This window comes from Cryptomeria japonica, chromosome 1 (assembly GCF_030272615.1).
Source record: "Cryptomeria japonica chromosome 1, Sugi_1.0, whole genome shotgun sequence".
NCBI lineage: Eukaryota > Viridiplantae > Streptophyta > Pinopsida > Cupressales > Cupressaceae > Cryptomeria > Cryptomeria japonica.
In genome coordinates, this window is record NC_081405.1 from 415,648,029 (window position 1) to 415,792,207 (window position 144,179).

Sequence of the window (144,179 nt, forward strand, 5' to 3'; positions counted from 1 at the left end):
GAGACATAGAGCAAGTAAGGGTCCAGTGGGACCCAAGTGATGATTCTTCATGACTTGGGGTTATGTTGCACGGATGAGAGATATTTACCCCTATTTGTTCTCAGGCTTCTAGGAGTAAGGGGGGAGGATGTAGTGTCCCTCCTAGACTTGTCTTTTGATTTATGCATTGATAGACCTAATTTGACTCATATGCAATGTTTTGATTTATGTTTATGACACTATCTATATGAGTTGATACTATGGATGATGATAGACCTTTTATATTGACATATGTTATGTGATGGCTCCCATGGATGATTGACATATCTTGGATTATGACAACGATGGATTTACTTGATGATCTTATATGTGCTCATGGTTTATGATGGATTTGTATTGCTTATGGGATTTTCATGATATTATAATTATGATAACCCTATTCCATGATTATGATGATTGAATTGATGGTATAATGATTATGATTGTCTGCTAATGTTTTTGTGATAGGGACAATGCCATACCACTGATTGCGAGCATGATATGGCATTATGATTCTCTATCACTTGCCTGTTTATCTATGATATATTATCGTATATGTTGTATCATGGTTATTGGTGGTTGTAGGATTGTGGGTACTAGACAGCGACTCCACCTAGTCTAGAACGTCTTAGGGTGTATTATCCCAATGGCAACTTGTTGGAGATGACATAGTTTCCCTCTTACACTCTATGTTCTAGTTGATATCCTAGTTAGTTGTCAATTTTGGTTGAGTTGTCAGGTGGCATTTCACAGTATATGTTCGACCCTTGTGTCGGGTGTTTTGTGAAATGAGAGTACTAGATTATTTATTTAGTTGATAATCAATGAATATAGTTGTTAATATTAGAATTGATTTATTCAATGGATTAGATTATTTTGATTATTGATTGGCTTGATTACTGATTATTAAGCTTGATTTATTTGATTTATTGTTTAAATCGGCTATTTATTATTTATTTAATTATTTTATATGGTTTATGATTTTATATTTATTTGTGAATTTTATTTATGTTGGCTTTTATTTATTTTATTTTATTTATTCATGGGGCTTGATTTATTATTAATCTATTAATGTTTGTAATATTATTTCCCTTGTTACTATTTGGATTATCAGATATATTATATAGTTTAGCTACCCTTTATTTTTATTGGTTGATATTGAGGGGTTACTTAAATAATATTCTTTTATATTATGTACCTTGATTTTATGCATGGTAGGTACATTATATAGTTTATAGGAATATTTTGATTGGCCAATATTGTTTATAGTTTTTGATTTGAAATTTATTTATTGAGCTTCTGGGAGAATTTTGCTTGAATTTGGTTGAAGCTTGTATTATTGAAGAATTGGTGATTGGATTTCAAGTTTTCTTGGTTTGATTGCCTGATTGGACTTTCTCTACTTCAAATTTCTTTGCCATTACTTTGATTTTTCCAGGTTGGAGCTTTAACTCTACTTTGGATTTTCAATTTGAAAAGTTTGTCTTCATTGTGGTTGTTTAAATATTTATTCTATGGGAAATTTTAGTGTTTGTAGATTGCAATTTTGGTTTGGGAATTGATTTATGCATATATGCATGTGATATTGACAAAATTGAGAATTGGGGTGTTGTTGCGAATGTATGTTCTGTATTTGCCTTTATGGATATGTGTATGTCCTTCCTTGTGGTCTTGTTGGACTTCTAAATTCCTTTTCATTGATGATTTACACCTCATTCTAGTTTACTACATCTCTAGGTGTTACTATGTGAGTTTGGTGTATTTTTGTGCATGACTACGTGAAGGAGGTGTAGGGATTTGATGTTTGATTTCATTTGTTTGTTGGCATTATGTGAACCGATATGAGGACATGATGACATTGTATGTTGTCATTGATGTCAATATGCTGAAGAAGAGAGAACCGGTATGTTACCAAGAACTGGTAAATGTGAGAACCGGTATAACATTGTGAACCGGTATATGTGCCAAAGTGAAGCGGTGTGTTTGTTTAAGGTGAACTGGCATGTGGTTATGGGAACCGGTACATGGAAGCTTTGTATGAATACCGGTTGGTAGTCTCATCTTCAGGGTTTCTGGTTGAAGTGCTTCAAGCCTGTGTGACTTAATCGGTGACTTTGTGTGATGAGTTAGCATTATAACAAAGAATAGATCATGTTGCCACATCAGCCTTGTGCACGTGAAGGATCTTGGATGAAGGAGAGTGTTCCTATCTACTTGGGGAATGTGCGAAGTCTGTAAATGGTGAAAACACGTGATGGGTTATTAGCCACCATGAAAGTGGTGGAAAACAAACGATGGAGAACGTCTTGAGATCGGTTCAAGACTATTGCATTTAATGCAATATGATCAATGGTCGGGATTGATCCATTTGAATTGCTTAACCTAACAGGTTTAGGGTTTAGGGTTTATGCTACTGACCTATCTATTTTCTATAAGGTTTATGTTGCGTTTCTTTTTGAGGTTGTTGGCAAAAGTTATGTGTATGCATCCAAGTGAAGAGATACCTGATTCTTGCCAAACCAGAGGAGTGAAGTGATACCTACAGAGTGTAAGTGCAGAAGGTGAAGAGGAGCTTAAGCAGATCTACATTAGCATTGAGTGTTGTTACAAGATCATTGTAATACCTGTTGATCTCTAACCACTTCAACAGTTGGGAAATACCTTAATAGGGTAGCTTTAACTGACTTACTGTAAATCCTTTAACAGGGTGACTCAAAACCATTGAGTTCTTGAAATCCTCTAACAAGGTAACCTTCAATAGGGTTTAACCCTTAACCAGGTATTCTAGCCATCCCTTAACCGGGTGATCCCTAACAGGATCAGTTCCTAACAGAACCTATTGTATCAGTCTTTAACTGGACAAGGCTCCTAACAGAGCGGACTTCTAAAGAGTTCAAAAACAACTTGTGGGTATTCATCCCCACCGTGGTTTTTCCCAGTTGGGTTTCCATGTGAAAAATCTATGTGTCATGTGTTGTGTTATTCATGTGATGGTTTAAGTGATTTGTTTCTGAAGGTAAAGCATGTTGATCTAGCTAGTTATACATCTTTGATGATAGATTACCTGTTCATGCACTAGGGTGAAATGGAAATGAAGTATTAGATTGTATGAAAAGATAAGTGTCAACCAGTTTATGCGTGTCTCAGTTATTCTGGGTTTTGCTAGTTGTACTCTATTTAGGACCAGTGTTACTGTTTGTCTGCCAAGCACAGTGTTTGTTGGCAAACTAGTTTTAGGATTGCGTTTTTGCCTGTATTGATTCACCCCCCCTCTCAGTACTGGTTTTCTACTATGCGTTCATCATTGAATTATCATTGTTTGACTCGGTGATTTCAATTTTATATTTTAATAGTCTTATTTTATCCCCTTGCACCTTCTAGGAGTGTTATTGGTCCATTTTGTGAGCCTATTTGCAAAACTGGGCAGTTTCATACTTGGTTTGTCTCTTTTCCTTCATTTTTGCTTGCTATCCTTGATGCTCTATAGAATAGGGCATAGGCAACATAGAAAGGCTTGGATGCACCATTATACACCTTATATGCACTAATATTATCCTCAGATGCACTACTCTAGCCATTGGATATGCCAGATTGCCCTGTGTTGCTAGATTGTCAGTGTTTGCTCATGTAGGTCACTTTTTCGGATTGGGGCTTGTACCAGAGGATTTTTGTGATTTTTTTTATGATCTCAAGGTATCTTTGATTTAATATTGTTCATTTCATATTTTATTTTATCTTCAATAAGATGGTTTGTGCCTTATCATTGAGGGTTATGTGTATGCATTGATTTGTTCCAACAAGAGGATGAGTGCCTTGACGTTGAGAGATGATTTTGTTAGAGCTCCTGTGAAAGGATTATTGTTGGAAATGTATGAGTAGGAGGAAAGAATGTCTTACTCATGTTTATTGCTATGCTTTTGTTAGTTAAGGCTCTTGCTTTATGTGTTGGTTTCATGGTTCATATTGTGCTTCAGTGTTATTAGTGATGTTGTGATTATGGATTTTTTTTATGTTAAGCCTTCATGATGTTATTGTGATGTCTTTGTGGTTTATGTTTCACCCTAAGGTCTTGTTCCATGGTTAGGAGTAGTGGTCTCTTGCATGTGTGGATTGGGGTCATGAGAAATAGGCCGCCATGGTCTAGACTAGCCAATGAACCACATGAAGAGTTTTCCTTTTTAATTCCAAGTGATAACCTTAATAATTGATTTGTGGGTTTGAGTAATTAGAAATTCACTTAATCAAGATAATGAAATTGGTTTTTGGTGCCCCACCTCATAGCCCTTGAGTGTTGACTCAGGATTAGCTTGGGAAGACTGTTGGAGTGGTCAACAGATCTCCCTTGATTGGCTCCAAGGTGGAGATAGTTCCACATGTCTATCAAGGTGTGGCTTTACCCCTTCTATATTGAGAAAATCATGTGATGACACTATTTCCCTACATGTGTCCATGTTCCTTATGCCTTTACTATTGATTATGCCTCTAGGAGTTTATTTCTTTTGATTCAACCTAGTGATGTGATTTAATTTTGTTCTGGGTTGTTATCTTATGGATGTCATGTTGAGTCCCTTGGTTGCTAGGTGTCAGCCTAGGTCTAGAGAATGAGTTGGAACCTTATGTAATATCCGAGCACAGGGGGTGGTACTTATTCAGTTTTACATGATTGGGTGGCTCAGTGCCTTCTTGCATTGGGATTTTCTTCATTGGATTCTAGAATGCATGGATGTCTAATGTAGGAGAATCCCCAGTTCTTGTTAATCTTGCATCAACCAAAAAACAATACATTTCTCTTCAGTTGTTTTTCTATTTTGCAGTTTTAGCATTTCTTTCTATATTTTCTTGCATTGGCTGACCGGATCTTATGGAGCTAGATTTTGCTTGAGGACATGATCATCTTCTTTATTCCTAAACCATGGAGCATTTGGATCATTTTCTGACAAGTTATCGATTCTGAATTTTGGGATAGTTTTTTGGCATTGGAACCGCTTGGACCTATTTACATTGGTGAATCTACTAGATCCTTTCCATAGCTTGTAGAGCCTAGTTCATTGATTCTGATGTTTCTTAGCCTGTGGCTGAGCTTCCCTTTGATCCGCACTTCATCCTTTAGATTTTTCAGAGGAATCTCTTTGGCGGAGGCTGACCTATTGGTTTTACATGTTTGATCTTGTTCTTCAACATTTGATCGATTTGGCCAACCAAATCCCCTTGGATCGTATAAATCATTGTAATTGAGCATTAGAAATCAAGGAATATAGAACATAGAGATAGATCCTAAGATTTAGAGGTTTGGAGTTGATCAATTCTATAATCGAGCATGTATATAGCAGGCCAGTGTGTTGAATCTTGTAACCCAGATATTATTGGTTATCTGTAATCAGTTTTCATGATCTAATTCATTCAATTTTGTATTGCCTCCATCATATCCTCTTGTTTCTATTGTGTTTACTCTTGCTGCCTAGTCTGGATTAATCTCTTTGAGGTCCCTCCTAAATGGTGACTACATCAAGTGGCATCAGAGTGAGATTTCATTCCAGAGATTACGTTGTCCTGAGAATTTTGTTGTGGGGTGGTGGATTGTGGATCTAACCTAAAAATGCAAAGGACTGACATGGAGATGATGTGAAGAGGAAATAGGAATGGTGGAGCACATGGGAATGCAGAACCTGTTGTGATGGAAATGTTGAGAGGAATTGCAGCCCAGTTGGAAGCTGTTGAGACAACCCAGAGAAGAGGTCAACATATTGAAGATGTGAGTGAAGATGAAGAAGAAGCACTAACATAACAAGTATCAAATCCACCAGTGATCGATCCAGATAAAGAGAGGTTCTTGCGGGTTTTAAGTAGGGAAAACACTAAACCACATTTTACCCCATTGGAGTATGATGGAAAGTTGGATTCAGATGAATTAATGGATTGGATTTTGGAGATGGAGAAGTATTTTGATTTTGAGAACACCGTAGAAGAAAAGAAGGTAAAGTATGCATGTACCCAGTTGAAAGGTCATGCATCTCTTTGGTGGGAACATTTGTAGGTTAATAGATAGAGAAGAGGCAAAGAGAAGATCAACTCATGGGAGTGGATGGTTGCTAAGTTAAAATTAAAGTTTATGCTAGCTGGTTATCAAGTAAATCTATTCTAAAAGTTGCAGAACTTGAAGCAAAAGGAATCTAATGTGAAGGAGTATATTGAAGCATTCTATAAATTGAATATCAAATTTGGACATGTCGAGGATGAAATTGAACAAGTTGTGAGATATTTGAATAGATTGTGGATGTCTATATAGGATGAAATTAGTTTGATTAAGTTGTAGAGTGTTGAAGAAGCTTACCAATATGCCCTAAAAGCTGAAGAGAAGTTGAACAAAAGACATGAGCAAAGACAAAGAGGTAGAGGTGGAAGGTTTTCCAGAGGAATCTTTCAAGGTGTCAAGGGACATATTGGAGGAAGAGGAACCCGTATAGATCAAAACAAGGACATGGAAATAAGAAAAGAAGGTAATTCATATTGGAAGGATGATAGAAATTTCTACCGAAGGAGAGAACTTGATGGTTATCAAAATGAGGTTTTTGGAAAAGATGACAAAAGACAAGATAAGAGACTATTTAGGGGGACTTTCTATAAGTGTGGGGGAGAAGGACATCATGATTTCAAATGTAAGAAGATAGAGAACACCATGAGACCAATGTTGGTAGAAGAAATCCCCACTACATTAGCTAACAAACCAGAAGATGGAGAATTGTTGATGATGAGGAGAGCCCTATGTCATACCAGAGGAGATTAAGAGCCCTTACAGACGAGGAATTTGTTCAAGACTAGATGTAAGGTATCTATTAAGTGTTGTAAAGTTGTTATTGATAGTGGCAGTTTGGATAATCAGGTTTCAGTAGATATGGTGAATAAATTGCAGTTGGAAAGATTGAAACACCCTAAGCCTTATCAGATAGCATGGATTCAGGATGATGATAAATTGTTAGTGTAGACACCTAAAACTGGTCAACACTTGCGGAATCATACTTTAACATTTGCGCATTGCCTCATTTTAGGTTTTTGCGTCGCATTAACATTTCTCCTATGTTACACACTTGGTCTTTATCATTTGTGAGCATCGAGTCCTTCTACAATTTTCAGTTGTCTCGCTTTCGAATTAGGTCTTGTTGATAACTAATTTTCAGTCATGATTTTGGTCGATCCTTATCAACTTGTCAATCTTGTCATTTTGCCAATCGATTTGTCATCGATCGTCATCCTTCTCAATCATGTCAATTTGGATCAATTTGTCATTGTTCCCCAGCGCATTTATCAATCAAATCATTTATCAATTTAAAATCATGATCGATATCAATTATCTTTAATCAAGACCTAATTGTCATTCTCGCATTGCTAATTCATCTTCTAGGGTTTCGTGATTTCATCATTTAACTTGGTTTGTCATTTCCTCCTTTAGGATTAATAAATTATTTATTTATCCTAAAGTTTCTTGTCACAATTAAATGTTCATTTAATTGGCTAATTATTCCTCTTTGTGAATTAATTAATAAATGATAAATTATTAATTAATTTACCTATTTCCTAAATTCCTCATTTTCTAATTTCTTAATTTTCTAATTCCTAATTTCAATTTCCTCCTATTTCTCTCCTAAATTCATGGAAATGACATGTCAATTTGTCATAATTGACAATCAATCAATTTTTGACATAGAAGTTTGTCATAATTTGTCATAATTGACAATCAATCAATTTTTGACATAGAAGTTTGTCATAATTTGTCATAAATCATCAATCAACAAATTTTGCATAGAAAGTCCATAATTTGTCATAATTGACATAATTGATTTGCAATTTCCATTTGAATTGAATCATGCTAATTTGATCCATCTCTCCAATTTGTCTATAAATTGGATGAATTTCTTCAATCAAAGCCCCTTGATTCTTGACCCCTAATCAGATTATCGAACTTCTAGTTAATCGCGCTTCGAGTATTCTTGAGCAATATCTTATTTACTTGCTTTCATATCATGATCATGCACTAGTAGGTGAGATCCACAACAAAACTATTTGGAGAAGAAAGAAGGACAATGGAGCCGCATGAAGGAGCATTCAAATCATACCTTTGGTTTGCTTAATTTCTAAGTTTTGAATGTTTTTATTTCATGTCTCTATTGAGTGTTGTTTAGGATAGATCATTGCAATGAGTTCTCGTGATTGGGCTAGATCAGTATTTCTATAATGTTTGTGATGATTTCCTATTTCCTAACGTACATTATTTGGTGAAGCCGACGTGAACACTGACCATCTAACCACTTTATGGTGTTTTTGAGTGCTTTCAAGTTGATTTGCAGGCCTTCTCAATCATGTCAATTTGGATCAATTTGTCATTGTTCCTCAGCGCATTTATCAATCAAATCATTTATCAATTTAAAATCATGATCGATATCAATTCTCTTCAATCAAGACCTAATTGTCATTCTCGCATTGCTAATACATCTTCTAGGGTTTCGTGATTTCATGATTTCCTCTGGTTTGTCATTTCCTCCTTTAGGATTAATAAATTATTTATTTGTCGTAAAGTTTCTTGTCACAATTAAATGTTCATTTAATTGGCTAATTATTCCTCTTTGTGAATTAATTAATAAATGATAAATTATTAATTAATTTACCTATTTCCTAAATTCCTCATTTTCTAATTTCTTAATTTTCTAATTCCTAATTTCAATTTCCTCCTATTTCTCTCCTAAATTCATGGAAATGACATGTCAATTTGTCATAATTGACAATCAATCAATTTTTGACATAGAAGTTTGTCATAATTTGTCATAATTGACAATCAATCAATTTTTGACATAGAAGTTTGTCATAATTTGTCATAAATCATCAATCAACAAATTTTGCATAGAAAGTGCATAATTTTTCATAATTGACATAATTGATTTGCAATTTCCATTTGAATTGAATCATTCTAATTTGATCCATCTCTCCAATTTGTCTATAAATTGGATGAATTTCTTCAATCATAGCCCCTTGATTCTTGACCCCTAATGAGATTATCGAATTTCTAGTTAATCGCGCTTCGAGTATTCTTGAGCAATATCTTATTTACTTGCTTTCATATCATGATCATGCACTAGTAGGTGAGATCCACAACCAAACTATTTGGAGAAGAAAGAAGGACAATGGAGCCGCATGAAGGAGCATTCAAATCATACCTTTGGTTTGCTTAATTTCTATGTTTTGAATGTTTGTATTTCATGTCTCTATTGAGTGTTGTTTAGGATAGATCATTTGTAATAACCCACCCACGATTTGATCCAACAAAAATTGAGTATATATATATATATATTTTTTTCATTATGTTTTATTCAATTGCATACTCTGGGCATCCATCCAATTAGGATTAGGCATTCATCCATTCGGGATGAGCTTCTAACCATACGGTTTAGGCAATTGTCCATATGGGACGTAAATTTCCATCTATCCAATACGGGATAGGCATCTACCCATACGGGGTAGGCATCTATCCAAACGGGATAGGAGGTGCTCTGGCCAGAGACTTAGACTCATCGGGACCATTCGGGTCTTGAGCCACTCACTAAGTACTACATTCTTCTAACAAGAATGCACCGAGGTCGCCGTCCTTAGGAGTAATAATAAAAAAAATAATACAAGCTTGAATTCCGCCTCGGAATTTGGCTTAAAGCCTCGGGAAGTCAAGCGAATCCATACGGGATTCCTTCCGAGTATGCATTGAATTAAGTTTCATTATCTTATCCTTCAATTAGGATTCTTACTCAACCAAGCCTAGACCCCACCCACGAACACCTGAGTACGAGGGACAACTCCGTCCCAAGACTGCCTACATACCTGCTTCGGCACGGGATCAAGGCGTAAAGTATGTAGTTCTATTTTCTAATCTATGGTTTGATGTAAACTGATTTGTGGGTACGCAACCCTTTCTAGGGTCAATGTCCCAGACAGTTTCTCTGCGGTTGCTACCCACGATGGTAGCACTTAAGCGAAGGCTCAAGATGGCCTATTGCTTGTGGCCTAAACAAAATAACTAGATCCTAATACTTATCATGAGCGTCACCCAATTGCAAATCACCAATATCCCTTCGAGAGGAATAAATAAATAAATAAAGAAAGTAAATTTCATGAGAGCTTTTAACTTGACCATCCCTAAGAGGGGTTTACTATGGTTTATCTCAACGGATGTGAAATTCATTTAAAAGTTATCTTATTAAATTATCGATCCAAGAGGGATTACCCGCCCCTTGGATTTTTTTTTTAACTTCCAAATGTCCCTTATTACTCCCCGACGATTTATAGGGACGATGCCACAGACGTCGTTAATGCAGCTTTATTAGGCGTTAAGTGCAGTAGTTCAACACGACGACATTACTCGTAAGCGTGACCCAGAGGCACCATATATACCGAACGCTGCTAGTTTTGGTTTTCCAACTTCCTTTATTTAGTTTTCTAACTACGAATAACAAAATGAAGGCGTAAATAATTGAAGTAACTACTTGAAGTGTAATTTGCATAACAATGAAACTTGCATAATAGTAATTGCATGAAGATATAATTATTCTATAAATAATTCGCATGCTATGAATCCAAAATAACGATTAAATTTAAGCATTGTATTAAAGACCAATCAAGTGTCTCAACGATTCTTAATGGGTTGAGTAACTTAATTTTAAAAGGATATAGTCTACGATTTTAAAACTTACTAAGGCAATTTAATTATGAGCTTGCTACATATTAGCCCAATTTTTCTAAGTCGAAATACAATATCTTAAAGTTTACCAAAATAATATAAAAAAAAACATTATTTCCTAAATGTCATTATTATCAAACTTAAAAAAAAAAATGACTAAATAGAAATTAACTTAGATTATTATTATTATTTTTAAAGAAAAAAACAAATTAAAACTTCAAATTTCGAAATACTAAAAAAAAAATAAATTTTAAACTTAATGGCAAAAGGCTTTGTATTTTGTTATGATAATAAAGAGGGTTGCGGGGTGGGGACCACGGGTCCCATCACCCCCGCGGCCCTGCATGCGCAGGTCCGCAGGGATGAGGGGATGCCGTGGGCCCCCCATACCCCTGCGACGGTTTTATTGAAACCGTCCATGCAAACAGCGACCATTGAACGTGGAATGCCGTGCGTTACGGAGGCGTAAGAAGATTTTTCTAACGTTCGATAGGGTTTCTTGCTTTTCGGGTTATTTATATATATATATATATATATGTATATATATATATAATATATGTATGTTAATATTATTATTATCATTTTTTTCTTATACAGGAGTATTATAATTATTTTTTTAATAAGTTATTGAAGATTACTCAGAGCAGGGTAAATAATAGGCAAATAACAATGTTGCAAATTAATTCCAGGGACAAAATGAAGCAGTAACCAGAGGGTTTCTTCTGCTCTTCTTTTCCCATTTCTTTTGTTTTCTACACAGGGAGATTCAATCACAGAGAAGGGAATAGTTTATCTCTTTTTTTCATTCCTTTTATTTTTCACACAGGGAAATTCTTTCACAGAGAAAGGATTAGTTTATATCTTTTTCTTCATTTCTTTTGTTTCCTACACAGGGAAATTCATTCACAGAGAAAGAAATAGATTATTTCTTTTGTTTTTCACACAGAGAAATTCTTTCATAGAGAAAGGAATAGTTTATTTCTTTTCTTTCATTTCTTTTGTTCTTTACACAGGGAGGTCTATTCACAGAGAAGGGAGATTTGTTTATACACACAGGGAGATTTGTCTACAGAGAAAATTGTTTGCACACACAGGGAGATCTAATTTTTATCAAAAATAAACTGAAGACAATGAATCTAATTTCCATTTACTCTACTTCTTTCAATCTGAAACTAATTTCTTATCAGAATTAAAACAATGAATCTTATTTTCTACAAAATCTGAAACTAAGAATTTAAACAATGAATCTCATTCTACAAAATCTGAAACAAATTTCTTATCAAAAATTTAAACAATGAATTTCATTCTCTAAAAAATCTGAAACTAATTTCTTATCAAAAATTTAAACAATGAATCTTATTTAAACAATGAATCTCATTCTCTACAAAATCTAAAACTAATTTCATATCAAGAATTTAAACAATGAATCTCATTTAAACAATAACTCTCATTCTCTAAAACTAATTCTTAACAAAACACAAATGAATTTCATTCTCATAAATAATTTAATCAATCTAATCTACCACAAAAATAAGATGCATAAACTAAGTTGAAGGAACCTGGATGCTTGAAGATGGTGTAGAGTAAGACCAAACTTGTTTGTGCTCAAGACCAATTTGAGTAAGAAAACTTGAGGCAAAGGCCTGCACTAGTATTTAAGGAGTTTTAGATGCATTTGGATTTTAAAACAATGTACTTTTCATCTTGCAAGTGAGTTGAAGTAGGGGCTGGCAGCAAGTGCCTAGTTTGGAAAATTAATGTCTTTGTGAATCCAACTTTGCTTTATGAACACATTCATACTTTGTTATCTTGTGACAGGGTTAAAAAATATGATTGGAGTTTGATATATGCATTGATGAAGTTTTCTTTGGTGATCTAACCTTGTATAGTGCAGGAAAAATAGTGGTTTGACAGTGACAATGCTTTTCTTAATCATTGTAATGTTGTATGGCAAGTGTTTGGTGTAATGAAAGTGTAGGGAAAAGTTAGAAAATAGTTAAAAGTGATGGGGTAGAGATTATAAATGAGTTTGGAAGCTTGGTGTGTGGCACAAGAGTGACTTCCTTTGTAACTTGGTTGAAACCCTCTCAAACCCTACTTAATAGGCTAAAAATGTGGACAATCATTCTTCTAACTTCTTGGGGGCTAAAACCATGAAAATCCTAGAGCTTACACCTTATTAACATCATCCATGTCAGTTTTTGTCAAGGTTGTGGTCATCATTACCCTCTGCAAGTAAATTTCACTCAATTAGCCCTCCACGGGCTAGTAGCCCTTTTTAGCCCTGTTTTCACAAATGTTGAACCCGATTGTCCAAATGATGTATGAACCTTCCTAATTTGTCTAAAATAGTTGAAATACACACAAAGGACCTAATTAAACCAATCTTGACAGTCATGACACCATTTTGGGGTGTGGACCTATGTTGGAGGGTTTGAGTAACCTTGAGTAACTTAAGGAAGCAAACTAGAACAATGTTGCATAACACATAATAGGGTGATTGCTTGACGAGAAGTGTGGGTGTTGGAGTTTGATGTTGCCAAACACAAATTGAATACAACATAAAAAGCATAACCTTGGGTCCATTTCACAATTAGACCAATTTGGGTTCATTGAGTAACTTCTCATGCAATCTCCCTATCATACGCCCAGTCCTACTATCCAAAATATCTTCAATCTGATCAGGTTCCTTCTATTTCTCGAAGTCTGCAACACTGTTCTCACTGAACTCTATTTCATGATACTCATGAAGATTTGCAATGTTAAACACATGTGAAATACTATCTGATAACTCCACTTCATATGCATTTCGACAACTGAACTTCCTCAAAATTCTGCAAGGTCCAAACTTCTTCATCTGCAACTTGTTATAAGTTTCAATCGAGAATCTCTCTTTTCTCAAATATACCATCACTTCATCACCAACTTCAAATTCCTTGTGTTTCCTCTTCTGTTCTACCTATTGGAACCCTAAAATTTGCAATTTTTAGAATTCCAAATTCCAAGACAAGGAGCAAGAAAAATTCTAAATATATATATACATATATATATTGAATAGGTACAAGTAATATATTTTATATTTGTTGCACAATATGAAACCATAACATAAACATAATAATGGGCATAAAAAATGGAGTGTGAAGCACCAAAGGGGGTATTTACATCATTTAAAGACCATTTATCCATTATATACCCATAAAATAGCCTTAAAATACCTCTAATATGCCTAAACAACTTGTAAAGTGACAATTAATTACATAAACTAAGGCAATTTCGGGATTTGGAATTATTTTTATTTAAAAGGGGGGTGTCTTTTCACCCAAAGGGGTATGAAAACCATTCAAACACATATATATGTGTGATGTAAAATGTAAAGAGAGAAGAGAGGATAGAGATAGAAGAGGTGGAGGCAATTTTTTACTTTTAAACTTTTTATCAAAAATAACCAGTTGCATTTTCTTTCTCATATGTGTTGAGAGTTAACATATTTTTATAAGGCAGTTGCTTATGATATTATCTAAAAGTGAATAAGGTTATTCGTGTTCTTCCAGTAAAATTTTGTGTTTTATATTGTAGATTTGGATCAAAAAGATTTACTCACGAATTGTAATTGTTCCTTGTATTTCTTCCTTGGATGGTCTCTTAAAAGTTAGGGTTAAATTCATTCAAGCAGTTTACAATATAGACATTGAAGTAGAGCTCATAAGAAACAGTAACTGATAGACTCATCGAGAGGTGGTGGGATTAAAAACTGTCTCATAAGTTTACACAATAAGTCATAAAGAAATATAAGACTCTATAGCCCAAATAGGAGGAAAGGCACTGATCATTTGTAAACAAACCCTTTAACCATACCAGTTACCCTTTACCTTTAATCATTAGGATTAGTAGAGTAGGTATAGTAGGCAATTTAGCCAAAGTGTAACATATATACTTTTGTAAGATACATAGATAAATACACACATCTGAAATCAATCTGTTTAAGAAACTTATGCCATTCTGAGACTAGGAGATATCAGATTAAGACACTAAATCTGCTATAAAAAGCATTAGTTGAAGGAACAACTAGTGAGTAGGTATACCCGCCTAGGTCCTGCAGAGCCTAAAGTGAGAGAGTTAGTAACCAAATAGGTTCACTCTATAAGTTGGCCAAGTCAATTGGAGGGTTTGATCATAGGAGTTGGCATTTCCTTAGAACCTTTCCAATCTATTGATTTGAGACCCAACAAATTGGCGACTTTGCTGGGGAAGAATTATTAAGACTCTGTTGTGGGAGAGAACTCAGAAGAAAGAAATAACTTATGTCCTCTATGAAAGAGGTGGCGACTCTATAAAAAGGAAAATTAAATGAAAAAGATCAGTAGCATTCAATATGTTTCAATATCCATATTTTTATGGAGAAGCATCTTTAGAAAAATATGCACAATTGCAACCACAGCCACAAAGAGGCAAGAATATTCCAAGAAGTTTTAAGCCATTGGATTTCAGTAACATCCCTAAGTATCCATATGCATTTACTTGTGAGTTGAAGATCTGTATGCCAAGGTTCCATGGAGATGAAAGGGAATCACCAATTGGGCATCTAAAATCATTTTATTGGTTTATTGAAACCTTTAGAATCTACTCAGAAGAAACGATCATGAAATGGTTTGTGCTAACATTGGAGGATGTTGCAGAGCAGTCATTCAGCTTGTTACCCCCACATAGTATCTCATCATGGGAAGAACTTGAGTGGTGGTTCATGGAATAATTCTATGGTGTAATCGAGGACAACACTTCAGTCGCTAGCCCTTCAATTGGTTATCCATACCAAAATCAGATTCAATCGGATTATGATTGCGGTAGTGCAATCTACAACATAAGAAGAAAGGAAGGTGAATCTATAGAAAAATTGATTGGCAGAATAATGGTGACTTATTTCCAAATGCTTGATAATACACAACTTAATTCAGCTATACTGGAGGAATTGATCATGAGAGAATGTGGGTCTGATAGTTTGGAATCAGTATGTTCAATTCTTGAAGAATTGAATAAAAAACTACATGATTTGTGTGAGACGAGTAACATCAACATAAGAGATGCAAATGAAGATGAATATATAGAAGAATCAGTTATCCCTTTGGAAGTCCCATCTGATGAAGAAGCAATTGATGATGTTTGTGAGTACAAGTCAAAACCTGAAGACATTATTGCTAACATTGATGAAGAATATTGTACCAGTCATGAGGAAAGTGAATCCATACTTGAGTACCTTGATGATACAATTGATAAAGAAGAGGTATGCAAATTTGAAAATGGCTTTCAAATATTTTCAAACCCCTTATGTGGTGAAGTGATAGAGGAAAATCATATTCCCTACTGCCATGGTATGTGTGAAAAGGATTTTTATGTATTCTCAAATCCTTTATATGATGAAGAAGAAAAAATTTCAGACAGTATGGACAATACAAACATGTGTGAAGACAACATGGGTAATAATATGACTAAGTCACATGATAAAAGGACCACAAAAAAAAGAGAGTTACAAAAGGAAGGTACATTACATAGAGATAAAATAAAAGGAGAAAAGAAGTACCAATTAGATAATATGCAGCATTCCAATAAAATAGAGATGAAGAATATGCGGATGCCACAAGAAGCAAACTTTTGTAAAAGTATAAATATCATTTCCTATGGAATAGGGGATAATGGTAATCTAGGTGAAATAAAGAATCCTTATAAAATAAGGATGGATAATGCATCTTATAACAGGAATTGCCAATCAGGTGATATCACTAATTTCAAAGTTTTTATACTACTTCATGATGAGAATCAGATGTTTGATAGAGGAAAGAATTGGTGTTCAGTTTTTGGGGCTTGAGGCCACCAAAATAGGTCAATGAATAAGGCACATGGTCTGCTCTACCAGATATCTAAATTCTTGCTATGCCTACAAGGGGCATACATCTCCAGACAAAGCCACTGTTGGAACCCTAAAATTTGCAATTTTTAGAATTCCAAATTCCAAGACAAGGAGCAAGAAAAATTCTAAATATATATATGCATATATATATATTGAATAGGTACAAGTAATATATTTTATATTTGTTACACAATATGAAACCATAACATAAACACAATAATGGGCATAAAAAATGGAGTGTGAAGCACCAAAGGGGGTATTTACATCATTTAAAGACCATTTATCCATTATATACCCATAAAATAGCCTTAAAATACCTCTAATATGCCTAAACAACTTGTAAAGTGACAATTAATTACATAAACTAAGGCAATTTCGGGATTTGGACTTATTTTTATTTAAAAGGGGCGTGTCTTTTCACCCAAAGGGGTATGAAAACCATTCAAACACATATATATGTGTGATGTAAAATGTAAAGAGAGAAGAGAGGATAGAGATAGAAGAGGTGGAGGCAATTTTTTACTTTTAAACTTTTTATCAAAAATAACCAGTTGCATTTTCTTTCTCATATGTGTTGAGAGTTAACATATTTTTATAAGGCAGTTGCTTATGATATTATCTAAAAGTGGATAAGGTTATTCATGTTCTTCCAGTAAAATTTTGGGTTTTATATTGTAGATTTGGATCAAAAAGATTTACTCGCGAATTGTAATTGTTGCTTGTATTTCTTCCTTGGATGGTCTCTTAAAAGTTAGGGTTAAATTCATTCAAGTAGTTTACAATATAGACATTGAAGTAGAGCTCATAAGAAACAGTAACTGACAGACTCATCAAGAGGTGGTGGGATTAAAAACTGTCTCATAAGTTTACACAATAAGTCCTGAAGAAATATAAGACTCTATAGCCCAAATAGGAGGAAAGGCACTGATCATTTGTAAACAAACCCTTTAACCATACCAGTTACCCTTTACCTTTAAGCATTAGGATTAGTAGAGTAGGTATAGTAGGCAATTTAGCCAAAGTGTAACATATATACTTTTGTAAGATACATAGATAAATACACACATCTGAAATCAATCTGTTTAAGAAACTTATGCCATTCTGAGACTAGGAGATATCAGATTAAGACACTAAATCTACTATAAAAAGCATTAGTTGAAGGAACAACTAGTGAGTAGGTATACCTGCCTAGGTCCTACAGAGCCTAAAGTGAGAGAGTTAGTAACCAAATAGGTTCACTCTATAAGTTGGCCAAGTCAATTGGAGGGTTTTATCATAGGAGTTGGCATTTCCTTAGAACCTATCCAATCTATTGATTTGAGACCCAACACTACCTTCTCCTTATATTTTCTATTCATGTCTTCCAAATGCAACTTAACTTGAATATGTAATGCTGCCATGTGATCTACAACGTTTTCTGCTTCTAAACTTCTCTGGTCTTCACTGCTAATGTCTCTCAATTCTAATATACCTCTAGGATGCACTCTGGTAACAATCTCAAAAGGTGTTCTTCTGATACTTCTATTCAGTAAATTATTTTAAGAAAACTCTATTTGTGCAAGGATAAAATCCCAACTTCAGGTTATATCTCCCACTAAACATCTTAACAAGTTTCCCAAACTCCAATTAACAACTTTTGTCTATCCATCAGTCTATGGATGAAAAGTAGAACTGAACTTCAAATTTGTCTTCATCTTCTTCCAAAGTTTTCTCCAAAAATAGCCAACAAACTTAGTATCTTTGTCTGAAACTATGCTCTTAGGTAATCCACACAATCTTACCACTTCCTTGAAAAATAGGCCTGCTACATGCAATGCATCTGATGTCTTCTTACAGGGTATGAAATGAGCCATCTTTGAGAATCTATCCACTACCACAAATATAGAATAATTCCCTCTTAGGGTCTTAGGCAATCCAAGTACAAAGTCCATGCTTATATCCTCCTAAGGTCTTACGGCTACTGTCAAAGGTTTATACAATCCCACATTTTGACTTCTACCCTTTGCAACTTGATAAACTCTACAACTCTGCACATATCTTTGTAGTGCCATAAATTGTACACCTTTGCTAGGGTGGTACAATTTCACACTTAGGTTAGAACCCACCTTAGTGTGTCTTGCATATTGAATTTATAATTTCTCTTTAAGAATTGAATTAATTAATTTAATTAAATCTAAATTCATATTTGATCACTTCATACATCATAAAATTAGGCCCTTTACCCTAAGTGTGCCTCTTTTTATTTTATTCCTCCAATAAATCATTTAATCTTAAACCCTAATTATGTCCTATTTCGACCTTTAAGGACCGATTTCGCATATCAAAACACCTTGAAATCAGTTGTAACTTTAGGATTCACTCTAATATCATCATATCTAATGACCCTAAAAATTTGATGAAAAGTTGGTCGAACTGTGGCGAGAATGCACATGGTCCTCGACTTTTTTTCTCAAAATTTTGGGAGCACAATTCTATGATATTATAATGCTTAACCCCCAAATATTGGCAGGAAATTAAATTCCTAGGTCAGCCTAAAGATGAAATTAAGTCATAATTAAGAACTAGGGTTTCATACATAAGATGTCTCTTTCTTCATTTGAAGGCATCGAAGATATATCTAATCTAATGGAATTTTTCAGAAAAGAAAGCACAAGGAGCCTTCTATGCAATGAAAGAGAAGCCTATGTGGAGTCTTGAACAATATTCAGTAACATTCATCAAGCATTTATCAAGCATTCATCATCAATTAGGAGCCTTGAAGACATTGAGGACTAATAAGAGATCTAGTGGCAATACCTCTCCCTTGGGGATTGGTATGATTTCATGTTATTTTCATGTCTTTGTATGAGCTTCTTTACATCAATTTCCATATTTACATTCATGCTTTAGATAATTTAGCATATTTGGTTTGAAGCATTATCATTTACATTCACATTTACATTTAGGGTTTTACTCTCATGCATAGGGTAGCTCTAGTTTCTTATCATTTAGGATCTTGCATACACACAAGGTTCTAGCACACACATTTTCAATACATTATCAGCTATTTGTGGAGGTGGAAATTGTGATGCTAAAAATGTGGTATATAAGAGGCATACACATATAATGAGACAATAAAAACATAATTGAAAAGATTAATTGAAAAATAGATTAGAAATGCAAACCATAAGCCTTCCTTGAAATGTCCCATTTTCCTCTATTATTGAGGACCTTGAAGGTGTTAGATTGATGGGCTCTTAGCTGAGCAATGACCTCCAAAGTGGCAACTCAAGAGTTGAGTAGCTATTTGATCATGATTGACTATGGAGATGATATGAAATGCATGATTTAAGAAACTAGATTAACATGCTATGATTAATCCAAAAGCTAATTACTAGATAATTGAAATGCAAATTGCCTATGGTAATGATGCCTAAACTGATATGAGATGGGATCCTTATTGCTCCAAAATGAGGGATATTTATAGGAATTCCAAGGCCAAAGTTGAGGTGGCAGGAATTAATGGTCCAGATTTGATTTGAAGATATCAAAGGCCAAGATTGAGGAAGTTGGAGAAGAGGATGGAGGAAGAGACACTTGTCATCTCTGTGGTGACAAGTGTCAAGGAGCCTTGCTCATGAGAGGGCAAGTGTCCAAGGGAGGAGACAGGTGGCAAAAGTGCCATGTGTCTCAAGGAGAGAATATCCACACCATGGGAGGTTAGGATAAGGAGGTTAGAATGTGCAAGATAGGATAGGGTTAGTTAGACCCAAGATTAGATTGAATGGGTTAAGTTAGGGGATGGTTAGGCTAGGTGGTTAAAGTTAGGAGCCATGTGCTCATTTGAATTTAGAAATTCAAATAATTGGAAAATGATAATTAATCTCAACAAACTTGAGTTTGTTAATCTTAATTAGGGATTAGAAGAATTGATTAATATGGGGAGACATTAATTAATTTAGAATTAATTAATCAAGGGGGATATGAGATGAATAAATCATTTAGATTTATTTACTAGTAGATGAATAGAGAAATTAATTAAATTGCTTGTGAATTCAATTAATTGTGAAGGGGGAATTAATCAAATAACTGCGTATTAATTAACTATCTTAAGACCATTTTTACGTGTATACATTTTGCCCCTGTTTGAAGTGATGTGTGGCAATGCGTTGGTTCAAAGAAAACTTGATTGATGATGTTGCTGATATTGATTTTGATAGGATGTATATTTGAACTTGATTTGATACAGATTTAGTTTTGATATGATACTGATTTGATTTGGAGATGATAAATCTTGATATGATGTTGATTCGATTTTGGAGATGACAAATCTTGATATGAAGCCCCAGATGTTGATTGATAGATATCGATGTGAGGATGCCCCCTCGGGAGATGAATCAGATAATTTTCTAATGTTTTTGAATTTTTCACGATTTTTGGATTTTTTTTTTTTAAATTATTTCAATTTTTAGATTTTTAATGATTTTTCGATTTTTAGAGATTGTTAGAGTCAATCCGATTCATTTCCCGATAAGAAATTTGAAAATGCTGCCCTGCTAGGATGATTAGTTGATTAGATGATTAAAAATAAGTGGAATAAAAATCCCACTTAAATGCCCCATTATGAGTTTCAAAACGTGAATTTCTTTTACCACTCCTCATTTGTGCACTGCAGTTTTTAGAGAAAATTTGCTCTAGAGAAAGGAAATGGCGATCCCATACCACTAGCATAGGTTCGAGCGAGTTCAGCGATATGAGCATCCTCTGGCATATGGTCCACCGATACGTACTTTGAGAAAACCCAGCTTTGTTAATTTTTAGTTTATTTTTGAAAAAAATTAATTATTTGTATAAAAAATCATTTTTTAGCGTTTTTACCAGACGGGTTGGGAAGAAATTTGTATTTTTGAGATGGGTTTTTTGATTTCCAAAATGGGTTTTCCATTTTTTTTTTAAATTCATTTGTATTCCAAATTTTTTTTTCTTTAAAAAAATAAATAAAAAATATATATAAATTTTCTTTGAAATTTTTTGTTTTGGGCAGGAAAAAAGGTAGAGGTGGCCGCCACTGGTGCCACGGGAGGCACTGTGGGCACCACCGCAGGTGCCATCAGCACTATGAGAGGTGTCACGGGCGCCACCGCTAGTGCCTTCGGCACTATGGGCAGCACCTTTGGCGCTACCATAGACGCTTAGGGCAGCACTACTGCGAGGTTCGATTTTTTTTTAATTTTTAAGATTTCCAATTTTTGGAATTTTTCCATCAAGAATTTCAATTTTTGGAATTTTTTGATATTTCCAATTTTGACGATTTTTGGAATTTTTCCGATTTTGACGATTTTTGGAATTTTTCTGATTTTTGGGATTTTTTCGATTTTTCCAATTTTTTCGATTTTGATGATTTTTGGAATTTTTCTGATTTTTTTATTATTTGATTTGGGTGATTCTGAGAAAATGATTTGATTTGTAGATTGATTGAATTTGTTGTCAATTTGATTTGATTTTTGATGGGTAAGATTTAATTAGCTATCTAATTGATAAAATTAGACGCTCTTGATTGATAATTTTGATGATCAGTTCTGATTATCTTGATGCAGACGCGAGATGAGATAAGTTTGATAATGAACTCATGATAGATGAGCGTCATTGATAGGGGCCCAACGAGATTTGATAAAAATCTCAATTGAGAAAAATAGACCAATAGATAGATTGATTTGATAGATAGATAAATGGATAGATAGATCAAGAAACTGATATGATGAGATGATTTGATTGTAGGAGCACTTTACCATTTTTCAGTCTCGAGAGTGTTTCCCGAAGACGTGGATGCTGATACCCTACCTTAGCTAGGTGGAGTGAGACCACATTGGCAAGTGTGGTTTATCTTCCCTTCTTGACATGCCCCGACCTTTGATAAAGTGGGGATTACTGACAGCTTTAGCATAGCGTTGGCATAGTGAGCATAACATGTTTCATTTGCTGACGGGAGAGATTACGGTGACACCCGAGGATGTCTAAAGGATTTTGCACATCCTTGTGATGGGTGATCTAGTATATTATGATCTCAGCAAGTGGGGTGGGATAGAGGCACTTTGCCATGTGTTTGAGGATGATGAGATAGGAGGGTATGATATTGCGTGGCAGGAGATGCTAGAGCTAGGATATGCCACATTACCGACTATGCTTACCAGATTTATTGGAGGCTTCCTTTGTCCTGATCATAGGTCAAAGGGATTATCTATTGGATGGGGTTGTCTGCTTGAGTAGATGGTGACAGAGGGGACCAAGTTTGCATGGGGGTCATGTATGTTGGTGCATTTGTATCATGACTTGCACCGAGTTGTGTATCAGGGATCAATTGTGTTATCAACAGGGGTGACCGTGCTTCAGATATGGGCTTGGGAGCATCTACCTAGCACACGACCATTCGCTAATAGAGATAGACCTGTAGGCAGGCCTTATGCTGAGGGGTATCCAGGTATTATTGTCCAGCAAAAGCTAGGCAAATTAGAGTATTGGTGATGGACCTTGGATGATCTGGATATTGTGATATGGAGACCATACATGGATTATGAGATTTGGCCTAAGGATGCAGTGGAGATGCCATATGTATTCATGACACGATATCTCATTGGATCGACACCCTATGTCATCGAGCGATTCCTTTGTATGAGGGTGTTGAGACAGTATGATAGGATACAGGGGATGCTATAGGGTACAAGTCATTATGCTCATCGGAGATTAGATGTGGCTACTTGGGGGTCTTCTATTTCATAAGACCAGGCTTGCGTAGAGTATCTATCATTGGAACTAGTTGGTTGGGATCATCTTCCAGGCGTAATGGATAGCAGGATGATATCTGAGTATGCCATGAACTGTACTATACACAAGTTTCTGAGGTTGACATGTCCGGATGAGCTAGAGCTAGTTTTTGATGAGGATGATAAGAGGCTATGATGCAGAGCTCCTAGATGATGGAGGGATGGTATGGGGAGAGATGAGAGTGGAGATGGGGATGGATAGGTGCAGGAGATCATGGTGATGGAGGAGATGATGATGGAGGAGATGATGATGGAGGAGATGGTCGAGTAGTGGCAGGGATAGCTAGCAGTTCTAGATCTGCTAGAGATGTATATACAGATTGGATGGCTTGAGTGGTCAAACACAGGAGATCAGTTCTCAAGGATCAGGAGCATAAGGTCCTAGAGTAGGAGGTTCCCTTGGTTGAGTAGGTACCTATGACAGTATCATGGGCTGAGCAGCCATAGGTAGAGGCACCTTGACGAATCCTCATTAGGATGTCATCTCATTAGCAACAGGCTCAGATTATAAACTTATAGGCTCAGGTTCAGCAGCTAGAGAGTCGACTAGTAGAGAGGGACTCTTAGATGGCCCAGCTAGAGACTTAGATGGCTTCTCTCCTAGCCGAGAGAGACACAGATATGGATAGGTGTTGGCAGGCCAAGACATAGGTACAATTGTCAAGAGGGCTTACTTCAGGGAAGATTGCCTTGAAGATGATGCACCAGGGGATCCGAGAGGCTTAGCATTATAGGACCTTATACTTTACTATTGTTCCTCCTAATTGGAGGGCTCCAAGATTTTCACAGCTGAGTAGGAGATTAGGATAGAGCTAGACTGAGAGTCGAGGAGTGATAGGGCCTCTTCAAAGAGCTCCCCTAGGTGGGGACTCAGGTACAAATCTATCTTAAAATGCAAATGCAAAAATGAAATGCAATGTAGTGATCAGACTGGTCATGGAGTCATCTCTTTGTTTCATCATTGAGCCTTTAAAATGTGGGAAGTGAGTGCAAACATCAATGGTATAATTGAACCATGATGACATGAGCACTATTTTCTCAGGTTTTGATATTGCAAGTTAGCACAAGCATTGAGGTATCATTGAACCAAGATGACCAAAGTGTTGCTTGCATAAAACAAGCAGTATTAACCATTTCTATATGCAAGTCTGAAATGGCTTCGATGATACTCTGATGATCATTTCCTTAGATAGCTTTGCACATATTAAAGATTAATTTACAGATAGTAGACAAGAAAAATATCATGTTCCTTCCTCATTTCTCTAGTCAAAGACATCCTGGAGTTACTCAGAAATCATGATCGTAAAAATCAAAATAAAATAGTTGAACCATTATTGCCAAAGTGTTAAAATCATGAGTCAAGATATATCATCCATTGATATGTGATAGTTAATGGTTGACAATGTGATCTTATGTTCAATGTTGGATGTATCTCAATTTTTTGCTTAACAAGCATTGTCTGACTGTTGTTCTACCTGCTTTGATTAAGCTCAAAATGATTGCAACTTTTTGCCCCCAACTAGGTTCAGGATTTTGCCCCCAGCCTAGAAACAAGCCTTATTATGATATAGTCAATGATCCAAACTATGACGAGAAATCACCTGGGATGCCTGTGTATGTACAAAGGCTTTATGATGGATATGAATAGTGTTGATGGAAAAGAATGCAAGTGGAAGAATGCACGAACCAATAGATGGCAGAGCTAGCTGACAGATAATGCCTGTTTGCTAGGTTTTCACCATATATTTTTATTGCACTTTTTCTCATATTTGATTTTTTTAATTATTATTTTCTTCTTTTTTACTGCTTTTTTGTATTTTTTTGCTTTTTCACTATTTTGGATTTTTTAGACATAAAACTTCTTCAGATGCATGCTATTGATGGGTTCCTCAAGCTGATCTTCATCTTGTCTTGATAGTTGATATGCCCCTAACCCAATACTATTGTGACCACAAATGGACCTAACCAATTTAGTTCAAATTTTCCTTTCTTTTCTCATTCTGACTGATTTCGTGGATTTTCCTTTAATACTAGTTCTCCAACTTGAAAGATTCATGGTTTGACCTTGTGATTATAACTTCGACACATTCTTTGCTGATTTACCTTTAGATGATCAAAGGCATTTTGTCTTCTTTCATGGATCAGTTATAACTCTTGCAGTCTAGATACTCGTTGTTCTTCATCTAGGATAAGTCCTTTTAGTGATAAATGTAGAGAGGTTATCACTACTTCTATTGGAAATATGACTTCTGATCCATATACCAGAGAGAAAGGTGTGACACCTGTCGATGTGCGGATACTGGTGTAGTAGGCCCAGAGAGAAGGGTTTACTTGAATATGCCAATCTTTCCCAGCATCGTTCACTATCTTTTTAAGGATTTTCATAATAGTTTTGTTAGATGCTTCTGCCTGCCCATTTCCCTATGGATAATATGGTGTGGAGAATCTATGCTGGATCTTGAACTTCTCACATAGCTCTTGTACATCTTAATTTTTGAATGGTCACCCATTATCAGTGATAATGGTCATTGGTATTCCATAGCGACAAATGATGTAGTTCAAGATAAATGCAGCAATTTGTTTTCTTGTGATATTTGTGAGAGGTACTGCTTCAATCCATTTTGTGAAATATTCTGTAGCTACAAGGATGAATTTGTGACCATTATATGAAGAAGGATTTATCTTTCCTACTAGGTCAAGACCCCATTGGTAGAAAGGCCAAGATGTTGCCAAAGCATAAAGTTCTTGTGCTAGTGCATGGATCAAGTTCCCATGGATCTAACATTGTTTGCACATTCTAGCTATCTGAAAAGAATCTCATTCCATAGTCAACCAATAATAGCCCAAGCGTATTGAGTTTTTTCGAAAAGGTAAGACCACTTAAATGAGTGCCACAAATGCCGTTATGGACTTCCTTTAAGGCCTTCTCAGATTCTTCTTGTTCGAGACATCTTAAAAGAGTACCGTCTAGACCTCGTTTAAATGGGGTATCCATGACAAGAGTATCATGGGAGGATTGGTGAATAAAGTTTCTCTTTTGATTTTTTGATAAGTCAGGAGGTAAGATGTTATCTTTCATGTATGTGTAAGTTTGTCCATAGCGGGAGGAATCATGTCCAATAAGTTGACAAATGGTTTGGGAATCAGGACAATTTTGAGACGGGTAAAACAACTCTTCAACCAGGAATTCATAACGCTCTTGATTTTCCTGTGTTTGTAATAGAGAAGCAAGTGCTGCCATGGCATCTACTGCTTTGTTATCATTTCTTGGAATTTGTTCAAAAGTGATTTCAACAAAATATTTCTTGATGTCATCCACCATCTTTTTGTAAGGCATGAGTTTATCATCTTTTGTTTGATAGTCATCATTGATTTGATTGATGACAAGCTGAGAGTCTCCAAAGACTTGAAGTTATGTAATGTTCGATTCCACAACCATTTTGATACCTATAACCAAAGCTTCATACTCTGCAATGTTGTTGGTGCATGGGAAGCTTAATTTGTATGCTTTCGAAATTGTATGACCTTGTGGTGTGATGAATAGAATACTTGCTCCTAATCCATGCTGTGTATATGAACCATCAAAGTATAGTTGCCATGCTTTTATTGTGACTGTTAGGATATTAGCATCAGGAAACTCAATCTATAGAGGATGATCATCTTGAAGTGGTGCCTCAGCTAGTTGGTCTGCAATGACTTGCCCCTTGATAGCTTTTCTATCTACATACTCAATATCAAACTCGCTTAGGATCATGATCCATTTTGCTAGTTGTCCTATCAATGTTGTCTTGCTAAGAAAATACTTCAATGGATATATTTTAGCTATCAACTTGATGGAGTGAGATAATAGATAGTGTCTTAATTTTTGAGAAGCAAAAACTATCACTAAGCATTCTTTTTCTATTGGGGAATAGTTGAGCTCGTATCCCACTAGTGTTCTACTGATGTAGTAGATGGTTCGCTCTTTTTCTTCATTATCCTATTGCGTGAGCAAAACTCCTAATGATACTTCAATGGTCGATACATAGAGCAATAATGGCTTGTCTAGAATTGGTGAGATTAGAATGGGTGGTTGCATGAGATATGTCTTGATCTTGTTGAATGCATCCTCACATTGATGGTCCCACTTGAGATGAAAATTTTTATGCAATAGATGGGTAAATGGTTGACATTTATCTACTTGTTGAGCCATAAATATTTTGATTGACTGCAGTCTTCCTTGTAATGATCTAAGTTGACTTATATTCTTAGGAGATGCCATTTCCATGATTGCTTTGACCTTAGCTGGATCTACATCAATACCTCTAGCTGAAACAATGTATCCCAATAGCTTTCCTGAAGTGACACCAAAGGCACATTTCTTAGGATTTAGCCATAGCTTGTACTGTTCTAACCGGTCAAAGATCTTTTTCCAGTATTTCAATATGTTCTTCTCTATTGTATGATTTTGCCAAGATGTCATCCACATAGTCTAGCATGAATGTATGCATCATGTCATGGAATATTATTGTCATAGCTCTTTGATATGTGGCACCTACGTTCTTTAGTCCAAAAGGCATGACGTTCCAGTAGAAAGTACCCCACGGACATGTGAAAGCTCTCTTTTCTTGATCTTCAAGTGCTATTTTAATCTGATTGTATCTGGAGAAACCATCCATTAGAGAGAACATGGAGTGTCCAGCTGTTAAATCTACAATGATGTCAATGTTAGGCAAAGGAAAGTCATCCTTTGGACATGCATTATTAAGATCTCTGAAGTATGTGCATACTCTGATACTTTTGTCTGGCTTTAAAATAGGAACGATGTTTGATACCCATTGAGGATATGCTATAGGTCTGATGAATCCTACATCCAGTAATTTTTTTAGTTCTGCTTTGACCAAGAGAGCAATATGTGGATGCATCTTTCTTAATTTCTGTTTGACTGGTTTGGCTCTTGGATTGACATTTAAGTGATGCATAATAAGCTCTGGATCTAATCCTGGCATGTTTGCATATGACCAGGCAAAATTGTTTTGTCATCATTTAAAGAATTCCATATATTCTTTCCTTTCTTCTTCTGATAGAGAGGCTACTGGATGTAGGATCTTTGGTTTCTCTATTGTCCCAATATTAACTGCTTCTGTTGGTTCAATCAAAATTGATGACCTTTCTTGATAGTACTCAGGTAAAGTGTCAAATCTCCCATCTTCTGGTGCCTCGAGGAGGTTTTCACTGTTAGATGCGTCCTTTCTTTTTACTCTTTCTTGATCTAATGTTGTGAAGAAATGGTTTTCAACATTAGACTTGATATTGTTTTCTTTATTTTCACTTTTGCAACTAGGAGATTTGGCACCCACTTGACTAGAAGATGCGTTGCTGAAATTCCTGGTGGAAGTTGTTGCAGGTTCGATTGCATTAAGATATACGGATATGGCATAGTCATTTGGAAAGGTATCAATGGTAGTATGTCCTTCATTTTCCCATTCAATAAGTTCAGGGTGGATTAGAGGTAAAGGATCATCAGGTTGAGATGTTTCGAGAGTATTTAGGGTCATGATTGAGTTATCAAAGTTTTCGATATGTATGTCAATGTCTAGAATGGTACCCTCATCAGATTGACCTCGCCCAAGAAGTTCTTGATCGTCCTCAATTAAGTCCAAGTCAACCGAATGTGATTCTAATTCAAGTGAACTAGTTCCTAACGTTTGCCCTACATACGTGTGAACTACATCGACTCCTACATCTTCTTTAAAGCAATTTTCTTCAACTGATTCTTCAGAATGATAGGAATCCCATTCCCATTCGTCAGAATCTATCTCACTTGCAGCTTGCAATCTACAAATTTGTTCATATAGCTTTTGATGTGTTTCTTTTGTTTGTCTTTCTATATCTTTCCTTCTTTCATATTCAACTTCTTCTGGACTGAGATTGAGTTCTGTCAAATTACTATCATCTCTCCTTGATTAGTACTAGGTTCATGCTTGTTTTGATTGAGAGTTAATGCTTCTTAGGAGGTACTATTGGTTTGTTTCTCTTGTAGATTTGAGGATTGTTTCTTTTGTCATTTCATTTTTGTTTGTGCTTGTTGTTTAGTAGATGCTTCTTCCTTTTCAATTGCAAGTTGTTCTTGTCTGTTTTCGTATTCTTCTTTTTGTTGGTTAGAAAATGTGTCTTCTGGTAGAGGAGCTTGTCCATACCCTAAGCTTGCTTTGTCTATAGCTTGCTGATTATGAGGTTGGATAGGTTCTGAGATACCTTCTTTTCTTTTTCCTATAGGACCTGTTCCAGTGTATCCCATCTTTTGAAGAATGTTGAATACTTTTCCATATTTTTTTGTAGGTATTTTGACATTGTTGACCTTTTGTTGAACTTCTTCATCTTTGTATAGCCACTATAGCACATCTTTGTCTTCTATCTCCTCTGATAAGGTTCCAACACTAATGAATGCTCCATCAAATATCAGAAGATGTTTCACAATTGGTTGTTGTTTAGAGTTTGATGGTTTTCCAAAGGATTTAGGAGAGAGTGGTAATTGTGATATTGAGTATTCTCTGTTTCTTCAATCTCTTAGCTGCATTTGTTTTTCCATACTTGATAAAATAGAGACAAAATATTATTCTTTGGATTGTGTGTTCAAAGATGATGCCTCCCTGTTATGAGGAACAATGGCTTCTTGAGCCATTTTTAGATTGCTACAATATTAGAATGGATTTGAATCTGTAGATATTGTGATTTCTTGTCCATTGTAGGGAAATTTGACACACTAATGATAGGTTGATGGGACAACTTGCAAGTCATGTATCCATGGTCTCCCCTGGAGTATATTATATGATAAGTCCAAGTCTAGAACTTGGCATGCTATGTTTTTTTGTAAAGGTCCCACTCTGATGGGTAGTATCACAATTCCCTTGGAGGAACGTTCTTATTCATCATAGGCTTTTATGGTGATCTTTTTGTGGGGATCAACTGCATCTTTTGAATATCCTAAGGCACAAACAAGACTCAATGAACAAATATTTAGGCCAGCTCCACCATCTATTAGAACATGTTTAACTTGCATTTTGTGAACGAGGACTTCAATATGTAAAGGAGCATTGTGGGGATGTTTCAAGGACATGCCATCTTCTTCAATAAATGATAAGCAATGAGGGGTTGTGAGGTGTCCCACCATGGTTTGGAATTGATCAATATCAAGATCTTTGGAAACTGTGGTATCTACTAATGCTCGTTCAAGAATCTCTTTGTGTGTAGGTGAAAGCTTTAAAAGTTCTAAGATGGATATTTGCACAGGTGTTTTTTGTAATTGATCCACTAGATTGTATTGTTTGGTGGTGGTGACATGTTTGTTGTAGGACCTGGCAAAACCACTTTGGCTTTGCTTCGTGTGATAACATGAGCAGGTTTGTGATGTTGTTTCTCTTTAACCATGATCACATTTACCACATTGTCATATGTATGAGCAAAGTTTAACTTTGCTTTACCTTTACCATTCTGCCCTGTTGATGATTCACCCTTCTCATAATTAGGAAGCAAAGTTTTGAAAGCTGTGTGAGATTCGTTTGTTGTATGTCCATCCATGGTTATTATTCTATTATTAATCAAATCTTGGATGACATGTTTTAATCATTGACAAGCATTTGTTTGGTGTCCTTTGTTTCAATGGAAATCACAATAATGGTTGTCATTCCACCAAGCAGGTTTTACCTTGGGTTCAAAGTTTCTTTCTTCTGGTAAAGTAATCAATTTTTTTTTTATGAGTGTTTTTAATGTGGACCCAAAGGGTTCACCAATGTTTGTGAATTGTCTTCGAAAGAAATTTTTGATAGTTCCTTTTTGGTGATTGTTGTTTTGCTGAGCTGCTGCTGAGTGATTGGATAAATTGAAAACTGGTTGCTTTGGTTTTACATTGTTGTTATCCACTATCCCATCATTGACGACATTACGATTTCTATTCCAAAACTTTGGTTTATCATTGTGATTGTTGTTGTTAGTGTTGTTAGGAGGGTGAACTCCTTTGAATATTTTCAACTCACCTTTCTTTATCATGGCTTCCTTCATTATGATTGCATTATCAATCACTTTTGCAAAACTTTTATTTCCTTGCATTTTTAAGTAATAACTCATTTTATCATTTAAGTTATTGATGAATATGTCCATTTTTTCATACTCTGGCACTATACGAGGATACCTCAAAGCTAACCGCCTCCATCATTCTAAGAATGTCATGAAGGGTTCTCCACTCTTTTGTTTTGTGTTACACAGGTCTAGCATGGTTACTTCATGTTGGATGTTATAAGAGTATTGTGAAACAAACTTATCCACCAATTGTGAGAATGATCTTATTCCAGGTGTAAGTTTGGAGAACCATTCCATAGCTAGTCCAGTTAATCTTTTTGGAAATAGTCTCATTAAGTATGTATCCTCATGTGCAAACTCCACACTCATTGTGCAAAATTCCCTTATATGTTCTTGAGGGTCAGTGCTTCCATCATTATTTTCATATCTAGGAGTTTCAAAACCTATAGGAAATGGTCTCATGTTTAGGTTTATTTTGAATGGATAAGGACAAATTTCTTGAAGTGAGTATCTTCTAACATTTCCTCTTTGCATATCTTGAATTTGTGTTTGTAGTGTGTGTATTTGTTGTGTGAGAGTTGTGATATGATTATCCACATGATTTGTTCTTGTATGACCATGATTTCTAGGAGGATATTGATCTCTTCTGGTATCATCTCTATCCCTTCTTGTATCCTCATTGGATAGAGCGTTATTTAAAATATATACTTCATCCCTTGTGGGAATGTAAGTTTCCTCATTGTTTCTAGTGTTACTACGAATTGACATGTCATTGAGTTTGAGACCAAAAATATCCTCGTATTGTTCGTTATTAAGGGGGGGGGTCATTTCTCTTTTGTGTCAATTTGTTCACATCAAAATCTTGGGGAGTTTAGCACTAGATTTTGCTAACATTAGGAAATATTTTTCTTTTTCTCCCTCCAATACTTTCTACATAAATTTATCAAATTAAGGATCTTTTTTGATATCTTTGACATGTTGTTCTATTATTTCCTCTTCAACTTGTATTTCATCTTCGTGTTCCATGTTTCTATAGTCTTCAGTTATTTCAAACGTTTCTATTTCTGTTTCTGCAATCTTTCATCTTTGAGCCCTGGTTAGAATGGGCATACACATGTTTTGAATGTTTTTTGAGGTTTAAATCTTGTTTAATGTGTTACAATAATTGATCAATTGTTGAGGTAAAAGTTTTAGATGGATAGACACAAAATGATCTTTTCAAGTATTTGCTTATTTGCACGTTTTTCAATCTTAGTTTTGAAGTGCAAATTTGGTGATTTTTGATATGACCAAGTTCAATAGGAACGATATATCCTATGATAGAGAATGAGGTTATTTTGATCAAGTGTTGTAGTTTCATGATTAAAGGATGATAGATCCTTATGCGAAACTATGTTTGAATGATCAATTTATCAAAGACAATGTGATGTTGCACTTTAAGGTGTTTGATCTTTAACTTGTTTGAGGTGAATACTTGAGACTTTTGTGTGTCTTGTTCTTGAATCTGTTTTGACAGAAGATAACCTGATTGAATGACCCAACAAGATGACCTACTTTCTATGTTTGACTATTTGAGAAATGGGTTGTTTTTGTTTTCTGATTTTGATGCAGTTTACCAGAAACGCTGCTAAAATAACTACGAACTCTGATGTTTAGACCAGGAACACTATTTTGTACACTAGAAACGCTGACAAACAGACTAGAGACACTGACAAATAGACCAAAAACACTGATAGATAGACCAGGAACGCTGACAAATAGACCAGAAATGCTAACAGACAAACCAACAACACTAGGAAACAGACCAGGAACGTTGACAAATAGACCAGAAATGCTGATAGAAAAACCAGGAATGCTAGCAGACAGGCCAGGAATGCTAACAAATAGACCGGAAATGCTGACAAATAAACCAAGAATGTTGTTCTGTAATACAGTTCCTCTAAAGTTCAAATAATGATGTGTAGACTTAGAAAATTAAATGTTTGAACCTAGGAGATTTCAATATTGACCTAACTCTATGATTTTTAGACTCAGAAAATGGATATGTAGACCTAATAAGTACAAACTAGAAGATTTGATGCTGTAACATGAGAAATTTGACATGCAACTCACAAGAGTTGTTAATTAGACCAAGGGATCTGACCTTTAGACCAAGAGCGCTACTGTTTAGACTAGGAACTCTGCTATACTGACCAGAAACACTGCTAAATGGACCAGAAATATTGGCAAACTTACCAAAAATGCTGCTAAACTGATCAGAAACTCTAATATGCTCAACCTTGGAGATTTAATGTTAAAATATGAGAAATTTGACATTCACATCAAGAGAGATGACATTGGGACTGGAAATGTGATTGTTTGGACTATAGGTGTGACTGTTTGAACTGTAGATGCGATGGTTTGAATTGACAGTGTTAATGTTTGGACCCAAAAGAGATAATGTTTTGACTATGAATGCAACTGTTTGGATTGATAAAGCTAATGTTTGGACCAAGAGAGCTAATGTTTGGACTATGAATGCAACTGTTTGGACTGTAGATGTGACTGTTTTGACTGAAAGAGCTAATCTATTGTGAAACTTGTGAATTTGACCATTTGAAGTTTGGTTTTTCAATGTTTGTTGTATTTCAATGGATGATATCTTGAATTGACTTACAAACATAGAATTTAGATTATATTTTTGTCCCAAAGGACAAATAAAGTGTATGTTCAAGAAGCTTTAAAGAAATCCCAAGTTTTCACAGGTTTTGAACAATTTGAAAACACATCAATCAGTCTATCCTAAGGAGATTGGCTTCATGATTAGTTCTTAACCCACAACTTGGTACCCTATTAGCTCACACAGCCTTGTCACCCCCTAAAGGGTGCCTGTGTTTTTTCCTTTGTGAGAGCTAGTGGAGTCCTGTTATGAGCCTAGCAATAAGGTCTCAAAAGGGGAGTTTGTACATGCGCTCAAGAGGGACATATGGTGAGTATCTTAAGGAGAGATTCTTCCCCCTCCATGCACCAAGAATTTAATAATGTTCAGAGGTAAACCAGGTAGCTTCTAATTTACTTGGAACTAGTAAGGGATCTGTTCGGCGCGTCAGGGTATAAACTCAATTAAGAGGTCTCCCAGCCTTGAAAACCAAGGTTTGATATACCTGAAGGTACGAAGGAGAGCTATTCCCAAGCACTATTGTTGACTTGATTTTCATCAAATCACGTTTATTTTATAGTGGGTTGGAGTACTTGGCGTTAGCCATTCCCACTCGGGTCGTTCCCCTCTCATCGGCCTTAATGGCTAAGAGTTATTACTCCTTGGGAGGATAGGCGCACTAAAGATATGCACTATTGAAAGAAAAGGATGAGTTTGGCTTTCTGATCACCTAAGAAAGGTGAGAGCATACTCACCTATCATCAAAACACATAAGCCATGTTTGTTCTTTTCCATTGTAATTAGTCTATGTGCCTAATTTAACAAATATAAGTGCAAAATCACGTGGCTTCAAACAAAGTTAGTAGTTTATATTGAATTCTTTGATGGCAAAATAGTTTATGACTCTGGTCTTTCACAACAAAATAAGTACCTGCAAAACCAACAATTTGAAAATTAGGTTCGAGAAAATGACAGCCCAGAAGCAGAAATGAGGAATGCAACATACAATATTTTCAAAATCAATAAAAACTTAAAAATACCATCAAATTGACCAAGAACTCCATCATATGTGCCAAGAACGCTACTCTGCACACTAGAAATGTTGTTTTGCACACTAAAAATGCTATCAAACAAACTGAAAATGTTGACAAATGTGCCAAAAAATGCCACCATACATACCAAAAACACTAAAGTACAGACTGAAAACACTAAAGTACATAAAAACATAAAAATAGAGTTGAGGAATCTCCTATAAATGCCATTTGAGGTGTTGAAATGCCACAATAGAGACCAAGGACCCTACTCGGGAGCCCAAGAGAGCTAATCTACACTCCAGAAGAGCTAATCAACCTATCAATGAAATTTCCTGCAAGAAAACTTGTTAAAGATCAAAGGGGCTAGGCCCCATGGTGGGAGCCAATTAATATGTGTATGCCTCTTATATACCACATTTTTAACATCACAGAAATCACCAACACAGGGGTTTGACTAAGGCAAAAACCCTATATAGCCACCCAAACCTATGTAGATACAGGTACCCTGAAGCAATTTCAGATCTAAAAAAGGCATCAACACCACCCAAAAGTCTCAAAAGTGTAGAAATCTATCAAGGATAGAGGTGTGGCACCCTATTCCTACCCAAGACAGTGGCGTGGTGCCATGGTCCCTCCACTTTCAGGTTAATTTTGGCAGGTTGCAGCTTCAAGACCTCCAGTTTGCAGTGTATCAATTGCAACCTCCTGTCTGTAGAAATAGGATAGTGGCATGGCACCCTAGTCCAGGTCAATTTTGGTCAATTTTTAGCATCGAGTACACATCCAAAATCCTCTCCCTTTCATGCTTTCAGTATCTTAGTTTTAGATCTGCAAGTTTGTACAATTTCAAGTTTATTTGTGCTTCATTTTGTATCTCCTTATCTAGTTGATCATTCAAACCCTAGTTTTTCTCATCATTTGCCACAAGAGGAATAGAAACCCTAATAGATAATCCTTGGCTCTCCCTTTCCCACAAGAAGTAGCCAAAGTGAGTTATCTCCCTAAGCTCTTTCATATTCCCAATGTGTTGGCAAAAGTGGGATTGGGTCCTAGTCACCCGATCTCGCTTTTCTCGCCCCCACAATCTCTTAGAATCCTTATGAATCTAGGGCCAAAAGTACTGCTCACACACCAATGCTATTGTTTTGTCAATTCCAAAATGTCTAGCTAGTCCTCCACTATGTTTCTCCTTTATCAGATTCTCCCTCTTAGAACTTACCCATCTCATATGTCTCTGATTCAACTTACTCTGACTGTTCAAATACTACAAATCTTGATGATCTGTATACAACACAAACTCCTTAGGCAACAAGTAATGTCTCCATTTCTTCAAGGCTTGAACTATGGCATAAAACTCTTGATCATACATTGAATATCTCCTCCAGACATCATTCAATTTCTCACTGAAATAGGCTACTGCTCTCCCTTCCTGACTCAAGACTGCTCCTATTGTTATTCTAATTGCATCATAATCCACTTGAAATACTTTATCAAAATCTGGTAAAGCTAACACAGGTTCCTCAGTCACTTTCTGCTTCAACAATTCAAAACTTTTGTTTTCTCTGGTGGTCCACTTGAATTCCTTTCGATCTCCTCTCATGGTCTAAGTCATAGGGTTACAAACTAAACTAAAATTTCTAATAAACTTTCGGTAAAAACTAGCCAATCCATGAAATGGTCTTACCTCTCTAATCCTTTTTAGTGTAGGCCATTCAACAATTGCTTTCACTTTCTCAGGGTCCATCTTCAAACCATCCTCAGATATAACAAATCCCAAATAGACTAACTCATCCTTCATGAAAGTACACTTCTTAATATTGATCAACAACTTCTTTTATCTCAACCTCTATAAAACTTGTCTCAACTATGACAAATTCTCCTCTTTTGTCCTACTGAAAATCAAAATGTCATCCAAATAAACAATAACAAACTTACCCAATAATTTACTCAATACCTCATTCATCAGTCTCACAAAAGTACTTGATGCATTAGTCAATCCAAAAGGCATCACCAACCATACATACAATTCTTCATTTATCTTAAATGTTTTCTTCCACTCATCACCTTCTATGATTCTGATTTGATGATATCCACTCTTCAAATCTATCTTTGTAAATTATTTTGATCCACTCAAACAGTCCATTATATCATCCATCCTAGGCAAAGGAAAATGGTATTTCACTATGATCTTGTTTATTTATCTAGAACCAGTACACATTCTCCACTCTCCATTCTTCTTAGGTGCTAATACTTCTAGTACTGCACAAGGGCTTAGAATCTCCTTGATCAAACCTTTCTTCAACAGCTTCTGCACTTGTCTATTTCATTCTTCATTCTTTGTTAGTGTCAACCGGTGTGTAACTTTTTAAGATAAACTAGCTCGGGGAACCAAGTCCATGCAATGGCTAATATTTCTCACAGGAGGCAATCCATCAGGTACATTATCTAAAATGATGTCCTATATTTTTTCAACAAATATTTTATCTCTTCCAGGTGTTCTCCTTTCATTTCCAGTTTCTTAGTCTTCTTAGGAATTAAGGCAGAACACACATTCTCATGTCTCAATCCATCCAAGAATTTCCTTCCATCTACCAAATAGATTCTAGCATTTGTACAAACTTCATTCTTCAAAGGTTCCTCCAAGGGTAACAAGGTTTTCTTCATCCCATTGGCCACAATAGTGTATGTATTCTTCCTCCCATCATGTATTGCATGTCTATCAAACTGTCAAGGTCTACCCAACAAAAGATGACAAATATCCATAGGCATAATATCACACAAGACTTTATCATGATAATTCTGGATTTTCAATTTCACTAAACATTGTTCACTTACTAACAACTTATGTTCAACCTAAATCCATGCTATCTAATAAGGGTTAGGGTGTTTCAATCTCTCCAATTTCAACTTATTCACCATTTCTTTTGAAACAAGGTTATCTGAACTACCACTATCAATAACAACTTTACAACACTTACTAGATACCTTACATCTAGTCTTGAATAGATTCTTCCTCTACAAGGGCTCTTCATCTCCTCTAGTATGACATAAAGCTCTCCTCATCACCAATAGTTTTCCATCTTTCGGTTTATTGTCTGATCTAGTGGGGTTTTCTTCCACCACTACTGCTCTTCTGGTAGTTTTTTTCTTCTTACACTCTAAGGCATGATGTCCTTCTCATCCACACTTAAAGAAGGTTCCTCTAAATGTCCTCTTGTCTTGTCTTCTAAAATTCTTATTTCAGTAACCATCCAGTTCTCTCCTCTGGTAGAAATTTCTATCATCCTTGTAGTATGAATTACCTTCTTTGCTCACTTTCTTGTCCTTGCTCTGATCTGTACTAGTTCCTCTTCCTCTGGTAAACCTTCCACCTCTGCCTCTCTGCCTCTGCTCATGTCTTTTGTTTAACTTCTCTTATGCCTTTAGGGCATACTGGTAAGCCTCTTCAACAGTCCATTTAAATATCTTACAACTTGTTCAAATTCATCATCAACATGTCTAGATTTGATATTCAACTTGTAAAATGCTTCGATGTACTCCCTCACACAAGATTCCTTCTGTCTCAAATTCTGCAACTTCCATAATAGATTCACTTGATAATCAGTTGGCATAAACTTCAATTTCAACTTAGCAATCATTTGATCCCATGTCTTAATCTTCTCTTTACCTCTTCTCTATCTATAAACTTGCAAATTCTCCCACCAAAGAGATGCATGACCTTTCAACCGAGTACAGGCATATTTCACCTTCCTCTCTTCTGCAGTGTTTTCAAAATCAAAATACTTTTCCATCTTCGAGATCCAATCCATCAATTCATCATAATCTAACTTCCCATCATATTCTGGTGAGGTAAAATGAGAAGAATTATTGTGCCTACTCAAAACCCTCAAAAAACTTTCCTAATCCAGATCAACTGCGGATAGGTTTGCTTGTTTTTCCAGGGCTTCTTCTCCTTCATCTTCACTTACATCTTCAATATGTTGTCCTCTTCTATGGGCTGTCTCCATGGCTTCCAACTGGGCTGCTATACCTCGCAACATCTCCATCACAACAGGGTCTGCATTCCCATGTGCTCCACCATTCCTAGATCCTCTTCATGCCATCACTCATGCTAGTCCTATGTAGCTACAAATTAGATCCGCAGTCCACCACCCTACAAAAAAATTTCAGGACACACAACCTTCGAAACAAAACTTCACTTTGATACCACTTGAAGCAATCACCGGTGAGGAAGGACCTCAAAGAGATCAATTCAAACTGGTTAGAAAGAGTATAAACAACAGAAACACAAAGATATGCTAGAGGTAATGTAGAACATATTGTTTTATTGCATGCAAATTGATTACAACCAACCGGTAACAACTGGGTTATAGTATATCAACTCACAGGCCTGGTAGAACATACAAAATAGGTCACAACCGGGACCTTGAATCTTGAGATCTATCTTCTATGCACAATCTAGCTACTTGATTCTCTCATTTATTTCATTCTAATGTGCAATTACAATTATATATATCGATCCAAAGGATCCAATCGGCCCAAAAGGGATCAAAACCCGAAGAACAAGACCTAGCATGTAAAATAAGAAGGTTGGCCTTTGCCAAGAGATTCCTCCAGAAAATCCAAAGGATGAAATGTAGATCATAGGAAAAGGTCGGCCATATGCCAAGGAATATTGGAATCAATTCCCAAGGCTTTGCAAGCTTTGGAAGGGGTTCCGGTAGATCACCAAAATAGGTCCAGGCAATCGGTAACAAGAACTACCAACTGGTAACAGGAAACTGTTAGAAAACCAATAGCAATATCTTGTCGAGAAATGATCCAAAAGCAATGCAATCTAAAAGCAAGAAACATGATCAAATCTTCAAGAAGAATCCAACTCCACAAGATCCGATGAGCCAAAACTAGGACACACAGAAAGGAAAACTGAAATTGCAAATAGAAATGAAAACAAAAAGGAAAATGTTTTGATTGCTGCAAGATTGCTATGAACCAAGGATGCTCCTGCATCAATGGTCCATTCTAAGGAACAACATAGGCATTCTTAGTAATCTTCCAATAATCTTCTCCAAGACATTTCAAATGCACTTCCATATAGTGTAGTTGCTTCCATCAAAACTCAGACTTTCCTTCTTGAATAGAATACCTTGAGATGCCATCCCAGATCTCCTCACGCAATTAAGATTCTACCAGAGGATCTAACTCTGATACCAATTGTTAGCAGCAATCAAGAAGGAAGACTAAGAGGGGGGGTGAATCAATCTTTATTGGATCAAAGAAAATTAAACTCCAAAACATAAACTGATAAACTACAAAAATAACAGATAAGTAGATTGACAACACAACACACAACACCAAGATTTTGATGTGGAAAACCTAGTTAAGGGAAAAACCATGGTGGGAACCTACCCACAATAATATGATACCCTGCAATAATATGCAAAAATATTACAATGGGGAAAGCACATGCATTCAGGCACATTGCCTAGAGCTAACTACTCAAAAGATATATGCTCGAAAGGCTACAACCCTTAGGGAAGTCTCACTGACTTACAATATGATTTTGACTACAATTTGGAAGGAATCAACTATAATGATAGCATCTACAAATTCCTAATGACACTTCCGATTAAGCACAATTGTCTTCCTTGCAACACCAATCTCACCACAACACTTCACTGAATGATATATCCTTATTTGCACATTTACTTGTCTATGAAAATGCACACAATACCGACACCTAAATTACATAAGTATATCACCTATATATACAAATCATCAACCTTGATAACAAGGTCGGCTCAACCATCATAATTACAAAAAAATACATTACATGATACAAAGATCAATCACCGAACCAATATTATGATTTACATTACATAGCATGTACCTAATTCAAATTCCCAAATGATTACATCCACTGGAAATCTTGCCAAGATCAACTGCAACACGCTACACCACCAGAAATACTGCATAACACACAAATTATCACCGGTTCATAGAAATCACCAAAAAATAACACAACGATCAATGTGGATCACCTAAACAAATGAGACACAACTAGGAAATACCATCAATCACATTAGAATCATCTGGAACAGTTGCACCAACACCTCTTTTTAAATCTTCATCGATCAACGTCTCAAAGCTCAAGAACATAACCGATCAACAACCATCACAGGGAAAGATAACTTGTGGAGTACCAAATCATGAACCATCTGAAATGAAGATACACAAGATCATCCCAAACAATAATCCAAAGTCTTAGCAAAAGATCTAATCATACCAGAATATATACCAAAGGGAATACCGGATCCTGCAAAATAGTGATTAGTAAAATCAAACTACAAAACCAGATCAAAAACTTTTCCCAAACTCACTAGAATAACTCACAGGAATATGTTGACATCAATGACAAAAACACATCCTAGCAACAGGATTTAATTTCTATTTATCATTTTCAAGGGAGCGATGCAGGAGAGGGAGAAGGGAGTGACTTTGAATTTGAAATTAGGATAGGGCGGGAAACCTTGTAGTGGACAGACAAACTAGGGGGGAGGGTAGAGAGGATGAATCCCAGGACTAACTTGATTCCTCTAAGATGAATGGGGACCCACAAGATGGCGACAAGCCTCTCGATCCTGCTTGGGGGAATGGAGAATCACATGTTGGAGACAACCCAAGGTAGGGATCTATTCGAAGGGTCGGTCGTGGACATCTCTATTCAGTGTCAAACCGAGTGGAAATTTATCGCTCCCTCTAGTTCTTAATATCTCAGAACCAAAAAAGGGCAGATTTTCTATTGAAGTTCCAAACCCAGTGATTGAGCATAACATAAACCTTATGGCACTAACTCTGGTTGGAAAAATTTTGGGTCTAAGGTTGAATATTGATGTTGTCAAGGTGTTTGCTAAATGTAAATGGGCACTTCAAGGTCAAGTAGAGATCACTACTATGTCCAAAGGTGTGCTATCGATGGCTTTTCATGTGAGGAAGATATGTCGAGGGTGCTTTGTGATAGTCCTTGGTTGATTGGAAAATCTATGCTTGCACTGCAAAAGTGGTCGCCTAAGATGGACCTAAATGAATATTTTTTGTACAAGCTCTTGTTTGGGTCAGATTGTCGAGCCTTCCTCTAGAGTTCTGGGTTGAAGATGTTTTTAAACGAATCACTAGTTCCTCTGGGGAACTCTTATCTATGGATCCTATCATAGCAGCTAGAAGAAGACTTACCTTTACAAGGATTTGTGTGGGAGTTATGCAAGGCATGGATATGCCCTTATCTATCCGGATTAAATCCAGATTGGAGAAGTCAGTCCAACCTATGAAATATGAAAATGTCCCTTTTCTAAGTTTTCACTGCAAAATTTGGGGCATACTGCTAGAAAATGCCCTCTATAGGCTGTCAAAGAGAAAGAGAAGAAAGATAAGACAATGCAATGGAGAGCCAAAAATCCTGCTAAGCAACTGAAGATTGCTGAAAAAGAAAAAATGGTAGAAGAAGCTATCATCCCTAACACCTCCGAGCAACAAGGGAACATTAACGTGGAAAACCTAAAAAACTAGATGGTTAAAGAAGGGAAAGAGGATCAAACAAGCAAAGATGAGAGAGAATGACAAAACACCACCAATCAAGAGGAAAAACAAAGCGATAACTTAGAAGATGGAGAAATATAGGTGGTGTTACAAACCAAGGAGAAAGTGGATTTGATTTTCATTATGGAAAACACTAACAGAGATGGCCCTAGATCCGATCATCAGGAAGCCTAGAGGTGTTTGATCCTTGGAGGGATCTCATCATCAGAATCACAACAATTGGTGGATATGGTGAAATCTACCTTTGAGTAGTCCCCAATGATATCATTGCTTAATACAAGTGCTAAGTGGGATGAGGATGATGATTTCAAGCAAAAGATGTTGGCATATACACACTCCAATGAGACATTATATGTGATTCAAGGTTTTGTCATTGATGGCAACCTTACAATCCAATGGCACCAGCAAAGGCATTATACTGGCATCAGCAGATCACACTCTACACTGGCACCGACACAAAGAAAAGAAGTATACTGGCACAGAGGCCGACAGAATTTTGTTATATTATATTTTGTTTATTATTGTAAGAACTTTGTAAGCCAACTTGGCAAATTGTAAAATGACTCTTATATATAAAAGAGATCATTGTAGACATTTGAAAAGGAGTGAGGAAGAATTAAAGAAAAATATTAGACAGACCTATTATGCGAAATATAGGCTAAGGGTTTATGTAAGAAGTAGAGCAGCAATTGGTACTAGATCAGACATTATAGATGCTATTGTAAAGCAGTACAAGATATTGGATTTGTATAATCCTCATTGTAAGTCAGTGAGACTTCCCATTGAGTAGTGAGCTCTAGGTAGTTGGCCTTCCTATATGTGCAAGCCCCTATTGTAAGTAATATTCTCTTATTGGCCAGTGAGTGAATATTGTGGGTCACAAATCCCACTGAGGTTTTTCCCACACTGGGTTTCCTCATTAAAACCTTGTGTTATGGTGTGCTTTTCATGTGGATGTTCTTAATTCTATTCATTACATTATTTCTTGCATACCAGTACACTATTATAATATGTTCTGCATATTTTAATTTAAGAAACTCTACTCACCGGTTAGATACTGATTCACCCCCCCCTCTCAGTATCTGTGGGATTCCTAACAATTGGTATCAGAGCATGGTCCTCTATTTTCAAAAGCCTAACAACTTGAGGAAGATCTTGACACCGGTAAAGATGGAGAATCTGATGAAGCAACTTGAAGGAGCTCTTTCAGACTATGATGCAGAGAAATTGAAAAATATCAAACTAGAAGATGATTTAAGGGCAGCTCAGGATATCATTCAAGCACTTCAAGAAAATTTTACTATTGCAAGAAATAAGAGAAGAGAACTTTGTGAAAAATTGCAAAATGAGAATGATGAAAAGGATTCACTTAATGATGTGATAAGCAAGTTGAAACAAGAGAACATGACAACAAAGAATGAGATGCAGGATATGACTAGAGATTTTGCAAAGAGATTGAGGATAGGAAGAAGAATGAAGAAGAATTGACCAGAAGACTAAGTGATGCAGCAAATGAGAACACAAGACTTAGCTATGAAAATGACATGTTGAAGACAGATCTGATGCATACTCAGAATGACTCAAACGAACTGATGAGAAAAAAAGAAGTCTTAGAAGGAGAACTAGAAACTGTAAATCAACATAAAGAAAAATTCAAGAAAAGCTCAAAGGAACTTGGCACCTTGCTGAAGAATCAAAAACCTAAAGGTGACACTTCTGGAATTGGCTTTGAAGTTAGTGAAAGCTCTGGTACTGCAAATACTCAGGATCACAGCAAACTGGTAAGACAACCTAATGCTTATAAATTCAATGGAAATGCTTTTGTTGATCAAGAATTTGGAAATCATCAAAGCAATAAAAACATTAGCCTAGCTCAATCACAAAAACTAAATTGGAATGACAAATCCTAATTACATTCAATAGAGATACTGAAAATAAGACATTTAAACCAAATGCAAACCATTACAAATGCGAATGTCTCCTCCAGAATTCTTCATTGTCCTTCTTTCTCCTTCAAATTGCTTTGTTTGTGGATCTCACCTACAAGTGCATAAGCATGAGATGAAAGCAAGATTGACAAGATGAGATGACAGCGTAAGGATACTAGAAGCGTGATTGATTCAGATCCCTGATTGAAGAAATTCATCCAATTTATAGATAAATTGGAGAAAAGACAAGATTAGCATGAAGAGATTTGAAAGGAAATTCAAATCAAGAATAGAAAAATTATGACAAGTGTATGACAAATTGCTATGCAAGGTGTTATGACAATTTATGACAATTTATGACAAATTATGACAAATTACTATGCAAGGATGTTATGACAAAAATTTGAAAATAGAAATTAGGAATTAGGAAATTAGAAATTGATGAAAATTAGGTGGATTAATTAATAATTTCTCATTCATTAATTAATTCACAAAAAGAGAGAATTAATTAGCCAATTAAATAAATATTTAATTGTGACAAGAAGACTTAGGATAAATAAATAAATTATCTAACCTAGAGGGAAAATGACAAACAAGATTAAATGAATAAATCATAAAATCCTAGAAGATGAATCGGAAATGCAAGGATGACAATTCGGTCTTGACAAAAGATAATTGATGTCGATTTAATCATGATTTTAATTGACAGAGGATCAATGCTGATAAACGATTGAGATTGGTTGACGAACTGACCAAGATTGATAAAGAGACCAACGATTGAGACTGGTTGACGAATTGACCAAGATTGATAAAGAGACCAACGATTGAGAGGCGCCAATTGATGAGGAACAATAATTGATCCAAATTGACACGATTGAAAAGAACAACGATTGATGACAAATCAATTGCAAAATGACAAAATTGATAAAAGCAATGATCAATGACAAATCGATCGCAAACTTGACAAGAGGACAAGGATTGATGACAAATCGTCACAAAATGACAAAATTGACAAGAGCAATGACCGATGACAAATCGATCGCAAAATTGACAAGAGGTCAAGGATTGATGATGAATCGATCACAAGGTGACAAGATTGATAAGAGGACAAAACCCTAATTCTATCATCGATTAGGATTTACGATGTCCAAAATATGACAAATGAGCACGCACATTGATGCGACAGGATAAAATTGACCAAAATCATGACTGAAGATTATTATCAACAAGACCAAATTCGAAAGCAAGACAAATGAAGAATGCAGAAGAAGGGCTCGATGCTCGCAAATGATAAAGACCAAGTGCACAACATAGAAGAAATGTTAATGCGATGCAAAAAACCTAAAATAAGGCAATGCGCAAATGTTAAAGTATGACTCCACAAGCGTTGACCATTTTTAGACGTCTACATTTTGCCCCTCTTTGAGACAATGCAATTTTAAGTGTTGTTTCAAAGAACAAAAATGAAAATGCCCTAGATAATAATGATGACATATGCATGCCCCCTCAAGGAATTGGTCGGAAATATCCAGAAAAGAGGCCAATTGATCGATAAGAATGATAGAAAATGATAGGATCAAACGAATGAAAGATTGGAGGTCGGATACACAAATAGAAAGTAGTGGAAGGTGCAAAAGACCGTGACCAGCATAAGATGGAGAGGGTGCATGTCCATCTAGGCACTGACAAAGATCTATAAATGAGACAAGGAGAAGGAAAAGAGCTCATTTACACTAGCCAAAGTGGAGGAATTGTTGCTCTAGAAAAGGACCCTTGCATAGAGATGGAAAACATTCCAATGGTAGATCACCTTGGGGAATGTGTATGCACCTACAGATGATCAGACGATGCGGGAGCAATGGTATGTATCTCAAAAACCCATATTGTCAATTTCATGAATTTTGCTTGATTGCGGGACATTGCGAGACCCACAAGGAATGAATTAATTGACATTTGTGCCTGTGTGGGTGCATTCTATGCTTATGTGAGGATGTTCTACACCTATGTAGGGTACAGAGGTGCAACTTGATGCTACACAGGCACAGGATAGGGTACACAGGAGCAGTTGTGCACTTAGGACCCTAATTTGACCGAAAACAGCGTGCATATGATCCCAAAAATTGGGATAAGGGTAGGATAGGTCAAAATAGATAAGAAACACCTTGATTTGTGAATGAAACAAGGAAATGCAGCCCTTAGGAGCAAACCCTAAAACTGACAAAGTGTGCCTCAATTGTGATGTAGAGTCGACAGTATCCACTGATTACGTGGGAGAACAGACCCGACTGCTTCATGTTACAACATAGACTCAGAAGTACGGATAGAGATACATTAGCAGGACTTGGATTATACTATATTACATTCATGCCTGAGATTAGGGCAAACACAGGACTTCTTACCACATTGGCAGAGCGATGGCATTCAGAGACCTCCTCATTCCAGCTGCCGACAGGAGAGGCGACGGTGACACTAGAGGATGTGTGGCATATCCTCCACATTCCAATTCATGGGGAGATGATAGACTATGACCCAGCAATAGGGAGAGACATGTTATGCAGATTATTTGAGTGCGACGCAGAGGACCTTGATATCGTAGAGAGGGAGATCTGCTGGGAGACCATGGTAGTAGAGTATGATCAGCGATATGTGGTGATAGCCATGGTTATAGCATGCCTATTAGCAGGAGACAGATCAGGACATGGATTCCCTATTGGATGGGGAAGAGTGCTAGAGAGGATGGTGATAGAGGGGATGGTGTATGCATGGGGACCATGTGTGCTTGCTATGCTATATTTTCAGTTGCATCAGATAGCATATCAAGGAGTGCAGACTTTGAGCTGTCGGGTCACACTATTACAGGTATGGGAATTTGAGAACATAGCCATATGTCAACCGATTGTAGAGAGACAGGTAGTCCCACATCGACCATATGTGTACTGTTATGGGTTTACGCTGAGACAGGGTCCGTTCGGATACATATTGTATTAGCGACATGAGCTAGACAGATTGAGAGAGTTCACATGGAGGCCATATCTTGATTGCCCTGGATGGTCAGATGATAGTGATGAGCTACCATATTGCAGAAAGGAGAGATACCTGATTGGGCGACCAGTGAATCACTAGAGAGTGATTGAGATGTACCTACCAAAGAGAGTCATACGACAGTTTGGAGAGAGATAGGATGTACCAAGAGGGACTACACACTTTGCCCGATCTCATAGAGAGACAAGTCAGTGGGGGAGAATGATTCAGCCACACATAGCATATGCTAACTTCACAGAGCTACAATAGAGATAGTGGGATTGGAGATTAGATGTGGTGGATGCTAGGATGATAGAGGAGTATGAGTATGACAGATCCTGATATTTTGGTACCTAGGAGACAGGAGGACTTCCCACTCGCTGGAGAGGAGGAGGGAGATGATGAGGATGAGGAGGATGACAAGGACAGAGAGGATGATGAGGAGGATGATGAGGATGGAGGGGATGATGAGGATGAAGATGAGCATAGAGATGAGGATGAGGAGGATGAGCCAGATCCAGCCGATCAGGAGGCATTGCAGGATATACCCATAGAGCCAGAGATAGCTAGCATAGAGGAGATGGAGATATGTAGGGCCAGCATAGTGGGTTAGCATGATCACATTATGACATTAGAGAGATAGAATGCTATCTTGAGGACAGAGTAGTATCAGTTCAGAGCAAAGATAGCCAGATTGACAGTGGCTCAAGATACAGCAATAGCCCAGGCACAGCAAGCAGAGCAGAGAGTGACCAAGTATATTGGGTCAATTAGGGATGCCAGTGCACATGAGATGGCACAGATGTTGGTAGAGACTTGAGAGGAGATACGCCATTGGAGGACATTATATGAGAGTGTAGTTCCACCAGAGCAAAGAGCAGTGTCATATCGGGCACAATCGAGGACAGAGAGTAGGCCACGCTCTCGAAGGTCAATGAGTAGCATTGGAGTGAGTGGACCTAGGAGACCACCACAGCTAGGACCTGGGGTGGGAGGGACATCATCCTTGAGACATGGTAGGGATGAGGAGGATAGAGGGAGCACCCAGTGATAGAGGCACGTGTTCCTGATGATAGACATTTGACATTATGTATTTAGCCTGCGGGCCATACTTAGGACAGACAGTCCAATTTTGTACTCCGATATTGTTTTGATATATGATATGATATCCAGCTATATGATGGGATGCAATGTGTTATGGCGTATGTTTACTTTCCATGCATGGATGGCTTATGCATGGTTTATGTACCATTGTGGAACATGTATGAATATATTTTTATGTGTTTTTGATGCATTTATAATATGAAATGTATAAAATGTTGTGTATAATGCAAATGTACTAATCAATGAATGCAGGATGCATTGTATGTTTTGGAGATCAGAGAACTAGACCGAACTGACTGCCCAAACTGATGGAAGAAATATTAGTAAGAATAAATTAGATAGAGGATAGTTAGAGATGAAGAAAAACTTTCTTTCACCAATGCACTTTGTAGGTGAGAACCTTTATTTAATGTAGCAAAGCGGAGGCAGAGCAACATGGCATTGAAGGCTAGAGCTGAAACGCAACCCCTTTTGCAAAAGATAGACACATCACACACAAGGAATGAGTGAAGCATCCTAGGGTGCATACATCAAGGGTCAAGGTATGTGCGGCGTTCACAAAGTGAACGTACTTATCACAGACACCCAATGATATAGTTGCCCCAGTTTGTGACAAACATTCCACAAATAGCAAACACAACAAAAAACAAAAGGGATCATGAACCATCCCAGTCACTCTAAATCACTCAGTGACATCATCGAGCAACATATGAACATGATCTAAGCCAAAGATAAATCAGTAAAAAGATAAGATGCACAAATTCAACCAAGTCAAACAAACAGTCTGATCATCATTGTCAAAAGTGGAAAATAGGAATGATCATGATGTCTGGTTTCAGAGAATGCGGTACCCCATCTAAGATAGGACACAGTCTAGTTTTGAGTATACCACACCCCGTATAAGACCCATGATAGTAGTGACAAGGATAAATGATATTGATGTTGATTGATTGATGTGACAATTGTGATCAGTTTGCATTGCTAGTTTGATTGAAAAGTTCATCTGTAAATGCGTGATTTCATGAAAGCACAATGTTGTAACATGTTATCTATTTGTTGTCTACACAAATGTTTGGTCGATTGTCATTGGATGTATACTCAGTGATCTATCTATGCACAAAGGGTACCATGTATTGACAAAATGCAAAATGCTTGTGTTTGGATTTTGATGTTTTGAAATTTTTTTGTTCATTTTTTCAGGACATTATTTGATTTTTTGGGATTTTTTGGGATTTTTTCAAAACATTATTTGATTTTTTTGGATTTTTTCAGGACATTATTTGATTTTTTTGGATTTTATTGCAGGACATTTTTCAATTTTTATGGTTTTATTTCAGGACAGTTTTGCGATTTGTTTGGATTTTATTGCAGGACATTTTTCAATTTTTATGGTTTTATTTCAGGACAGTTTTGCGATTTGTTTGGATTTTTTTCAGGATCATATTTCAATTTTCCTTTTTGGATTATTTCAGGATAGTTTGCGATTTGAAAGCTCTAGTAATGGATCATGATAAGGGGCGTGCACCCAATGAACATTTGAAAAACATATATAGTGACCAAGACCGAACATATATATAAGGACGAGAAACTTGAGTATGCAAGACAATGATGTTGACCAATCACAGGCCTAGAAGAGAACATTGGGTCAGGGCAAGGATAATCGTGATAAACGTGTCTGGGGAAAATATAGCTAGGAGTCATGATAGATAACGAAGCAATAGTCTTTTACACATGGCATCTATTTGCTAGGTTTTCACCATGGTACTTGCATAAAGCGCTTGTTTGCCAAGTTTTCACTAGAGGGCGAATTATTTTTCTTTACTTTTTTGTCCTTTTCAATTTTTCACTTTTCTTTTTTTATTTTTTTTTATTTTTTTTATTTTTTTTGTATTTTTTGAGCTTTTTGATTTTTTTGTATTTTTTCACGATCATATTTGAAGAACTACTGATAGAAAACTATGCCCAGTACTTGCGAAGGTGCATGCTATTTACAGGATTTGACAAAGGTTCACCTTCTGGGATTGCAAGTTGATATGCCCCTGAGCCATAAGCTGCAGTAACTATGAAAGGCCCAACCGAATTGGGTTCAAACTTTCCTTTGATGATGTCAGTAGATTGTGCATTCTTTGGGTTCACCTTTAAAACCAAATCTCCCACTTCAAAGTGTCACCCTTTGACCTTCTTATTATAAGAGCGACGAAGATGGTTTTGATATGCCTGCAAATGTGCCAGGGTTGTCTGACGTTTCTCATCTAACATCTCAAGCTGATGCAATCGAGAGACTCTGTGCATCTCATCATCAATCAAATGTTGCAAGGAAACATGCAAAGAGGGAATTTCCACTTCCAAGGGTAAAATGGCTTCTGCACCATACACCAAGGAATAAGGTGTTGTGCCAGTAGGTGTGCGAATAGAAGTGCGATAAGCCCATAGTGCTGGATTCAACTGTACATGCCAATCTTGACCAACATCATTGACAACCTTTTTCAGGATCTTAATAATGGTTTTATCTGATGCTTCAGCTTGACCATTACCCTATGGATAGTAAGGACTGGAGAAATGGTGTTGGATGTGAAACTTTTCACAGAGTTCCTAGACATCTTTGTTCTTGAATGGACGGCCATTATCTATGACAATTGTAAGGGGAACTCCATATCTGCAGATGATATAATTCAATAGGAATTTTGAAATTTGAACACCAGTGATATAGGTCATGGGGATAGCCTTGATCCATTTTGTAAAGTATTCTGTGGCCGTAATGATGAACTTGTGTCCATTTGCAGATGTCGGGTGAATCTTGCCAATAAGATCCAATCCCCATTGAGAAAAGGGTCATGGAGATATGACGGAGTGAAGTTCTTGGGCTAGTGCATGAATGTAATCTCCATGGATTTGGCATTTGTAGCATTTCTTGATAAAATCATGAGCATCCTTTTCCATAGTGGGCCAATAATACCCAACACGAATCAACTTTTTGGCTAAGCTCAGACCATTGAAATGGCCCCCACATATACCATCATGAACCTCGCATAAAGTCGTTTGTGCTTCATCAGAATCCAAACACCTGAGGAGGGTGTGGTCAAAGGAACGATGATAAAGAGTGTCAGCGATGATGACATATTTGACAGTTTGGCATATGAAGGCTCAACATTGGTTAGAGGAAAGGTTAGGTGGTAAAGTTTGGGATTTCAAATATTGATAAATGTCATTGTACCATAGGGAATTAGGACCAACAAGAACACACAACATGTCTGCTATCAAAATTTAGAAAGAAGGGACAAGCAACTGTTCGACCAAAAATTCACATCTGTCCATATTTTGGGGCATATTTAACATGGAAGCAATAGTTGCCATAGCATCTGAGGACTTGTTCTGAATTCTTGGAACTTGACAAAAATGAATAGCCGTAAATTTTGTCTTGAAGAAATCCACCATATGCTTGTAGGGAATAAGATTTTCATCTTTTGTTTCGTAGTCATCATTCACTTGATGGATGACTAACTGGGAATCTCCATAGACTTGCAAATGTGTGATGTTCCAGTGGATTGCTATTCAGAGTCCTGTAACCAGAGCTTCATATTCTACAATGTTATTTGTGCAATGGAAAGTTATTTTGTAGGATTTGGGAATAGCATCACCTTGAGGGGTGAAAAACAATATACTTGCTTCAGACCCGAATTTGGTATGGGATCCATCAAAATATAATTTCCATTCATTAGAAGATGTGACAGCAAAGACTAATTCATTCAAAAAATCTGTCAACATTGGATGATCATCATTAAGAGGTGCCTCTGCAAGTTGATCCACTATGATTTGTCCTTTGATTGCCTTTCTCTCAATGTACTCAATATCAAACTCACTGAGGATCATAACCCACTTTCCTAGGTGACCTGTCAAAGCTGCCCTGCTAAGCAAGTATTTCGAGGGATCAATTTTTGCAACTAGAAATGTCTAATGATTTAATATATAGTGTCGAAGCTTCTGTGTTGCAAAGACCACTGCTAAACATGCCCATTCAATAGTTGAATAATTCAGCTCATAGCCTACTAGTGTCCAACTGATATAATAAATAGCCCGTTCTTTGCCTTTCTCATCCTGTTGGGCTAAGAGAACTCCCAATGCCATTTCAGTTGCAGAAATATACAATATAAATGGCTTCCCTTCTATAGGAGGCATTAAAATAGGTGGCGATAGTAGATAATCCTTGAGAGATTGAAATGTTGATTGACATTGCTCAGTCCATTTAAAAATGACACCTTTATGCAATAAATGCTGGAAGGGATGACATTTGTCTACCAATTGAGCTATAAACTGGTGGATTGACTGTAACTTTCCTTGCAGACTTCATAGTTGATGGAGATTTGAAGGAGGAGGCATATCCATTATTGCTTTAAACTTTGTAGGGTCTACTTCGATGCCTCTGTGAGAAACAATGTACCCTAATAATTTGCTGGCTGTGACACCAAAGACACATTTCTTTGGGTTGAGTCTGAGCTTGTAGGTTTCCATTCGATCAAAGATTGGGCCAAGGATGGCTAGATGACTATCTCTTGTGACAAATTTGCATAATAGGTCATCAACATAGTCTTCCATCAAAGTATGCATAAAATCATGGAAAATTATCGTCATAGCTCTTTGATATGTTGCGCTAGCATTTTTAAGACCAAAGGGCATCACATTCCAGCAGTAAGTACCCCAAGCTAGGCGCTCACGTCTAGGACCCCATCCGCGCTTGCGAGCTTGTCGCGTCAATGGAGGCATCCTAAGAGGAAAATAATACAAAACAATTAATTTATTTCTTTAGGATTAAATTTATTTAAATGCAAAATTCCTTTTAACAAAATATTTTTTTTAAATATTCTAAGGCGAAACGTAAGTGAGTAAGGCTCCTAGTGTGGAAACCTTGCTCTGATACCAAAGTGTCATGCCCAAAATTTAGGGCAAAAAACGGAACAAATTTTTTTTTAAGAGATACTAAATTTAATTAACAAGCACACTCTTGCGACAAGCGTTAACGAAAATTTCATTAATAAATTCGAGCTCATTCTGAAACGAACGAAGCATCGACAATCAGATATAATTTAATTGCGGAAAAACCTACTGGTTTAAATTCTATCTCCAAAAGGTATTTAATTTATAGTTTTATTAAATTAATCATACTAAAAATATTAGGGGAGATATTTTAAAATTTATTTCCCACTATGACTATAAAGTCTTAGCAATTTTAATTAATTTCTCCTTTACAATTTTTTTTTTTCAAACCAATATTGTGTACATGTAAAATGCACATATATACATATAGATTATGCATATATTTTGAATATCCATAATTTAATTTCTTAAATCAATTAAACTAAAAAAAACATACATATATATTCATATATATATTCCCATATATATATATATGGAAACATATATATTATTATATATATATTCTACATATATTCCAATATTTTAATCCTAATCTCCTAAATCCATTTCAACTTGCTAAATATTACCACTTAATTTCCTCAACCCTAATTAGGGTTCTAAATTCCTATTTAACCACTACCTAAACCCCAAATACATATTTTTTTTTTTTTATATTTTTAAAAAAAACTAAACTTCCCTAGAATTACCCCTAACCCCTAGGTATACCTTATGGGCTTCAGGAAACCCTAATAAACTACCCCTAGGAGTTCATTTAACCCATTTTAAACCCCTCTGAAGTTTATTTTCGGGTCAAACATAAGTTGACCACACCAAATATTATATTCTCAAAAATATCTTTTTGACAACACATTATTTTATTTAAAATTAATAATAATTAACACTTTCCCATCAAGAGACAAGATAAAATATTAAAATTTAAATCCACACGTGTCAAGTGACACTAATAAAATACTTTTACAAAAATAAACATGAAATTGTCTCTTGAGGTTTTTACACAATAAATTTAAATAACACATAACACACATGCAGCATATACTGATACGAATAAAATACAGCACAAACGGGGTGTTGTCTCTCCATATAGACAAACCCTGGCTTTACGAACATACATAAGTCTAGGTTTGATTCTCCGTAATTTTTCCATGGTCACATGGTAAATTTCCTGCGCATCTCAATTTACACATTAGTACTCCCAAATATTCATATAAAATATAATTCAATAATATAACAATGCACATCATTACTTGCATACAATTTTCATCTGCACAGATTGAATACATCTTTTGTCAAGCAAAATTCACATAAGCAATTTTCATCCCAATTCACATAAACTAAACATACATCATAGTTCTATATTCAAAGTAAAGTCCTGCAAATTCATTAACGACATCTATCATTGCAATATCATTCTATCTAATAATCATGTAGTGTTCTATCTCATAAAGCATGTAAGTAAAACATCAATTCATAGCAATGTTATCCAATATCCTGAAGTCATAAAAGTTCTAAATCTCAAAATGCATCAAAACAAAGTATCCATAGTAGTCTAAAATATAAAATCCACTGAATGTCAAACTGAGTCGAGGTGAGGCCTCACATCCTCCCCCTCTAGGCATGAACTTCCTCCTGGAGTTCATCAAAGAGGTGAGGGTACTCTGATCTCATATGTGCTGCGTCCTCCCATGAAGCCGTAACCTCATCATAACAATCCCACTGGACCCTAACCTGGTCCAGCTCTCGACCTCGAAGGGCCAAGTCCGGCGTGCCAAAATGCGAATGGGCTCCAAAGCTAGCTGCCCGTCCGACTCCACCTGCAAGGCATCCCAATCTAAAATATGAGACTCATCATAGATATATTTTCTCAAAACTGAAACATGAAACACATCGTGGATGCGTGACAGGCTAGGTGGCAAAGCTAAACGGTAGGCAACTGGGCCTATTCTCTCCAGAATCTCAAAAGGTCCTACAAAGCGAGGTGCGAGCTTAGAACCCTTTCCGTAACGGATCGGACTCTTATGTGGTCGCACTCTCAAGAAAACTCTGTCACCAACCAAGTAACTACGGTCAATCCTCTTTGCATCGGCATACTTCTTCTGTCTATCCTGAGCCTCTCTGAGACGCTGCCTAATCAAATCCACCTGCTATTCCATATCCCGAACTAACTCAGGACCAATAGCAACTTTATCCTCTATGCGATCCCAACTCAAGGGCGTCCTGCAAGACCTGCCGTATAATGCCTGGTAGGGTGGCATCCCCAAAGAAGTGTGATGCCCATTGTTATAGGCAAACTCCACTAAGGGAAGATACTCCTCCCACCGGGTCTGATGATCCATGACGTACATACGAAGCATATCCTCTAACACCTGATTGACTCTCTCTGTCTGACCATCTGTCTCCGGGTGATAAGCTGTACTGAAATTGAGCTTTGTGCCCATAGCTGCCTGTAATGACTTCCAAAAGGTAGAAGTGAAAAGAGAATCCCTGTCAGAAATAATCTTGCGGGGTACGCCATGAAGTCTAACAATGTCTCGCAAGAATACCTGTGCTACTGCAGGAGCTGTGAATGTAGTACGGACTGGTGAAAAGTGAGCTACTTTGGTCAGGTTGTCAACTGTCACCAACATAGCATCATGGCGATGAGAAGACATAGGGAGACCAATGATGAAATCCATGGATATAGTATCCCACTTCCAACTCTGGTATAGCATGAGACTGAAGCAACCCACCTGGATGGCGGTGCTCCGCCTTTACCCTCTGACACTTGAGACACCGAGCTACTATCTCAGTAATGAGCTGCCGCATTCCCGGCCAATGATACAACTGCCTCAAGTTTGCATGCAACTTCTTAACCCTGGGATGTGCAGCATAAGGAGCTCTATGAGCTTCCGAGACAATGAACTCTCTCAACCCTCCGAAGGAAGGTACATAAATGCGCCCTCTGTGGCGTAACAGTCCATCGGACTCCAAAGAAAAATCCACATATTTCCCTTCTAGTGTGACCTGAGAACGTAACACCTGACAAACCTCTGCGTACCAACCATCCTCTGACAAGTGCCGAAGTATACGGTCCCTCAAGTCTGTGCCCATGGATATGGTGCAAACCTCATGACGTCTCCTACTCAAGGCATCTGCAACTACATTTTCCTTTCCCTTGATGTAGTGAACGTCAAAATCATATTCGCACAAAAACTCCATCCATCTCCTCTGACGTGCATTAAGGTTCGGCTGAGTGAAGATGTACTGAAGACTCTGATGATCTGAATGCAACTCAAAGTGATGTCCTAAAAGGAAGTGTCTCCACCTCACAAGTGCATGCACTACTGCTGCGAGCTCAAGGTCGTGAGTGGAATAATTAAGTTCATGAGTCTTAAGCTTCCTAGATTCGAAAGCTATGGCCCTACCACCTTGCATAAGAGCTGCCCCTAAACCCTCTAAGGAAGCATCGGTACAAACCATGAAATCAGCTGAAGGATCTGGTACAACAAGGATAGGAGCGCTAGTAAGTGCCTTCTTGAGTTTCCTGAAAGGCCTTCTCGCACTTCTCTGTCCACTCAAATTTCTTCCCTTTACGCTGAAGAGAGGTAATAGGGTGTGCGACTCTGGAGAAACCTTCGACAAAACGTCGGTAATATCCTGCTAAACCCATAAAACTCCTGACCTCTGTCACACTGGTAGGCGCTGGCCATTCCATAATAGCCCTAATCTTTGATGGGTCAACTGAGATCCCATCACCGGAAATAACGTGTCCAAGGTACTTGACCTCAGATCGAAAGAAAGCACACTTCGATAGGCTGCCAAACAACTGGTTATCTCGCAAACACTGCAATACCTGTTTCAGGTGCTCCTCATGCTCCTTCTCATTCCGAGAATATATCAATATATCATCGAGGAACACAACAACAAAACGGTCCAGAAAGGTACGGAACACCCCATTCATGAGACTCATAAAAACTGCTGGGGCATTCGTAAGTCCAAAGGGGACTACGGTAAACTCATAGTGACCATATCTAGTGCGAAAAGCGGTCTTGTGGATATCACTTTCCACTATTCTCAACTGATGGTATCCTGACTTCAGATCTATTTTGGAAAAGACTTTGGCACCCTGAAGCTGGTCAAATAAATCATCAATTCTAGGCAAAGGATATCGGTTCTTGATGGTTACTTTATTTAGCTGCCGATAATCCATACACAATCGGAGAGATCCATCCTTCTTCTTAACGAAGATAACTGGTGCACCCCACGGGGATACGCTAGGACGGATATGACCCTTCTCAAGAAGTTCCTCAAGCTGAATTTTAAGTTCATTAAGCTCATTTGTGGTCATTCTATAAGGTGCTCTGGAAACTGGCTCGGCTCCTGGTACAAGGTCTATATGAAAATCAATCTCTCTGCGGGGAGGCATTCCCGGTAACTCTGAAGGAAATACATCTGAATATCCTTGAAGGATAGGATGGTCATCGAGCGATGTTTCCTTTTCCTCCTCTTCCCCTCTGTCACTGATAGTGATAGCAAAAAGCTGACATCCCTTCCGCATGCTCCGCTTGAGCTGCATTGCGGAGATCATACGAAGAGACACGGGCCTCTGAATCCCGGTGATAACTATGGGCGAACCACGATCATCCTCACACTCGATCTTTTTCAGGCGGCAATCCATCTTGGCTCTGTGGGCATAAAGCCAATCCATGCCAAGTATGATTCCATAAGATCCAAGTGGAGTCACTCTAAGGTCTACTACCGTGGTGGTCTTGCCAATCTGCAATTGACATGCCCTAACCTCTGATTCCACTGACACTCTAGCCCCTGAAGCTAATTCCACTTCCCAACTAACACCCTGCCTAGTTGCCACTAGCCCGCAACGCTCCACAACCAACGGAGATATAAAGGAGTCAGTAGCTCCTGAATCAAACAAAATAGATACATTGTTACCTCTGATCATACCTGAAGATTCGATAATCGTGGCCTGATGGTCGGCCTGGCGGTTGTCAACCGCTGCGAATACTCTATGGGACCTGCCCATATCACCGACTGTCGGCTCTGAAGCGGCCATCCGCTGACTCCCTGCTACCTGTCCCTGAGGGCAATCCCTCGCCAAGTGCCCCATGGCTCCACAAGTAAAGCAAGCACCCCGTGCCTGGAACTGGGCACCCTGAGGCCTAGAAAATCCCTGACCTCCTGTCCTACTGGATCCGCTGTACCCACCCCTGGAGGACTGCTGAGTCCCCACCGGCTGTGTGTACTGCCCCTGTGCTCTCTGATCACGTTTCTGTCCCTGAGTCTGCCACTGCTTGGGCTTGGAGCCCTGCGGATACTGTGGAGGCTTCTGCCTCTGGTTCTGTGGTGTCTGTTGTGGAGGAGGGGGTTTGGAGAACCCCTGAGAATTTCGGTTGTTCCCCTTCCAATGAGGTTTCTGGAATCCATAAGTCTGAGGTGCGGGGTTTCGGTTCTGATACCGATCCCTATTGTCCTGTGGTCTAACCTGAATTTCCTCGGCAATCAGTGCCTTCTCTACAGCAACCCGAAGGCTCTCTGGAGCAGACATCCTAACAGGCTCGGCTATACCGGCATTCAATCCCCTGATGAAGCGGTTTACAAGAAGTTTATCATCCTTTAGATAATCTACATATGGCAACAACTCAAAGAATTTACTCTCATACTGGGTTACTGACAAGCCTTTTTGTTGGAGATCATGAAATTCGTCTATATGACGCTGCCTGAAATGCTCTGATAGGTACCTCTCCTGGAACTTCTTGGTGAATATCTCCCAAGTGAGTGTATCAGGAACTAATCCGCATTTGTACTCTTCCTGTCTCCACCAGGTGGAGGCTGTTCCTCTCAGAAGATGAACTGCAACACGTGCTTTCAAGTTGCTCTCATAAGAACGCAACGCAAAGCACCTCTCAAGACTCAGAAGCCATGCCTCGGCCTCTACTCCATCTGTAGAACCTCCGAAGGATGGTGGTTGGAGGCGCATGACCTCCCTGATGAGATCCCCTGGATCTCGACGACCTCTCTCAAAATAGACTGGTTCCACCGCAGGAGGTGGTCCTGGCATATGCACTGACTCTGGCTCATTACCACCCTGACTCTCTACAGGATTCGGAGCTGGGCTCCTGCTTCGTTCTCTATCAACAAATCTATGACTCCCAGAGTCATGACTCCCAACCGGAGGGTTCTCTGCTGGAATCCTTTCCTGAACAATGCAAATAAGATTCTGAATGGCTGCTAGAAGGTCATGGTTAGGTTCATTTGGCTGTTCGGGAGGTGCTCCTGGGTTCTCCTCTGGAACTGATGCCTCCCTCTCTTCCTCATCGCGAGCTAGGCGCTCACGTCTAGGACCCCGTCCGCGCTTGCGAGCTTGTCGCGTCAATGGAGGCATCCTAAGAGGAAAATAATACAAAACAATTAATTTATTTCTTTAGGATTAAATTTATTTAAATGCAAAATTCCTTTTAACAAAATATTTTTTTTAAATATTCTAAGGCGAAACGTAAGTGAGTAAGGCTCCTAGTGTGGAAACCTTGCTCTGATACCAAAGTGTCATGCCCAAAATTTAGGGCAAAAAATGGAACAAATTTTTTTTTAAGAGATACTAAATTTAATTAACAAGCACACTCTTGCGACAAGCGTTAACGAAAATTTCATTAATAAATTCGAGCTCATTCTGAAACGAACGAAGCATCGACAATCAGATATAATTTAATTGCGGAAAAACCTACTGGTTTAAATTCTATCTCCAAAAGGTATTTAATTTATAGTTTTATTAAATTAATCATACTAAAAATATTAGGGGAGATATTTTAAAATTTATTTCCCACTATGACTATAAAGTCTTAGCAATTTTAATTAATTTCTCCTTTACAATTTTTTTTTTTCAAACCAATATTGTGTACATGTAAAATGCACATATATACATATAGATTATGCATATATTTTGAATATCCATAATTTAATTTCTTAAATCAATTAAACTAAAAAAAACATACATATATATTCATATATATATTCCCATATATATATATATGGAAACATATATATTATTATATATATATTCTACATATATTCCAATATTTTAATCCTAATCTCCTAAATCCATTTCAACTTGCTAAATATTACCACTTAATTTCCTCAACCCTAATTAGGGTTCTAAATTCCTATTTAACCACTACCTAAACCCCAAATACATATTTTTTTTTTTTTATATTTTAAAAAAAAACTAAACTTCCCTAGAATTACCCCTAACCCCTAGGTATACCTTATGGGCTTCAGGAAACCCTAATAAACTACCCCTAGGAGTTCATTTAACCCATTTTAAACCCCTCTGAAGTTTATTTTCGGGTCAAACATAAGTTGACCACACCAAATATTATATTCTCAAAAATATCTTTTTGACAACACATTATTTTATTTAAAATTAATAATAATTAACACTTTCCCATCAAGAGACAAGATAAAATATTAAAATTTAAATCCACACGTGTCAAGTGACACTAATAAAATACTTTTACAAAAATAAACATGAAATTGTCTCTTGAGGTTTTTACACAATAAATTTAAATAACACATAACACACATGCAGCATATACTGATACGAATAAAATACAACACAAACGGGGTGTTGTCTCTCCATATAGACAAACCCTGGCTTTACGAACATACATAAGTCTAGGTTTGATTCTCCGTAATTTTTCCATGGTCACATGGTAAATTTCCTGCGCATCTCAATTTACACATTAGTACTCCCAAATATTCATATAAAATATAATTCAATAATATAACAATGCACATCATTACTTGCATACAATTTTCATCTGCACAGATTGAATACATCTTTTGTCAAGCAAAATTCACATAAGCAATTTTCATCCCAATTCACATAAACTAAACATACATCATAGTTCTATATTCAAAGTAAAGTCCTGCAAATTCATTAACGACATCTATCATTGCAATATCATTCTATCTAATAATCATGTAGTGTTCTATCTCATAAAGCATGTAAGTAAAACATCAATTCATAGCAATGTTATCCAATATCCTGAAGTCATAAAAGTTCTAAATCTCAAAATGCATCAAAACAAAGTATCCATAGTAGTCTAAAATATAAAATCCACTGAATGTCAAACTGAGTCGAGGTGAGGCCTCACATCCTCCCCCTCTAGGCATGAACTTCCTCCTGGAGTTCATCAAAGAGGTGAGGGTACTCTGATCTCATACGTGCTGCGTCCTCCCATGAAGCCGTAACCTCATCATAACAATCCCACTGGACCCTAACCTGGTCCAGCTCTCGACCTCGAAGGGCCAAGTCCGGCGTGCCAAAATGCGAATGGGCTCCAAAGCTAGCTGCCCGTCCGACTCCACCTGCAAGGCATCCCAATCTAAAATATGAGACTCATCATAGATATATTTTCTCAAAACTGAAACATGAAACACATCGTGGATGCGTGACAGGCTAGGTGGCAAAGCTAAACGGTAGGCAACTGGGCCTATTCTCTCCAGAATCTCAAAAGGTCCTACAAAGCGAGGTGCGAGCTTAGAACCCTTTCCGTAACGGATCGGACTCTTATGTGGTCGCACTCTCAAGAAAACTCTGTCACCAACCAAGTAACTACGGTCAATCCTCTTTGCATCGGCATACTTCTTCTGTCTATCCTGAGCCTCTCTGAGACGCTGCCTAATCAAATCCACCTGCTATTCCATATCCCGAACTAACTCAGGACCAATAGCAACTCTATCCTCTATGCGATCCCAACTCAAGGGCGTCCTGCAAGGCCTGCCGTATAATGCCTGGTAGGGTGGCATCCCCAAAGAAGTGTGATGCCCATTGTTATAGGCAAACTCCACTAAGGGAAGATACTCCTCCCACCGGGTCTGATGATCCATGACGTACATATGAAGCATATCCTCTAACACCTGATTGACTCTCTCTGTCTGACCATCTGTCTCCGGGTGATAAGCTGTACTGAAATTGAGCTTTGTGCCCATAGCTGCCTGTAATGACTTCCAAAAGGTAGAAGTGAAAAGAGAATCCCTGTCAGAAATAATCTTGCGGGGTACGCCATGAAGTCTAACAATGTCTCGCAAGAATACCTGTGCTACTGCAGGAGCTGTGAATGTAGTACGGACTGGTGAAAAGTGAGCTACTTTGGTCAGCTTGTCAACTGTCACCAAGATAGCATCATGGCGATGAGAAGACATAGGGAGACCAATGATGAAATCCATGGATATAGTATCCCACTTCCAACTCTGGTATAGCATGAGACTGAAGCAACCCACCTGGATGGCGGTGCTCCGCCTTTACCCTCTAACACTCGAGACACCGAGCTACTATCTCAGCAATGAGCTGCCGCATTCCCGGCCAATGATACAACTGCCTCAAGTCTGCATGCAACTTCTTAACCCCGGGATGTGCAGCATAAGGAGCTCTATGAGCTTCCGAGACAATGAACTCTCTCAACCCTCCGGAGGAAGGTACATAAATGAGTTTTGGGTTGGATATCCTCAGGTGTTGTTTCATCATCAGAGTCATGCCCCTTTCTACACGTGGTCACTTTGGTAGACGAGGGTCCAATTCACAATGTTACAAAACCTAACCCTAAAGTTGGAGGTCGCATCTTAGGTATAATAGGTTCTAGTCTTCCTTTCTTGTCAGGGCCCAAGCCACTGTAGCCATCATATCCCTTTTTCTGTAGCGTAGTAAACCCTTTGCCATACCGCTCCACTGGCAACTTGACAGGTGGTGTCTCAGTTGGATCCTTATAAATCCAATCTATGACATCATCATCCAAAGTTTCTTTATCAAGTTCACCCCATCTGGTAAATGTAGTGGGGGGCTGATATTGAATGACTATCTTAGGTTCTTTTTGCAATAAATGTGGTTTGCCATGTGATTTTGGAGATATTGGTAAATTCCCAATTAGGAATGTTTGAGCCATTGAATACTCTCCACATCCTTGGTCCTGTATCTTCAATTTTCCTTTGATAGCATCTAACAACTCATTAGGATCCACATAATTATGTGAGTGGGCCTCCCTATTGACTAGGACTTGTTGCTTCGGGGAATCCTTTAGATTAGCACAAAATTGAAATGGATTGCGATCTCTTGGAATTGTTATCTCAGTCCCATTGTAAGGATATTTTAAAAACTGATGATAAGTAGATGGAACTGCTTTCATTGCGTGGATCCACGGACGACCAAGAATCATATTGTAAGGGAGATCAAGGTCTAGGACCTGCAGGAAAGTATTTTCTATCACTGGACCAACTCTGATAGGCAATGAAATTACACCTTTAGATGGGTGCTCAACATCATCATATGCTTTGATTGTTATTCTTTTGGAAGAATCAATGTCATTTTCTGTATAACCAAGACCAATGACTACCCTCAAGGTACAGATGTTAAGACCTGCTCTGCCATCTATCAGGACTCATCGGATCTTGCAATTATGGACAAAGACTTCAAGATGTAAAGGATCATTATGAGGGAGCTTATCAGGAGAAATATCATTATCAGAAAAGGCAATGTGTTGGGAAACAACTAGATGTCCAATTCGGGCTTGAAACTGGTCAACATCAATGTTTTTCAGGACAATGGACTCAGTTAAAGCTTTATCTAGGACTGGACGATGCATAGGGGACATTTTCAACAACTCAAGAATTGATATTTGTGTAGGTGTCTTCCTCAGATGATCTAGGAGATTATACTAACTCGTAGGAGTTGATTTGGGAGGAATTGCAGGAGCTTCCTTCAAGACTATTTTGGATCGACGAATGGTGACTGTGCAAGTAGGATCTTGTCCCTTTATTCTTATGGTGGAAACATACTCATTTGATGCTCGAAAACAATTGATGACATTGTTATAACCAGTTGTGGTATAATTAAGATTCGTTGTTTGGGTAGAGTTTGTAGAAGATGCTTTACCCTTATCATGATCAAGCAAAGGAGTTTTCAAAATTGTATGATCAATGTTAGAGGTCACGTTGGGTGGGTCTACCTCAATTACTCCTTGATCTAGTAAGTCTTGAATCATATGTTTCAATTGAAAACATGATGTAGTTTTATGTCCTTTTGACCGATGGTATTCACAATATGCATTATCATTCCACCAATGCGGCTTTGCCAATGGTTCTTCCTTGATATCTGGTAACTTGATAAACTTTGCTTGTATTAATTGTTTCATTACTAACTCAATAGGCTCTCCCAATGGTGTAAACTATCGAGGAGGCCCATCCCTTGATTGGAAAGGTTTTCATTGCTGGTTTTGTTGCTGACCTTGTTGTTGATTATATTGTTGAGTATATTGTTGGTATTGCCGCTATTGAGTAACATTGCTTGTTGGTGTTTGATTTTGTTCCATAGTTGACATATTAGGAGCACTCAATTTCTTTATTGTGAATGGGGGTTGATTTGCATTCACCGCTCTTGTGTCAACAACTCCATCATTAGTGACATTCTTGTTTTTGTACCAAAATCTATTTCTATCCCCTGAATTGTTTGTGTTGTCACTGTCTTTGTTGAGCTTAATGATTCCCTTAGGGACAAGAGTAGTTTCAATGTTCATCCCTTTCTTAATGAGTTTCTCAATGGTATTGGGACTTTTCAATTTGAGTTCATACATCATTTTTGGGACCAAATTTTGAATAAATAAATTTACTTGTTGTTCTTCAGGTATATCTAGGGAAGAATGACTATACAAGCTTTGCCATCATTGCAAGAAAGTAACTAATGGTTCACCTTGCTTTTTCTTGGTGTTGCATAAATCTGACATGGTCACTTCACTGTCAATGTTGAATGCAAAGTGAGATATAAAATTTTGAGCCAATTCTGACCAAGTCTTTATATTCCCTGGCAAATGCGAATACCAATCCATGGCTTGTCCCGTGAGACTTTGTGCAAATAAGCACATCAAATATGTTTCCTCATAACTCACTTCAGTACATGCTGTGAAAAATGCTCGAATATGGTCTTTGGGATTGTCGTTCCCTTTATATTTCTCAAAATTAGGTGCCTCAAAATCCTTAGGAAAGGGAGGCATGTACAAGCTCTTGTCAAATGCATTAGGACATAAATCTTGATCTGTATACAATTTCTTTGTTCCTTTGGTTTCCAATGTGTCGACTTGTCATTGCAACTTCTCAAGTTGTTGCGCAATTGTGTCAGATTTTGGAGGTTCATCATTGATCCTGGCGGGTACTCTTTGTCGATACATCTTGCTATCCATTGGCTGCTAATGCTCAGAAATTGTTATCTTTGGTGTCTCTAGCATATAAAGGTCTTGATATAGCTCTTGTTACTGTGGTTGTGCCGTGCCTTGACCTTGACCTTGTTGCTGCACTTCTTGTGGTGGGATCATCATTGGTAACCTTGGTTGATATTGCAATTGAGGGTGTTGTTGATATTGCACAAACATCAATTGTGGTTGGGAAGTATGATAACTTGTTTGTCTTGGCACATATTGAGGCTTATGTTGTTGTTGATGCTGATGAATCAGAATTTGCTGACTTTGTGCCAATTGTTGTTGTCTCTATGTAAATCCCATCATTTGTTAAAAACTTTGTTTGGGAGGTTTTTGTTGTTTCTCCTTGAGATGGGGTATGGCATTTGCATTGACTTGCTGTGTTGTTTGTCCAATCCACTGTGGTGGTTGCAAGTTTGAATTAACTTGTAATGGTGCAGAAGACACTGCAACGTGTTGTTGAATGTGATATTGTTGTTGTTGTACATTGCTTGTTTGCGCATTCAAGTGTGCCTTTTGTGCATTCCTCAATTGTTGCAACATTTTCTATTGGTGCACACCACTATTTGTGGCTCTTTGTGTTGCCACTATCGAAGGATCTGTCACAATATTTTGCATAACGGGTACTTGAGTATCTGGCAAATATATTGAACTTAATGGGACATAGGAACTTTGTTGTATTGTGGAATTGTTTTGGACATTGGTAAGATCGGGCATTCCAGTCGTAAAGCTTTCTTGCATCTTAGATTTTGATCCAATTTTATGCATGCGAGGTACCACTTCTTGTTGAGGGATAGCTGTCAATATTTGTGTGGCCCTCATTTGATCTTGTGTTACAGGTGTTGTATTAAATAACGGATTGTTTATTGTTTCGAATGGTGACTTTTGAGGAATAGTCACTGTTAGCATTTTTGAAACATGTTTACTCATCAAGGTGTGTTGAGGTTCTTGTTGCACATTTTCTTGATTTGGATGTGGAGAGAAACTTAACAACTCACTGCCTTGTTGTTTTTGCACATTGATTTGCTCACTTGAGGAGGTCACATTACTCATCATGTCAAGATATTTTTGTGGGAACATCTTAAAGACCTTGTTCAAGAATTTATCCATCTTTTTTGTCAACTTTGGATCTTTAAGGAACATATTAACATCATTGGAAGCATCAAAATTTGATGAAGAATCTGGTAAAACATTTGGATTTATTTCTTGTTGAATGCCTTGATCTGAACCAAATCCTTGTGAAAGAGTTTGTTCCTCATGTAATGTTTAAATTTCATGTTGCAGATTCGGTTGATTCCAATCAAAAGGTGCATTTCCTCTTGGTGTTGGTGGAACACTCCCATATCCTGGTTTCATGGGTACAAACACTGACTCATATAATGGAGGTGGTCCAAGTTGAACCATTCCATATGGTGGTAATTGTAGCGTCCTAAAATTGCGACACTTGCAATTTTGACTGCATTTCGGTCTTCACGATGGCGACGTAACACGCAACCTGAATGGAGACCCCAAAACTTGCTCACGACACTGAAAACTGCATTTTTCAAGCACCATTGGCCTAAACCTCCTTGCACCCTGATGTCCCAGGAGGTGGGACCAGAGCGCCCAGCGCCCTGGTCCCTCAGGACTAGGGCGCCCAGCGCCCTGGTCCCTGGGTCCTATTTTGGGCCCGGTTTCCTAAGTGATATCGGGTCTTTTTGATTGCAATTTGGAAATATACTTCCCTGGTCGGCCTAAGGTTGGGAAAATCAGTCTATCAGCCCTAATTGACAAGTATATAAACTACATTTTCCTCTTTCATTCGACATGATGGAAAAGGCGTGGAAACTATACTCAAGCATTCAAGCATTCAAGCAATTGATCATTCCAAGTCTCCATTCAAGGCTAAGTGTTGCATTCAAGACAAGGATTCAACCATTGAAGAGGAGATCACATACTACATGCTACAACATACAACATACAACATCTAAACCTTCGCACATAAGGATACAAACATCCTTAGAACAAGGTATTAGTACTTGTTTTACAGTCATTTACATTTACAGCTCTTGCTCATTTCTTGGTTAATTCCAAAACCAGGGTTTGACCTAAAGGCAAACCCCTAATCCCTAACCCCCCAATCGTCTTCGCTTTTCTGTGTGTAGGTTGCAGGTACGCAGCTGAAATTGAAGATCTGGAATCCTTGTGCAGAGACAAATAGATCCCCCTTCGTTTCGTGGATTTTTCGGAGGACCGTGGCGCCGGGCGCCATCGTCCCGACAACTTTTGCTCAAATTTGCAGGACAGCGCCGTATCGACATTTTACTGCTAATTCCAGGTCCGCAGCTTCATCCTATAACCCGAACTCAGTTTATAAGCGAATCTTTATGAATTTCTATGCATCCTTAGCTTAATTTCCTTAATCAACATTCTTTACAAAAGAGGGTAGCCTTGCTTTCCTAACCCTTGAAATTCATTTAGCATCCAATCTTACATCGTGTGGGATTGAATCTTATGAGTTTCAACCCCTCTTTTGAATGTAAAGTCTTCCCCCTAAGTGAAAACCCATCGAATCCTAGCGAACCTCCCTTCTCTCTCCTTGGAGTTAGAAGAGGGGAGACCAACTAGGGTTCGACCGCGATTTTCCGCTTTACAGTAATGATGTGTTTGATGAACCTTCAATTTGTAATGATTAACTAGGTTGAAACTGTGAGTTTGATACATTGTCAATGGGTTGATATGTTGGTTCGCCCATCTTCTTAGATTTTGATCTTGTTTCAACAGGCATGTCACTATGCAAATGGAATTTTTAAGAGATGATGTATGATATGCAACTAAATGCAAACTAAATAGATGAAAATGCAATCTATGACAAGAATGCAACCTATGTTTTTGTTGTTTTTCTCAAGATTTTGACAAACTCATGAATGCAATTCTAAAAATGAGACCCTTAGGAAATTGAAATGATGTTTAGATCTCAAAGGACAAAAGGACCAAGTGACAAAAGGACAAAATGATAATGTCTCCCCTATATGCTTGAATACTAAGCTAGGTTTGACCAAATGACATTGATGACAAAAAGACAAAAATTTGATAAGGTCTAGACTTCTTAACAATGACTTAGGGTTTATTCAAAGATTTGGATTACTCAAGTATGACAAAACCTATTTTTTGAGACTACATGCAAGAAAGCGAAGATTATGACAATGACTTAGGATATGATATGAAAATGATCTAAGGATATGCGAAGACCAATGACTTGGAATATGCGAAATGCAACCTATGCAACCTAAATGGAAATCTATCTTGGATATGACAATGAAATGAAAACTTAGGGAAAATGATCTTGGACCTAAGTGCAAAATGAGGACGCTTGCAATGAAAAGGACTAAAATGAAAGAAGATGACAATATGCCTTAGGACCTAAATGGGACTATGCAAAACCTAACCTAAAGTGACATGGATTTTGAAACAAAGACATTTAATGTGTTGATGACCATGTTCAAATGTTGGATGAATACTTGGACAAACTTGAACCTTTGTTTGGATTGTGTTTTGAGTTGAATGTTGTTGATTTCAAAAATCCAAGTTGATTATGAGCACTTTTGAAAGTTTTTTTTTAATTTAACCTTTGACAATCACGGAAGACAAAATGTTTGTTTGACCTTGACTCCAGACAATCAAGCATATTTACAACAAATTCTATGGTTGGCAAGGGCAATATTTGTTGAATCCTCCAATGAAATACAACACTTAGCCCAATAGCTAGACGCTTGGTAGCACTGGCTCCCCCTTACAGTGCACTCACTTCTTGGGCATACCAAGCTTCGAGTTCAAGGGGCATCACTTCCCAAGAACTTGCTATCTCTAACTAAGGAGTACATGAGAGGTGTCTTCGACATGCGCGTATCACAATGCTTGAGCCAATAGATAGAAGGATTTTGGCATCTAAACAAGAGCTTCTAGAAAGGGCATCTGTTCAGGTGGGTATTGATCCAGCAAATAAATCATCACAATACCATTCCAGCACCTGTTGCCTACAACTTTCGTTGCATCCACAGTTATTTAGAGTGGTTCGGAAGAGCTTGGCTTTAGCCTGTCACCACTTAGGGTCATTCCCTCTCACCAATGCCTATGCAAAGTGCTAGGAAAATCGGGAGGTGAGCCCAATTCTAAGGGTTAAAACATGCAAACAAATTAAAAGCAAACAAAGCATGCATGGTGTTCATTAACCTTTAGGAAACTAAATGTGCAACTACTTTAAAAATCACATGCAAGATGTTTAATAGAAGTCTTTGATCGCGTCCTGCATAAGATTTGTTAGTAGTTTCATTCTTAGTCTTCGTCACATGTAATGCCAAGGTGCTGCACAAAGAATCAGTACCAAAGAGAACTGGAATATAAGAACAGAATGAATAACAAAGTAATTTGCAAGTAAAAACATTGGTTTCACCTTTGTTTTTGGCCTTACACAGGCATAGAATGTCTCAACACAAGTGTAGAATGCCTTGACATAGGCCCAAAATGCCTTGACATAGGCATAGATCCCTCCTACATAGGCGCAGAAGTGCCCAGAAAGCCTTGAGTTGCCCTGTTTCTTGGGTTTTCACTTGCAAATCAGCTCAAAAGAACTCAAAAACATAGTTAAGGGGTTAGGTTCACGTTAGGTTCACCAATTAATGTTGATCAAGAATTTGGAAATCATCAAAGCAATAAAAACATTAGCCTAGCTCAATCACAAAAACTAAATTGCAATGACAAATCCTAATTACATTCAATAGAGATACTGAAAATAAGACATTTAAACCAAATGCAAACCATTACAAACGCGAATGTCTCCTCCAGAATTCTCCATTGTCCTTCTTTCTCCTTCAAATTGCTTTGTTTGTGGATCTCACCTACAAGTGCATAAGCATGAGATGAAAGCAAGATTGACAAGATGAGATGACGGCATAAGGATACTAGAAGCGTGATTGATTCGGATCCTTGATTGAAGAAATTCATCCAATTTATAGATAAATTGGAGAAAAGACAAGATTAGCATGAAGAGATTTGAAAGGAAATTCAAATCAAGAATAGAAAAATTATGACATGTGTATGACAAATTTCTATGCAAGGTGTTATGACAATTTATGACAAATTATGACAAAAATTTGAAAATAGAATTAGGAGTTAGGAAATTAGAAATTGATGAAAATTAGGTGGATTAATTAATAATTTCTCATTCATTAATTAATTCACAAAAAGAGAGAATTAATTAGCCAATTAAATAAATATTTAATTGTGACAAGAAGACTTAGGATAAATAAATAAATTATCTAACCTAGAGGGAAAATGACAAACAAGATTAAATGAATAAATCATAAAATCCTAGAAGATGAATTAGAAATGCAAGGATGACAATTAGGTCTTGACAAAAGATAATTGATGTTGATTTAATCATGACTTTAATTGATAGAGGATCAATGCTAATAAACAATTGAGATTGGTTGACGAATTGACCAATATTGATAAAGAGACTAATGATTGAGACTAGTTGATGAATTGACCAAGATTGATAAAGAGACCAACGATTGAAAGGCGCCAATTGATGAGGAACACTAATTGATCCAAATGGACATGATTGAAAAGAACAATGATCGATGACAAATCGATCGCAAAATGAAAAAATTGACAAAAGCAATGATTGATGACAAATCGATCGCAAAATTGACAAGAGGACAAGGATTGATGACAAATCAATCGTAAAATGACAAAATTGACAAGAGCAACAACCGATGGCAAATCGATTGCAAAATTGACAAGAGGACAAGGATTGATGACAAATCGATCGCAAGGTGACAAGATTGACAAGAGGACAAAACCCTAATTCTATCATCGATTAGGATTGACAATGTCCAAAATATGACAAATGAGCATGCACATTGATGCGACAGGATAAAATTGACCAAAATCATGACTGAAGATTATTATTGACAAGACCAAATTCGAAAGCGAGACAAATGAAGAATGCAAAAGAAGGACTCGATGCTCACAAATGATAAAGACCAAGTTCGTAACATAGAAGAAATGTTAATGCAATGCAAAAACCCTAAAATAAGGCAATGCGCAAATGTTAAAGTATGACTCCGCAAGTGTTGACCATTTTTAGACGTCTACAACTTTAACTATAATAAGTATGGTCATAGAGCAAATGAATGTAGATCTAGAAATTATCAGAATATCAACACACCCACTGGTCAATGTTCTAAATGCAACAAAGTTGGTCACAACTCTGAAAATTGCAGAATGAATGTGAGATGTTATGTTTGTGGAAGATTTGGACATTTATCTAATCAATGCAGAATACAAATCAGAATAGGTTATGGGAAAGCTATTCAAAAGAATAATGTAACTTGTTATACATGTAACAAGATTAGGCATATTGCAAAATTCTGTAGCAGTAAAGGAACACCGGTGGACAACAAAAGTTCTAGCTTGAAAGGTAAAGAAAAAGTTGAAGAGGTTAAGCAAGAATTCTCAAAACAATGGATTAGAAAAGATGATCTAAAAATTGGGAATACTCCTCCACCGGTAGAACAAATCAATGCTTCACCAAAAGGACAAAGTGATGCTTCATCAGCAGGACAGAGTAGTGCTCCATCGACAGGAAGCTCTTCATCTAATTAAAGAAAGTTTCCTTGAGGGTTTGGCAATCTAATGACACATGTGCTATTATTCCCTCAGTTAGAGATAAGAAGTTGAAAATTACTTTTTACTGACAGACAATGTTAAGAGAATACTTAACCGACATGCATTTAATGTGGTAGATGGAAAAAAGACACTATAAAATGGAGGTTTTGGCTCCATTCCATTTCACTAAGATTTCAAACCTACGAAGAGCATGAAGATTCTGAGCTAAGGCATTTCAAGCAAGAGGCAAGAACACTCCAAGCAATCATCCATCCTAAAGGCAGTAAAAGGTATTTAATCATGGCATCCACCTCTGCAATTGAATATATAGCAAACCCTACTATTGTCGAAGTGATAAAAAGACCTAGGTCCGTAGTTCAATTAGTTCCTGAGGTAGCAAAGAAAGATGATACCTTAGGTGCTTTTTCTCAAATTCCCAAGGAAGTTGTTTATGTTGAAGACCCTAGAATGTACATCCACTACAACATTGAGGAACTAGGAGATGAAGAGATTAAAACCATGTTTAAAACTGTGATATGTGATAAAACCGATAATGTAAAAGATGAACACAAGATCATTGAAACCCTGGGATTTATAGAGATCCTTAGCATTCCTGAATTCCCCAAGGATGTGATTAGGATAGTCTTAAGAAGGGTACATGGTGAATTCTTCTAGTTAGATGTAGTCCACAAAATCACCAAGGAAGCTATGAAAGTTGTCACAGGGTTACCGACCACCGATAAAAGGCCAGATAAAACCAAGAAGGTATCCAATGACCTAGTTACAAACCTAACTAGTGCAACATTTGACAAAAGGTCTTTAAGAGTTAATGTTGTAACAAACATTAATGTGAGATTTATCAGCATGATATTAGGGTATAAAGCTACTCATGCAAATAGACTCAATTCAGTTTCAAGTTTATGCATTAAGAGTGCTTATGATATGGTCACAGATAATGCAAAGATCAACATAGTGGTAGACAAAGATACAGCTGATAAGACAGATATGGCTAGTGAGCCTCCAGTAGCTGAGCAAACTGAAAACACATAGGAGAAACCAACAGAAGACAAAGAGAAAAAGGTTGAGAGTCAGACTGAGACAATGCAACAAACATAGCAAAAGGCTCTGGAACAGGAACAATAGCAACAACAATAGGAACATAAGGAAACAGTGCCACCGACAACTAGAGAAATAGAAAAACCATTGCTTAAAGAAATGCAGACACAAACAGACCTACCAGAGGTCAATACAAGCTTGGTTACTTCCACTAACGGTACTCAGAATGTTGGTTCATCATTAGGCTACAAATCAACTAATGTGACTAAGGTACTATTAGATTCAATCAAAAAGATAACAAACTGCAGCTCACAAGCTTACAAGGCAATTGATGATACCATACCAATTTTGAAGGTAATTGCTCCTAACTATAATATAGACAATAAAGATTCTTTAGAACAACTTGATACACTATGTAAATATATCACAGAAAACATTGAGAAAATAAAGGAAGAGTCATTGAAGGATAAAGTAGAAATTGAAAAACAGAAATTCTTTGATGAGCAAATAAAAAAGTGTAACAGAGATTTTGACACACTTCTACTAGAATTGTGTAATTTATTGAAAGAGTACAAAACTCTATACAAAGACACCTGTAAGACAAACTTTTTGACTGTAGATATAGACAAAAAGATGAGAAAGGTATAGGATGAGATCAATAAACTTGCAGATAATTTTGTTAACTAACCTGATACACTATCAGTTTTTGAGGAGAAGATAACTAATTTTGAAGAAGATTTACTTAAATTGGAAAGAGAGAGAGAAAGAATAGTGAATAAGGCAAATCATTTGAGATTAAAACTAAGTCCAAGATTGGACTATCTAGCATCACTACGGAAGGAAGTATCTGAAGCACTAATATAGGGACAGAAAACACCGACAGAGCATTTGTAGCATCTCACCGGTATAGTGAAGAGAATAGAGACAACAATAAAGGATAGCAAGAAGTTTATGGACAATATAAACTTGATTTTGGGGGATCTTTTTCAAATTGTAACCACCTAGTTACAAGGTTGAAACTACAAACTCTACTGACATCTTGATAACCTTTGTCATTGATGCCAAAGGGGGAGTAGTTGAATGAGAAAATTCAATATCACAAGAATCATATGCTCAGGGGGAGCACACAAATTTTTGGTAACATTTTTGGACTTCACATTTTTGGATACATTTTTGAAATTTCTCATCAGTGTTGCCATTAATGCCAAAGTGGGAGATTGTTGGCATATACACACTTCAATGAGACATTGTATGTGATTGAAGGTTTTGTCATTGATGGAAACCTTACAATCCTATGGCACCAGCAAAGGTATTATACCGGCATCAGCAGATCACACTCTACACCGGCACTCAGGACACCGGCACCGACACAAAGAAAAGAAGTATACTGGCATAGAGGCCGATAGAATTTTGTTATATTATATTTTGTTTATTATTGTAAAACCTTTGTAAGCCGACTTGGAAAATTGTAAAATGACTCTTATATATAAAAGAGATCATTGTAGACATTTGAAAAGGAGTGAGGAAGCATTAAAGAAAAATATTAGGCAGACCTATTATGCGAAATATAGGCTAAGGGTTTATGTAAGAAGTAGAGCAGCAACCAGTACTGGATCAGGCATTATAGATGCTATTGTAAAGTAGTACAAGATATTGGATTTTGAGGAGGTAGCTTGGATGGTGCTTCTGGGGGCATTGCCATTTTCTAGAATCTAAGGCGTGTTATTGGGGTGCCTGTAAAAAAGGATAGCAATTTGGTCTTTGTTAGGTTTCATCATTTAGGGGATGGTATCTCTTGGCTCCTGACTAATATTTATGCCCATAATAATAGACTTGGTAGATGCAAATTTTGGAAGAAGCTGGAGGCCATTCGGTCTCTTTTTAAGGATGAAACATGCATTGGTCATGGGGGACTTCAACACCCCTCTCTGTGACAAAGAGAAGTTTGGAGGTGTCCCCTCTCAGTTAGAAAGTAGATGGATTTGCTGAACTTTATTAATAACCAGGTTCTGCATGATATTGATCTCCAAGGTGCCAATTTTACCTAGACCAATTGAAGGGTGGGGGAAGATCTTATTCAAGTCACTCTTGACAAGGCCCTTATCTCTAATGACTAGTTTAACCATTATCTGTGCTCCCTATCGGCTATTTCTTGGATTGGTTCTAACCACTTTCCTATGGTTTTTGTGGTAGAGAATATAAGTGTTAAAAGAAACTTCCCATTTAGATTTGAAAGGATGTGGCTGGACCATCCTAACCTTGAGATGGCCATTGAGAAGTGGTGGTCTATTGATGTCAAAGGTACCACAATGTATAGAATGGAGAAAAAATTAAGCCATGTGAAAGATAATATAAAGAAATGGAACAAGGAAGTTTTTGGGGATCTTTTTTTTGCCAAGTCCAAAACCCAGCTTGAGCTAAAGGAAATACGAGACAAAATCTAAACCAGTGGATATAATGAAGTGTCTATCAGGGAAGAAAATGAAGTGCTTGTTAAGTATCATAAGATTATCATAAGAGAAGAAGAATTTTGGAAACAACGGTCCATATCTCTTTGGCTTAAAGTCGGGGATAGAAATACCAGGTTCTTCTGTATGACTACTATGAAACATAAGGCTGCTAATAGGATCTCTAAGTTGAGAATTGGTGGAATTGAAACAAGGAAGGATGATGAGATTAGGAATGAAGCCACGAATTTTTTCAAATCTCTTCTCTCAGCAAATAGTGGTGTGGATGATCTTTCTCAGAGGGCGTTCTTAGATACCATTCCTTCCATCATTAATAATGTTCATAAAAAATCTTTGGTGGCCATTCCCTCAGAGGAGGAAGTTAAGAAAGTGGTTTTCTCCTTTGATGGCAATAAATCCTTGGGGTCAGATGGGTTCCCACTGTTCTTCTTTCAAGCCTTTTGGAAGATTCTCAAATGTGATGTGGTTAAAGAAGTGCAAGATTTTTTGGGGGCTAGGATTATCTTAAAGGAACTCAATGCTACTTTTCTGGTTCTGATTCTCAAATGTCCCAGGGCTGATTCCATGGATAAGTTTCAACCGATAATTTTATGCAATTATTTCTATAAAATTATCTCAAAGGTGGTTACTGGAAGACTTCTAATGATTCTCCCTTCTATAATATCACCCTAACAGAGTGGCTTCGTTCCTGGAAGACAAATCGTTGACTCTATCATTATTATTCATGAAAACATACAATCGCTGGTGGAATCAAAGAAACATGGCATCCTGATGAAGTTGGACTTGTCTAAATCCTATGATCGTATGGACTGGGGCTTCTTGGGTAAGGTGCTTGGTGCTTTTGGCTTATGTGATAGGTTTATTTAGTTGATTGACCAACTTATATCGACTCCTTCTTTCTCTATCATTGTGAATTGTGTGCCTTCCCCCTTCTTTAAAATTTCTAGGAGCATCAGGTAGGGGGATCCCATCTCCCCTATTCTCTTTATTATTCTAGCTGAATGTCTGGGTAGATTTATTAGCATTTTTGTTTCTCAGGGTCTTTTGTTGGGAGTCTCTCCCTCTTCTGGTTTCAAAGCTTGTTCCCACCAGCAATTTGTTGATGATACCATCTTAATGGGCACTTCATCGATTAAAGAAGCATCTACTATGAAGAACCTTCTCAAAATTTATAGTTCTGCTTCGGGTCAAACAATTAATTGGGAGAAAAGCTCTATTTTTTTCTTCAACAACCCAGATTATAGATAGAATAGGATGGCTCAGATCCTTGGTTTCCAAATTGGAAAGCCCCCATCTATTTACCTGGGTCTTCCTTTGGGCAAGAAACCTATGGATTTGTTTTGGAACAATATTGTTGATAGATTCAATAGGAAGCTGGCTAGTTGGAAAGGGACCCTTCTTAGTCAAGCTGGTAAAATCCAGCGTTTAAAATTTTCTCTCCAGAGTCTTCTGGTTTATGCTTTAATCCTATTCAAAATTCTTGGAAAATTTGCTGATGCTATTGAGAAAATTTAGAAAGCTTTACTCTGGTCCGGGGTTGAGGAGAAGAAGAGAGTTGCCCTCATTGCTTGGGAGAATGTCTACAAACCCAAAAAGGTTGGGGGTCTAGGACTAAGAAATATTATAACCCTGAACAAGACCCTTTTGGCCAAACAAATCTGGAGAATCTATCAGGCAAATGGTGAGTGGAATGATATCTAGAAGGCTAAATACTTACATGTGGTGCCTACCATGGAAAATTTCCTTGCCTCTGATCAGATACTGAGTGGATCTACTATTTTGAAAAGTGTTATCCATGCTAAAGGTATTGTAATTTTGGGCCATAGGTAATGGATGGAAGGTGGATTTGTGGGATGATGACTGGATTAGAGGAGCTCCTCTCAATAATAATTGTGTTTCTTAGATGATCATCCAGACATGCAAGGATAAGTTCAATGTTAAAGTTGCTAGCTACTGGAGAGATCAAAAGTGGGTGGACCTCAGCTCTATTGATCCCAACCTAAAATAGGTAAACTTAGTGATCAACCATACAATTATAAATCCTAGAAGGGAGCACCCCCTGGTGTGGAGCGGTATGTCTTCAGGGATTTATTCAGTGGCGTCTTCTATCCTTATGTTGGCTCAGTCTCAAGACCCTAGCCCCTATTGGGCTAAGGCCTGACATTCAGGTTTGACCCCTAAAATTAATATTTTTTTATGGATTCTTTTGAAAAATAAGATTCTAACCACAAATAACTTGAGAAAGAGGGGTTTATGCATCCCCAACAGATGTTATCTTTGTCTCAATGATGAGGAATTCATAAACCATATTTTCATACATTGGCCTTATATCCAGCCTATCTAGGTTATGTTTTTCCAACATTGGGGTTTGAATAGGGTGTTCCTAGAGGAGATTCAAGATTGTTTTAGGAGTTGGTATTTCAATACAAACAATCTGACCATAAGAAATTTATGGAATTTTTTCTTTCCACATATCCTTTGGGGTATCTGGAAAGAAAGGAATAACATAAACTTTAAGAATGATATTAACCCCTCTAAGGTGTTTTGGGCTAAGGTAAAATACAATTTTGTTAAGAATGTGATGGCTAGGGGAGATCATTACTATAATAGTAAGGAGGATTTTGATGTTTTAAAAAGATGGAACATCCTAGCCTACATGGAAATCAATATCAACCAACTCAAAAGAAGTATGTGCAGTTGGTCTTTTCCTCCTAATGACTGGTTTAAGGCTAACTTCGATGGGGCTACAAAAGGGAACCCAGGGCCTGCTGGCTATGGTGGAGTTATCTGGGATGGTGTTGGCTTTTGCATTGAAGCAGTGGCCTTTCCCTTGGGGAATTAGACTAATCATTTGATTGAAGTTATGGGTGCCCTCCAAGCTATCAAATTAGCACACAATCTAGGAGTCAAATTGTTATGGTTGGAGGGGGATTCTAAAAACATTATCAATTACCTCATTAGTAAACACCAACCCTCATGGACAATTAAAAATATCATTGATTTGGCCAAGGAGATGCTTGATGGTTTCGATCAGTGCTACATTTCTCATGATTATAGAGAGGCCAACAGGAGTGCTGACTAGGCTACCAATGAGGCAGTACAGAGCAGAAAAATCAAGATTTGTAATAGCGAGGGGCACCTCCCTCGAGTGGCACATGACATCTTGAATTATGAAAAATATCATGGTAAGCAAGGCAGGATTTGAAATCATTTCTTGAGATGATAGGGGAGGTCATGGCATCATGAAACGATTTTGTATGCAGCCGAGAAGGAGGTACATTAATAATTGCCAAATCATCTTGCATGCTTTGTGGGTGCTTTTTTCCTTTTGGAGCATAAGCATTAGAAATATCCATTGGCTTCTAGAGGCTTCTTCCTGTAATACCCTAAAATTGGTCACCTAAACCATGGGCCCCTAATCTCGACAACATCACCAAGGCCCTAACCAAAGGCAATTAAATCAACTTTGAGCACACAATTAATTAATTCTTCAATCATTAAATGCTACATGGCAAGTGAATAATTCTATATTAATTAATATTTATTTAATTAATTAAATCATTCCAAGAAAATCATTTTGATCAATTATCCTGTTTAATTTATTAAATATCCTAGCATATTTAATTAATTAATAAATTTGCCATTTAATCATAAAAAAAGAATTAATTTATTACAAAAGAGGAATCAATATGCAAAGCAAGAGTTAAATTGAAAATAGAATAAAGAATTGAATTGAGAGAGAAATCAAACTTGAGATATTATTTCTTTTTCTAAATTGAGATAACTTGAAATCAAAAAAGCAATTAATTGAATTATTAATCATTCTCTAAAATTGGAACTCAAAGCTTTTGAGAAAAGAATTTCAGTTGCATTGAAAAGACTATTTTTCTTGAATAAATCAAAGAAATCGCATGCAATCACCTATTTTCATCACAAGTGCATGGAATTAATTTAATTTTATCTCCAATGCAAACTCAAACTTATAATCTGAATGTCTTTCAATCAAACTATAATTGGAATCTATCTCAAGGTTAACTGAATCTGATTTCTCAATTATTTCAATTATCCTAAATTGTGCTTTTTTTTGAATAATCTCAACCGCTCATTGCTAATTGATCTTGACCGTTGGTCTCTCTTGTGATTCTCTATAAATTCAGCCTTCATCTCTCATTCAAAACACCCTGGAGATTTATTGTTATTATGCAGTTTTTTCTCTGGAGTCATTGAGAATATTGTGCCTGCTTTTATGAGATTATTGAATCTTAGTTTATTTTTTTGCATATTTAGTTCAATTATGATTGCTTGAATTCATATAGCTTACTATTCATCCATCTAGCATAATCTTACATCCATTTAGCTTAAAATCATGCTCATATAGATTAAATCCTTCGTCTTGGTGTAGTCTAGTTATTGGTATTGCTTATACAAATCTGAGAGCAAGTCTATACTCGCATTTTTAGAAGGCAATTGGTCGATTTGTTATGGTTTTATTATTCACGCTTATATCTATCTAACCATAAATTTAATGACTTAATTGAAGTGTTGTGTCTTACAGCTTGTAGATTCTTATTCCACTTTTCACACACACATTTATGGCACCCACCATGGGGCAGAAGACTACATCTTTCGGCCTCCAAGACTAACTTTTTTCTTATTTTTTAGAATTTTTTATTTTTTCAGATTTTGGTCTGTATGGTCACTGCGAAATATCGTACAAGATTTCCCACATGTCCAAATGACAAACTGTAGATATAGTATGGTCTCGTATGAATTATTGTACGACTTAGTGAGAATCGTCATATGACATTTCTGCATTTTTGGGTTAAAAGCATACTTCATTCTTTAGGTTTTTTATTCAAATTTGATCATACTAATGTTGACCCTGGCTTGTTCATTTGTCTGAGGAATTTTCACAGCTTATCATTTTTTGCAGAATGCTTGTCAAAGAATATGCTTGTTGCACAAAGACAATATGACTACTGATTCATTGTCTTTGCAGGTTGCCTAAGGAGATTCAAGTAAACTTTGTGTATTTTTTAAATTCATTTTTAGGCACCTAAATTGCTATCTGGTTAAGGAAAAAATCTGTCTTTCATGTTTTAAGAAAATTTTGAGAGGTAGGAGAGTATTCTCTTATCTACATAGACAATCAAAATCCAAACCCTTGAGGCTTTTTCTAAGTTTGAGATTTGTGTACCTTTAGCGGGCCTGTCATAGTGGGAAAAAGTAATCACCCTGTGAGAATGACCCAAGTGAGTATAGCCGGACCTGGGCATTATAACTCACTATAATAAATAGTCCTCTGGTTGATTAAAGTCTCAGAGGATTGGATTATTTGAGTTTTCTCTTCGAGATATCTCATATCAAGCATTTTGTAGGGCCTCGTAGTCTCAATCACGTTTATGTGACTACAAGTTGTTTCGGTACCTTGTCGGGCTATAGGCCTGAATCATACTTGCATGACTTCAAGGGGTAATTTCAAATGAAATTCCTGACTAAGAACTGTAAGATAGAGGCTACCCAGTTCACCTCCAAAAGGGGGGATAATCTTTGTGCAAGAGAGATAGTAACTCTCCCAAGATACTTGCCATTTTGTGCCCCCATTAGTGTTTGGAGTCGGCTAATACGGCGTAGAGAATCCATTGTGTGAGACTCAACGACCGTATTCTGATTAGCTATTGGGTGTGTACCTGAGTCTGCAAGCAAAGGTTTTCTTCTCTCACCAATTTCCATAGGGTTAGCATGTTGTGATTGAAGTCATTATACATATTACATGTTTACTGTGTTTTCATCCCTGAAACTGAAACTAAAATACCAAAACTGGAGAAAACAATAAATAGCTCAGTGGTCAAAACTCTGTCCATAAGAAAAAATAGTCTATCTTAGTGGTCAAAACTCTATCTGTATCAAAAACAAGTCTATCTTAGTGGTCAAAACTCTTTCCGTATCAAAAACTAGTTTACCTTAGTCATTAAAACTTTGTCTGTGTCACAAACTAATCTACATCAGCTATAAAAAAAACTCAGTCCATCTCAAAACTAGTCATCGTCAGTCATTGAAAACTCTGTCTGTCAAAATTTTGTCTTTGTCCAGTAAATTGTCATACGAGTCTTCTGATTTATCGTCCTACTAAATAACTATTTTCGTATGAAATTTCATCAAGTCTTATAATTTTTCATCTAAGCCTCTATTCTGTGTTGTACAAAATCTGATAAATTGTCGTCCTGCTTAGGGAAGTATCGTCTGAGCCCTAGTCCTGTGTCGTTCGATAAAACATCACATTCATCAGTTTGTCATCTAAGGTATACCCACCTGTTGTACGAACCTAGGCAGCAACTCATACGAAATACTATTTTCATCGTCCTAAAGCTATCAAACTGTCATCTGGTCTTGTAAACCCTGTCGTACAAATCTCTGATTTTGTCAGTCCAGAATAGTCAAACTTACCTAAAAATAGTCTACAGTGAGCATAAGACTGGTTACCATCATCCTGAGCATAAACAAATCTAAACATTGTACTTCTATCGTGGTGTTGCATGATTTTGTTGATAATCTTTCAGCTAGTTCAATCAACCATTTATTAAACTTAAGTTACTTAGATAACATCTTACACATGATAGATCATTCCTGAAACCAGACTGAGTCTCAGTCACTTGTCTCAAATCAAACTAGGTAACTTAGATCACGTCTTACATAGGATAGATCTTTCCTAAAACTAGACTAAATCTTAGTTGCTTCTCTCAATCAATATGTTAAACAAACAACTAGCTTTAAATTTTATCTTGACTTCTGCATCACGAATAGCTCTAAGTCACATCAGTCAATAAAAATGCCTACTCAAACTAGAAGTTCTCGTAAGAAAGCCAACAAAGGCAAAGGACCATCCTTTTCATATCAGGATAATCCATTTTACATAGAAGACCTTGTCACTAATAAACCTTCATCATCAGATATACTAGTTTATGATCAACCCTTGTCTCCCACCATATCTGGAACAAAACAAGAAAGACGAGCTGCTAAACACAATGCTTATGATGATCTCAGTATCCATGCTACTGAAAGTGATTCCTCATCAGATGAATCTGAAGCCTCTGAACCTACTGAAACTGATATTCATAAATGTCAAAAGGATAAAGATTTCTGAAAAATGATGAAGGTTATCATGGCTAGAGAAAAAGAAGACTATTTTCTAGAACTAGCAAAGCAAGGCACTAAAATTTCTACTGGTTATAACATTGAGACCCTCATCACTAAAGAGAAAGAGACACCCTTAGAAATGGTAAACAAGCAATTACAAGCGTTACAGACTAAGATCACAAAACTGAAAAACAAGGATAAATCATCAAAACAATATTCTCTGGACATGATATGCCCATTTCCATTTGATAAAAACCTTTACATGCCTTCATTTCCTTCACGAGTGGAGATTCTAAAATTTGACAAATACGATGGCAACTCAGATCCTCAAGACCATGTCAAAGAATTTTGTGCTTTATGTATGGAGTTCATGCATGAACAAACATATCTCATGTGCATTTTCTCAAGAAGTTTAGGAGGGAAAGCTATGGAATGGTTCTCAAGCCTACCTATGGGGATCATTTTTTTGAAGAATTAATCCAATTGTTTCTACAACAATACAGCTATAACATTCATCATCCAGTCACTATGATTGAGCTTTGCAATACCATATAGAAAGCAAGAGAGCTCTTTCTCACTTTCCTCTGATGTTGGAGAAAGATGTTCTCTAGATATTCACGACCTATTCTAGATTCTGAGAAGATGGATATCTTCATCAACAACTCAATCCCTGAATTGAAATACAGTATCCAAATGCAAGTATACCCTTCATTCAACAAACTGGTAGATAGTTTCCTCAGAATGGAAGATGTGCTTATAAAGAAAGGAGATATCTCACTTTGGAAAGAAACACAACAAAGTTCTAGTTCCAAAGAAAAGAACAAATATTGGAAATATGGCAAAGACAACAGTAGAATCATTGTTAATGATGGAGTGGTAGACACTATTAAAGCAAAATCAAAACCCATGATATTTAATCTAGCTAGTGGCACACAAGCACTCAAAGCAGATGAATTTACAACAGAAAATCCTTCGAAGAAAGTAAAAGAGTGGTTTAAAGAGAAACCTTGGTTTTCGAAACCTAAACACGAATTCACTCCTTTGGAAGAATCATATGAATCTGCTTTCAAAACTTTATTGGCAAATGATCTAATAACCTTACTAGATAATTCTAGACCATATGATCCCGAAGTCAAACCAAAATAGTGGAGAGAGAATGAATACTACGAATACCATAAAAAAAAGGTCATAACACAAACAACTGCATGAATCTCAAGCATGAGATTCAAGATCTCATTGATGCTAGAAAAATTGTTGTTGGAAACCACACAATTAATGCTGATCACAAAGATTTTAAAGATTTCTTACCTTTTTATGAACAAGGTGATTCCTCAAATTCAAAAGGAGGTGCCAAAGTTAATTACACCTATACCAACAATGACAATGTGATCAACATGATTGAGTCTTCCCAACCTAAATATTGCAATGTGATCATAATAAAAGATAAACAAAATGAATCACAAAATGCAAATGTTGTGACCCATGCTCAAAAGAAAATCACTCTCCAAGGAGCTAGTTTTTCAACTCCTACTCAAATAATAACAAACCTACCAACTTCTTCGAATAGACAAACAGATACAACCATGGCTAAATCCAAACAAATACTTCATCATTCTCTCCCAGTTATAACATTGTCGAACAATTGAAAAGAACAAACACTCAAATCTCCATCTTTGAATTGCTCAAAATCTCTTCTGCTCATAAATATATCCTAGACAAATAGTTGCTCACAAATAATGTCCTAAAAGATTTAGATATTGATTGGTTTCAATCTATGGGGGGTCACTTGACTTTGCCTTAGTATCTCACTTTCTCTGAAGAAGATGACAACTTCCTGAATCACCCACATAACTAGCCATTGCACATTGAAGCTATGATCCATAAACACCAAGTTAAACGTTTTTTGATAGATGGAGGCATTGGGTTGAATATTTGTACCTATAATTTGCTTACACAGCTAGGTTTTTTCTGAAAATGTCATTGATCCGGTCAAGATTATAACAATAAAAGCTTATGATGAAGAAGAAAGAACCTCTAAAGGTTTGGTACTACTACCAATTAGGGTGGGACCTGTAGAAAGAGATGTTATTTTCTAGGTGCTTGATCTTCCTCTATCATACAATATCTTACTGGTAGGCCATGGATTCATGAAATGAAGATAGTTCCATGTACATATCATTAGTGCTTAAAATTTTCTTATAATGGAGTTGAAGTTAATATTCCTTCTGATACAAACTCCCCTTGTAATGCATTAACAAAGAGTGTTGATACCTTTGTGCCTCATAATAGAGTAGCCTCTACAACTGAAAGTTCAGAAATCTTGATGAAGGACTTAGAAAAGAAATTGAAAATCACAAATACTGGCATGGATGGATACAAGATAGAACCAATACTTTTACTAATCTCTCTCCCTCCATCACTAAGACAGTCAAGAAAACCATCAGAGGTTATGAAGCCACAGACTTCCACTCCAAATGTCATATATGATGGTCTCTTTGTACAATCATCTACTTCCTTTGTAGATGAAATAGAAGAGGATGATGTTCTCAAATGGCTTTTCAAAGAAGATAGTGAAAATAAAGAAGTACGACATTGTGAGATTTCTCGGACATAATATGGTCCAGGATATAAAATGATTCAATGCATGGGATATTCAAGTACCGGTCCTTTGGGAAAAGATCAAGAAGGTATTGTTGAACATATTCAGCTACAAACTAAGTCTGAAAATGACAAAGCTGGACTGGGATACAATTCAGGAAAGACATCAAACCAGAACTATACTTCCCATCATTAGTCTAACTAGAAGAAAAATACACTACCTTCAACATCACAGGAAGTAAACACTCAACAGACTCAAGAAGAGTATGAAAAAGAGAAAGAAGAACTAGCAATCAAGAGAGAGGAAACAACTAGTACTTAAGTTCTGATGGTATCAACTACAACACTACAAGGAGTAGAAGTCCCAGAGGATATGAGAGGAGAGGTAGAAACAATCAAAGAATTGTTTGCATGACTGAAAATTCCAGTCACATACATTGGTAGACAACAAGTAGATGATTTAGAAATTGACTCAAACGAGTATGGATGGGGTCCAGATCATCTCTTAGATACATCTACTATAGAAACCTTAGAAGAATCTAATGATATCATAGATGACACATAAGAGTTGATGCGCTTAAAGCTGCAAAAGGAGATAGAATAAATCAGACTAAAAAGACAAGAAGACTATGAACAAAAGCTGAAAGAAGGAAGAACACAAGAAAATTATTCACCTATTATGTCTCCCTCTAATAGGACAAAAAAAGTTAGGTATGGAACAACACAAGAATAATTGGAAGCTACAGAAATAGAACTTGTCATTAATTCAGAAGAGGTTGAATGGAGTAGACAACAGAGATTCACAGAACCATCAAGGTTATATCAATAGGTATGTCAGATACAAGTGATAAATGAACCAAATCGTGAAGGAACTTGCAACATCAAAGATATAGGTGTTGACACTATACATACATTCACTCAATCAGTTGAAAATGAGTTAAAAACTTCCTCTTATGACTCTAATGGCTCCAACAACAACCTATTTATGACAATACCTATTCAGCATCAAACTCTGACTCCTCTGTCATGAATGTCAGGAATCTATCGAATGATCTTGTTACTGTTGAACCACGATATGTAGTCTAGTCTGGCATAGAGAATGATACTAGAAGTAGGTCTATTAGATTTGGTCAACTAAATATTACTATGCACTTCAATAATCTTGTTGTAACTCTTCCTAGTCTTGAGATATTTATGCAAGGTAGTCTTCTAGAACCCGACTTGTTGGTCCGAAGTTATGATGATAATACCATGAACACCCTCGAACCTATTCAAACTTTATCCTTAGTAGATCCTAAACTAATTGACTATAGTCTCCAAAACCAACCTATGAATGTACCTATCTTTACCAATGACTACACATTAGCCTACTACCTTAATGCAGTTGAATGAATGGACTCTTCCACCAGTGAACAAAGTGAGAACATGACTAAAACAAATATCAAGTATCTTAGTCACAAAAATCAAAAAATTAAAAATAAAAGATCCGATGGAAAAAACCACATTGTGGTGGTGTCAGAATCAAAAATAGAAAAAATAAAGGACGTACCTAAGGGTGAAAACCTCTTTGAGGGACCTGAAGGTGAGATACTTGATATACTGCCAAGTCACTTCTAGGAAAGGTCTTCTATATTGATTGAACCAACTAAGCCAGTAAATATTGGGAGTCAATAGACACCACGTATCATCCACTTAGCTCAATCATTATCATCAGAAGAGTTAAAATACTTCAACAATCTCTTTTTAGAAAAGAAGATCAACTTTGCATGGACATACTTCGATATGCTAAGCCTAGATCTTGATCTTATCATTCACCATCTTCCTATTACACGAGGAGTTAAACCAGTCAAGCAAAAACTCTGTAAGATGCACCCTCATGTGGCACTGCTAGTTAAGGCTGACCTAGAAAAATTGCTAAATGTTGGATTTATCAGAGCTATAGACTATGCAAAATGGATTTCAAACATAGTACCTATATCAAAGGCATAAAAATCTATTAGGGTTTGCACAGACTTCAGAGATCTCAACAAAGTATGTCCGAAAGACAATTATCCATTGCCTAACATTGATATGATAGTAGATATGGCTGTTGGATATGAGATGTACTCATTAATGGATGGATTCTCTGGTTATAATTAGATCAAAATAGCTCCTGGAGATCAAGAAAAAATAACTTTCACCTATGCATGGGGAACCTTTTGCTGGAACGCCATGCCATTTGGGCTAAAGAATGTAGGAGCAACTTACCAAAGAGCAGTAACTACTATCTTTCATGATATGGTGCATAAAAACATGGAATATTATGTTGATGACACCTTAGTAAAGACTATGAAGAGATCCACACATATTCAAGAGCTAGGCCTCATACTAGATAGAATGGAAAAATTCAAGCTCTGGCTAAATCCTTAAAAGTGTGCATTCAGAGTGACATTAGGGAAATTACTTGGTTACATTATTTCAAAGAAAGGAATTGAGGTTGATTTTGAGAAGGTCCAAGCTATAATGGAAATTCCACCTCCAAAGAATATTAGTCAAATGAGAAGTTTACAAGGACGTCTCCTGTGAATAAGACACTTTTTTTCTCAGCTAGCAGATAAAGCTCAGCCCTTCACAAAAGTATTAAGGAGATGAGTAACATAAAACTAGGATCAAGAATGTGAACAACACCTTCAGAAAATCAAAGAATACCTGTGTAATCCACCAATACCGATGCCACCAATTCAAGGTAAACCATTGATTCTATACATATCATCTACTGATTCATCACTGGGGGGCACTTCTGGCACAACAAGATGAAAATAAAAAGAAAAGAGCTATACATTATATCTGCAAAACCTTGGTGTCTTATAAAATGAACTATAGTATAATATAAAAACCTATTTGGCATTAGTCTTTGCATCACAAAAATTTGAGACACTACATGTTAGCACATTCCATCAAGCTAGTGGCTAAGATTGATCTACTCAAATATCTTCTTAGCAAAGCAACACTTATCGAAAGATTAGCTAAATGGGTCATGGTTCTTACAGACTTTGATATTGAATATGTAGAACACAAAGCCATCAAAGGACAGGTAATTGCAGATCAACTTGCTGATACTCCACTTGAAGACACTCAAGCTTTGCATATAGAATTTTTGGATGAATCTATCATGCACCTTACTTAACAATCATGGAAGGTGTTCTTTGATGGGTCTTTCACTCAACATGGTTCCGGTGCTGGAATAATTTTTATTACTCCTAAAAAATATTTAATCCCGAAGGTTTACAAGATTCTCTTCCCTTGCACAAACAACATTGAAGATTATGAAGCTTTGGTAAACGGGATCAAGTTGGATATTGAATGGAAGGTTCTTGAATTACACATCTATGGAGATTCTTAGCTAATCATCAACCAAATCAATGATACATATTAGACTTGAGATGAAAAATGGATGCCTTATAAGAGAATGGTGGATGATCTCAAGAAATATTTTACTTTTGTAACATTTCAGCAAATCCCTAGATCAGCAAATAGAGCAGCAGATGCTATGGCCACCTTAGCATCTATACTAGAGTTACAAGAATCTAATTTTTGCTTTGAATTCCTCGTGGAAGAGTTACATTACCCTGCCTATGATTCTCCTGAGCCCCAGATAGTCTATTCTATTATTGGACATGACTCATCTTACTACAGCCACATTTACTCTTATCTACAAGACCAAATTATCCTAGAAAATCTTACCCATAATGAGAAAAGAAACCTAACCCGAAATGCTTCATGGTATGTCATCATCGCTAGCGATTTATTTAGGTGAGGTTTGGTTAGTACTTTGCTTAGGTGTCTAGAAATTGAAGAATCCCAAAGCACATTATCTAAAGTCCATGAAGGTATTTGTGGATCTCATTTTGGTCAAACTTTAGCTTAGAAACTACTAAGGGTTGGCTACTCCTGGCCAGATATGGAGAAAGGTGCTATAAAGTTTTCTAAAACTTGTGAGAAGTGTCAGCTACCTAGGAATCTCATACATTCTCCAACAAGGGATCTCATACCCTTCATTACACATTGGCCTTTTTCAGCAATGGGCATTTGATCTCATTGGCCAAATATATCTTGCATCATCTAACAGACACAAGTTTATTATAATTGCCACTGAGTACTTCACTAAGTGGGTAGATGCGGTACCGCTCATCAAAGCAACCGGTAAACAAGTAGTTTTGTTCATCCTTAACTATATCATCTGCAAGTATGGGATACCTTCATCTATTGTGACTAACAATAGAGGACAATTCAAGAACAAAGATCTAGATGACCTCTGTGAAAAATTCAAAATCAAACAACATTAGTCTTCCATATATTACCCTCAAGGTAATGGTCAATCTAAAGCATCTAACAAAAATCTGTTGACTATCTTACACAGAACAGTAAACAAATCTTGGAGGGATTAGCATCTGCAACTCAATCCTACACTATGGGATTATAGAATAAGTAATAGAACACCTACTAGGGCTATACCTTTTTCTTTGGTGTATGGATCCAAAGAAGTCTTACCTATTGAGGTGGAAATACCATCTTTGAGAGTTTCTTTGCAAGGTCTCGTTACTGATGAAGACTACAGAATATCTAGATTGCAAGAACTTGAGTTGCTGGATGAACATCGGTAAGTGGCATTCGATCATCTGAGAGTGTATCAAAAAAGAGTGTCTAAAGGATATAATAAGAAGGTTCGACAATGAGAATTTTAGGTTGGTGACCTTGTTCTGAGAGAAAATCCTAAAAATCAATAGTTTCGAGACAACAAAGGGAAGTTTGAACCCAACTGGTTGGGTCCCTACATCATTACTATAGTCTTTGGATCTGGTGCATATCAACTCTCAACATCAAAAGGAGAATAGCTCCATGAACCAATCAACACCATCCACTTGAAAAAATTCTTCACTTAGTATTCTTTGCTCCAGCAACCTATACAATTGAAAAAGTTCTGAAAAAATCCTAAAAATCATAAAATGTCCTAAAAAAAAAAAAAAAAATCTTTGCCAAGCAGGTGTAAACCTAGCAAATAGGCACCTCTTATACTCAAGAACTCCATCTATCAATGCAACATTGGCATTTCCCACTTTCCTGCATCTTTGATTTCACTTGTACATATCTTTTAGTTGCTTTTTGTGACATCCTGGTTCTTTTAGAACCCTCATGGCTTGAAACTGATCAATGTCCTAGTCTTAGGGTAATCGACTGAGCAATTTACATGTCCTAACCAGTATCAACCAAGTCATCATTCCTTCAATGATGCTTGGTCATCCAATTTGAGTCAGTCACCTGTCTCCTAGCTACCAATAAGTTTTATCACTGAGTACACAAGCAAAACAACATTACTGAAAACAATCACTAAACAGTTTGAGATATGGATGAAATTTTCTTTGTGTGTTGTCTTTTATATTGGTTTTTTATTATTATTCCCTCTAAGTAACTTGAGGAAGTCTATCTTGACTAAGAGGAGAAAGGATTGGGGGCATAATATTTTATTTGTTTTCTGCTTGTAGGAATGATTCTGATGTTCTGGAAACATCTAATCAACTGGGTGTCTGTGATAAGTTCCTTCAAATTTAGGTGAAATCACCACACATACCTTGACTCCACTTATTTGTATGCTACAGGGAGGTTGGCATCATTTCTTTGTCTATTTTGAGGGAATTTCTTTAAATGTGCAATCCGGATGCATGTGTAATCTGTCCAAGGATATGAATGAAAAAAAGGGTCATTGCGGACAAGATAATTAATATTGCACATGAAAAGAAAGGAACTCTATTTTGCCTCCTATGCTTGTAAATGCTCAGTGATGAAAATTAAGCATTTCAAATCTAGTGACTAGGTTTAGTTTGCATTCATTCTGCATTTTGTGCATATCGAGCGACTTATGTATGATAACAATGATCTCTTTATCTTTTGAATGAGAGTTTGAAGTATAATCATTTCTCAGCTAAATGGTCTCTTTTTCATCATTCTCTGATCGAGTACTTATGTATTGAGATGTTAGCTGCATACATAAGCATCTTATATAGATCCATGCATTTCATTATATACTTGTTTGCATTCATATTATTGCATAAGAAAATTTTTTTTTTTTGCATTACTAGTTACTCATTTTCATCATTTATTTGCATATGAAAAGAAACAAAAAAAAAAACATCCATATTCATCTGCATTACATACATCCATACTGAATAGAAACATGCATACATATAGAAAAAAATCTCATAATCAATCAACACAAGTATGATGACTTCAAACCAAGATCTCGTATATATCATCATAAATATCTCAGAGTACAAATAAAATTTTTAGGATACAAATGATATCAACTATCATCTAAAATCTCTCATTGGAGTAAGAATCGTATGGGCTACAAAAAATAGGGTAGATAACAAAATCTAGGAGCTATTAAAAATATTTCTCTACCTCTTCCTCATCGGCAGGTGGTGGAGGAGGTGGAGCATGCTGACCAACATCCTGCCTAGGTGCCCGAGCTCCCTCAAATCGAGCCATATACTAAGAATATGGGACAACCTACTGCACTACAGGAATTTCTATGCTATATGCTACAACATAATAAGCCTCTTGACTGGTCTGATGCAAAAACCCTTGCTGAAGAGCATCTCGCTTTGTCCTGACCTCAGCCAGTTATCGATCTCTCTCTGCCCTCATCTCATTGAGCTGACGATCGCACTTAGCTCTGACCTCCATTAGCTGTTAGTCTTTAGCTGCAAGTTGTGTCTGAGCCACTATCAACTGTGACTACAAACCTACTAATCTAGATCTCATAAGTCATGCTACATTAGTTGCCCCTACTCCCTCGTGGGCTCTCTACCTCCATCTCCACCTCCATATCCACCTCTATCTCCACCCTACTCATCCCTCTATTGTTGCACCTATCTAGGAGCTTCTCACTCCTCCTCTCCTCCACCCTTCACTGCCTTGGCACCACTAGTCCCAATACCAATAGTTCCAAGGGATCCACCCTCCCCTCTCTACTGTTGTCTCCCCCTAGCTAGTACTTTTTTGTTGCTAGCACCAGGATCACCACCTACCTGCCTAAAACTTGTTGCTCTCTGTCCCTATTCCTATCCCTATACATGTTCCTATGCAAGGGCCTCATCCTTAGCCTCCTCTTTGAGAGGTGCATGCTCATCTAGAATCATAAATTTAGGAAAGGGATGACTCTGAAACCAATCCTTATACTAGGGAAATACCCCCACATCTGCAATATCCTCCAGATAGTCCCATCAAAATCATTGTAATCTGGCAAGCGCATGCATGCTCAATGAGTATGACAACCTAGGGGCCCATCCTCATCTCTCCTCCTCCCCATAATGGGCATAGGCGGTGAACTCCTATGAAATCCCCTGAGGCCTGCCATAGTGCCTCATCACCTAAGATACAACAAATTGCTTAATAACGGTCATAGATCTGCCAATAAGAGGACAAGTCATGAACATATCTCTCCGCTAAGATCTATAGTCATCCCAAAGCTCTAGACCCTATATGGTCTCCATACAACAATGATCAGATCATCAAGTTGTGATCACCAATACTTTGTCTTGCCCAGATGGGGCTGAGTAACATATCCAGAATATCTATAAATGATCGGCTGGTGTGGATCTATGGCATCATCAACAATAGGTCTACAAACTAGGATATGCTCTCAGGCCCAAATATATAGAACCAACACTCCTGCTGCCATGCTCTTCCCATCCTTGTATGCAATCTCATGCATCTCATGATACATGTGCACTAACAAACAAGATCCCCACCCTAATCTCTCAAGATGAGTTAGTAGTCTCTCAAGCATCCTAGCCCAACCAAATAAGAAACCTTGTTGTCCCCTATCCGGCATAATGAAACAACCAATGAACCCTGATAATACACATGCCAGCAAAAATTGCTCGCTGTACCTAGCCATCATATCATCCTAGGTGATAGCTCACTCAAGAATGTCCTCATCATGAAATATGCATCTCAAGGCTAAGATACCTAGATGTTGAGTAGAATTGTAGTCAACCTTATCCCGAGCAAATGGAATCCTCAAAATCCTGTAGACATCCTTTGGAGTAATAGTCATCTCTCCCACTGGTAGATGAAAGGTTTTATGCTTTGAATGGAACTGCTCAACAAGTGTAGTAATCATCCCGTGATTCACATGGATATCAAGCATCTGTAAAAGGTGAGTACAGCCACACAAATCAATATGTGCTCTATCTATATTTGATAGCTTGCGTAGTAGCTTCATCGTAGGACGATAGACACACCAAAACAAGATATGTGGTAGTCGAACCTGCAAGAATCAAACAACAAAGCATCAGCAAGTCATCCCAATTACGCTATACAACATGTTAAACATCACACATATCCAAATACACCAAATGCCAAATCAAAATATTATGTTTTGACCCTTAAATATGCTCATTGTTTTTTATACGATATTTCACAGTATAAGAAGAAACTCGTATGAGTTAGGAATTCATCTAGCATGATAAAAAAACTCCCATATGATAAAAGACATGCACTCACATGATAAAATGGGCTCTCAAGCAAACTCACGTACGATACATGGGATGACCCCATACAACAAAACATATAGCATAACACAATAAACCACACAAAGACAATTTTTCATATGAGAGACGATATCTTCTCGCACGACAAAATGACAATGATCGATTTTGAATGACATGAAAAAGCAAAAAATTCAGCCAAAATTTAAAATTGATGAAATGCAAAGGCTTAAAGTTGATTACTTACCGTTGGCTCGTAGTTCCGTAGTCTGTTGTGACATCTCTAGCCCTTGAATAAATGATCCTAGATCGAAATGACCATTTTTATTTGCAGAAGGCTTTTCAAATTTCAAACTTGGAGAGGTTAAAATGAATTGAAAATGACACTTGGACCCCTTATATAGCCAAAACCCTAATTTTTCAACTTGCTCCGATGGACATGAAAATTGTACCCTTAGCTAATTTGCCCATCCTGGGATTGAAATCAAATTACAAGATCATTCTTCTAGTCAATTTTGCATAACTGAGACCACTTAGTGCTTTCATCACATTCTCATTCTTTTCTTCAATTTGCACTCAATTTCACATCAATCATCACTAAATCTTCAAATATTCCTCTGGCTCAATCTTTGTGCTCAAATAATTATCATCACCTGATAACTCAATGATGAATGGATAGTACTAACCTGATACTAAGAGGGGGGGTGAATTAGTACAAACAAAAATACAGTCCTAAACCAATTTGACAGCAGACACTTCAAATGACTGGCAAACAGTGACATCGGTTTGAAACAGAGTGCAACCGATAAAACTAAGAATGAATGAGACAAGCATTAATTGGTTACTCACTTATCTTTTCACTCAACTCAAGACTACACTACCATTTCACCCTTATGCATAAATAGGTAATCTATCATTAGATCATGATAATAGCTAGTTCAACATGTTTTATTGATAGGCATAAAACACAGAACCATCATATGCTTGACAAACAATATGAAAGCATCACAAGATAAAAGTATCACACATGACACACATATTTTTCACATGGAAACCCAACTGGGAAAAACCACGATGGGGATGAACACCCACAAGCTATTTTTGAACTCTTTAGAAGTCCACTCTGTTAGGAGCCTTGTCTGGTTAGAGACATTACAATAGGTTTTGCTAGGAACCGATCCTGTTAGGGATCACCTGATTAAGGGATGGCTATAATACTTGGTTAAGGGTTAAACCCTATTAAAGGTTACCTTGTTAGAGGATTTCAATAATTCAATAGCTAAAGGATTTTGAACTCAATAGCTTTGAATTACCCTGTTAAAGGATTTACAACAACCCAGTTAAGGGATTTTCCAACTGTTGAGGTGGTTAGAGATCAATAGGTATTACAATGATCTGGTAACAACACTCAATGCCAAACAGATCCACTCAAGCTCCTCTTCACCTTCTACACTTACACTCTGTAGGTATCACTTCTCTCCTTTGGGTCTAGCAAGAATCACGTATCCCTTCTCTTGGATACACACACACAAACTTTACCAACAACCTCAAAAAGAGACACAACATTGACCTTATTGGGAAATAGATAGGTCAGTAGCATAAAACCTAAACCCTAAACCTATTAGGTTAAGAAATTCAAACGGTTCAATCCTGACCATTGAGCACACTACATTAAATGCAACAGTTCTTGATCCAATCTCAAGACATTCTCCATCATCCATTTCCACCAATTTTATGGTGGCTGATAACCCATCACACGTTATCACCATTTTACAGACTTCTCACATTCCTCAGGTAGATAGGAACAATCTCCTTCATGCGAGATCCTTCACGCGCACAAGGCTTACATGGCAACATGATCTATTCTTTGTTACCATGCTAACTCATCACACAAAGTCACCGGTTGAGCCACACAGGCTTGAAGTACTTAAATTGGAAACCCTAGAGTTGAGACTACCAACTAGTAGTCATACAATACTTCCATGAGCTGGTTCACATAACTATATGTCAGTTCATCATGAACAAACACACCGCTTCACTTTGGCACAAATGTCGGTTCACAGTGTTCTACTGGTTCTCTCATATGTCAGTTCTCACTTCTTTAGCATATTGACATCAATGACAACATACAATGTCATGCTTCACTTTGGCATAAATGTCGGTTCACATAATGCCAACAATCTCCCCCTTTGGCATTGATGGCAATAAACAAAGATATCTTCTTTGCTTCACATCTTCTCCCCCTTTGACAACAATGCCAAAGTGGAGGCACAAGCTTCTCTATTCCATTATGTTGCTCTCCCTGAGGAGTAGCATCCTTCAACACATCAATCCTGAAGAAAAAATTGACTATGCAATACCTGACTAATGTGGAGCATATACCTTTAGTTTACCTCCTGAAGGGGCAACACCCCTAATTCACCTCTTAAGTACATAAATGTATCCTTTGGGAGAGGCTTGGTGAATATGTCTGCTAACTACTTCTGACTGGAAACATGTTCCAGTGCAATCTCTTTGTTCTGAACCTTTTCCCTCAAGAAATGATACTTAAGCTCAAAGTGCTTGGTTCTAGAATGTAAAACTGAATTCTTGGAGATATTAATTGCACTAGTATTGTCACAAAATATACTTACAGATTTAGATACAGGAACTTTGAAGCCATTTAATACATGCTTCATCCAAATTGTCTAATGCAGTTCATGAAAGCTGCAACATACTCTGCTTCCACTATAGACTGAGAGATACAACTCTACTTCTTACTCATCCATGAGACCACTCTACCACCGAGAAAGAATGCACCACCTATTGTGCTTTTCCGGTCATCTATATTGCCTACCCAATCAGCATCTGTGTATACTTTCAAGTTGAAATCCTTGCTATAAGGATACCATAATCCATAGTCAAGAGTTCCCTTCAGATACCTAAGAATCTGCTTGATTGCAACCAAGTGAGATTCTCTTGGGCTTTTCTGGAATCTTGCAGAAATGCCAACTGCATGTGCAATATCCAGTCTGCTATGCACTACATAATGCAACTTACCAATCATTGATCGGTATTCCCTCTCATCAACCAATTTTGAGTCATCTTCTTTAGATAGTGTAGTCACATAAATCTGTCCACTTAATTAAATGAATACTTAGTATTTATTTGATTATTTAACCATCAATTAATAATTAATTAAATTAATATTTAATTAATTCATCTTAACCCTCTTCTCCTATTAATTAAATAAATTATTCAATTTATTTGATTTAATTCACTTAACCAAATTCAGACCATTAATTAAATAAATAAATCATATTTATTTAATTAAATATTCTCTCACATTTAAATAAATTAATATTTATTTAAATCCCCCAAAATCCCACCTCTCACATTTAAATAAATTAACATTTATTTAAATCACCTTTATCCTCTATCCACTTGTATTTTCCTACAAAAGCAAGTTGCACAACTATTTTAAATAAATTATTTATTTAAAATCCTATTTATCCTCACCCACTTGAAACCTTTAATGGTTTCCCTTAAAGTATTCAAACTTGATGGCTTTAAAGTCTTCAAACTTGATGGCTTCCTTCTATAGTCTTCTTAAGACTTTAATGGTTTTCCTTAAAGTCTTCAAGCCTTTAATGGTTTCCCTCAAAGTCTTCAAGCATTTTAATGCTTTATCTTCATTTTTCTCATTTAAATAAATTAATATTTATTTGAATATTTATCCAAATGCAAATTACACCATTTAATTGAAATAAATGATTTTATTTTAATTGAAAATACCAAAATTTCTCCCACTTGCATTTTCCTACAAAATCCACTTGTATGCCTAAACCTCTTCTAGATTCTTCTAAACCCTTCCTAATTAGCCTAATCCATCCCCTAAATATTGTCACATTCCTAAGCAAATTGGAGTCACTTCTCAAAGACTCCAAAGTCTTTGAAAAACAATTAATGCTTTGTGTGTTCAACAAATTAACCCTCAAAGTCTTGGATAACCTTTGAAAGCTTTCAACCTTCAACCACTTAATCCCCAAAGTCTCCAATAACCATTAATGGTTAATTCAACCCTCCCACATGGTTAAAACATTTGTTTTGACTCAACCTCTACCCAACCCAAAGGTCTCATCAGGCCATTAATGCTTTGACCATGATTATCTCTTAAACATTTGCACAAAGGTTTATCCTTGGATTAACTCTTAATCCAATGGGTAATCTTAATTTAGACTTGACCCTTACCTTCTAGATAACCATGAGGTCTTCTCAGGCCTTTAATGCCTCCAACCTCTTCTCTCAACCCAATCCTATGTTGACACTTGTCACCATTTTATTGGTGTCAATTGTGCACATGGATCCCCAACTTTCAAACTTGGCCGTTGATTAAACCATTCAATCTTAACCCTTCATTTCCCCATTTCTTCTATAAATAGAACCCTTCTCCTCAAGCAAAAGAGAAGCATTTTAGAGTATTGTTGTTATACTGGCATTAGCATAGAGCTTTTTCATAGCATCACTATCTACTCTTGCATAGTATTTGCTTATCATATTCAACCATCTTGAATCTCCATATGGCATCCATGGCTAGTGCTAAAAGCTGAGAGCTACACTCATTTGGGACTTGGAGAGGAGAGAAACAAGGGAGAAGCATCAAAAGGCATCATGGAAGCATCTTAGGGAGGCTCTTCTCCTTTCTTTTATTTTGTTAAACTTCTTTCATGCTTTTTGAAATCTCTCTTGATATGTTTGGAATGGTTTTTAGTTCTTTGTTTTGTTTTTATGGTTGAAACTAACTTATTAACATTGAACTTTGTTGTTGCCTTGTCCCCATTTCCATGACATCAGATAGTTTACAACTGGTCACCATTGGAGTACCAACTGGTTTGCTATCTTCCATGCCAAAGGTCTTCAACACCTCTTTGACATACTTGGAATGAGTGATAATCCTTCATCTGCTGGATCTATAGTCCAATGAAGAATTTAATCTCTCCTATGAGTGACATTTCAAATTCTTTCTTCATCTCATCTGCAAACTCATGACTCATCTTGTCATCTCCACCAAAGATAATGTCATCAACAAATACCTCATAGATTAGGATCTGATCTCCTTCAGACTTCAAGTAGATATTACTATCTTCACTTGTTCTCTCAAATCCAATCTTCACAAGATGGGAATGCAGATGTTCATACCATGCTCTAGGTGCCTGCTTTAGTCCATATAAGGCTTTATGTAGCCTACATACCATGTTACTATCTTCAGATAGAGAAAACCCATCTGGTTGCTCAATATACACCTCCTCTTCAAGTACACCATTTAGGAATGCAGATTTTACATCCATTTGATATACTTTGAAACCTTTAAAAGCTACATATGCAAGAAGCATACAGACTCCTTCCAATCTAGCTATGAGAGCAAAGGTTTCACCATAGTCTTCTCCTTCTTCTTGAGCATATCCTTTGTACACTAATCTGGCTTTGTTCCTAATCACTATGCCATCCTCATTCAGCTTATTTCTGAAAACCCATTTAGTACCAATGACATTTTTGTGCTTCGATCTGGGTACCAAAGACCATGTACCATTTTTCTCTATCTAGTCAAGTTCCTCTTCCATTGCCTTGATCTAGTCTTCATCCCTATGTGCCTATTTGAATGATTTAGGCTCAAATTCAGAGATCATACATGAGTTTTCTTTGACCTTTCTTCTTGTAAGGATTCTTGCATCCTTATCTCCTATGATCTGCTTAGGATCATGATTTAGCTTGACATACCGAGGAATGGTCTTGATATATTCCTCTTTCTTTTCTTCTTCATCCTCATCTCAATCAATATCAGCATCTCCATTTGTCGGTGTAGGAACATTGTTACTGGTACTCGGTTGGCTATCAACCAATTCATTTATCGCTTGCTCACTACTAGTTTCCTCAGTTTTCTCAGAGGTTTCATCAACTCTTACATTGATGCTTTCCATAATTCTCTAAGTCCTATTGTTGAAACACTTGAGAGCTTTGCTCTTGGTGGAATATCTTAGGAATATTCCCTCATCACATTTCGCATCAAATTTGCTCTGGTGTTCACTCCTCCTAATGTAACATTTGCTACCAAACACTCTAAAGTAGCTAACCACATGTGTCTTACCGGTCCAATAGTCATAAGGAGTTTTATCCTTACCTTTCTTGATGAGTACCCAGTTCATTGTGTAGACTACAGTGCTCACCGCTTCTCTCCAAAAGGTGTGAGCTACCTTTCCTTGAATCAACATGGTTCTAGTTGCTTCAACCATAGTCCAGTTATTCCTCTCTGCTAGGCCATTCTACTGTGGAGTCCGAGGGGTAGACAATTGCCTCTTGATGCCATGTTCTTCACAGTACTTGTTGAATTCACCGGAAGTGAATTCCCCTCCTTGATCAATTCTCAGGTTCTTGATCCTTTTACTTCTTTCCTTCTCCACTAATGCTCTGAAAGCTTTGAACTTTACAAAGACTTCAGACTTGTCTTTCAAGAATGTGACCCACATCATTCTTGAGTAGTCATCAATGAGAATCAAGAAGTACCTATCACCCTACACACTTCTAGTTTTTATAGGACCACACAAATCAGTATGCACAAGGTCAAGCAAGTTGTCAGCAGTGAAAGATTCACCTTTAAAGGTTGAGGAAGACATTTTCCCCAATTGACACTCTCTGCACAAGGTATTATCCGGTTTTCTTAGCACCGACAACCCTCTAACTGCCTTGATCTTACTAGCCTTCACAATGTTATCAAAGTTTACATGGCAGAGTCTCCTATGCCATATCCAGCTATCATCAAATGTAGCCATAAGACATGTACTTATATTTGCATTCAGCTGAAATAGTTTACCTTTGGTCCGCATGCCGGTGGCCACTAATTCACCATTCTTTCCTTTGATTCTGCAAACTCCATTCTTGAATTCCAAAGTGAGGCCACTATCATTCAGTTGGGCAATACTCAGAAGGTTGTGTCTAAGACCATCAACCCAATACACATTGTCAGCACTACTCTTTCCATTAAGAGAGATGGACCCTCTGCCTTTGACCATGCATGGTGCATCATTGCCAAAGCGAACCACAACACCATCATACTCCTCCAAGGATAGAAACTTGCTCCGGTCACCAGTCATATGGTGAGAACAACCATTGTCAATGATCCATTCATTGGAATTATCAAAATGGGAGACAAGAGCCTTCTTGTCTAACACATCTTCCTTGACAACAACAAACACAATATCTTCATTTTCTTCATCCTCTAATTCTTCATCTATGACACCTTCATCAACTACCACAAAACAGTTTCTCCAGTTTCCTCGTTTGAATTTCTTGAACCTTTCCGGTTTGTCCTTGTTGTTGCTATTAGGACAGTGTACAACAATATGTCCTATCCAGTTACAAGAAAAGCATTTCAAAGGTAGCTTACCTCTATATTTGTCGGTTCCTTTAGGAAGTTTCCTGGAAAGGAGAGCTTCTAATGCCATCAGAATCTCCTCATCATCCATTTCTCTACCCTGTCTTGGTTCACCACTAGTGCTATCTTCTTTTCTTTTTTTGGATGGTACTATGGAAGCTTTAAAAGTTGATTCAATATTTTGAACACTACCATCGAAACTATTTAGCTCATAGGCTGTCAACTTTGCAATGATGGAGTCTAGGGATACCTTAGTCTTGTCTATTGATCTTAGCTCTTGAATAGCAACAACCCTTATTGCATAGACCGGCAATAGGGATCTCAAGACTTTTCTTACCACACTGGAATCTTCTATTTTACCACTTACACTCTTGATATCTCCAACAACTATTTTGATTCTTATTCCATACTATTGAATGATCTCACCTTCAACCATCCGCATATCTTCAAACTTCCCTGTAAGGCTTTCTTCCTTAGCCTGTTTTACATGCTCATCACTACCATAGATATTTTCAAGAGTATCCCATACCTCTTTGGGATTTACCTTATCCTGAACATCAATAAACTTAATGTCAGATAAACTACTAATTAGGGCTTCCATGACTTGCCCATTCTCCTGCATCTCTCTCTTTTGGTCATCGGTAAGGGTACCAGTAGGAGCAACATAGGTAGTCTCAACATAGCTCTAGTGTTGAGCACCCATGCTTCTGATGTATATCTTCATTCTATCTTTCCATATACTGAAATTTTCTCTGTTAAACTTTGGACCTTCCCTCTTCATCATTAGATTGGGATCTTTACCTCAAGCGGTTAAGCTTATAGCACAGAGGATCTGGAGGATGCTCTGATACCAATTGATAACTCAATGATGAATGGATAGTACTAACCTGGTATTGAGAGGGGGTGGTGAATCAGTACAGACAGAAATATAGTCCTAAACTGGTTTGACAACAGACACTTCAAATGACTGGCAAACAGTGACACCGATTTGAAATAGAGTGCAACTGGTAAAGCTAAGAATGACTGAGACAAGCAATAACTAGTTACTCACTTAGATTTTCACTCAACTCAAGACTACACTACCATTTTCACCCTTATGCATAAACAGGTAATCTATCATCAGATCATAATAACAACTAGCTCAACATGTTTTATTGACAGGTATAAAACATAGAACCATCATATGCCTGACAGACAATAGGAAAGCATCACAAGATAAAAGCATCACACATGACACACATATTTTTCACATGGAAACCCAACTAGGAAAAACCACTATGGGGATGAATACCCACAAGCTATTTTTGAACTCTTTAGAAGTCCACTCTATTAGGAGCCTTGTTTGGTTAGAGACATTACAATAGGTTCTGCTAGGAACCGATCCTATTAGGGATCACCCAGTTAAGGGATGGCTAGAATACCCAGTTAAGGGTTAAACCTTGTTAAAGGTTACCTTGTTAAAGGATTTCAAGAATTCAATAGCTAAAGGATTTTGAACTCAATAGCTTTGAATTACCCTGTTAAAGGATTTACAATAAGCTGGTTAAGGCTACCCTGTTAAGGGATTTTCCAACTATTGAGGTGGTTAGAGATCAACAGGTATTACAATGATCTGGTAACAACACTCAATGCCAATGTAGATCCCCTCGAACTCCTCTTCATCTTTTGCACTTACACTCTACAGGTATCACTTCTCTCCTTTGGGTCTAGCAAGAATCACGTATCCCTTCTCTTGGATACACACACACAACTTTTGCCAACAACCTCAGAAAGAGACACAACATTGACCTTATTGGGAAATAGATAGGTCAGTAGCATAAACCCTAAACCCTAAACCTATTAGGTTAAGGAATTAAAATGGTTCAATCTTGACCGTTGAGCACACTGCATTAAATGCAGTAGTTCTTGATCCAATCTCAAGACATTCTCCATCATCCATTTCCACCAATTTTATGGCGGCTGATAACCCATCACATGTTATCACCATTTTACAGACTTCTCACATTCTCGAGGTAGATAGGAACAATCTCCTTCATGCAAGATCCTTCACACGCACAAGGCTTATGTGGCAACATGATCTGCTCTTTGTTACCATGCTAACTCATCACACAAAGTCACCGGTTGAGCCACACAGGCTTGAAGTACTTAAATCGGAAACCCTAAAGTTGAGACTACCAACCGGTAGTCATACAATACTTCCATGAGCTGGTTCACATAACTATATGCCGGTTCATCATGAACAAACACACTGCTTCACTTTGCCACAAATACTGGTTCACAGTGTTCTACCGGTTCTCTCATATCTTGGTTCTCACTTCTTCAACATATTGACATCAATGAGAAGATATAATGTCATGCTTCACTTTGGCACAAATGTCGGTTCACATAATGCCAACATCACCAACAATTTCCTAAAATCATGTACCCTTGCTATCTTTCAATTTCACTCCCAAGGGGGCACACTCATGACCTCATGACCTCACATCTTCAATGTCGAGGAAATTTTCAATATTCATCAAAAGTCGAGCAAAAAATATTTTCAACTAAAGAAAATCAAACAAATTCTTATTGCTAGGGGCATCTCAACTTCATCGCTTCATATCAAGTTGAGATTTCTCGATCATTTGAATCAAATCAATCGCTAGGGGCATATTAGTTTCATTGCTTCAATTCAAGTTGATATTGCCCTTATCTGAATCAGTCTCTTAATGTTAATTAGTTTCATCGCTTTTCATCAAGCTGATGATTTGCTTAAACTCAATCAAAATTTTAAAGAGTATCTTTGATCACACACTCAATCTAAGAAGGTGTTCAATTTTATCACATCAAATCAAGCTGGACAATTTATCTTCGCTCATCGTGTCTTGATCCATCAAATTCAAGATCGATTTTATCTTTGCTCACTCTATCTAGTTCAATCAAGTTCTAGATCAGTAAGATCCTCTTCTTGATCAATCAAGTTCAAGTTCGATATCTTTCCTCTTCATCAGTCCTAGTTCAATCAAGTTTGAGATTGGTATCACTTTAATCAACTCTGTTTAGTTTCATTGCTTCAAAATAAGCTAAACACCTCACTCTTCATCTAGTTCATTATCAATCAAGTTTAGAACTGGTATCTAAGCAGGTGTTTAGTTTTATCGCATCAAATCAAGCTGAACAATTTATTTTCGCTCATCATGTCTTGATCCATCAAATTCAAGATCGATTTTATCTTTGCTCACTGTGTCTAGTTCAATCAAGTTCTAGATCAGTAAGATCTGGTTCTTGATCAATCAAGTTCAAGTTTGGTATCTTTTCTCTTCATAGGTCCTAGTTCAATCGATTTCAGGATCAGCATCACTTTTTTTTAACTTTGTTCAGTTTCATGTCTTCAAAATAAGCTAAACACCTCGCTCTTCATCTAGTTTGTAATCAATCAAGTTCAGAACTGGTATCTCCTAGACATCAACTATTCTTTGAACCAACGCGCTGCTCACACATTAATTCAAGAGGGGCAAATGTAATACCATAAAATTGGTCACCTAAACTATGGGCCCCTAATCTCAAAAACATCACCAAGGTCCTAACCAAAGGAAATTAAATCAACTTTGAGCACACAATTAATTAATTCTTCAATCATTAAATCTCACATGGCAAGTGAATTATTTTATGTTAATTAATATTTATTTAATTAATTAAATCATTCCAAGAAAATCATTTTGATCAATTATCCTGTTTAATTTATTAAATATCCTAGCATATTTAATTAATTAATACATTTGCCATTTAATCATAAAAAAGGAATTAATTTATTACAAAAGAGGAATCAATATGCAAAACAAGAGTTAAATTGAAAATAGAATAAAGAATTGAATTGAGAGAGATATCAAACTTGAGACATTATTTCTTTTTCTAAATTGAGACAATTTGAAATCAAAAAAGCAATTAATTGAATTATTAATCATTCTCTAAAATTGGAACTCAAAGCTTTTGAGAAAAGAAGTTTAGTTGCATTGAAAAGACTTTTTTTTCTTGAATACATCAAAGAAATTGCATGGAATCACCTATTTTCATCACAAGTGCATGAAATTAATTTAATTTTATCTCCAATGCAAACTCAAACTTATGATTTGAATGTCTTTCAATCAAACTATAATTGGAATCTATCTCAAGGTTAACTGAATCTAATTTCTCAATTATTTTAATTATCGTAAATTGTGCTTTTTCTTCAATAATCTCAACCGCTCATTGCTAATTAATCTTGACTGTTGGTCTCTCTTGTGATTCTCTATAAATTCAGCCTTCATCTCTCATTCAAAACACCTTGGAGATTTATTGTTATTATGTAGTTTTTTATCTAGAGTCATTGAAGATATTGTGCTTGCTTTTTTGAGATTATTGCATCTTAGTTTGTCTTTTTGCATATTTAGTTCAATTATGATTGCTTGAATTCATATAGCTTACTATTCATCCATATAGCATAATCTTCCATCCATTTAGCTTAATATCATGCTCAATATAGATTAAATCCTTCATCTTGGTGTAGTCTAGTCACTAGTATTGCTTATACAAATTTGAGAGCAAGTCTATACTCACATCTTTTAGAAGGAAATTGGTTGATTTGTTATGGTTTTATTATTCATTCTTATATCTATCTAACCATACATGTAATGATTTAATTGAAGTGTTGTGTCTTACAGCTTGTAGATTCTTATTCCACTTTTCACACACACACACACTTCCCTGCTAATTAGAAAGTCCACAGCGAAGAGTGGTATTTACAGGAGATTACAGTTGATAGAAATCGATAAGAAAATAGAAAAAAATCTCAAGCGAATGTAGGCAACTAAAATTGATAAATGGTGGGATCGTTCCTAGGTTTGGGCTGTGCTGCAAGCAGCAAAAATGACTGATTTTATAGAGAGAATGCAAGAGAGATGACTAGAAATCACAAGGATTTTTAAAAAGGGATGGAATAAGGTGTTGGTATTTTGGTATGGTTTTGTCATTGATGTCAACACCTGCTAAATACATCTACTTTGGAGATCCAACAACATTCACGGGCAATCAGTAAACTATTCAAACAGTCACTGGTATATGGTTAACCAGAAGGATATAATGTTCACCGGTACCTACATTGACATGGAAGACGCCTGGTAATGTCGAAGACATCATGTAGACACCTTTCTTTGAAGTAATAATCATTGGCATATTCTTATTTGCATACTTGCTTTTACCGGCAAATAGGTCCAGGTTATCTAGGGTTACACCAGCAGGTTTATCTTTTCCAGATCAACATGGCATGCTATGGAGATGATTTATTATTGTTGTAAATGCATTAAGCCGACATGTTCAATCGGTTATTGCATCGGATATTATATTATTTGTAAATGTTTTATTGTAATATCTTGTAGAGCCGACTTACTAAAATTGGTCTTAGGGTATGGTATAAATGTAAGATCTTATTTGTAAGATCATGTGTGGAATGTGAAAAAGATTTAAGGAAGGATATATGTGAAATCAAGTAGGGATACACACAAAGACATCATTTGAAGGTGAAGTTAGGTTTTTGTAGAAGCATATCAACATTACACCAGTACTAAATCCAGCATATGAAGATGCTATTTTGTGCAGTACATTCTCATTGGATTTAACCATCCAACTATAGTCAATGTGACTCCCATTTGTGTTTGAGCAATGAGCTCTAGGCTGTTGGCCTTTTGCATGTGTAGACCCCTTTTGTACACTTACTATCTGTAGCAGTAACATCTGATTGTGGGTAAGGTTTCCCACCATGGTTTTTCCCCTTACAGGGTTTCCACATACAAATATTTATGTCATGTGTTGTGGATGACTTTATGTTTATGTTTCATGCATTAATTCTTACCGGTATAGCAATTTTCTATTAACACTGTTTACCGGCATACTTAACTATCTTACCGGTACTAAGCATTGAGTTGGTTAATAAGATTTTGGTTTGAATTTATTAGACAACTGATTCACCCCCCCCCCCTCTCAGTTTTCCCCGAGACCTACATAAGGACACCTTGACCATTGGCAGTAGGAAGGTTAAGGTGAATGAGACCATGATCGCTAAGGCTACGGGTCTACCAATGGGTGGTATCAAATTCTATAGGGATATGAAGCTATCAGATGCTGCAGTGAAGAAATTCCCTAAGGACGAGGAGGAAAAAGCCAGACTGGCGAAGGGAAGTCACACTTACTATTCCCCTAAGGTAATTAAGTTGATATGGTGATGAGTTTTGTTTACAATCATGGAATTTATTTCTTTAGATCAAAGATTTACCAGGGTTTATAGCTATCATTTTGTTATTCTCAACCATTTTCGGTATAAGGAGAAAATTTACATTCCATATTATTTGTTTTGTTCCCTAAATGCTAGGATAAAGGATGCCATCTCTAATCCCAAAACCAATCCTGCTATGCATTAGGGTCTTATGGTGATTTTGTACAACCACATTAAGAATACCATGGTTCAACTGATCATTGCAGAGGTTTCTGAGTTGGATGAGGAATTGGATGACTCAGATGATGATGATGGTGAAGGTTACAACACTGAGGCTAATTTTGAGGATGACCCCCATATCACTGGGTCAAGCAAGCGAAGAAGAAAAATAGGGCAAGAGGATCAGAGTAAAGGGTCAGCTAGAAGGAAGCAGAAGGGGGAGGATGATGAAAGATGGTATGAGGAGGAAGAGAGGACTGGAGATGATATGGAGACTGATAGTGAGGAGGTCCAAATCCTCTCTAGCTAGAAGCATAAGGGGAAAACACTGAGAAATGAGGATGTTGGAGCTAAGAGCCGTTCACCCTTCTTGACTAGTTCTATGGATAAGGTCTTGGCTGGGGAGGACACCTCCTTGAAAGAAGCTAAGAGTTCATATTTGAAGGAGGTGGGTCTGGAGGTGAATTCGGATCCTACAGGAGACAAGGCCCAAGATGGCTCCCATCTGGATATTGACTTATGTTTCAAAAATGGCACAGATAGCTTCAACAAGGTTTTCCTATGGGTTCAGAAGGAAAAAACAAGCATAAAAGCTAAACAAACCCAGGAAGCCAGCAAAATTGAGACTTTAGAAGCTATTGACACTGGTAAATTTAGCTCCCTCCCTGATTGTTTAAGTGAACTTACCAAAGCAATCAATAATTCTAAGGAGATCATTAATGCCCAATGTAATAGCTTCCAAATCCTGGAAAACAAGGCTGGGGCCATTGGAAAAAAGGCTGGAAGGGGTAGAGAATACGCTAAAAATATTAGGGAGAAGAGTCATAAGATCTTAAAGGCCGCCTCTGAAAGCATGAAGGTTCTTATCAACAAGATTGATAGTGATCAAGGGGAAAAGGCCTCTGGGGACACCATTGAGGTGAAGGAAGACACCCCTAGAGATAAGGAGACCGGTCATGGTAGAAGAACTTGTGCGAGCACCAGAAAAAAGCAAAGCCAAAGTAGGGAGATTGAGGAAATTAAGTGGACTATTGAGAACATGGAGCAACTGGAGCTGGAAGCTGTCGAGCTGCTTAAAAAATTTACCTAGCCTTGGCTTTTTTTCTGTAGGTCTTGTTTGTTGTTTTTCTATTGCTGGCTTTTTGTTTGTTGGTCAACTGTCTTTTCTATGTTTGTTGTCTCTTGTTTTTCCATAGTGCTTTAATGGCTATCTTTTGATCTAATGTTGTAATGGGTTTCAGGGGCCCATAAAAACATGTTTTTCCTTAATAAAAAACATATCCTAGCAGCAACAATGACCAGCCAAATCCAACAATCTCTCCAATAATCCAATAGGGTTATCCTCTATTATTAAACAAAGAAATGATAAATGGTCCCCTCCCCCACAATTCAAATTTAAACTAAATTATGATGTTGTTGCTAAGGGTAATCCTGGCAATTTAGGGATTGGAGTAGTCATCTTTGATCTTAATTCAAAAATCATTAAGGCTGCTTGTAAATTTATTGGTATTGGGACTAACAATTTTGTTGAGTCTCATGCTTTATCATTTGTTTTGGATTTAGCTATGTCTCTAAATAATAGAGATATTGTAATTGAAGGTGATTCTATCGTTAATTTTCATGTTGTCTCTAACAGGAAATGTTCCTCTTGGAAGTTACAATACCTCTTGGATCAAATCCTTGGGCAATTGCAGTTTTTCAATTCATTTTCTATTTCTCATTGCTATAGGGAAATTAATTGCATGCTGATTGCCCTACTAATAAGGTAATAATTGATCAAACTAAATACATGGAGGTTGCTTCTTCTGATATTCCTTCCTCTTGTTTAGAAATTATATATTAATGTGGATTATGTGGACATTTCCTTTGAGGTTAGGCATTCTGATGGATAGTAGCGGGGATGGTGTTTTTCACATATGTCATGACATGTCATGAATTTTTGTTGGCACTTTCCCTGACGCTAGACACTTGAGTGCATAATCTTGGGGGTGGTTCCTTTCGTGTTCATTAATGTAGGCACTTATTTTATTTCTTTGATTCTTGATGATTATTTTTTATGTGCCTTAATTTCTTTCTTGGGAAGCTTATGACATCATGGTTGAGGATGCTCTTCATTTGTTTCATCCATACCTTCTTATTCTGGTATAGTATTGTTTAATCATTACTACGTTAGGTTGTTTTATGTGAATTGATCTCCTGTCCTATCTTAGTTGTTCTCTTGGATTATACATTATGACGTGTTGGGTGCTCATATATTTTTGTGTCTTTCCATTTCTATTGTGATCATGTGGATTTATGGTTGAAATGCCTTGTTCGAGATTTTACTTGAGTTTATAATGTTGGCTCATGTGTGACATATAACATTGCATTCATTTTTTCTTAGAAATAGATGCTACCATTAATGATGGAGTTGATTTATATTGATCGGAATTGTGAAGTTTGTTTCATTGTTAATTATGTTTCTACATTTCCATATGTCATCTATTTCTGCTTCAGAAAGTTATAGAGTCTGTGTTCCTACAAAATTTGGAGATTTTTGAGATCTTCATGCTTATGATGATGAGAATCTTGGTAGAATTTTTAATTTGTGTTCTCCAGATGTTCCTTATGCCATTAGGAAGGTGGTGGGAAAGTCTAGGTTGGTGGAAAATACAAATGTTAGTTTATTTGAGATTATTTCTCATTTTCTCACTGTGTGTATGGATTTTCTTCTAGATGTTCCTATGGTTTAGGCTTTGGCTGATACCTTCTTTGTCTCATCACTCTTCTCTTCTAATGATATGGATTATACTCTATCCTTTTATAGGTTTGAACATGGTTTATTCCCTTATGGTGGTTTCTTGCCTATTGTTGAGTTACTTGCTAGTGGATGGTGTGGAGAATTATTTTTTGTTGCTAGGTCTCGATTAATCGGTGACTATTATGAGGACACTTTGGTGCAATTTGAAGGGTTGATTGATCATGTCCCTCTTCTCTACTTGGTTTCTTCTCTTGATGTTTTTATTAGGATCCACTCTCTTTTGGAAACTCATGTGGCTATGCTTAGTTCCCCTTATATTGTCAAGCCATTGTAGATGATTCCTCCTTCCTCGGTTGATGATGTGGTTCCTCGCTCTTCTTTTTCTGTGCCTCTGGATGAAAGTTCAAGTACATGCATGGTATCTTGAGTCATGATGTGGATTTTCTTATGGGTTTTGTGTTGGCTTGTAATATTGTGGTTTGACCACTATGGAGGAGGGGTATTTTGTCAGGCTTCTTGGTGTAGTGCTAGGTTTGGTTTTGGTCTCCTCTCATGTATAGGGTGCTATCAAACTGATATTCCTATATGGGATTTTTATCAAGAGCTATAACCGGAGGTCTTCTTTGCCTAGTTCTTTCCTGCTGATATGCTCATTTGAACGAGGCTTTCTTGTAAACTCTTTTATATTAATAAAATTGTTCAGTGGCTTTGCCACTTTTATCAAAAAAGAAAAAAAAATATCTAATGATGTACTCATAAAATAAATTTCGTAAATTTATTTAATGTTATTTAACCTTCATTTTGAATAAATCAAATTTCCCTCCAAAGTCAATTTAAATTCATTTCCACTAATTCTAATTTCATTTGAAATTTTTGAAAACCCAAATTCAATCTAAATGATATTTCATTCTAAATTTCCTACACAACATGTGAAAAATCCTTACTTTCATTGACTCTCAATCAATCTTCAATCACTTTCCCCTTTTTTTGAAATCAAATTTTTCTAGCTACTTAGTCAATTCAATTCCACTCTCAATCAAATCTCTTGACTAGTCATTCAAGTGAGTTATTCTTGTTGTAAAACAAGGTGAAGAAAGCTTGCAACATGAATTTTAAATGAATATTATTGAAAATTTTAAACTAAAGATAAACCCTTAATGAAGTGACTACAAAATCAAAACAAGAATAAAACCATAACACATGAAACACCATATTTACGTGGAGAAACCCTTATTGGCAACAGTTGGCAACAAGGAAACAAACTTGGGGGGGGTGGGTGAATCAGTTTGCATAAAAACTTTACTCAATTAAAACACCATTTCAGATTTTATAATTAGCAATGAAAGCATAAATCGACACCACATCAATAACACACATAACACCAAGATTTTTGATGTGGAAAACCCAGTTAAGGGAAAAAACCATGGTGGGATTGAGACCCACAATATTAATATACTCTGTTAGAAGTATAGAAATATTACAATGGGGAATACACATGCATTCAGGCACATTGCCTTACAAAAACATTCAGATTACATCCGGAAGATCATGAACTAATAGAGTAGCATCTCCTCATGCCTGGTTACAGTTCTAGTTAAGCACAAAATCTGATCTACTCTACCACACTTTTTCACACTTCCAAAAGATCAAAACATTATTCACACACTTATCCAATCATACACATTTAGATACACTCGTAGATACCATGCAGATACATCTCTCAAATGATTATTACATATATTTATATAAGTCATCAACCTATATTTCAAGGTCAAATCAACACACATCATAAATTATAAGAATATAACCACACACGCTACAATATAACATGCGGAACAAAACAATGTCGGCTAAGACATAGTATGGACCTAAATCACCACCTCGAACAAGAAACACCTTCAAGAATTATGCCTGGAACATCTGCAACACGCTACAATCATCCGGTCGGCCAAGAACATTGCATTACACAAACATACTGAGGAAAACATCAACAACAAGCACAATGATCAATGCGGACTATTGGGACTTCACAAAATTTGTCTGATTTTGAAGACCCAGGCTCAAAATTTTGTAGATTGCGCTTAGAATCGCCTTTTGGAACAAGCCCAAGCAACTCATTTTGTAAGCTCATATTTTGTACTGGAGCATTCTCATACAAAATCATTTTGGGAGCTTGTTATACACCTTATAGATATGCCATGTGCCTATTTCTAGCTTCCTCAGATTAGATTTGATGTGTTTGTGAAGTCTCCATTGGAGGTCCAGAAGTTGGGGTTGCTATTTACACATGTTTTCACTTTTCTGAGTAGCCCACTTTGAGAAAGTGTATCTTTGTGCCGGATGATTGTCAGGTCAAAATGAGAGTTTCCCAAGATTTTCTGCTATTTTTTAAAGCCTCGTGAATCTATTTGCTCAGTTTTCAAAGTTGATTCCATTTGCAAAAATTTCAGTTTTGCAATTGAACATTGTCAAACAACAATTTGAAGCCCACTTTGAAAATGTATATTTTGCACCCAGTTGATCTGCAATTCAAAAAGGTTATACCTCATGATTCTCAGTAAAATTTTCTACTAGATCCCCAGTTTATAGCCCCCCATATCATCATATGATAAGTTTTTGAAGCCCATTCCAAATGAACATTTTCAGGGTTTCAGCATTGGCAATGTCTAGATTTTCAGAGAAGCCAACTTTGAGGGTGAATAATTTTGACATGTGACCTGATCAGGTCAAACCCTCTTGCACACTCATTCAAGGTATATTCATCTACCAATGTACCAAGTGGTGGCCCATGAAGTGATGATTTGATATTTTTTTAAATTGGGTTTTGAAGGCTACTCAGGTTGACTCAGCAAGTGCAGATTCAGAAAAGCCTAAGTAGGAAACTTTGGAGGTTTATATCTTTTGCCGCAGATGTCATAATGAAGATTCGTCAGATTTCCTAGATTCTCATTATTTCAATATTTTGGTGTGTCGGCTCCTAGGGTCTGATGATGTGTTTTGATCAGTTTTTGAATCTGATTACGGAGGCTACTTAAGTGTTTTGGGTTGAAATCAAATAACCACTATCAAATCTTCTCCATATATATCAATCCATAATGATTTTAGATCCATATATCATGCATTAAAGTTGAATCATTTAAACCCTTCATCTATTCATTTCTTGCAAATAAAAACCAAGAATTTGTCCAAACTATGAAATTTACTCTATTCTGGTCATGAAATTATAGTCATGAACAATCATTAATAACTCTTAAAATATTTAATCAACCAGAAAATCGCTCTGGTCAAATTCTAGAAACGCTAGTTATAAAACTTTCCTCCAAATTATAGAAAGATCTAGTGGTGAAATCCAAAGTTATGATGAGTTTTCCAAAACTGGTCGCTGTGAGTCAAGGTTTTGGGTAGTTCCAAACAGTTTTCACCAAAACTTTCATAACTTTCTCAAAAATGCATGAAATAAACTCAAACCAAAAGAAATGGAAAGATGATTCAATATGCTACACTATCATGATATAAATATACTTGATTCTAGGCTATACATGGCTGCACAAGGCCTAAAAACAAGAGGAAAAACTTTCAAGACCACAAAACAAGAGATTGAAACAATGAAAATATAATACCAAAATGTTTCCAATGCTTTCCAATTCCTTCTCCAAATTTTACATACACTTATGAACGACCATAATAGAGGTTTTATAGACTTTTCATCTTCACATGGAAGTTACAACTACTCAACTTCCTCTTATAACCATACAACTTCCCATTTTGGTCTTTTTACCACTTTTGAAAAGTTGCATTTTACAACTTTTACAACTTTTGACTCAAATGACTTTAAACCTTCAAAAGAACCTTCAAAACATATTAGGATGGAATAATGATGTATTTTTGTCACCATTTTACCCCTCCAAGGTTATTTTATACAAATATTACCAAATGTCTAATTCAAGACCTTATTGGGACAATTTGGACAACTCATTACAATGGGCTCTTTTAGCCTTACATATTGATTCATATTGACTCAAAATGACATTACAAATGAAAACGTAATTGAATATACTTATGAATTGATTTTTATCCTCTTGTAGACTCCTTTTGTGCCTTTGTGTTAGGTGCTCCTGCAGCAGTCTGATGATGTGTTTTGATCAGTTTTTGAATCTGATTACGGAGGCTACTCAAGTGTTTTGGGTTGAAATCTTAAGTTGCAAAATGATCAAAAATGAAGATTCTGAATGCAGTTTCTCACATCCCAGGCATCTCCAATTAGTGTAACAGGGTATTTTGGTTCGGCTAGTTGCACAAAAATGAACTTTTTAGTCGGACCCATCTAGGGCCCGACTAATGGTAGATCGAGAAAGATCAGTTAATGCTTAAGGTTTAAAATGTGCATTATTTAAATTATTTTGATTTAAATAATGTATAATAGATCATGGGATATGTTTGAGTTATGGGGTTGATTCGAATATGTTCTCAGAGGTTCAAATGTGATTGATTAAATCATTTCAATGATTTAAATATTATTACAAGATGGGGGCACATTGCAATTTAAAAATATGATGGTTGAGCTTATGAGTATGAGATAAGGGGATGTAAGTTAAATCCCTATTTCCAGAATGTATGGTAATCTCCTCGCATAAAGGAAAAAATTAAAATATAAATCTTGGAATATCATAACTATAACTTAAAGAGCTACATCCTTGCAAAATAATGAGTGGGGTGGGAAGAGAGGTGGGCCCGTGTGGAAGAAATATAAGGAATTTTTATTAGAATTTTATAAAACCTTGTTATTTTTTTGATTTCACAGAAGAAAAGCAAGTTCCCAAGGATATGTTCAGGACCATGGGGACAGTGGAATACCCTTGCCATCCCAAATGCTTTCTGAAGTGTTCAAAAGGTAGCTGGAGGGCATGAGGAGTGATGGTGGATTTAGGAATCCCACAACCCTCAGGAAGGCTTCAAAAATATCCCACAGGATACACAAAGTGTTGGAGGAAGGGAGATTCCCTCCATCCCCCACAATGTGAGGGGAGGTCAAAACACAGCGTAGGGAAGGAATATGGAAACCATACGAACTGAGATTTTAGGGCAACATTGAACACAACAATAGCATGTATATACATTATTTAAGGTATATGCAGGAAGCACATGATTTGGGGCTTGAAATGAATATCTGTTTGTAAACTAGAAATACAATAGCAAAAATATGTAGATTAGGGAGGTCGATCTGGTTGTGTTGAAGTAGTGGTGCACTTTGGGTGCAATTTCTTGCACCTTCCACTTATAATGGTGAACCCAGTGTTCTAAGCGGAGGAGTTCCTCTCTAGCAATAGTGATCTTGGTGATTTACAATCAATCTTATTAGTAGATGAATGGTTGAAAGTTGTAGTGTAGGGCATTATTCAAGGGTATTTTTAAAGAAATGAATATGTGTTTATCGTGTGAAAATCGAATAAGTGGGTTATTCAATTATGGTTGCAGTAAATAGCCATAAGCAAGAGACAAGGGAGCCATATGCGGGGGAATGAAACATGAGAATGACCAAATACAAGGGGTTACTTCTGAAGGCACCCAACGTTCGAGTCACTATATGTTCAAGTGAGGTGATCATATCCAAAAGGGCACAATAAGAAGAAGCATTTGCGTGGAATCTGAATAATAGGGGCAAGATTGATGCATGTGAATTGTGTAGAGTATATGTAAAAGAGAAACTGGCCCATTGAAGAAATTATTAAGGTGAAGATGTTGTTAAGAGGACCTAAAATTATATGGCAGAGAAAAGATTGACAAGTGAGTGTGGCAAGTGGAGGTTGTAACACTTACAAAAGGATTTATCATAATATCGATTCATTTTCCTTTTTGCCAACCCAAGATTTCTCCACTTTATGATAGTGCAATGGGGAATTTCATGAAAGGCATGGTGTCTTTGTTGCATTAAGGCTAGGTGTTGAAGAAAGAAATTTAACACTAGTAAATGTACTAAGAAATGTGTCCCAGTTCATTGTTTTTATTAGAGGTATTGTCCATGTCTCATAGGAATGAACAGGTATAGCACTGAATCTTTGATGCCGCATGTTGTTTGATTAAAAATTAGATCCAGTGTGAGTATGAAGGGTCTATTCTTGTCTTGATGGTTATTATTTCATTAGAATATTTGCAAAGGTGAAGGGAAGGAAAGATATTCTCATCCGAATAAAAAATCAATTAGGGGAAAAATAGCAAGGACCACTCAAGTGAAATATTTTACTCAGTGGGTGAAATCTTTTACATAGGGATGACAATGGCAGGTTAATCTTTCTCAAGGGTACAAGAATAGGCAAAAAGGGGTAAATCTCTTTTTCCAGGTTAGTGCAAGGAAAGGGAAATATACACACAAAAGTGAATTGATAGAGTTTTTTCAGCCAAGGGGATGATTTTTCACCTGGATGCAATTTGCATTTTCACCAAGGGGGGGGTGTTTTTATTTATGAGTGGTATATTTTCAGTCAAAGGGCCTTTTTTGCCACTTCTGGATAGATAGAAAAGTGCAGTGAAAAGTCATTATTGAATTTCACCAATATGGCAAAATTCTAAGTTTTCCAAATAGAGAGACGTGTGAACTACTGCAACAAAGTGGACAACGAACCAAAAATGGCAAATTTTGAGCATTGAGTGAAAAGTGACTTGACAAATGCTTTAAAGCGGAAATTTTCAGATTCTCGATGCTTTTCCAGCAGATTGTGACTTGTGCTTGCAGTGGTAGTTTTCAAATTTTTGAAAATCTCCAACAGGCTAGTAGTGTAAAAATAGCAAGCTTGGGACAAGGTGCTGATTTTGAAAATGGACAAACTAGTCAATGAAGATTTCTCCAAATTTTCAAAAGGCTTCAGCAAGCTCAAGGAAGAGATGACAACCAATAGAATTAAGTGCAGATTTCAAAGAGGGAATTTTAAATTCCTGAAAACATAATGGCCAATGGGATGCAACCTAGAGTTTGTTGGGTTTTTGTTTTGCATCTCTTTGTTTTTTTCTCATTCTAAGTTTAGTTTTTCAGTTGGAGATAGTTAGTAGTAGTTATTTTTAATTTTCAGTCTGACGAGTTAAGCTCCAGATTTTGTGCTCCATGGGAGCCATGTACAGTGCAGGATTGTAATGACAGTTAGATGATATTTTTCAGTTTGTAGTGCTTTATACTTGGAATAGTTGTAATAAACAATGCATGTAATGAAAATTTGTTCTTCTTATGGTTGTCTCTGTTGGGAGTATTTAAAACTGAGTAAAGTTTATAGGCCCATTTCAAAATTTTGCCCTGCATTTCCGAATGATTAAAATAAGTCAGTTTGAATGGCCTAGTTAGTAAGGGGGTAAAATGGAGCCGGTTGATTTTCAGAGGGAAAGGCTTGGGATTCATGTCCCACACCTTTCATTTGGCCTATTCAGTGATGTGCAACTTTCAGAATTCAATTTGGATAAGTTTATGAGGTACCCAGTTTGAGGGGTGAGCTGAAAGTGCATTTTAGGCACAAATGCAGTTTTTATTGAGTAGCCTACTTTGAGCGATTACATCTTTTGCCCTATTGATCGTCATGAAAAATTTCAAAGTGGATTCAATTCTATGCATAAATTTGAGTGAGCTCACAAATTTTCAAGTCTTAACGAATCCATTTGCTCAGTTTTTGAAGCCAAATCCATTTGCAGTTTCTATGTTTTGGCAAGTCCCTATTTCGACAGCTAGTCGGAGCCCTGTTTCGCACAAGTGTAAAAGTTTCCTCAGTAAGCATCATGCCATAATGTTTGTTCTAGCCTAATGTTAGTATAAATTATGAGCTATGTTTAAAATTTCAAGCCTTTATCAATCCATTTGATTAGTTTTCAAAAGAGCTCATTTTACCATCAAATTCAGTTATCTGTACTTTCAGTGATATATTAGTTAATGTAGCCATTTTTGTGAGTGCGTCATTTGCATCCTGTCAGTCTGGTGATTGAACTAAGAATTCAAAGATTTAATATGTACTTTAAGGTACCTATGTTTCAAATTTGAGGACCCACGGAGGTCGTTTGATATTTTTGAGAAAGGCATCATGTGTTGCCAGAACATTGACTTCATCAGGTCCGTAGTGTCGACAAAGCCAGTTGGCCGTTTTTGGAAATTAATATCTCTTCGCTCGGGACTCGTCTTGAGAAACCGTTTGGTAGATGTCATCCTTATATATCAGAGTACATGCCTATCAGATGGCGAGCTCCAAAAAGGTGTTTTGACAGGTTTGAAAATTACTTCTTCGCGATTAAATGCAAAAATTGTGGCATAATTGTTTGAAGGTTGTAAAATGCGGATTAATGATCCAAAAATGATGCCGATCATTTCTAGAGGTATGTTTGAGGTCCGTGAAGCATTCCAGGGGCCAGTTGCATGAAAACGAAAAAAAATTTAGTCGGACCCACTTTGGGGCCCAACCTGGTTCATGCCCGCGGATTGATTTTATTGGTGACTTTGTTTATTAAAAGATTTTCAGAATATGCCAATAAATGGAGTATTGCAAGGAGAAAAGGAAGATAGCCATGTAAGAAGGTAGAGGCCTCGTAACAATCTAGTCACAAAATCAATAATGGATATAATCCAATTAAAGACAATAAGAGTAGCAAAGATAGATTCAAAGAGACTTTGATAGTTTGATAAAGGAAAGAGCAGCTACAACAGCTCAATTAAATCTTTAGAAACCAAAAGCAAATATGTTGGCTGGTGTAAAGCCATCCTCTCCCTCACAAGGGCATGTTTGGAGATGCATAAACTTTGAAGTAAATGCAACAAATAGTAGACCTCTTTCCCTATGTGAAGCTACAACAGCAATAAACTTTCAGACAAATGTTTTTGGTAGATGTAAAGCATAAATTTACAACGCTTTCTATGTTGGCTTTAATTTATAAACACCAAGGAAAATTGTAAGTTGCAATCAGCAGTAAGAAGGACCAATGAAATTTCAGGTAGATGCAAATCAGCAAGTGTAAGTCAATTTTTTCATTCACATGGAAGTCAATGTGGAAATTTAGAGGGCAGCGTTGAAATATTGAATTAAATGCAAACAGCAGTCCAGTTTCCCTTCACATGCTCTCCCCTCTCACGTGGCATGTAAAGCAATAGAAGCATCAAGCCAATGCAATTAACAGCAATTGAAATTCTTTGTGTGGAGTTTTGGAGGGCAACTTTTAAACAAATGAAATTAACTTTTGCCAGACATTCTTCCCCATGTGGAAAGGGTGGAGAGAGTTTCCTGCAAAAATGAAATAATTGGCAGATCTAAAACTGATTTTCCTCCATGTGGCATGGTTGGAAGGTTAGAAACTCCAAGCAAATAAGAGCAGTTGGGATGTAAACAGTAGCAACAAACTCCAGCAAGGGCCATTGGCAAGCATAACCCCCACCACAATGGAGATAAAGCCAAATGAAACTTTCAAATTAGTATGGTGCAGAGCATGTTGAAAAGAAAATAAAAAATCAAGCAAAGACAAAGTCTTTAGCAGCCCCATCCCTCACGTGCCCTCCAAGCATCCTCCCTCTGCGGCGTGGTGGAATATATTAAGAGTTTTCAAAAATATTTTGCAAAGGCGCCATTAAAAGCCAATAAAAACCTTCAGAAGTTGCAGCTCCAGGCATAAGCCTTAATCCCATATTGGCTGGGAAATGGTCTTTTTTAATATTTATATGCAATGCTCCACAGTAGTATAATGTCTAAGCCATAAAGGCTTTTGACACAAGGTGCCTATGGGCGCCCAAGGTGGGCCCACACGTGAGAACGCTTCTCGAGGTGATAGAGGAGATGACTGAGTGACGACCAGGTGGACCATACGCAGGAACGCTTCTCGAGGCAGACAGGCAAAATTTTGCAAAGGAAGGCTAGGTTAACGAGTGAGCAAGTTCAAGAGAGATCAACAGCTCGCGCTATTTCGTGAAAGGAAGATGCACGCGAGTTACACCCCGCGAAGTTGCGAAAGCTAGGTGGCAGGTACAGTCAGATGTCCAGCAGGCAAGTCCCGGTGAGGTGGCAGTGATGTGGCACACAATTGGTGCACAGGTGCTAATCCAGTGGTGATGACGTGTTGCTGAGGTGGTATACATGTGGCAGCCAAGTGACGGATGAGCAAGCGAACATGTGGCAGTGATGAGGTGTCATCCCAGGTGGCATCTGGTCAACCCCATCGACCAATCAGAGGCCACCACATGGCAAAGCGTCAGAGCACATCAGGGGCAAAAATTAAAATTAAAATTGTTTATTATATAGTTTAAACTATATTAATAAATGAAAAATTTAAATGATGGTGCACATTAGGGAATTAATTCGCCCAGGACTCAATTTTTGGCCAAGGTATAAAGTGTTATATATTTTCGAAAAGCTCTCGGATTGAGGAATCTGATTATGAGATTAATTTTGACAAATGTGGGATATTTTGGAAGCAGTTTCCACAGGAACAAAATTTAGTTAGAGAGGAGACACTTGGCAATTCAGTTGCAGATTTGATTTGGTTCCCTCTCCTTTTTATTCCCCACTCTTCTTAGTTGTAAGGGTTCCAGAAATTTGGAAAATGCTCCAGATTTGATGGCTTCCACTTCTGAATGTCAGGACCCAAATTTGTAAATGCTTTTGGTTTGTTTCAGGGTACAGAGGACTGCAATGCATTGTTGTAAATGTGATCTTAGTTGCAGGTCTTGCTTGTGTCAGGCATGAGTAACTTCCCATGATATTGTCTCTCTGTATGCATTTAATTGTTATGAATTGAATCCTCAAGGAGGCTTATAATTTGTCATCTCAAGGAGATTGTATGATTGTTTGTAGGAATTCTTCAATGAAGAATTTAAATTCTATAATCAGTCATAAACAATGGAATGTGTCCCAGATCTCATAATTTTATGAATGGATTGAGTAATGCATTAGTACAAGGTATTAGTGCAAGGATATGTTGTACGAAAAAACAACTTGCATCTATGATTTATATTTGTAGTTCTATGTGTGACTCTCGTACCCAATGAACAAGGCACTGGTCTTTGATAGATTTGGGAATGGTCTCAGAACAACAATTTTAAAAGAAAATCTATTTCCCTTTATGTTTAGGGGTTGTGTTCTTTCATTCCAAGCTCTTTTTCATTTGTGGTTTATACAGATCTAGCCAATTTGTAGTGTGTTTCTAAATTGGATGAGTTTGTGGAATGCTCTATCTGCTTCATTGATGTTGTCATGGTGAGTGAATAAGTTTGATTCAGTGCATCAAAAGGGTATCCCCCCCTAGGTCTAGCAGAACCTTAAGTGTAGGAGGATCAATTAGGGTCCTATGTTATGTTGTCCAAGCCCTGATGTGTTTCATAGATTGAAATTGGCCATTTCATAGAAGGATTGCAGGTATACTTGGGTTATCACTTTTGGTGAACAATAGTCTCTATTATGTAACAATATTGTTTATGAAGTTAATGATCAAGGATTGTTCAACTTTGTCCCAGCAAGTATGGTGTTCATCTTGTTTTTTCTTCTCTTCAAGGAAGAGATTAAACCACTCAAATAGGATGTTGGATAATGTATGTTGCATACATTATCATTAAGTATGCTTGCATGGAGAGCTTAGTTCATAATTATTGATGCAAGACATTGATGCTTAGATCTTTTGGGTTACAAGTTAGCCTATTTGGGTATAAAGCCACGTTTTGAAAGTGGACTCTGTTGCCAAGTTGTAAAGGCACTGATTTTGTGTTATTTAAATTCTCAGAATCATTCCTTCTTCAAATCTCTTTTATTTTATTCTTTCCTTTCTATATTAGGAGTAGGATTAGTGTAGAAACCTTCCCTCAATGAGTGCATAGATGCTTATAAACTATGTTTATAGTCAAAACCAGGAGTTTATCCATCTCCCTTATTACATTCTCATTGGGATGATTTGTTGTAAATGTAATGTCCTAAGTCTTTTGAAGATATTAGTTGTTTTAACATTGCATAGGTTCACCTGCCTTGGTCTCGTAGAACCAGAAGTGTAGGAGATCTCAGTCTTGTGACTGAATCTTGTTCGTTGGCCAAATCCTTCCCTGAGTTTGTTGATGAGTTAGTGGCAATTCCTCTAGAAGTCAGGGACTATTGGTTTGGGAACCAACACTAACCATGAAAACAAATAGGACATGATCTATAAACATCCACAAGCATCATGAATTACCACAACAACAACCGTAACATCACCACTTACTAGAATCTTCATCATCATTATACCGAACCTCAAGAATATCAACCATGCTGACTATCAAACTAAAAGTGTCACTTGCAGACCTCCAAATCATGAACCATCTAAATTGAGGAAGCACATGAACATTCCAAACACTCTGCCAAATCCATAAACCAAGATATTGCAATGTAGAGAAATGCAGAGAAAAATCCAGAACACTAATCAACACTGAAGAATTGAAAAAACAATTGCAATACCAAATCTCATAACTCGTCCAAATAATCATGCGGACCACTAAAAATTTAGTTGAATAAACTAGAGATACTTATATCAAAACCCTTTAATCCTCAACAACTCATCTGCAACACATTAGCCAAACTAACTCACTCAATCTGAAAGCAACACTGGAATACACATGAATATTTTGACATGAATGACAACACATTATTCTAGCAAACTTCTCAATAATATCCAACAATATCCTCCTTTGGCATTGATGGAAACATATTAATGTGAAAAATAATCTATGCAAATAAAGAATTCAATTACTAACAATATCCCCATAAATCTCAACAATCTCCCCCTGAGATCATGCACACAACTCAACATAGGGCTCTCTCCTCATTAGTTTTTTACTTGACTCTCCCCCTTTGACATCAATGCAAAAGGCACATATGAAAATCATGATTCTCTCCCCCTTACTAGATAATCTCCACACATCTGAACCACAACACTGACTGCTCCCCTAGAGTAGCAACCACCACTCATCAATCTGGATCACAAGATATCTCTGTGAAGTCCACCAAACTAATGCAAATCCATACATCTTAGATCTCATCAAGAGGGGCAATTACCCCTAGCTTCTCTCAGAGATAATCAAAAGTATCCTTAGGCAAACGCTTCATAAAGATATCTGCAATCTATTCTTTTGTAGATACATACTCCAATCTGACTTCCTTCTCATTCACCTTTTCTCTCAAGAAATGAAACTTGATTGATATGTCCTTGGTCTTTGAATGTAACACCAGAATCTTAGAAATGTTGATAGAACATGAGTTATCATAGTATATAGCAGTAGGCTCATCAAAAACAACTCTAATATCCTTCATCATCTACTTCATCCATACCACCCAAGTACATTTTTTGGCAACAACAATGTATTCAACTTCTACAATAGATAAAGAAATAGCATTTTTCTTCTTACTCGTCCATGAAACCAACTTCTTTCCCAATAAAAATGCACCACCACTAGTAATCTTTTTGTCATCCACATCACCTTCCCAATCAACATCAATAAAATCACTCAAAGTAAAATGATCATCTTTAGGATACCACAAACCAAAATCAACCATCCCTTTCAAATATCTGAAAATTCTCTTCACAATGACAACATGAGATTCCATAGGATTAGCTTGAAATCTAGCAACAAGACAAATGACATTCATAATATTCAGTCTAGTTTGAGTCAAATATAACAATCCACCAATCATAGATCTATATCTAGTATGTTTTGCTTTCAGAGAATCATCATCCAAGTTTGTCAACTTACATCCGCTCACCATAGGTGTACCAACTAGCTTTAAATCCTCTAAACCAAACTTCTTCAACAATTCCTTCACATACTTGGACTGAGAGATAAAAAGACCTTTATCCAATTGAGTAATTTTCAATCCCAAAAATAATTTCATCTCACCAATCATAGACATCTCAAACTCATTTTGCATGTCTTCAACAAACTTCTTGCACAGACCATCATTTCCACCAAAAATAATGTCATCAAAAAAAAATTTAACAATTAAGATGTTATCATTATCAATCTTGAAGTACAAGTTACTATCAATGGTACCTTTATTCAATTCAAGATTCATCAAATACTTATCCAATCTGGCATGCCAATCTCTTAGGGCTTGCTTGAATCCATACATTGCTTTCTTCAATCTGCAAACCATATCTCTCTGATTTATCAATTGAAATCCATTTGGTTGCTTGATATACACTTCTTCCAACTCACCATTAAAAGGTTGACTTGACATCCATCTAATACACTTTGAAATATTTGTAAGCAACATAAGCAATAAATAATATAACAACTTCAATTGTAGCCACCAGAGAAAAAGTCTCCTCAAAGTCAATTCCTTCCATCTGAGAATAACCATTACAAACAAGTTTTTCTTTATTCTTGACAACTTCACCTTTTTCATACAATTTATTCTAAAACACCCATTTGATTCCAATTACATTTGTATCCTTAGTTCTGGGAACAAGAATCCATGTATTATTCCTTTCAATCTAGTTCAATTCTTCCTCCATTACTTTAACCCAATTTTCATCTTTGCATGCTTCACTAACATCCTTAGGTTCAATCTTAGAAATCAAGCAATATTCTTCAACAGTTCTTCTTCTAGTCATCACACCTCTATTCTTATCTCCTATGATATGATTTTCCAGATGATTCAATCTCACATACCTAGGAGTCTTAGGATTTTCCTGATTTCTAGACTCTTGAGCTCTTTATTTTGCACTAGCACTTGTACCTTGTCCTTCATTCTCAAGCTTTATTGAAACAATCTAAATTTGATTTTAGGTTTGCACTTTCATTCCTTTATCTAAACTGGCATCTTGATCATCTGAATCATATTTGCAAGATCTCATCTATCTCTCATTGCCTTCATCAACTTTCACATTAGCACTTTCAACTATCTTTCGCAATCTCTTATTATAACACAAATAGGCCTTGCTCTTAGTAGAATAACCTAGAAAGATTCCTTCATCACATCTAGCATCAAACTTCCCTAGATCGTCATCTCTTCTGATATAGCATTTACTTCTAAAAATTCTAAAATATCTAATTGTAGGAACATGACCAAACCACAACTCATAAGGAGTCTTACCAGTATCACCTTTGATATGCACCCAATTAAAAGTGTCTACAACCATACTCACAACTTCTCTCCAATAGATATGTGGAACATTTCCTTCAATCATCATGGTTCTAGAAGCTTCCTGAATTGTCCTATTCTTCCTCTCCACAATACTATTATGCTGAGGGGTCCGCAAAGTAGATAATTGTATCTTCACTCCATGCTTTTCAAAAAATGTATTGAACTCACTAAAAGTGAATTCACCACCTCTATCAGATCTCAGACACTCCAGCTTCAATCTAGTATGGGTCTCAACCATAGTTTTGAAAATCTTGAATTTCTCTAATTCTTTAGACTTCTCCCTTAAGAAAGTAATTTACATCATCCTTGAATAGTCATCAATCAGAAACATGAAATACCTATCACCTTGCAAGCTTCTCACTCTAGAAGGACCACACAAATTAGTATGCACAATTTCCAATATTCCATTAGAACTATATGGTTTTCTTTTAAAAGAAAATCTTGTCTGCTTCTCTAATTGACATTCCTTGCATACCGAATTAGTAGGCTTCACCAACTTAGGAAGATCTTTCACTGCTTGAGCATAACATATCTTAAGCATGAAATCAAAATTCAAAAGACATGTCTTTCTAATCCATAACCAACTTTCATCAATCTAAGCAATCAAACAACTTTTACCACCAGCATTCAAGTAAAAGATATTACCTTTAGTCTTTGTACCTGATGCAATCTCAATTTCGGAGCTACTCAATATCTTACATTTGTCATTCTTGAATTGCAAATCATATCCCTTATCAACCATCTATCCAACCTTCAAAATATTATGATTTAGACTTCAACATATAAGACATCATCGATATTGTGCTTATCATCAAGAGAAATGGAACCTCTACCATGGATTATACTGACTTTGTCATCACCAAATATTACTACACCACCATTATACTTTTCCATACTCTCAAACTTACGCTTATCACCTATCATATGGTGAGAACAACCATTGTCAATGACACATTCATCTTTCTCTTCAACTTTAGTAGCCAAATCTTTCTCCTTATTAATGCAGCTCGTAGAATCAACAATCACCAAATTATCTTCCTTGATAGAAATAAACACCCATTCATCTCTTAAATTTCCCTTATCAGATTCATCATATGTCACACCTTCATTAGAAGCATAATAACACTTCTTTGGATATTTAGGCTTGTATGGTTTGGACTTATGAACTCTTTCTAGACACCTTGAAACAAAATGTCCTATCTTATTACATGAAAAACATTTAAGAGGCAATTTCCCTTCATACTTACTGGCTCCTTTAAGCGATCTTTTGGCAATCAAGGCTTCAAGATCCTCAAGCTCTCTTTCTTCTTCTTCAAGCTCTCTCATCTCCTTCTCATATCTGGATGCCCTTGTAGAACTTTCTCTTGAATCATATTTCTGCTTCTCAGAAATAGTAGCTTTCAATGCAGATTTAGATTTAGGAAGGGATTCACCAAATTTGCTTAGCTCAAAGGCAACAAGCTTTCCAATTAGCATGTCTCTAGTCACATTTGTCATGGTATGGATCTCCTCAATAGAAGGAGCCTTGTGCTTGTAAGAAGGAGGAAAGGATCTGAACACTTTAGCTACAATCTTTGATTCTTCCAATACTCCACTGGCACATTTGATATTCAACACAAGCTCATTTACTTTCTGCATAAAATAAGTAATGTTATCATCTTTGCCCATCTTTATCATCTCGTACTTTCCCTTCAAGCTTTGAAACTTAGAAAATTTCACATGGTTGTCACCTTCATGCAAAGTCTCTAGCTTCTTCCAGATCTCATGAGCAGTTTCAAGATCCATCACATTAGTCATCTTAGAATTAGTCAAGGCACTCAAAAATGCTTCCTTAGCTCTAATATTGAATTCAACTTATTTTATCTCATCCAAAGTTGTAGGACCATTTGGAGGAACATTATACACATTCTTATTAATCTTCTAATAGTCTTGACCGATGCATCTCAAGTGACACTCCATCCCGTTCTTTCAAAGAGTGTAATTTGTTCCATCAAATCTCAAACTATCCTTCTTGTAAGCATAGGCTGCCATCTCGGATCACCTCAAGCGATCAAGCTTCTTTTGGAGGATTGAGCTCTGATAGAAATTGTTGGAAACAAGGCAGCAAACTGAGAGGGGGAGTGAATCAATTTGCACAAAAACTATACTCAATTCAAACATAATTCTAGATCTGATAATTAGCAATGAAAGCATAAATCAACACCACATCAATAACACACAGAACACCAAGATTTTTTATGTGGAAGACCCAGTTAAGGGAAAAACCACAGAGGGATTGATACCCACAATATTAATATACTGTTAGAAGTATAGAAATATTACAATAGGGAATGCATGTGCATTCGAGCATACTGCCTAGAGCTCACTGCTCAAATTACAAAATGGCTACAACCCTAAGAAGGCTCACTGCCTTACAAATACATTCAGATTATATCTAGAAGATCATGAACTAATAGAATAGTATCTCCTCATGCTTGGTTACAATTCTGATTAAGCACACAATTTCATCTACTCTGCCACACTTCTTCACACTTCTGAAAGATCAAAACATTATTTGCACACTTATTTGATCACACACATTTGGATACACTTGCAAATACCACATAGATACATCTCTCAAATGATTATTACATATATTTGTACAAGTTATCAACCTATATTTCAAGGTTGGCTCAACACACATCACAAATTACAAGAATATAACCACACATGCTACAATATAACAATCAAACCAAAACAGTGTTGACTAGGACATATTATGGACCTAAATCACCACCTCAAACAAGAAACACCTTCAAGAATTATGCCTCAAACATCCACAACACACTACAATCATCCGGTCACCTAAGAATATCACATAACACAAACATATTGAGAAAATCATCAACAAGGAGTATAATGATTAATGCAGACTATCAACATGGATAGGACATGATCTAGAAACATCCACAAGCATCATGAATAACCACAACAACAACCACAACATCACCACTTACTAGAATCTTCTTCATTATTATACTAGACCTCAATAATATCAACCATATTGACTTTCAAACTGAAAGTTTCACTTGCGGACCTCCAAATCATGAGCCATTTGAATTGAGAACACATATGAACATCCCAAACACTCTGCCAAATATATAAACCAAGATATTGCAACACGGAACAATGTGGAGCAAAATCTAGAACACTAATCAACATTGTACAACTAAAAAAATAATCGCAATATCGGATCTCATAACTTGATCAGATAACCATGTGAACCACTAAAACTTTAGTTGAATCAACTAGAGATACTTATGTCAAAACCCTTTAATCCACAACAACTCATCTACAATACACTAGCCAAACCAACTCACTTAATCTGACTGCAATACTGGAATACAAAGGAATATGTTGGCATCAATGACAACACATTATTCTAGCAAATTTCTCAACAATATCCAACAACCCTTTCAATAAAAACTACACGACAAAAAATAGAGGCAAGTATATTACTAATCAAATGAAGATTACAACAATACACTTCTCTTGTAGACCTCTTTAAAATACAACAACACTTCATTATCTTGGAAATTGAACAAGACTCAATGAATAACTCTAGCTCAAGGCCCAAATTTATGAAGATTTGAGAGGATGGATACCACCATGGTATCACCGAACAATAGGCTACAAAACCACCTAGAAAAACTCACATGTTTCTCCTTGAAATGAGTAAAAAACAACCAAAATAGCCTCGTGCAAATGCTCTTATAGGTGTCTTCAGGCATCTCTCATAGATGGGCACCTACGTAAGGATTTTGTCATAAATATCATAGATGCTCTTACAACCCTTTACAAGTGTCCAACCACCTCAAAATAGAAGCTTCTAAAGGGTTTCAACTAGGTATTTTTTCCGTTCCACAAAAGACAAATGGTAAAATTAATGTTGCCTTTACATGGTCTCTTTCACCACCATTGGTATAAATGGTTTAACCTCTTATGGATAAATTACAAAATATATTAGATAAATAATAAATTAAAGGATTTAGAAGGTTGATGGCACCCAAATCCTAACAATTCTCTCAATCAAATTTACTCAAAATGAGTAATTTTCTCTCACCAACCTATGTCATTGAATCTCGACCATTGATCAATTATGTCTTCAAATAAATCTCAGTCATCGGATCAAACCTCTCAAAATCTATAAATTGAACATCAAACCTCCTTTTTCAATAACAACTATCTTTTTAATTCTTAAGCTTATGTTTTGAAGATTTTTTGAAGTTGTAATGCCCCCCAAAATACCCTAGATAAAATAACTAAACTAACTAACAAATAGAGATAATTTTCTTTTAAACATCTACTAAGCAACATAATACAAACTATCATTACTTCAAGATCATAGATTAACATCACATGAGTGCATATAACATCATGAACATGTCCCATTATCCTTTAAGTTCATTTTAAAGCACCAAATCAAATATTCTTAATTCCCCTTTCAAACCAAATATCATTGAATTAACTTTCCCATGCAAGGCACCCCAAATAAACCTAGATCATTCATTCTTTCATTATCCATCTATCACATCATTATCTAAATAACCATCTTTCACAATAGAACTAGACCATTTCCTTAAGCATCATATTACATTTCACTAAGATTCTACTCACATACATTTTTAAGAATTATAACAATAAGTACTAAACTTCTTTCAAATAGGATTCCATATATACAAGACTAACTCATGAACTCATACACTACAAGAATACATAAACTAATTATTCATTTGTTGATCCAATATGAAATACAAATATCTATCTCTTACACATTGAACATTCATTACAACATATTCTCATGCCATGATTACAACATCTCACATTCTTACAAGCCATAATTTTAGCTACTACATCATGTCCTAATGCATAAGAACACAAGCATAAGAGTACATATTCTCTTTTAAATTTACAATGCCCTCAAGATAAATATTAATTTTTACAATGCATAGAAATTATCTCCATAAACCACCTACATAATGAAGAATCATAGGATTCTGGTGTAGTCACCGGTTAGGAAGGACCTCAAAGAGATCAATCCAAACCGGGTAGCAAGAGTAAACACAATGGAAACAAGAGTATATGATGGAGGTAATGCAAAATTTAATGAATTAGATCATGAACATTGATTACATATAACTGGTAACATCTGGATTACAAGATTCGACTCACTAGCCTGCTATATACATGCTCAATTACAAAACTGGTCAACTTCGGACATCTAAATCTTATGATCTATCTCTATGTTCTATCTTCCTTGATTTCTAATACTCTGGCCAAAAGGGATGAAATGCTGAAGAACAAGATCAAATGTGTAAAACCAATAGGTCAGCCTCCGCCAAAGAGATTCCTTCGAAAAATCCAAAGGATGAAGTGCAGATCAAAGGGAAGGTTAGCTACATGCTAAGGAACATTGGAATCAACAAACTGGGCTCTGCAAGCTATGAAAAGGATTCGGTAGATTTACCAATGCAAATAGGTCCAAGTGGTTCCGATGCCAGAAAACTATCTCAGAATCCAGAATTGATAACTTGCTGGAAAATGATCCAAATGCTCCACGGTTTAGGAATAAGGAAGATGATCATGTCCTCAAGAAAAATCCATCTCCACAAGATCTATCGACCCAATGCAAGAAAATAAAAAAAGAAATGTTGAAACTGCAAAACATAAAACAAACTGAAAAATAAATTGTTTTTTTTGGTTGATGCAAGATTGCCAAGAATCGGGGATTCTCCAGCATCATACATCTGATGTTGTTGAAAAAAAATGTCTCTCACTTTATTGGGGTCAGAAGAAAACAAAGGCAGTCCACATCTACCTGAGAAATCCAAGATGAGTCTTGAACTAGTCTTTCCTTCCATTACAAGATACTCCATGTACTAACTGCTCCGGATACCACGCCCAATCCTTGTGTCCAAAATGTCTTCAATCTATTTTGGTTCCTTTCAGGGAAAGTGTTTCTCTAGTTCTTCAATGTTGTCTTCACTGAATTCAAATTCATGATATTGATGTAGATCTGCAATGTTGAATATAGGTGAAATACTCAAACTATCTAATAACTCCACTTCATATTCATTTCTAAAACTGGACTTCCTCAAGATCTTACAAGGTCCAAACTTCTTCATTTGCAACTTGTTATAGGTTCCAACTAGAAATCTTTCTTTTCTCAGATATACCATCACTTCATCGCCAACTTCAAATTCCTTATGTCCCATTTTCTCATCTTCTTTCTCATTATACTTGTTCATAACCTCCAAATGTTGTTTAACCTGAATATGTAAGGCTTCCATGTGTTCTACAAACTCTTCTTCTTTTGCACTCCTCTTATCTTCATTACTGATATCTCTCAATTCTGATATACCTCTAGGGTGTGCTCCAGTAACAATATCAAAAGGTGTTCTTTCGATACTCCTATTCACTGAATTATTGTAAGCAAAATCTGTTTATGAAAGCATCGAATCCCAACTTCTGGTTTTCTCTCCAACTAAGAGCCTCAACAAATTTACCAAGCTCCTGTTAACTACCTCTGTCTATCCATCAGTCTATGGGTGAAAATTAAAACTGAATTTCAAATCTATCTTCATCTTCTTCCATAATGTTCTCAAAAAATAACCAACAAACATAGTATCTTTTTCTGAAACTATGCTCTTAGGTAATCCATGCAATCTCACTAGTATCTTTTTCTGAAACTATGCTCTTAGGTAATCCATGCAATCTCACTACCTCCTTGAAGAATAAGTCAGCTACATGTACTGCATCTAATGTCTTCTTACAAGGTATGAAATGAGCCATCTTCAAGAATCTATCCACCACCACAAATATGGAATCATTCCCTCTCTGTGTTTTAGGCAATCCAAGTATGAATTCCATGCTTATATCCTCCCAAGGTCTCTTTGGTATTGTCAAAGGTTTATACAATCCCACATTTTGACTACTACCTTTTGCAACTTCACAAATTCTACAGCTTTGCACAAATTTCCTAACATCCTTATGAGTCTGAGGCCAAAAGTAATGCTCACTTACCAATGCTACTATTATATCAACACCAAAGTGTCTAGCTAATCCTCCACTATGCTTCTCCTTTATCAGATTCTCCCTCATACAACTCTTAGGTATACACAATTGAATTCCTCTGAATATCATCCCATCCTAAATGAAGTAATCCAACCATTTGCTTCTATCTAACATAATTGGTTCTCTACATGCTTTCCAAGGTTCTGCAAAATCTGGGTCATTATCATACAAGGTCTTCAACTCCTCAAATCCTAATACTGTCACTCTCATCTCTATCAACAAATTCCTCCTTCTACTTAATGCATCAACAACTTTGTTTGACATCCCACTCCTATGTTTCAACACAAAGGTGTAACTCTGCAAAAATTCTACCCATCTCATATGTCTCTGATTGAACTTACTCTGACTATTTAAATACTATAAGGCTTGATGATCAATATACAACACAAATTCCTTAGGCAACAGGTAATGTATCCACTTCTTTGAGGATTGAAATATGGCATAAAATTCTTGATCATACACTGAATATCTCCTCCTGGCATCATTCAAATTCTCAATGAAATAAGCTACTGCTCTCCCTTCCTGACTTAATACTGCTCCAATTGCATTCCCACTTGCATCATAGTTCACATGAAATACTTTGTTGAAATCTGGTAAAACTAACACAGACTACTTAGTGACCTTCTGCTTCAACAATTCAAAATGTTTATTTGCTTTGGTGGTCCACTTGAATTCTTTCCTATCTCCTCTCATTGTCTCATAGGACTACAAACTAAACTAAAATTTCTAATGAACTTTTTCTAGAAACTAGCCAATCCATGTAATGATCTTACCTCTCCAATGCTTTCTGGTGTAGGCCATTCCACAATTGCTTTTACTTTCTCAGGGTCCATCTTCAATCCATTCATAGATATCACAAATCCCAAATAGACTAACTCTTCCTTCATGAAAGTACACTTCTTAAGACTTATGAGTAGCTTCTCTTCTCTCAACCATTGCAAGACTTGTATTAAATGCAACAAATGCTCCTCTTTTGTCTTACTGAAAATTAGATTGTCATTAGAATATACAATAACAAAATTACCCAAGAAATTATTCAATACCTCATTCATCAGCCTCATGAAAGTACTTGGTGCATTAGTCAACCCAAAAGGCATCACCAACCATTCATACAATCCTTCATTTGTTTTGAATGTTGTGTTCCACTCATCTCCTTCTTTGATTTGGATCTGATGATATTCACTCTTCAAATCTATCTTTGTGTAGTATTTGGCTCCACTCAAACAATCCATTATGTCATCCCTCCTAGGTAAAGGAAACTAGTACTTCACTGTGATCCTTTTTATTACTCTAGAATTGGTACAAATCCTTGATTTTCAATTCTTCTTAAGTTCTAACATTGTTGGTACTACACAAGGACTCAAACCTTTCTTCAACAATTCCTGCACATGTATGTTCAACTCTTCATTCTCTATCAGTGTCATCTGGTGTGCATCTTTATTAGGAAAACTATCTCTGGGAATTAGGTCCATATAGTGACAGATACTTCTCATAGGTGGTAATCCATTAGACACATTTTTTGAAATGATTTCATATTCTGTCAACATTTTCTTTATCTCCTCTAGTTTTTCTTCCTCATGCTCTAGATTCTCAGTCTTCTTAGGAACTAAGGAAAAGCACACATTCTCATGTCTCATCCCATCTAGGAAATTCCTTCCATCCACCAAACAAATTCTGGAATTCCTATAGACTTCACTCTTCTAAGGCTCCTCCAAGGGTAACAAGGTTTGTTTCATCCCATTTTCTTACAATAATGTATATGTTCTTTCTCCCATCATGTATTGCCTATCTATCAAACTGCCAAGGTCTACCCAACAAAAGGTGACAAATGTCCATAGGCATAATATCACACAAGACTTCATCATGATAGTTCCCAATTTCAATTTCACCAAACATTTCTCACTTACTAACTGATTTAGGATAGTTCCCAATTTCAATTTCACCAAACATTAGGATAGATCATTGCAATGAGTTCTCGTGATTGGGCTAGATTAGTATTTCTATAATGTTTGTGATGATTTCCTATTTCCTAACGTACATTAATTGGTGAACCCGACGTGAACACTAACCATCTAACCATCTAATAATGCATATGTCATTATTATTGTCTGGGGCATTTTCATATGTCATTATTATTGTCTGGGGCATTTTCATTATTGTTCTTTGAAACAACACTTAAAATCTCATTGTCTCAAAGAGGGGCAAAATGTAGACACCTAAAAATGGTCAACGCTTGCGGAATCATACTTTAACATTTGACATCATGACTTCATCATGACGTGAACACTAACCATCTAACCATCTAATAATGCATATGTCATTATTATTGTCTGGGGCATTTTCATATGTCATTATTATTGTCTGGGGCATTTTCATTATTGTTCTTTGAAACAACGCTTAAAATCGCATTGTCTCAAAGAGGGGCAAAATGTAGACACCTAAAAATGGTCAACGCTTGCGGAATCATACTTTAACATTTGACACAAGACTTCATCATGATAGTTCCCAATTTCAATTTCACCAAACATTAGGATAGATCATTGCAATGAGTTCTCATGATTGGGCTAGATTAGTATTTCTATAATGTTTGTGATGATTTCCTATTTCCTAACATACATTAATTGGTGAACCCGACGTGAACACTAACCATCTAACCATCTAATAATGCATATGTCATTATTATTGTCTGGGGCATTTTCATATGTCATTATTATTGTCTGGGGCATTTTCATTATTGTTCTTTGAAACAACGCTTAAATTCACATTGTCTCAAAGAGGGGCCAAATGTAGACACCTAAAAATGGTCAACGCTTGCGGAATCATACTTTAACATTTGCGCATTGCCTCATTTTAGGTTTTTGCGTCACATTAACATTTCTCCTATGTTACGCACTTGGTCTTTATCATTTGCGAGCATCATGATAGTTCCCAATTTCAATTTCACCAAACATTAGGATAGATCATTGCAAAGAGTTCTCGTGATTGGGCTAGATTAGCATTTCTATAATGTTTGTGATGATTTCCTATTTCCTAACGTACATTAATTGGTGAACCCGATGTGAACACTAACCATCTAACCATCTAATAATGCATATGTCATTATTATTGTCTGGGGCATTTTCATATGTCATTATTATTGTCTGGGGCATTTTCATTATTGTTCTTTGAAACAACGCTTAAAATCACATTGTCTCAAAGAGGGGCAAAATGTAGACACCTAAAAATGGTCAACGCTTGCGGAATCATACTTTAACATTTGCGCATTGCCTCATTTTAGGTTTTTGCATCCCATTAACATTTCTCCAATGGGAACTCACACCTCACCCAAGGGGTTGGGAAGTGTGTGAGACACCTTCTTAGGCAAGAATTGGAGACTTAGTGAGTAATCACCCACTCTCCATTCTTCGAGATTAGGCTTGTTTTGAAAAGTTAGTAGGAGAATAGCACTTTTGGTGGAATTTGGAGAAAGTTAGTGTGGAATTGGGCAGCTCATCCCCAACTAATTTTAGCATACCTATTGGCAGAATAAGGTTGGTTCCATCTTATCTCCTCTTGTTTATGTTGTATGAGTTAGTTTATGTTGTTTTATAGTAGAAAAGAGTTGCTTGTAAAGAAAGTGTTTTATGAAGTTTTTTTGTTGAAGTAAAGAATGTGTAGTTTTCTTTTCTATGTGTTTGTTTTGTGTTTCTTGTTGTTTTTGGGAGTGTCCAAGATCTCCTACTCTTGGGAGGGTAGGAAGATCTTGGGGTGGAAGGAGTATGACAGCCTTGGGTGAGAGGCTCTCCTTATGGAGAGTGATCTCAAGGGTGTCCTTGTGACCCTTGTTGCATAGCCTTGTGTATGCATTTGGGGGTCATAAGGGGAGTAAATATGGCCTTGAGCCTTTTGGGGGGCATAAGGATTGTGGAATTATTTTGTTGCATTTGTATTGCCATGAGGTGGCTTGTGTTGTATTTGGCTTGCAAATATCCCCATTGGTACTTGGTCCACTTCCACCCATGGAAGAGTCACCATGAATGTGGTGAAAGTGTAGCTTGGGAGGGGAAACTTGTATGTGAGTGTCTTCCTTTGTTGTTGAAGAGTTTCTTGTTTGTAACCCATCTAGTGCTTGGTTCTCCAAGCTCGGGGGTGGCTTCTAGTAAGCCTAGGCTGGGAGGTGAGCTCTCCATGGTCAAAAATGTGTTTTATTGCAGGTTGCATGGGAATGGGAAAAGATGGATTAAAGAGTTATGTGGCTGTTTTATGTTGCAGAAAAAAGTTAATATGACAATGTATTCTCTTTTGGAGTTGTAAAGGAAAAGAAAAAAAAAGAGCTAGATTGTGTTATTTATAAGGAAAGAGGATGATGTATTCAATGTTAGCTTGTAAAAGAAAGAGATAGTCAATGTTGTATTTATTCTTCCAAAAAGTAAAGCAATGTATTCCTATTCCATGGAAAGGAAAATGTAACTGTTTTATTGCCAAAATCTTTGTGTTCATATTTGCTTGTAGTTAGATTGCAACAAAAAAAAAAATATGTATGTTGTTCACACTCTAGTTAGTGTTGCAAAGGAGTGAAGGAATGTACTAAATAGGGTATGAATCTTCATGATTTACAAAAGGGAAAATAAAAGAAAATTTTTTATCAAATGAAAATTTAAGATTTCTGCACCTAGATGTAGTTTATTATTGCATGTTCCTTATGTTAATAAGCTGCTGCAAATAAATAAACTAGTTATGTATTTCTCTTTGAATAGCAGAAATAAAATTTTTCTATAGTAGTCTATTTTTCTTTTCAAAAAAAAAACACTTAGTTTTAGGTTTATTTTGTTATTCAAAAAGATAACATTGTTATTTGCTAAATAGAATGCCTTGTTAGTGTTTAAAAAAAAATGTGCTTACTTGAGTAACAATTAACCATATATCATTATATATATATATATATATATATATATATATATATATATATATATATATATATATATATATATATATATATATATATATATATATATATATATATATATATATATATATATATATACATTAAGTATCATTAGAAGAATCTGTCTCAAAAAAAAAGGATATATTTACAGATCTGGTTTTACTACAAAAAAAAAATATTTACAGCTCTAATAACATAAAAAAAAAGAAAGAGAGACCTGATAGACTTGCTAAACAAGTCATTTAAAACCATATATATATATATATATATAATTTAATAAAAACCTGCCAGTATTTAAAACATTTTAACTATATTGATCTTTCCTTGTATATATATATATATTATATATATATATGTGTCTGTGTGTATATATATATATATATATATATATAAATGTGTTTACATTTATTATTAAAAAAAAAAAAGAAACAAAAAAAAAGATTTCCGCGTGGTTTCTATGTCCGCAGACGAGGGAGAGGAGAGCCGAACCACTGTGGAAGTCACAGTGGCCGGCGGTGGCGCGGGAGGCGCCCGGCCGCCACTGTGGTTACCCACAGTGAGCGGCGCTCGGCCACACTGTGGGTAACCACAGCAGCGCCCGGGGAAACCCCTGCCCACAGCGCTCGCCGCCCACTTCTAAACCCTCTGCCCCGCTCCGTTTTTCCCCTTTACACCACGCAAAATTTAAAAAAACCAAATCACCGCCCATTACCAGTTTAAAACTTGCAGGAAAATTAAGGGGGGGTTTGGCATTCGGTCCGTCCTGCGCGTTGCCTCTCATGGCCGCCGACTCCCCTTCACCTGCACACACTCACAAATAAATAAAAGGAAAAAAAAAAGAAGGCTTTTCAAAAACACAACCCACACACACAAAATGGTAAGAATGTTGTTCACATATGCTCTAACCCTATTTTCGGGTTAGGGCAAACATATTTAGGTTTAAAACTGGGAGATGTGTGTGTGGGGGAAAAAAAAGGGGTAGTTAGTAAAACAAATTATAAACATCCTTTTTATTTAAACATTTTTATGAGCCCTTAATTAACTGTTCATATATAAGAGAGGAATTAATTCCTAGAGGGGTTTAATTTCTTTATTTAACTGGAATCATATATTTGATTTTTGAATTAGGTAATGTTATTTTTCCTTTTAAATTATTAATGAATGAAGAAGAATTTTTATAAGAAGATTTTTGAATATTTAGGTAGATTAGATTTTAAGAAGAAAGGGGTGTAGCCACAAAATTATTTGTAGGGCCAAGAGGGCCAATTAAGTCTAAGGTTATAAAGTATTTTTATTCCATGAGGTTGTCATTTTAATAAGGTGTTTTCATAATTAGGTCAACTAAATCTAGTACCTAGGTGGTTAAGAAAGATAATGAAATATTTAGATCATTTAAATTGAGACCATTTCGTTGCACTTGAGATTTTAATTATTTATTAATGAAGCTTAGTGATTACCCCTTTCGGAGAAATATTAGCTCATTGATAACTTAGTAAACCTTGTACCCAATGAAATTTAATTACCCGTTCTACACAAATGTAGTTGTGACCAGTCCAAGCTGTATTAAATTAGTTGAGTAAGCCGTTTATTAGTTAAGTATTTTAAAAAAAAAAATTATTTCGTTCGTGCCCAAAGGTTGGGCATGACATTTTGGTATCAGAGCAAGGTTACCAACACTAGGAACCTTACTCCATTACGTTTCGCTATAATTATTTAATTAATTAAATTGTATTTATTTTTATTTTTAAATTAGCTAAAATATTTTCTCCTAAAATAGTTATTTATTTCATTTTATTTTATTTTCTTAAAGAGGATGCCTCCAACTACGCGACAAGCTCGCAAACGTGGTAGAGGCCCTAGGCGTGCACGCATGGCACGTGAAGAGGTCATTAGGGAGGAATCAGTTCAGGAAGTGAACCCAGCAGCTCCTCCCGAGCAATCAGTTGACCCAAACCGAGACATCTTGGTAGCTCTTCAGAACCTGATTGGCTTAGTTCAGGATAGGCTTCCAGCAGTAGATCATAATGTTGAGAACCAGAACTCAGGAAGTCATAGAACAGTAGAACGGGAACGGAGTAGGAGTCCACCTCCTAATCTCGTAGAGAGTCAGGCTGGGCATGAGCCCGAACCCATTCACCTACCAGCACCACCTCCAGCCGTAGCACCAGTGTATATTGAGAGGGCACGTCGGGATCCAGGGGATCTAATCAGAGAGGTTATGCGTCTTCAGCCACCATCGTTTGGGGGATCTACCGACGGGGTAGAGGCAGAGGCATGGCTTTTAAGCCTAGATAGGTGCTTTGCATTGTGCTCTTATGAGAGCAATCTAAAAGCACATGCAGCGGTTCACCTATTGCGAGGAACAGCCTCCACATGGTGGAGACAGGAAGAATATAAGTGTGGCTTAGAGATAGAGACCCTCACTTGGGAGATTTTCATAGAGAGGTTCAGAGAGAGGTACTTATCAGAGCATTTCAGACATCGTAGGGTGGATGAGTTTCATGACCTCCAGCAGAAGGGTCTGTCAGTGACACAGTACGAGAACAAGTTCTTTGAACTCTTACCTTATGTAGACTACCTGAAAGATGAAAAGCTTCTCGTCAACCGATTTATCAGAGGATTGAATTCTGGCATAGCAGGACCAGTGAGAATGGCCGCTCCAGGGAGCCTCTGGGTTGCCGTGGAGAAGGCTTTGATAGCCAAGGAGATTCAGGCCAGACCACAGGACTCGAAGGATCGGTTCCAGAACCGTAACCCTTCACCACAGACTTATGGGTTTCAGAAACCCCATTGGAAAGGTAACAACAGGCACTCATCGGGGTTCTCCAAACCCCCTCCTCCGCAGTAGTCACAGCAAAACCAGAGGCAAAGGCCTCCGCAGAGTCAGCAGGGTACGAAGCCCAAGCAGTGGCAGTCACAGGGTCAGATGTGAGATTAGAGATCTCAGGCTCCTTACACACCTCCGGCTAGGACTCAGCAGTCCTCTAGAGGTGGGTACAGTGGTTCTAGTAGGACAGGGGGATAGTCTTTCTCCAGACCACAGGGAGTACAGTTTCAGGCACGAGGTGCTTGCTTCACATGTGGAGCCATGGGACACATGGCAAGAGAGTGTCCTCAGGGTCAGATGGCAGGGAATCAGAGGATGGCAGCATCAGAGCCGACAGTTGGGGATATGGGCAAGTCCCATAGGGTCTTCGCAGCGGTTGACAACCGCCAGGCAGAGCATCAGGCCACGGTTATTGAGGTAGCAGGTATGATCAGAGGTAGCAGTATATCTATATTGTTTGATTCAGGAGCTACTGATTCTTTTATATCTCCATTGGTTGTGGAGCGTTGCGGGCTAGTGGCAATTAGGCAAGAGGTCAGTTGGGAAGTGGAATTAGCTTCAGGGGCTAGAGTGTCAGTGGAATCAGAGGTTAAGGGTTGTCAGCTTCAGATTGGTAACACCACCACCTTAGTAGACCTTACAGTTACACCACTTGGATCATATGGCGTCGTACATGGCATGGATTGGCTTTATGCCCACAGAGCCAAGATGGATTGTCGCCTAAAAAGGATCGAGTGTGAGGATGATCATGGCTCTCCTATAGTGATCACTGGAATTCAGAGACCCATGTCTCTTCGTATGATCTCCGCCATGCAGCTTAAGCGGAGCATGCGAAAGGGATGTCAGTTATTTGCCATCACCATTAGTGATAGAGAAGAAGAAGAGGAAAAGGAACCTTCTATTGACGATCATCCCATCCTTAAGGAATTCTCAGATGTATTTCCTTCAGAGTTACCTGGTATGCCGCCCCGTAGAGAGATTGATTTTCATATAGACCTTGTTCCAGGAGCCGAACCAATTTCAAGAGCACCATATAGAATGACCACAAATGAGCTTAATGAGCTCAAGATTTAGCTTGAGGAACTCCTAGAGAAGGGCCACATTTGCCCTAGTGTATCCCCTTGGGGTGCACCAGTCATCTTCGTGAAGAAGAAGGATGGATCTCTCCGATTATGCATGGATTACCGTCAGTTGAACAAAGTAACCATCAAGAACTGATATCCATTGCCCAGGATCGACGATTTATTTGACCAACTTCAAGGTGCTAGAGTGTTTTCCAAGATTGATCTAAAGTCAGGGTACCATCAGTTGAGGATAGTGGATAGTGATATCCACAAGACCGCATTCCGCACTAGATATGGCCACTATGAGTTCACTGTGGTCCCATTCGGTCTTATGAATGCCCCAGCAGTTTTTATGAGTCTCATGAATGGAGTATTCCGTACATTCCTCGACCGTTTTGTGATTGTGTTTCTCGACGACATTTTGATATATTCACAGAATGAGGAGGAACATGAGGAACACTTGGGACAGGTTTTGCAGTGTCTGAGGGAAAATCAGTTGTATGGCAGTTTGTCGAAGTGTGCTTTCTTTAGAACAGAGATCAAGTACCTTGGTCATGTTATATCCGGTGATGGGATCTCAGTAGACTCATCAAAGATCAGAGCCATTATGGATTGGCCAGCACCTACCAATGTGACAGAGGTCAGGAGCTTCATGGGCTTAGCAGGTTATTACCGACGTTTTGTTGAGGGATTCTCTAGAGTTGCTCATCCTATCACTTCTCTTCAGCGCAAAGGGAAGAAGTTTGAGTGGACGGAGAAGTGCGAGAAGGCCTTTTAGGAACTTAAAAAGGCACTTACTACCGCACCTATCCTTGTAGTACCAGATCCATCAGCTGATTTCATGGTTTGCACAGATGCTTCCCTAGAGGGTTTAGGAGTAGTACTTATGTAGAATGGCAGAGCTATAGCTTTTGAGTCTAGGAAACTCAAGACTCACGAGCTCAATTACCCTACTCATGACCTTGAGCTTGTAGCCGTAGTGCATGCACTTGTGAGATGGAGACATTTCCTTTTGGGTCATCATTTTGAGTTGCACTCAGACCATCAGAGCCTTTAGTACATATTTACTCAGCCGAATCTTAATGCACGACAGAGGAGATGGATGGAATTCTTGTGTGAGTATGATTTTGACATTCACTACATCAAAGGGAAAGAAAATGTAGTCGCAGACGCTTTGAGTAGGAGACGTCACGAGGTATATACCATGTCTATGAGCACGGATTTGAGAGATCGGATCTTGCAGCGATTGCCAGAGGACAGATGGTATTTAGAGGTTTTCCAGGCTATTCGATCTCAGGAAACTTTAGAAGGGAAATATGTGGATTATTCCTTAGAGTCCGATGGTTTATTACGCCATAGAGGGCGCATCTATGTACCTTCTTCCAGGGGATTGCGGGAGTTCATTATCACAGAGGCTCATAGAGCTCCTTATGTAGCGCATCCCGGTGTCAAGAAGATGCATGCAGACTTGAGGGAACTATACCATTGGCTAGGAATGCGATAGCTTATTGCCGAGTTGGTAGCCCAATGCCTTGAGTGTCAGAGAGTCAAGGCGGAGCACTGCCATCCAGGTGGGTTGCTCCAATCTCATGCTATACTAGAGTGGAAGTGGGACACTATATCCATGGATTTCATCATTGGTCTCCCTATGTCATCTCACCGCCATGATGCCATCTTGGTGACGGTTGACAAGTTGACCAAAGTGGCTCACTTTTCACCTGTTCGTACCACCTTCACAGCACCAGCAGTAGCACAGGTGTTTCTGCGAGACATTGTCAGACTTCATGGTGTTCCACGTAAGATCATTTCCGATAGGGATTCCCTCTTCACTTCTTCTTTTTGGAAGGCATTACAGGCAGCTATGGGTACCAAGCTCAATTTCAGTACAGCCTATCATCCGGAGATGGATGGCCAGACAAAGAGAGTTAATCAGGTGTTAGAGGATATGCTTCGCATGTATGTCATGGATCACCAGACCAGATGGGAAGAGTATCTTCCCTTAGTGGAGTTTGCCTATAATAATGGGCATCACATGTCCTTGGGGATACCACCCTATCAGGCATTATATGGCAGGCCTTGTAGGACACCATTGAGTTGGGACCGCATAGAGGACAGAGTTGCTATTG